General features: G+C 43.9%; 7 protein-coding genes, 1 long non-coding RNA gene and 1 other non-coding gene across 14 annotated transcripts in view; 1 reads left to right on the top strand and 8 right to left on the bottom strand.

Annotated features, from left to right (window-relative positions):
* The window catches only part of fkbp1a.S (FKBP prolyl isomerase 1A S homeolog), a 3354-nt gene extending 2004 nt beyond the window's left edge, over nt 1-1350 (bottom strand). Inside the window, exons 1-2 of one of the 2 annotated variants that reach the window (XM_018237529.2) lie at nt 1192-1350; nt 995-1042 (exon numbers count right to left, since the gene is read on the bottom strand). In XM_018237529.2, coding sequence (XP_018093018.1) covers nt 995-1042; nt 1192-1228 — 85 coding nt within the window. In that variant the 5' untranslated portion in view covers nt 1229-1350. 2 annotated transcript variants of the gene reach the window in all.
* A 3040-nt stretch (nt 1351-4390) lies between these two features.
* On the bottom strand, nt 4391-19546 carry nsfl1c.S (NSFL1 (p97) cofactor (p47) S homeolog). Its single transcript, XM_018238280.1, has 9 exons — nt 19363-19546; nt 14544-14641; nt 14392-14466; nt 12730-12895; nt 12097-12189; nt 11391-11500; nt 11130-11267; nt 10889-11053; nt 4391-4752 (listed from the first exon to the last, which is right to left on the bottom strand). Exons 1-9 carry the CDS (start codon nt 19465-19467, stop codon nt 4590-4592), a joined length of 1113 nt encoding a protein of 370 aa, XP_018093769.1. The 5' UTR covers nt 19468-19546; the 3' UTR covers nt 4391-4589.
* A 7024-nt stretch (nt 19547-26570) lies between these two features.
* On the bottom strand, nt 26571-31142 carry pdyn.S (prodynorphin S homeolog). 3 transcript variants are annotated; one of them, XM_041577723.1, is made up of 4 exons: nt 30955-31142; nt 30266-30444; nt 28419-28565; nt 26571-27849 (listed from the first exon to the last, which is right to left on the bottom strand). In XM_041577723.1, the coding sequence occupies exons 3-4, from the start codon at nt 28545-28547 to the stop codon at nt 27139-27141; spliced, it is 840 nt and encodes a 279-aa protein (XP_041433657.1). In that variant the 5' UTR covers nt 28548-28565; nt 30266-30444; nt 30955-31142; the 3' UTR covers nt 26571-27138.
* Nucleotides 31143-42458: 11316 nt separating this feature from the next.
* trnac-gca lies at nt 42459-42530 on the bottom strand. The gene has a single exon. It is a non-coding gene; the product is annotated as a tRNA-Cys (tRNA).
* A 15440-nt stretch (nt 42531-57970) lies between these two features.
* On the bottom strand, nt 57971-65933 carry LOC108702674 (targeting protein for Xklp2-B-like). The gene is made up of 4 exons (XM_041578625.1): nt 65900-65933; nt 60133-60201; nt 58861-58977; nt 57971-58310 (listed from the first exon to the last, which is right to left on the bottom strand). The coding sequence occupies exons 3-4, from the start codon at nt 58962-58964 to the stop codon at nt 58154-58156; spliced, it is 261 nt and encodes an 86-aa protein (XP_041434559.1). The 5' UTR covers nt 58965-58977; nt 60133-60201; nt 65900-65933; the 3' UTR covers nt 57971-58153.
* A 6686-nt stretch (nt 65934-72619) lies between these two features.
* LOC121398927 (serine/threonine-protein kinase 3/4-like) lies at nt 72620-75369 on the top strand. The gene is made up of 5 exons (XM_041578521.1): nt 72620-72700; nt 72887-72959; nt 73842-74017; nt 74280-74470; nt 74951-75369. Exons 1-4 carry the CDS (start codon nt 72682-72684, stop codon nt 74393-74395), a joined length of 384 nt encoding a protein of 127 aa, XP_041434455.1. The 5' UTR covers nt 72620-72681; the 3' UTR covers nt 74396-74470; nt 74951-75369.
* An 8981-nt stretch (nt 75370-84350) lies between these two features.
* LOC108705679 lies at nt 84351-105533 on the bottom strand. The gene is made up of 3 exons (XR_005964736.1): nt 104178-105533; nt 85858-86037; nt 84351-85219 (listed from the first exon to the last, which is right to left on the bottom strand). It is a non-coding gene; the product is annotated as an uncharacterized LOC108705679 (long non-coding RNA).
* A 4102-nt stretch (nt 105534-109635) lies between these two features.
* Nucleotides 109636-120256, bottom strand: gmeb2.S (glucocorticoid modulatory element binding protein 2 S homeolog). Of its 3 annotated transcripts, none has more exon segments than NM_001114833.1 (10): nt 109636-111515; nt 114070-114192; nt 114378-114515; nt 114831-114911; nt 115398-115555; nt 115979-116082; nt 116513-116643; nt 117024-117118; nt 117808-117959; nt 120086-120208. In NM_001114833.1, coding segments are annotated over 9 exon segments (1584 nt in total). In that variant the 5' UTR covers nt 117927-117959; nt 120086-120208; the 3' UTR covers nt 109636-110880.
* Nucleotides 120257-122981: 2725 nt separating this feature from the next.
* On the bottom strand, nt 122982-130574 carry stmn3.S (stathmin 3 S homeolog). Its single transcript, NM_001086743.1, is given in 5 exon segments — nt 122982-123543; nt 125566-125757; nt 126412-126587; nt 126759-126854; nt 130468-130574. Coding segments are annotated over 5 exon segments (543 nt in total). The 5' UTR covers nt 130487-130574; the 3' UTR covers nt 122982-123483.
* Nucleotides 130575-144179: the final 13605 nt, after the last annotated feature.

The following is a 144179-nucleotide window of genomic DNA, read 5'->3' as shown; positions in this document are numbered from 1 at the left end:
TCGGCCGAATCCGAACCCTGCTGAAAAAGGCTGAATCCTGGATTCAGTGGATCCCTAGTGTTAAGTGTTTGTGGAGGAAAGAGGAGGGTAAATAGGTTCAAACTGTCACATCTTGCACCATGCTAGGTTAAAGGGGTTGTTCACCTTTAAACTAACTGTTAGTATGACGTAGAGAGGGATATTCTGAGACCATTTGCAATTGGTTTCCATTCTTTATTATTTGTGGATCTCTGGTCATTTAATTTTTTTTTATTCAGCAGTAAACCAGTTTCTGCACTCTGGTAACTAGGGTCCAAATTCCCCTAGCAACCATGCATTGAGTTGAATAAGAGACTGAAATATGAATAGGAGAGGCCTGAATAGAAAGAGTAGTAATACAAAGTAACAATACATTTGTAGCCTTACAGGGCATTTGTTTTTTAGACAGGGGTCAGTGACCCCTCTCATTTGAAACCTGTAGTGTCAGAAGTTGAAAGGCAAATAATTAAAAAAAAACAAAAAAACTATACACAATAAATAATGAAGACCAATTGAAAGGTTGCTTAGAATTGGCCATTTTATTACTTTCTAAAAGTTAACAAAGTTGAACCTCCGCTTTAAGAGATACGAACTGCAACTCTCTTTCACTTTATGCATTTCAAAGAAGGGTCAACGCCCACAGCTCCACCCCCAGTGTGAGAGAAAGGCTCGGGTCTCTGCAACGGGGTAAAGCGATTTCCTACTCGGATTCTTCCCGAGCCGCTTAACAATGATATCATTAGGGCTTATCAGTATCTACAGAAGCAGAGGAGCCACCAGAGAATGACAGGGCAGCTCGTGAATGTAGATTATCGAGAGTTTAACAATAAAGGGGCGGGGTTTGGCTCAGACAGTAAGAGAAAGGGAAGTGGACGGTTCCACCAACAGCCTGGAAAATAGGGGGGAGGGGCAGATACACATTGTTAGCGCTGTACCCACACAGCGGAGCAGTAAATGCGAAGCTACCAACACTTACCCACGTAATGCACGACCGCAGTCTGGCCCTTCTTGGGAAACGTGCGCCCTGTCGATCAGAGAAAACAATTATATACAGGGATCTTATTCACATCCCAAACCTGTGTCCCCCTTAAACGCACCTTTCTCCTACCCTCCCTTAAGGCTTACGCCCTAAGACCCCAAACCCGCCATGTTCCCTTTATTCCCAGCCCATACCGTCCCCCTCGGTGATAGTTTCCAATGTCACTCCCATCCCGTCTCGTCCCGTTAGTGTAACGCAAACAGCAGCCGCCGTAACACAATCTGCGCACGCAAAGCGCCCTGACGTCACCAACTTTGTAGGCTACTTTGATTGGCTGTAGAATACGTTACGTCATACGCGCCCACCTTTGTATTTGCTATAAAAACGGACGCTTGCCCAGCGCCCATGTTACGTAAGGACACGCCCTGCTGCGTAGAGGGTGGGGTTACTGGGTGCAATAGGCGTAGTGCTGCCCTAGGAGTGGTCTATGAAAGGGTAACAATGGGCGAGTTCTGCATTTCTCCACATACTAAAATGCTCAGTATCAATGTCCTTTAAATAATAGGGACGTCTGGCTGTATGTGTCCCTTTTATTGGCAGTATAACCGCCAAGCATACATTTCTATGGTATCCTCAGGCAGGTCTGGGAGTTAAAATAGGCCCTGGCGTTCCAAGTACACAGAGGCCTTAACAGCCTCCAACCAGCCCATTAAACAGTAACTTTCTATGGCATCATACAGCAGCCCCTCTGGCATTTGCCAGAACCCACATATTGCCAGTCCAGCCAGAAACGTAACTAGAGGGGGGCGGGCCCTGGTGCGTGATGCGCAGCCGGGCCCCCGCCCCCTCTGTACGAGATTTTCTGCCCGAATTTTAGTGGCGCACGGGCTGCTGGGGGTGCAGGCCCTGGCCCGCTCGCACCCCCTGCTCCCCCAGTAGTTCCGCCACTGAGTCCAGCCCTGTCCTCAGGATGCAGGGAAGTCACTCTGTGCGAGTGTTTTAGGGAGAGTTGCACCCAGGGTTTTTAGGGGTCTCTGCATACCTCCCAACTGTCCCGTTTTCATAGGGACAGTCTCGCTTTTGACAGCTCAACCCGCAGTCCCACGTTTCTACTGAAAAGTCCTGGCTTTCTCTGAACAGCCATAAAGAGAAACAAAGTTTCTAACTTAATTGTCTTTTGGCAGAGAGCCCAAGAACAGTCACCAAGTGCAACTAACATACTTTGTAACAATTTTGAGATAAGCAAATAAGTAATTGTAACAATTTAGGTAAGGAGGTCCCTTGGGAAAAGTTAGGCTCACAGCTTAAAAGGCAATTCACCTTCATTAGCAAAACTAATAACTGAAAAAAAAAACCCACAGAAATATGTTCAAGCTTTCATAACCTGCCAAATTTTGTAAAATGAAGATGGTAATTAGGGGGTGTGGCCACAAAAATGAGCGTGGCAAATTATTTTGTCCCTCTTTTTGTTTCCAAAATGTTGGGAGATATGGTCTCTGTAACCATGGTTTTGGGGATCTATGTGCCCAGTGCCATGAAAATGGATAAGAAGCAAGCCGAGCACTGGAGTAACTACTTGGCATTTTATCATTTGTAGTTGGGGGTTGCTGTGCCCAGGGTTTCTAGAAATTTTTGAAGGATAATAAGTGTGCTAACATATGTACAGGGGCACAATAAAAGCCCTAGTATCAAGTCTCCATAATGCAGGTATAGAAATATTTTATGCATTCCAAAAACACTCATGTTTTAGAACATGATTTAAAACGTATATAAACGGCCTAACGTGTTTTTTGTGCCACTTGCTTCAGGAGAGTCTGTGTCCAGGTTTTCTGGGGTCTGTGTGTCCAATTTTATGGGTGGCTATGCCCAGAGTTTTTGGGGAGCCTGTGCCCAGGGTTTCAGGGGAGAATGTGCCCGGGTTTTCAAGGGTTTCTGTGTTCCCAAAGTTTTGAGGGAATCCAGGTTTTGGGTGTTTCTGTGCCCAGGGGTCTCTATGCCCAGGTTTTCAGTGGTCTCTGTGGCCAGGATGTTAAAGGAAAACTATACCCCCCCCCCAAACAATGTAGGTCTCTTTAAAAAGATATTGCATAAAACAGCTCATATGTAAAAAGTTTGGGCCCACAGTTACCCAGAGTCCAATGAGAAAAGCCTCTCCAGTTTATACCACTGGAATGGAGCTGGAGCTCTACCCCCCCCCCACCTGTTATATTGTGTAAGGTTTCCCACCTGATGCCCCACTCCCTCCTTAACCCTCACAATAAGACAAATGTTATATTGAGTAAAGCCCCACCAGATGGCCTGGGGTACAACTGGAGGGGCAGCTACTGGGCTAAACCCAGATGCAGGAGAATGCACGAGAGACTGGCGCAATCATGCTGACATATAAATTATACCCCAATGATTAATGTGCACTGAGTGGCCTGAAAACCTGACGGGCCATTGTCACTGGACTTTTACACACTCATGTGGGCACCGAATCTTCATTACCTTTGCCTTGTTTTAAACGGGTGTATTCTGCTATTATGCCACTAAGTGATGCTCTGGGACTGCAATGAATGTACATCACAGGGCTGCCCAGCTCTTAGTGTTCTTATGGCAATTAGCTGAGCTCTGACCTATTAGAGCAGTGATCCGCAACCCGTGGCTTGTGAGAAACATATTGCTCACAGTGGCCTCAAAGCAGGTGCTTATTTTTCAATTCCTTTGCATTAGAAAGTGTACTGTCAAACAGAGACTCTTGAGTCCTGCGAGGCCACATAGAAACTACGAAACAGCCACAGTTGCCCCTGCAACTATTTTCATGCTGGTGTTGCTCCCCAACTATTTCAATTTGAATGTGGCTCACGCGTAAAAGAAGGTTGGGGACTCCTGTATTAGGGCTTTTTGTGTATTAGGATGGGCAGCAGCCAAACACTTACCATTTAAAAGGGGGAGCAGGCACGTCAAGATACCACCAATGATCTTGGATGAAAGAAGATTTCACCATCAGCATATGTAGGTGAGTCAGGTTGCAGGTGCTAATGCACACACCCATGGGCTACACCTACAACACTGATCATAATGGCAGCCAAATAGCTACTGAGTGAGGCACTAACCAGATGTGCTGATGCTTTCCCATATCCTTTCTACTCCTTGTGGGTAACTGGCACTCCAGGACTTTAAACTGATATGGGAGGGTGAGATCTATTATGGTTGGGGAACTGTTACAGCTCATTGGAAGTGACAATTCCTTCTTCATTTCGGGGCTTGCCAACCACACGGCTGTTAATATGGCAATGAACTGCAACTGGCACAGCCGCACAATAACCCACTACACACCCCACAAGTACTGGCACAACCAACATCATAACCCACTTCCCACACCCAAAGCAATGGCACAACTGGCACTCAACACACGTTTCCTTTTTTTATTTCATAGTTAAGTCTAACTTATTACAAATTCTGCAGAACAGGTCTGGAGAGGGGAGCAGTCCACCCAAAGCATTGAGAGCCCAGGGCTACAATACAGAATGACTCCAAGTCACCAGTGGGAGGGGGAGGGTAGAGGTGTGCAACCTGCAGGAGGAGGGGAAAGTAGGAGGCAGAGGGAAGATCATATTAATCGCTGCACAATGACGGCATTCAAGAGATTTGCATCCTTCAGGGTCAGATCCTCATCATTAAGATCTTTGTTGGGGAAAGTAGTCATAAGCACAAAGTTGCTAAGTGCCATGGCGGGGCGGGTATTCACTATGAACAGACGGATGTCCCGGATCCTGCGTAGAAGAAAGAGTATGGTGGGTGCTCCATTCACACTGCTAGTGATTCACACACACAATAAATCTGTCTCCTTGTCTTGTAGAACTATGTAGAATTATAAACTCCCCACTGAACTACCCACAGAACAATGTACCCCCCCAATGTACCACACACAATAATGTACCCCCTATTATAAATAATAATGAGAAGTACCAGAGGGGTTCTGTGATCATATAAAGGCACAAGTTATACAGGGAACGCTATGATTTACTCATGTATTTTAGGAGATTAAATAACCCCTGCTGTAAATTATAAGGCCATTTAAAGGCAAAAGACTGATTACTAGGAATAATGTCATTTACAATAAGGGACATATTAGTCCCTATATGAAGACTGCTTGGAATAAGGATTCAATGCTATAGAGATGGGATTACGCAATGACTAACAGACAGATTTTTTCTAGTCGGCCCTCCTGTCAGTGCATACGTTTGGGTTTTTTTCTTCATTCACCTCTGGAGGCAGGACAGAAAAACTGAACACTCCTGGTCCCTCCCTCTGGTTACATCAGCTGGTTCCTCTCAGTTCTTTGTCCTGCCTCGGAGAAGGACATTCTTAGTTTTCTTCCTTTATCTCTTTTAGTTTTTCCTTACTATATTATCACTACAAATCTTCAAGGAATTGGCAGAGCAACAGGACACGAAGAGCTGTCTCTCCTACCAACCGTAATGCTGCTATAGTGACTCACAGTAATGGAACATGCTGGACACACAGGGCACGCAGAGCTGGCCGCTTGTGATCCATATTAGTGATATGCGGGCTGACCCGATACCCGCGGGTCGGCTGGATTCGGGCCGACCTCGCACTCTCCTTTCTGGGTTTTCCTTACCTGGAAAGGAGCGTGCGAGGTCGGCCCGAACCCGCCTGTCCCACAGGTAAATGTCGATTTCCGGGTTGAGTTTTTATAGACGCGCGCCTCTCACCCTGCCCCTTTTGTGATGTCATCGGCGGGGTGGGTCTATAAAAGAGACCCGGAAGTTGGGCTCGGGCGGGAGGTTGTGGGTCGGGAAAAGCCTGACCCGCACATCACTAATCTACACGCAGCAATGGCTAGAGTAAAGCTGTTACAGGGCAGGCACACAGACACAAAGAGCTGTCATAACTGTGCCAGAGTGCGAAGGGGGATACACTCTAATGGCTTACTAGACACATAGAGCTGTCCACAGAATAACAGGTATAACCACTAAGGCACGGTGTCAGTATCAACCGACCAGGCACAGAGCGCATTTTGATTGGTAGGAGCACCAAGGCAGGATCGCCTATCATGCTCCTTTCCTATTACTTACATGTAGGCGCAGGTAACGGGACCTACATTGTGCGCCAAGACTTTCACGTCGCATATAGGTTGTGCCAACGTCATATCATAGCGAAGCAAGCACAATGCAGTTCTCCCGTGTCAACAGGGGTTCGTTCCTATCCTATCTCTTCACAGCAGAGCAGACACAGAAGTGATAGACACAGACATTTATCCCTTATAAGGCAGAGCAAATGAGGTAAACAAACACTGACGACGCTGACTGCGAGACCTCCGAGAGGCCTTTGCCTTCAGCAAAGAAGGCAAAAAGAAAAAAAACAGATAAATTGCCATAATGTAAAAAATGCAAAGACTCTCTACGGAAGTCTGAGAGATATTACTGTTCAGACTGTAAGACTACCTCAGACACACAGGCTGCGCAGGAAGCACCAGTACAATCCCCACAAATAAATCCAGGACAATGTCCTGAGGATCCCACACCAATATCTTACACCCCATCCATTATAGATTTACCACTATGGCTTCCTAAACCAACTGTGGCAGGGGGATCACCATCCATGCCTTGGGACCAAAACCCTCCAGTCCAAACAGCTGCCCAAGATAAAGAAAATTTTGGGGATTTTTTACAGTGGATTATGAACACTGTTCAACCACCTCAGACAAAAGTGGCGCGTAATATTTAGAAACATTGACACTAGCTTCTTCCTCTAAATCCGAGGAGGGTCTGGCTTCAGACACCGAAGATGAGGATATCCTCAACCCTAATTCTGATCTCTCTGATAACAAATAACAGACTCAGAGTCTGAGGATGAGAAATCAACATTCTCGAGCCCTGAGGTGTCTAAGAGATTACTCAGGGAAATGATGCAAACTCTTGATATAAAAGATGAGACTACACCTCTCTCAAAAGCTGATAAACTACTAGGGGTACAAAAGAAATCCAAGTTAGCGTTCCCAATATTTAACTATTACACAAGCAATTGAGGCTGAGTGGAATCAACCAGAGAGACGCATTGCCTTACCTCAAGAGATTTTTCAAAATATATCCAGTCCCTGATGAACACCAAAAAAAGTGGTAAAAAAGGCTCTCGAGGTGGATTCGGTGGTTGACCGCCTATCTCGCCAAACAGCTCTACCGGCTGAGGAGGCTTCCTTCAAGGACCCTCTGGACCGGTGTATGGAGTCAATCCTAAAAAGGTCCTACACTCAAGCAGCAATACATAGACCTGCAGTAGCTTCAGCAGGTCTCGCCCGTACAGCCTGATATTGGGCACAAGGACTAGCCAAGCAAAACCAATTAAACTGCACTTACTTTCTCGGCCCAATTTCTTTAAGGGTGCAAGTTCACAAGCCAGTTCACAATGGCTCCTTTCACAGTAGTACTGTATATATCCAATAACAGCACTCCAAATTTTTCAATAAAACCACCTTTAATATTTGCAAATATTTGCATGGCAGTACAGCAACATTGTGCAACGTTTCGAGTGACACTCCACTCTTTATATCCCGACAAAAACTACAAGCAGAGGCAGATAGGTTATCTACCACACTGTCATCCCTAGCAGAGGCAGCTATAGAAATTGTCAGGATGGCAGCCTTATGGTTAAGACACTGGACAGGCGATACTGCATCAAAGTTAAGATTACTGTTTTAAGATTAACAGGCGGGTCCCATTTTGGACCAGATCTGAAACAAATCATATCGGAGGTCACTGGGGAAAAAGCACATTTCTACCCACGTGCAAGAGGTCTAGGCTTGACACCACAAATAGATACCCAACGAGGAGGGGATGGTCCTCAAACAATAGATCCTTTCGCTCCAGCTTTAAAGATTCCCCAACCGACCAAAATACCAGGCGGGGCAGACCCACCTGGCAACAACAGGCAATAGCAAAAAAACTGCGAAGACGAGCTCAGTCTGACTCTACTCCACAGTCCAGACTACCAAGGGTAGAAGGCAGACTTCAGAAATTTCTGGGAACCTGGCAAACACACGTGACAGACACTTGGGTACTGACGATCTTGGGTCAGGGCTACAGAATTCCCTTTTCATCCTTTCCAAGGTTTCTTCCATCCTCCACGACTCCTCACAAGGAGATCTTATTACAGCGAGCAGTAGACACTCTGCTCGCAACAGGAGTGGTGGAGCAGGTTCCAGTATCCCAACAATACAGAGGTTTCTATTCAAATCTCTTTCTGGTGAAGAAAAAGACTGGTTCAGACCATTTCTCAGCTGGAAACCTTTAAGCCCAAAAGTGCTAAACCAAAAATTCAAGATGGAGTCCATCAGATCAGTGATTGCGGCCATGGAACCAGAAATTTACATGACCTCAATGGATCTTCAGGACACCTAACTACACATACCCATCCGCCCATGTTCTTGAGTATTTCTCAGGTTTGCCATCAACAACTGTCACTATAAATTTACAACACTACCCTTTGGACTTTGTACTGCGCCATGCGTCTTCACCAAAGTGCTGACCCCACTACAAGCATCCCAAGACACCAATACGTGCCTACAGGTGTTAACACAACACGGTTGGTTGATCAACCATCAAGAGCTCACTTACACCAAGCCAGACCATACAATTCCTGGGTCTCCAATTCAATTCACACACCCAGAGAGTCTACCTTCCAGAAGACAAAATCAACAAGATAGTATCCACAACCCAGTCCTTTCTCTCAGCAATGAAGCTCTCTGCGGGGGACTGTCTGCATCTTTTAGGTCTAATGGTTGCTGCCCTGGAGGCCATACCAGTAACCAGAATTCCCACTTGGGCAGAGCACACATCCCCAGCATCTCCGCAGTCTTCATCCCGGGGGTACAAAACTGGGAAGCGGATTATCTAAGCAGAACAATAGTGGATCAGGGAGAGTGGTCGTTCAATACCAAGGTATTTCAACAATGGGTGCACAGATGGGGGACACCAGAAATCGACATGCTAGCTTTCACGCACAACAAAAAACTCCCACTCTACTGCGCCAGAACAAAGGACCCAGGTGGTGCAACATTTGTAGATGCCCTAATCACCCTGTGGTGGTGTACACCTTCCCTCCACTAGCCATTCTACCCAGGATTATCAGAAAGATAAAATTTACCAACACAACAACAATCCTCATAGCACCAGATTAGCCAAACCGGGTGTGATATACAGACTTTATTCAGCTGTCCATTGCCAGACCCTGGCGCTTACCACCCAGATCCAACCTAGACACGCAAGGGCCCATCAGACATCCAAATCTGAGCATGCTCCTTTTGACGGCATGGCTATTGAAACCACATGGTGGTCAAAATTGGGGTTCTCTAAGAGCACCATAGATATCCTGCTTCAATCTCGCAAACAGTCCACCACTAGGGCATACCACAGGGTTAGCAAAACCTCTTAGCTGGTGTGAAAATCGGCATATCCATTGGGATGATAGTTCCACAAACTCTGTGGTAGAATTCCTCACAGACGGCTTTCAAGAGGGATTAGCCCTCAGTACTCCAAAGACTCAAATTTCTGTTTTAACCGCACTGACACACAAAAGGTGGGCCGATGACACCACGGTCTAGAATCCTGCAGCGGGTTACCCGCAAAAACCTGAAGTTTCGGGAGCGGGTATAGTTGTGGATCGTCGGTTCTCCGGGTTTGCTGGTGTTCTCAATAGCGAGTTTTACTCCTTTTTTTCCGATCACGCCTGAAAAAGCTACACTCTCATACAGAGCACCACGGCTCACGTTCCACCAGGACAAGGTGGTACTTAGAACCGGACCGGGATTTCTCCCTAAAGTGGTGTCAGAATCTCATATGAACCAAGACATTGTTTTACCCTACTTCTGCCCAAAACCGGCAAACGAGGGAGAAAAATTACTCCATAAACTGGATGTGGTACGTGCTCTCCATATATTATACGGTCTGCAGCATATCAGCACTCAGACAGCCTGTTTATCTCATATGCCACAGCTTTCAAGGGAAGGGCGTTGTCTTAACGAACCATAACAAGATGGGTTGTTGAAACGATCAATACTGCTTATGATTACAAAAAGACACCCAGACCATTTACAGTAGGGCTCACTCAACCAGGGCACAGAGCACATCCAAGGTCATACTGCAACAGCAGAACAGATCTGCCAAGCAGATAACTAGATATCACCAAACACCTTTGTTAAGTTGAGTTGTTGAGTTGTTAAGTTGAACGCTTTTGCATTTCAACCGGCCTCGTTTGGCAGAAAAGTTTTACAAGCAGATAACAAAATAACCAAATAACAAGCTAAATCAGACTCTGTTACCCACCAAGCAACAGCTTTTGGACGTCCCCAAATGTCTGCACTGACAGGAGGGCCGACTTGAGAAAAAGGAATTTTGACTTACCGGAAAATCATTTTCTAGTAGGCCCAAACTGTTAGTGCAGTAAGTCCCACCCAGGCTGATGGGAAATGGGACATCTTTGTCGCTATCTACTCTACCTATTGTCTCTTGGCCTTCCTTCTTTCTGCAGTTTCCACAGACTGAGATTTCCAATAGAACGAAGAGAAGGTGGAGCCAGCTGGGAGGGAGGGAGGGACCAAGAATGTTCAGTTTTTCTGTCCTGCCTCCAGAGGTGAATTTAAAAAAAACCCAAATGTCTGCACTTCCGGTAAGTCCAAAACCCTTTATTCTACAATAAATGATCACTGGAATCCTTAGTTTTGCCCTAGTGGAGGAACAAGGGGAGGAGGGAATAACAAGTTCATTATAAATTGTTCCTATAACATTAAGGCTTTGCTCCTCTTATAATTTTGGGGATACAGAAGCCAAGGACCCCACAGCCCAATAGACAGAAGTAATCAGTGGTCGATACACTGATTTCAGGCAATACCTGTGGCCGTGATTAAACTTCTGAACTAGTCGCCCACCGTCTGCCAGTCGAATCTGGATGCTGGTGACCGGCTCATAATCATTGAGGACAACACAAGAGCTGGCACTGGCCTCATTCTGTGTCTGCTGCCTTGAGGAAGCTGTGCTTGGAACATGTGGTGCCGTGCTGGGAAGAAACCAACCAGTGGGTCAGTGACAAAACATGGCAACCTACAAGACCATATGCCATTAGGCTTCCTCACCTGCCTAACTTTTGTCCCTCTCCTGTGAATGCTTTGAAGCTGACTTTGGGTTTTACATAGTCTTCATCCCGATGATCTTCCATATCCAGATTCACTTGTCCACCTTGAGCCAATCGCCGCAGCTCTGCCGGGATTTCCCTGTTCACAGAGGGAAAGATAAACTGTGCACACAGTACTTACCAGCCTTATGTGGTGGGCCAACAATGACAGGGAACAGACCCAGGCAAGTATCCCTACCCCATATATTAGTATGGCTCTTACCCTCGGCGTATTGCCTCCAGGAACTGCGCATTTCCTGGATCCTGATAACTGCGGATCTCTCCATCATCTAGACTAAAGCCATTCTTCCAAAGCTTCAGCACCACGTGCACCTGCAAAATGAATCAGCCACACTATAACCCCCTCACAACCTCAGAAAGGGATTAGCCCTCACTATAGGTCTCAAGAAGATCCTGCCCAGCAGTCTCAGACATGAAAGATACAAGGATATCTCCTGCTATAATGTGTCTTGATCTCTACTCAATCATTAACTGGGTCTGGCTCTAGTCAACTCTCCACCCAGCCAACTGGTCACTCAACCATTCACTCCTCTGCCTTAGCACAGTAAAATCCCGCACAACTGGTCTGGCTCTAGTCAACTCTCCTCCCAGCTGACTGTTCACCCAGCAATTCATTTCAATGTGTTCCCAGCTGTCTGCCCACTTATTCATTCCACTGCCTGCCCAGCCACCAAACACCTGACTGTCCAGCAATGGATTTATTCAGGTAGCTCACCAATGTTATACTGGTGTTTTGAGGTTGCATGTGGCCCTCTTTGTTCTACTTTAAACCCCTGTGACTTCCCTGTCCATTTGGAGCCACAAAATGACAGCATTTAGCAGATGTGTAATGAACTGTAATTTACACATGGAGATACTGAGAAATAATCAGTTAGGCCACGGAAGCTCCACCCACAAGCAATACTTACATCCTGAGCAGAATTTTGCCTGCGACTTCCAGCTACATAAGCCGACTCCTCCTCTGGTGCTGCTCCCAAACGGTACCCACCCCCACCAAAGACCTGCATGGAAGAGAAGCTGAATTAGGCTGGATCAAGAGCCACAATCTACACCAGCTGTAAATTCTCTCATCCCATCCCAGATAGTGAGTCAGGGGGCAAACTTGATGGGACCGGATATGGCACCTACAGATAAAATGGATATAGGACTAAAACCCTGCTGGCTCCATCCCATCCCCATAAAAACTAAATGGCCAGTAGGTTACATCTGGCAAACATCCCACCAGCTCTCACTTAACCAGTGATGTAGGGACCCCAAAATCTGGGGGCTTATTCCAAAAGCCATGGTCACAAAAGCTGAACTATTAGCTCGATGTGAATTTGGATTTTCAAAATGCACTTTACGGTGTTAAGTGGAAAGCAAATCAAAAGCAGCCACATCCCATAACAATCGGTTCTGTTTAAATGGAGTCTATAAATTTTATCATGAACCAATCGCAAAGGCTCTCTGTGTGGAGGATAATTCCCCCTTTTAATTTAATCACTAAATCTCCCCTCCCTCTCAGTTCTGAACAACAAACAAGTACCAGACTCTCTGCTCACCATAGGTTTGCTGCTCTCTCCAGGACTTAAGGCAGTTCGGTCCACAGCTACTGCCCCATGCTCCTTGGCTCCTTTAAATAAATCTTCCACTAATTCATTAGGGTTCTTCTTTCTTGGGGGTCCAACAATCTGTTGGCCACTCCTCTCCGAGCCCCCTGCATAAAACCTGCAAAGTGAGAAATTAAAATGTTAGAGAGAAGCAGAACTCTATGCCTCATAATGCAGTCTTATGGTTCCACTACCACCTTTTCCTGCTTGTGCCTTCCCCCTCCTTACATTTTGCCAGTGCTGAACCCATCTTCAGGCTAAACAGCAACCAGAACCCCTCTGTGATTATTCCCCTACAGTCCTACACTATCACAAGGTCATATTCCACTGGTGATTGTTCCCGTTAACACACACACACACAAGGCCACGAATCACTAGTGATTTACCCTGTACATCACAAGGCTGTGTTCCACAGGTATTTGCTTACATTATCACAAGACCACATTCCACTAGAGATTATTGACCTACACAACAAGGAAACCATGATCCACTGGTAATTATTCCCCCTGCACCAGTGATCCCCAATCAGTGGCTCATTAGTAACCAAGCCCTTTGATGTTGCTCCCATTAGCAGGTGCTCATTTTAAAATTTCTGACCTGAAGGCAAGTTTTGGAGACATAAAGACACAAGTATTGCCAAACAGACCCATCTGTAGTCTGCCAGTCCACATAGGGGCTGACAAATAACCAGTTACAGCCCTTACTGTAGAGTCCTGCAGCGGGTCGGGTACCCACAAAAACCTGCGCTACCCTGCAGGTAGGAGTTCTGGGTGCGGCAGTTCTGCAGGTCGGGCCGCGGGTCTTCTCATTAGAGATTTTTTACTCCTTTTCTCTGATCATGCCTATTTCCGATGATGTCACTTCCGGTTTACAACAGCACTTCCTGATTCTTGATGGTCAATGTGTCCTGGTTGCGGATAAGGTACTTGCGGGTCGGGTAGCGGGTAAGAATGCCGGTTGCGGATATCAGTTTGCTGCTACGGGTTCCAAAAAATGGACCCGCGCAGGACTCTACCTTACTGGCCATCCCTAGGAACGATTTCTTGTTTGTGTTGCTCCCCAACTATTTTTTTATATTTAAATGTGACTCACTTTTAATAAAGGTTGAAGACCCTTGCCCTACACAAACTATCACAAAACCATGTTCCAGTGGTGACTATTCTTCTACACAACACAAGGCCATGTTGCACTTGTAATTATTCCCCTACACCAGGGGTCCCCAACTTTTTTTTTTACCTGTGAACCACATTCAAATGTAAAAAGAGTTGGGGAGCTACACAAGCATAAAAAAAGTCCCTGGGGCTGCCAAAAAAGGGCTGTGATTGGCTATGTGGTATCACTACGTGGATTGAAAACCTACAGGAGACTCTGTTTGGCCATAAATCAGAGTTTTATGCAACCAAAACTTGCCTCCAAACCAAGTATTGAAAAATGAGCATCTGCTTTGATGCCACTCAGAGCAACATAAAAGGAGTTGATGAGCAACATGTTGCTGGCGAGCCACTGGTTGGGAACCACTGTCCTACACTATTACAAGGCCATGTTCCATTGGTGATTATTCCCCATACACTATCACAAGGCAATGTTCCGCTGGTATACCCAAATTGAACTGACCTTTGGCCTTCCTCTTCCTCCTCCTCTTCCTCCTGTGCATGAACCAGATCCCTGAAGGAGGTCACCCTGTGATCACTAAGAAAAAGTAGGTTAGTGCTGTGAGAGTGGCCCCATTGACAGGGCCTCATAGACTTGCTCAGAAAAGTACTTACCTAGGCCCAGAGCCATGAGACACAGAGCCAGGGGGTGGCTGTGGTAGTGTTACAATATCGTCATCCCCTCCATCCTCATAGAAACTTGCTAGAGCCAACTGTATGGAGAAAGTGACAAATAAACTGTGAGTACTCCAATGATGAGGATACTGGGAATATCCAAGTCTCATTATAATCACTGACTGGCGGAATGGGGTCATCTGCTAGGGTGCCTGAACAGAACTGTACATACGGAGTTGTGGCAGCAGCACTCGCATGTGTGGATAGGCCTTTCACTGAACATATGAACATATACAGGAGTAAATGGGTGCTGGGTCAAAAAGAAGCACTCCCAGAGAATTAGAAGTTGGGTCCCACAGAGGAACTCCCTGAGAATGGGCAGCTGAGTCTCACAGAGGAACTCCCTGAGAATGGGCAGCTGGGTCCCACAGAGGAACTCCCTGAGAATGGGCAGCTGAGTCTCACAGAGGAACTCCCTGAGAATAAGCAGCTGGGTCCCACATAGGAACTCCCTGAGAATGGGCAGCTGGGTCCCACAGAGGAACTCCCTGAATGGGCAGCTGAGTCCCACAGAGGAACTCCCTGAGAATGGGCAGCTGGGTCCCACAGAGGAACTCCCTGAGAATGGGCAGCTGGGTCCCACAGATGAACTCAATCAGAATGGGCAGCTGGGTCCCACAGAGGAACTCCCTGAGAATGGGCAGCTGGGTCCCACAGAGGAACTCCCTGAGAATGGGCAGCTGGGTCCCACAGAGGAACTCCCTGAGAATGGGCAGCTGGGTCCCACAGAGGAACTCCCTGAGAATGGGCAGCTGGGTCCCACAGAGGAACTCACTCAGAATAGGCAGCTGGGTCCCACAGAGGAACTCCCTAAGAATGGGTAGCTGGGTCTCACAGAGGAACTCCCTGAGAATGGGCAGCTGAGTCCCACAGAGGAACTCCTGAGAATGGGCAGCTGAGTCCCACAGAGGAACTCGCTGAGAATGGGCAGCTGGGTCCCACAGAGGAACTCACTCAGAATAGGCAGCTGGGTCCCACAGAGGAACTCCCTAGGAATGGGCAGCTGAGCCAGACAGAGGAACTCCCTGAGAATGGGCAGCTGGGTCCCACAGATGAACTCCCTGAGAATGGGCAGCTGGCTCCCACAGAGGAACTCCCTGAGAATGGGCAGCTGAGTCCGACAGAGGAACTCACTCAGAATGGGCAGCTGGGTCCCACAGAGGAACTCCCTGAGAATGGGCAGCTGGGTCCCACAGAGGAACTCACTCAGAATGGGCAGCTGGGTCCCACAGAGGAACTCACTCAGAATAGGCAGCTGGGTCCCACAGAGGAACTCCCTAAGAATGGGTAGCTGGGTCTCACAGAGGAACTCCCTGAGAATGGGCAGCTGAGTCCCACAGAGGAACTCCCTGAGAATGGGCAGCTGGGTCCCACAGAGGAACTCCCTGAGAATGGGCAGCTGGGTCCCACAGAGGAACTCCCTAGGAATGGGCAGCTGGGTCCCACAGAGGAACTCAATCAGAATGGGCAGCTGGGTCCCACAGAGGAACTCACTCAGAATAGGCAGCTGGGTCCCACAGAGGAACTCCCTGAGAATGGGCAGCTGAGTCCGACAGAGGAACTCCCTGAGAATGGGCAGCTGGCTCCCACAGAGGAACTCCCTGAGAATGGGCAGCTGGCTCCCACAGAGGAACTCCTGAGAATGGGCAGCTGAGTCCCACAGAGGAACTCCCTGAGAATGGGCAGCTGGCTCCCACAGAGGAACTCCTGAGAATGGGCAGCTGGCTCCCACAGAGGAACTCCCTGAATGGGCAGCTGGGTCCCACAGAGGAACTCCCTAAGAATGGGTAGCTGGGTCTCACAGAGGAACTCCCTAAGAATAGGCAGCTGAGCCCCACAGAGGAACTCCCTAAGAATAGGCAGCTGAGCCCCACAGAGGAACTCCCTGAGAATGGGCAGCTGGCTCCCACAGAGGAACTCCTGAGAATGGGCAGCTGGCTCCCACAGAGGAACTCCCTGAATGGGCAGCTGGGTCCCACAGAGGAACTCCCTAAGAATGGGTAGCTGGGTCTCACAGAGGAACTCCCTAAGAATAGGCAGCTGAGCCCCACAGAGGAACTCCCTGAGAATCGGCAGCTGAGCCCCACAGAGGAACTCCCTGAGAATGGGCAGCTGGGTCCCACAGAGGAACTCCCTGAGAATGGGCAGCTGGGTCCCACAGAGGAACTCAATCAGAATGGGCAGCTGGGTCCCACAGAGGAACTCACTCAGAATAGGCAGCTGAGTCCGACAGAGGAACTCCCTGAGAATGGGCAGCTGGCTCCCACAGAGGAACTCCCTGAGAATGGGCAGCTGAGTCCGACAGAGGAACTCCCTGAGAATGGGCAGCTGGCTCCCACAGAGGAACTCCCTGAGAATGGGCAGCTGGCTCCCACAGAGGAACTCCTGAGAATGGGCAGCTGAGTCCCACAGAGGAACTCCCTGAGAATGGGCAGCTGGCTCCCACAGAGGAACTCCTGAGAATGGGCAGCTGGCTCCCACAGAGGAACTCCCTGAATGGACAGCTGGGTCCCACAGAGGAACTCCCTAAGAATGGGTAGCTGGGTCTCACAGAGGAACTCCCTAAGAATAGGCAGCTGAGCCCCACAGAGGAACTCCCTAAGAATAGGCAGCTGAGCCCCACAGAGGAACTCCCTGAGAATGGGCAGCTGGCTCCCACAGAGGAACTCCTGAGAATGGGCAGCTGGCTCCCACAGAGGAACTCCCTGAATGGGCAGCTGGGTCTCACAGAGGAACTCCCTAAGAATAGGCAGCTGAGCCCCACAGAGGAACTCCCTGAGAATCGGCAGCTGAGCCCCACAGAGGAACTCCCTGAGAATGGGCAGCTGGGTCCCACAGAGGAACTCCCTGAGAATGGGCAGCTGGGTCCCACAGAGGAACTCAATCAGAATGGGCAGCTGGGTCCCACAGAGGAACTCACTCAGAATAGGCAGCTGAGTCCGACAGAGGAACTCCCTGAGAATGGGCAGCTGGCTCCCACAGAGGAACTCCCTGAGAATGGGCAGCTGAGTCCCACAGAGGAACTCCTGAGAATGGGCAGCTGAGTCCCACAGAGGAACTCCCTGAGAATGGGCAGCTGGCTCCCACAGAGGAACTCCTGAGAATGGGCAACTGGCTCCCACAGAGGAACTCCCTGAATGGGCAGCTGGGTCCCACAGAGGAACTCCCTAAGAATGGGTAGCTGGGTCTCACTGAGGAACTCCCTAAGAATAGGCAGCTGAGCCCCACAGAGGAACTCCCTGAGAATCGACGGCTGGGTCCCACAGAGGAACTCCCTGAGAATGGGCAGCTGGGTCCCACAGAGGAACTCCCTGAGAATGGGCAGCTGGGTCCCACAGAGGAACTCACTCAGAATGGGCAGCTGGGTCCCACAGAGGAACTCACTCAGAATAGGCAGCTGGGTCCCACAGAGGAACTCCCTGAGAATGGGCAGCTGGGTCCCACAGAGGAACTCACTCAGAATAGGCAGCTGGGTCCCACAGAGGAACTCCCTAAGAATGGGTAGCTGGGTCTCACAGAGGAACTCCCTGAGAATGGGCAGCTGAGTCCCACAGAGGAACTCCTGAGAATGGGCAGCTGAGTCCCACAGAGGAACTCACTGAGAATGGGCAGCTGGGTCCCACAGAGGAACTCCCTGAGAATGGGCAGCTGGGTCCCACAGAGGAACTCACTCAGAATAGGCAGCTGGGTCCCACAGAGGAACTCCCTAGGAATGGGTAGCTGGGTCTCACAAAGGAACTCCCTGAGAATGGGCAGCTGAGTCCCACTGAGGAACTCCCAGAGAATGGGCAGCTGGGTCCCACTGAGGAACTCCCTGAGAATGGGCAGCTGGGTCCCACAGAGGAACTCTCTGAGAATGGGCAGCTGGGTCCCACAGAGGAACTCACTCAGAATAGGCAGCTGGGTCCCACAGAGGAACTCCCTAAGAATGGGTAGCTGGGTCTCACAGAGGAACTCCCTGAGAATGGGCTGCTGAGTCCCACTGAGGAACTCCCTGAGAATGGGCAGCTGAGTCCCACAGAGGAACTCCCTGAGAATGGGCAGCTGGGTCCCACAGAGGAACTCCCTGAGAATGGGCAGCTGGGTCCCACAGAGGAACTTTCTCAGGGCAGGGGAGTCCACAAAGCAATTTAAAAGACTAAAGCACTACTCATGAGGTGCTAGGTCCCACACACATTTTTTTTTTTTTTTTATAAACGAAGTGCCACATATTCATTTCTTGAAAATGGGGAGACATTATAAAGCAAACAGACCGTGTAACTGCTGGGGGCCTATAGCTATTTGGGCCCATATTTGCACTGACTAATTTGCATTGTTGGTATATTTTTATCAGTAACTTCCTTAAGTCAAAGGGGGGGGGGCATTAACCCTTAGTTAAGCCAGTGGATCTGCCCTATTATGAGCAATAATACTGGGAAGCCTCAGACAAGTGTAGAATTCATTTATGCTAACGTTTTGGGCTACAGACGTCATGGTTGAATTCCCATATTGAAGAGGAACCATATACACCAATTGGACCGGCACTAGGCCCAAGCTTTGAGTTTAGGTGAGTCACTGGGGGTTCCATGCTTATAATGGATTTGAGGAAACGCAAGAACGGGGAACCGATCTGTGGGGAACAAAATAGGCTTTGGAATACAAGGGATGTGGCTGACACATTTTGGGGAACAATAGATAAGGGGCCCTGGATTTGGGGGTACATGATAAATAAGGTACAGAAGTATTGGTGGATAGGGAATGATGGGGCCACCGGCACTACCTGTAGGTCCCATCCCGCAGACTCTAAGAAGAACCGAGCCCGTTCTTCCTCCGCCCCGGTCACCAGCACGAATTCCCGAACAGATTCCTCCGCCTGCGCTGCCATGTTGTGCGCACCCGCTCTGCCTCTCCCGGAAACTCCAACCTGGCACAAAGGTTCCGCCCCCTGCGTGCCCCGAATCCGATTCCTCTCAGAAAGAAAATTGTTGCACCCTGGTCAGAACAAGCTTAAAGTACCAATAAAATTAAGAAATGAGCAAACATCCCCAGTTGTTCGAGCGCACGGCACACCTACAGTAAATTCAACTGTAGATAATACACTGTCATTTTTTGTGTAACTTTGTAACAGTCTGTGACTTAGGGCAGGTTGAGCATGGTGGGCATGACATGGAATACACCCATAGGTTTAGATAGTTTAGTTTTAGCCAGGTCTCTCTTACTGATTTTCTCAGACTCCCTTTGATCTGGTATGGTACCTTTTGATTAGAAGGAAAGCTGACATAATTGCAATATTTAAAAATGGATTAGAATCTCAGCCTGGCACTTATTGACCAGTAAGGCTTGTGACACACGGGCAGATTCGCGGAGATTTAGTCTCCTGGCGACTAATCGCCTCTTGTTCTGGGCGACAATCTCCCCGAACTGCCTTCGCCTGTCTCCCAGTCCGCTATAATGAAAAGTTGCCTGCACACTAGCTCACCCGATGCAAGACTTGACCTGGGTGCGTGTACCCCAGGTCCGTGTTTTACGGGCTTATAATTCTCGGCAAACTGAATCAAGCAATACATAATTCGCACTCACCGTTGGTGGGCTAGGGTTGCCACCTGGCCGGTATTTGCCTGATGCTAATGTTATTAATAGGAAAAAACTGCAAAAATATACGAAGGCTGATATTTTTTTTCTAGAAAAGGTGGCACCCCGAACTCATAGCTTAGGGTGAAAATGCAGGAAAATCAGAGAATGAGCACACACTCCTGTGACACACAGGCTTGGATAAAAACTCAATCTTTTTCCATGAGTTAAAGCAACTGTCCTAACGCTTTTTGGGGCAAATTCACTAAGATGCGAAGTTGCGCCAGGCGCAACTTCGCTGCACTTCGCTGCAGTTCGCCGCACTTCGCCAGGCGTAGTTTCGCCAGCGCTCCGCAAATTCACTAAAATCCGAAGTTGCGCTCAGGGGTAGCGTAAGGTTGCGAAGTTGCGCTAGCGTTGATTCACTATGTAAAGCGAAGTTACGCTAGCGAAGGCTAATTTGCATACGGCGCCAAATTCAAATTTCAATGGAGGAATACGTATCAGCACTACAAATGCCAAGAAAACCTTCAAATCATCAAATAAAAATTTTATTTTGCCCTACACATGTGCCCACTGTCTAGGTAAGTTGCCATTAGTCAGGAAATGTAGGGGGGAAGGAGGGGAGCCCCAAAAATTTTTTCGATCTTTTTCACCCATGCCAGCGTTTATTGGGATTTAGAAAAAATTTTGACTTTTTTTGAAACAATCCCTATCTACTCTATTGCGCTTCGCCAGGTCTGAGGTGGCGAAGGAAGTCTAGCGTAAAAGGTAGCGTTCAGTACACTGCGCGCGTTAGTGAATTTGCGTAGTTACGTCGCAAGCGAAATTTCGCCTGGCGTAAGGTTGCAAAGTAACACTAGCGAAACTACGCCAGCATTCGTTAGTGAATTTGCGCAGTAACGAAAATGCCAAACGCTAGCGAATTAACGCTAGCCTTCGGTGCTTAGTGAATTTGCCCCTTTGTATCTAGAGATGCGTAATCATAGGCTCATTCACAAACGAACCGTTACACGTATTTAAACCTCAAAAGAGGGTATGACGTGAGGACAAACCTCAACCCTATGGATACTGTTTAACACATAAAACATATAGATATATCACCAAATTAATATTTAAATTTAAATTATAAACAGTATTAGAGTAAATTTTATCCAAAAAGAGGAAATATATATATATATATATAGCTACAGTTAATATACAATATAAAATGTAAAACTTTACAGAGTGTCAAAATATCAATTTTAACAGTTTAAATTCACAATTTTTAACATCTGACTCAAAAATTGCACAATAGGTTAATCCAGTTCAAAAAAATGGCATAAAATTTATTCAGTAGGTCCACTTTTTTGGATTCGGCTGAACCCCCGAATCCTTCGCGAAAGATTCGGCCGAATACCGAACCGAATCCGAAACCTAATTAGGGGTGGGAAGTGGAAAAATTTTTTTACTTCCTTGTTTTCTGACAAAAAGACACGCAATTTCCCTCCTCACCCCTAATTTGCATATGCAAATTCAGATTCGGTTCGGCCAGGCAGAAGGATTCGGCCGAATCCTGCTGAAAAAGGCCAAATCCTGGCTGAATCCCAAACCGAATGCTGGATTCGGTGCATCCCTGTTATTCAGACTTGAAAAGCACAATGGACCGAATAATATACTTAATTTAATTTATACTTTGATAAATAGGTTAAAAAAATCGAATTAAGTGATTAAATAAATGAATGAATAAACAAAGTACATCTGCATGAAGAGTTGTTAATACTGAATAAAATACGTCTGTGTGAAAGGTGCTAATACTAAAAAATTGGTCAAACCAATCACAACCAATTCTTAAAGTACATAAATATAGTGCATTGCTTAACGTGAAATTTAAACAGATTAAATATATTAATCTGAAATGCAAGATGTCGCATTACTAAATGTGTAAATTAATTTATGTATATAAAGTATATGAATTGTATATATGAATTAACTGATAATATAAATAGGAAACTGTCAATACTATCAATACTATGATTATCTCAAGGGCTATTCCTAATCAGACCATAATTTAGTAAATTAGTCACAAAGATTTCTAAACGCAGCAAGTAACATAAAATCGCAAATTTAATCCTTTCGGCTGGCGTGTGTCTAGTGTGAAAATCCAAAAAGTTTCTCTGTGTAACAATTTTGACGTTAAATCTCCCCCCTCTTGAAGTGGAGAGTATTCTCTCAACCCCTTGGATTTTCAGGTACGTACTATTACCATCACTACAATCCACAAAGTGCCTAGATACAACAGAACTCGAACTCCAAGATACAATTTGATTAATATGTTCACGGAATTAATGGAACTCCGAGGTAACTTCTAATATCCTCATATTTTGCAACTGGGGGTACTTTATTTATTATTATACACAAGTTTCAGTTAGTCATGTGTTGGAAATGACATCAGAACTCACTGTTCATAACTGATGACATCAGAACTCACCATTTATAAGGATATAATTTACAGGATATTCATGGCTTTTGTGTATTATAAAACTATACACCTGAGGTGTACGACTATACAGCCACATATACAAATTGCAAAAACTGCATTAGGCAAATAAATAATGGACCTTGGAATTCTTTTAGATAATAGACTTGGCTGTGGCAAGCAATGCCAATCAGCAGCTGCATGGGCAAACGAGGAATTGTCCTATATTAAAAGGGGAAATAGATTTTCATAGAAATAGATTTACAGGAGAAGGTGGTCATTCTTCCACTTTACAGATCACTGGTAATACACTATTTTGAATATGATGTGTCATTTTGGGCTGCAATGCTCAAATGGGTTGTTATAGAATTATAGAGAGAGTTTAAAGAAGGGCAGCTAAGCTTAGAGGATGGAAAGGCTCAGTTATGTGGAAAGGCTGGCCAGTTTGGGATCGGTTACACTGGCAGTTATTGGGGGATATGATCAAAATATATAAATATATTAGGGTTAGTAATGAAATTATGAAACTACACTGATATAGAGAATGGAAGGGCTCAATTATGGGGAAATGCTGGCCAAGTTGGGATTGGTTAATTTGGAGAAGAGGTAGTTAAGGAGGATATGATCACTGTTTATAAATATATAAGGCTCCTCCTAGCAGACATAAGGAATCCAATCAGTTTAAAGGATAGGGAGTTCATTGTTAAAGAGGGAAAAGAGTTGTTATATGGAGAGCTGGGAAGTTGTGGGATTCTCTCCCTAAATCTGTTGTACATTAGATCGATTTGATGGATGTGTGTAAGTGTCTATCCCAACTGCCCATGTAATTAGGTGATATTGACCCACTCCTGGCACAGAGATACCATCTCATCCCAGTCAGCTGACACAGAGGTTCCAACTCACCCTGTCTTTAGGGGACAATGACCCACTCCTGGCACAGAGATACCAACTCACCCCTGTGTCAGTAGGGGACAATGACCCACTCCAACACAGAGATACCATCTCATCTCTTGTCATTAGGGGATAATGATCTGCTCCTGGCACAGAGATACCAACTCCCCTCCATGTCATTAGGGAGCAATGGCCCACTCCTAGCACAGAGATACCAATTTACCCCCTTTACTGTGTAATTAGGGGATAATTATCTGCTCCTCGCACAGAGATACCAACTCACCCCCGTGCCATTAGGGAGCAATGGCCTACTCCTGGCACAGATATACCAACTCACCCCTGTGTCATTAGGGGGCAATGACCCACTCCTAGCACAGACATACCAACTCACCGCCATGTCATTAGGGAGCAATGGCCCACTCCCGGCACAGATATACCAACTCACACCCTGTGTCAGGGGGCAATAACCGACTCCTGGCATAGAGATACCAACTCACCATAGTGTCATTAGGTACATTGACCCACTCCTAGCACAGAGATACCTACTAACCCTGCCTCATTCGGGAACAATGACCCACTCCTGGCACAGGCGATACCAACTCACCGTGTGTCATTAGCGTAATATGATCTGCTCCTGACACAAAGATATTTACTAAACCCATATCAAGGGTTAATGGTCCAGTCCTTAAAGGAAAACTATACTCCCAAAATTAATACTTACAGTAAACAACAGATAGTTTATATCATATTAGTGGCATATTAAAGACTCTTACCAAACTGAAATATATATATTTAAGTACATATTGCCCTTTTACATCTTTTCCCTTGAGCCCTCATTTTATGATTTTCTCTGTGCTTAAAATAACAATTTTCTATTTAGGATTACCCAATGGCACATAATACTAAAAAAAAGTATATTATGATGAAAATGGTTTATTATTATTATAATGGTTTTGCATATTAGTTGTTTTATGCAATATAATTTTTATAGAGACCTAAATTGTTTGGGGGTATAGTTTTCCTTTAATGACTATTAATAACTTCATAAAACTAAGGCTCTAATGTGAGAGAAAATTTCTGAATTGATCCCAGGATGGTGATACTTTAACCAGTAGGGGCAGGTAGGGATATTACAATTGCTTTTTATTTTTTAGGAATTTCCTGTAGCCTAAACTGTGAATCTCTCTCCCCAATTTCCCAAGCCCCGCAGAATGGGGATTAAAAGATTTTCTGGAATCTGCCTACACAATGAGTTTGTTGCTGAGGGAAGCACTTTCATGTTGCACAGTCAGGTAAAACAGGGATGTGGAAATGCAGGAGGTAGGAAGAGCTTTATGCAGCCCCACAGCTCTGTTCCTAACCCTAATCTCCAGGTGGGTTATGGTGGACCCCATGAGGGGCTGGACCCAGAGCCATAGATGTGCTTGCACTACCATCTTCCTCACAGACCAGATTCCTGCTCATAGCTAATTTTATCGGGGGGCAGAAAAAGCAGTTCTCCAGGGACACAGGATCAAATGAGCCCCTTCCTATGCAATAATAAGACTAACTTGTACCTGATGGGAATGTGACTGCATGAACCAATATTGGGGGCAAAACATTCCTGTTATTTCATGTTTAAATTGTCTATATTAGCATTAAGGTATGGTGATCCAAATTACATAAATGACCTGTATCCAGAAACCCCCTGGTGCCGAGCATTGCAGATAATAGCTCCTAGTAGATCCAAGTTGAGGCCCTCCAGCTCTTGTGGTTGTAAACGTATCTGCCAGGCACAACAACTGATCTTTCCCTGGGAAAGAAGCAGAAGGAAGCCAATCCCATGCGGTGGAAATGCCAATGGAGAAGGAGCAGGAAAAGGGTCCTAGGTAGGGCCGTATACTGTGTTGTACTCTGGGGAAACTCCAGAACAATGACCTTCCATAGGAAGCCGCACTAAGTCACAAGCACAAGAATACTGTGGTAACCCTAATCCCACCCAAAGTGCCAGACAGCACTGCATCAGGGAATGCTACAACAGCAAAGATGCTGTGAGAAGAGTCAAGGTATAGGGACATGATGAGTAGGCATGGGGCAGGACATGGTCGGAGATGAGTACAATATTTGGTTGGGGCTGTACAATGGATACAGAAAGGTACATGTCTAGCTGAGAGAGCTTGCAATCAGAACATATTCATAGAGTAGGCAGGATAGAACATGTCTATGCATATATTTATATCTAGTCTCCCATAATCATTTTCTTCTCATTTTCTATAGATTTCCTGTTTCCAGGGAGACCAAGGTCGAGGTATCAGTCACAGGTAACAAACAATCAGTTGGAGGGGGAGTAGTGGCATAATGGGGGTGGGGTGATTAGAGGACTGTCATATAATATTTGGTAGGGACCTTGGTGGGAGGGGGGGAGTGGCAGATACACAGACAAGCCATCCAGTGTAGCTTGGGATGGGTCAAAATAAGCTGAGCTAGGGTTGTTTTTGATGGATTTATGTCTTTCCCAACCTCATCTCCTATATTCCTATTATACAGATGTTTCTTTGTGATCCAGCTGGTTCCCAGGGGCCCCTGTGCTCTGTTCCCCAGAAGGAGAAATGGGGGGAACATTATAGAAACAACATTGGCAATCCATGTGTGGGAACCTTGCTGTGCGATGGGAGATGCCCCTATCCATAGCCCGCTGATAGTAAGAGTCGCCGCATTAGGCAGGCTGATGCTCAGGACCCCCTTAATCAGTGCACATGTGACTTGTCCTTATTCACCTGGGTGCATATGCCTGGGGCTACTTGGACTTGACAGAAATCTATACCACTGCCTGGTCACTTCTTACTTACCTTTTCCCTGTCTCAGGGGCACATATCCTAGGACCCTTAGGACTTCTCATCTCTGACCTCCCCTTGCTGCTTATTTGTTCCACAGAGATCTATACGATTGAGTACCTGTAATATTCCATAGTAACTAATACCCAAAAAGTATATACATATAGCAAGGTATTATACTGCTGCCATTAAAAATCCACCATTAGGTGGAATGTCACTTACCCCACATGATTCAGCACAGAGATCACAAAAAGCCACTTCCATTTGCTTTTAGGACATAAAGTGAGTTTATTTATACAATCATATTTTACAACAGGCATTGAAGTCTGTAAGATACTCTGTGGATTTTCTCTGGGAGGTGGGACCATGTTCCACAAAAAGCTGTAAGAGACGTCAGATTGACTGAAATTAGCAATTAGTAAACAGTATGGTAGATTATATATTCTGCCCAGCATATGGGCAATAAGGGGTAGAGGAGGAACCAATATTACTGTTTCAGTAGGGGGGCATGGGTAACTTGCACATATCACATGGGCCTGAGATTATTGGGCCTCTGAAAAAACATGACTGGACCATGAGAAGTATAACATAGTTAACACCATAGGTCTAATAACGCTGGGGTCTCAGTACCAAGACATCAGGATGTGTGGGCAGGGTAATTGGCTGAAGGGTGATTAGTGTTCATGGGGAACTGGCTGAAGGTGGGTGACTGGTGTTCATAGGGGTTATGGCTGGGGAGGTGGATTGTAGTTGCACATGATTAAGACAACTTGAATGGGTTCTGTCATCCCCTCTCGCCCACATCAGACACTTCTGTTCTGTTCTATAGGTATGATAGTTCATCTGAGAACATGGTGGGATCCTCTTCTGACCTTGCATTGACCTTGAACTGGCGCCTTAGGAATCCCCCATATCTCTTTTGATTGTCCCACCTTAGTTTGGGACGGATTCTGCGCAAGAACCCTCCATATCGCTTCTCTAGCTCTGCTGTTCCATGCTCTAGGTCCACCTCTCGCCCTGTCTCTATCTCCTGCCCTGTGAGTATGGCTGGTCCTGACTCCAGTCCTTCTTGTAGCCTCCTTTTTCTCCCCAGACCCTCCTCTGAATCTCCTTCTTGGGCTGGACTTCTCTTGGGATATTTCCGCAGAAACCCTCCATATCTTTTCCTTTCATCCAGCATGTCCCAGGAAGGAATAGACCAGCCAGTCTCTTCAGCATCTGGAGACTCTAGCATTATTTCTGGATTGGAAGATAAATCCTGGAGGTCTCGTAGTGTATATTTGCGCAGGAACCCACCGTATCTTTTGCTAAAACCTGTATTCTCTCGCTTGGCATTAAGGAATTTGTACTTATCTGGCTTCCGTATGAAACCTCCGTAGCGTTTCACCAGCATGACTTGAGAGTCTGACAGTGGAGACACTAGTTCCTGCTCCCTCTTCACTTCTAGGATCTCTTCTTGAGAAGATAAGAGTTGTCCACACCTCTCCCATTCATCATCCTGAAGCAGAGATCCCTCACACTGTAAGGAACATACCTGTATGGGGGCAAAAAAGGAAATCAGAAAGTTCTGTACCTAAAATGGTTAGTACTCACCTACAAACATAAATGCTTCTTCACTGGTGCTTCATTACACATTCCAACCAAATGACATAATGAGAGCGTGAGGAAGAGATGTATTTGATGAGACAGAGAGAGGGGGAAGCTGATGCTTTTGGTAGTGGAGAGATGTAGAGGTTAATGTGTTTGTGGATTGACAGAGGTAAATGCTTATGTAGTTGATAGGACAAAGGCAAAGCTGATATATTTGGTGGGACTGAAGATGTAGAGGCTGGTAATTTGGTGAGGTTGATGATGTAGAGGCTGATAAATTTAGTGGGGAGAAGATGTAGAGGCTGGTGTATCTGATTTTCGCCATGTTTGAGATAAAACAACACATTGGTAATATGGGACTGTCCTGGTGGAGGCCATACACATTTGATATAGCAGTTATGTCTACAGACACCTGTATACCCTAAGTGTAATACTGCAGGAGGGGAGGCCTTATTATAAAAAGGTTGAAACCCAATGTTCATTGCAGTCTCCCCATTGGTTCACCATACTCACCAGAGGGTTGAACTTGGCACTGAGGGCTTTCATTTGCAAGGAGCAGGAGAAGCACTTGGACACACAGTCTCCATGTATCCCCTGCAATGCTGAGAGGCTCAGGAACATCACAAGGGTGAACCACCTCATCCTGTCCAATTGCCACCTCTGTGGAAAAACAGGAAGAGACAAGGAGAGTAGAAGAGTCATACACATTGGAGAGGAGGCATCCATTTTGCCCCTACATTGGTCTTTTGCTCGCACAGGTTTATATGGGAGAACAGCATCCCAAGGGCTGAGCCTCAGTAACTCATTCCTTTGCACCTTTTGTAGGTCTATTACCTGTCCCGGTCCCTGAGGCCTGGAGCCAAGGAGCCCTGTGAACCCTGTAACGTCTGCCCCACCTTATCATTATATTAAGCTGGGATCTTCTTTATTCATATCCTAAATAGAACTTTGACACTGCCTCCTTTCTGCCCCATGTTCTATAGGTACAATAGATCCTTAGGCAGCTAGGCTTCATTTCAAGTCATTCTCTTCCAATGCTCTCAGCCTCCATTTATTTCTCCCCTGCTCTCTGTAATCAGGCCCAGATTAGTAGGCAGGCCACAAAGGCACAAGTCCAGGGCAGGTAATTGTAGGGGTGTCATGCCAGTTATGAAGCACAGCAGTACCAGAGCGAGCTACATGGGACTTGGCAGGAGTTTCACATTGCTGTTTAATCAACTGCTTACCCAGCAACCAGTGTGTCTCCCTTTGGCATGAACGTTGCCAGGGGGTAGAGATGTGGTGTGAGTGACTGGCTTAGGGGCACAAATGATAGAAATTTGACCCTGTTTGTAATAAGGCTAATGTTGGATTTTTGGGTTATTTGAAGGAAAGGGCAAGTAGATGGGGTGCTGGATTATAAACTCCTTAGCCACATAAAAGAACTGGCAGGTGAAAGCAGAATGTTACAGTTTTGGTCTGTAATATTGGTGCCCCCTGTATATTACACTGTTATGTCAACACACACCAATGCTTTATGGTACATCACATACATAACTGTTACACACATGCACACATACACACACAACAATGCTTTATGGTACATCATATACATAACTGTTACACACATGCACATATACAAACACAACAATGCTTTATGCTACATCACATACATAACTGTTACACACATGCACATATACACACACAACAATGCTTTATAGTACATCACATTCATAACTGTTATACACCCCTCCCATGCTCTATGGTGCATCACATACTTAACTGTTAAACACACACACAAATACACACACACCATTGCTTTATGGTAAATCCCCTACTTAAGTGTTACACATACATGCCACTTATTACAGTAAATCACATACATAATTGTTACACACACACACCAATGTTTTATAGTAAATCTTATAAATAAGTGTTAAGCACACACACACCAATGTTTTGTCATACATCCCATGCATATGTGTCACACATACTGCAGTGCTTTATATTATATATAGACACACACACACCAATGCTTTAGAGTAAATGTCATACAAAAGTATTACATAAACATCAACAAGTAATATACCCACACATACTACATTTCTATACCCCTCTTCCTATACCTCTATATACTGACATCTCTGTTCTCCAGTATACCAACATCCCTAATCTATACTCCCCACATACCTACATGTCTATCATCTCTAAACCAGTAATATAAATGTGTTACTCAGTGTACCCACATTTCTATACCCACAACATAATGTGTGAAAAAGAATTCTGCCTACGTCTTTGTTTATAGGTGTGATGCTTGACCCTGGCCCCATGGACAAGTTCATATTCTAAATAGTAGTAGTAGAACTTAAATGGTAACTTACCTCTGAGGGTAGATGTGCAAGTCCTGGTGTCCCCTTGAAAGTCTCTAGGAGCTCTGATGCAAATGAAAGGTTCCCAATGCTTTCACTCGTGCTAGTCTTGAAAGCAGTGAGCAGCACTCTGTTGGGTAGTTTGTGTGTCTTTGCCTTTGTAGTATAGGAAGAAAGAGGCAATGCTGTAACTATAAGAGTGAGGGAGTTTTTTTAAGATTTCAAAACTGGGTTGTAGGGTAATTTTGATTGTTACAAAAATAAAGCATTATAAATTTGTGAACTTTTGGTGTCTCTGTGAGGTTACAAAGATGTGTTGTTGGGGATCTCAGCACTATCAGTCTGCTAAGTTGTGTTTGAGGGTGTCTGTGCTGGAAGGTTGGTATTTGGGTCTGTGTTGCAGGATTACAGAATTCCGCAGTATGGTTGGGACGAGGTAGGGGTTATTGTGGAAGAGATTGCATGTGTACTTGTTTTTATATAGCTGTGGAGATATTGGGGTTTTGTGGTGCAGGTATGCATGTGGGTATAGTTTGGGGTAGTTCATGTGGGTTTGTGTATTTGGAGGTTCTGTGCTGTAGGGCTGGGGTGTGTAGATTTCTGAGCTGGGGGTGACTGTGTAGTTGGGTTTTAGAGTTGGGTGTATAGATATAAGGGGTGAGAATGACTGTGATGTAAGGTCAGAATGTTGGGGTTCTCACTCTCTGAGAGGCTCCTCTTCCGTGGAACCTTCCTCTTGTCACTGGTGCAGAGTGACTGCGTCTGTGTTTTGGGGTCCCTGCTGATTGAAGAGGTCCCTGCTGATTGAAGGGGTCCCTGCTGATTGAAGGGGTCCCCTGACCCTGTAGGCTGAGACAGGAGTGGGATGAAGGGAGGAAGGAGCTCTACTCCCAGTGCTTTTGCCTCTGATGTGAGCATATAAGAGTAGTGACAATTACTTATGTGAGGGGTGGGCTGAAGGGAGGGGCTCCAGCACAGCCCCTTTCTTAGGAGACGTTGGTGCCCAGCAGCCTCTCAGTCAGTGTTTCAGGTTCCCACATTTCTGACAAAGGAATTTAGAAATAAATGCCATTTATGCCTTAAAGATCCATATAACTCTAACCAGGGACCAGAGTGTGTCTTATCTGCCAAACTGACAAAATGACCATTCCCTTCATCAACTCATTGGCTGTATCAGAAAGTGGGACCATCAGAGCCTGAGGTCCCAGAACTCTTACAACCTTTGAGGATACACTTTCGTGTATCACTCGTTATCCTACTCTCATTCCCTGTGCCAATTTTACCCTCACTAACATTCCAAATCTCACTCTCACCCCCATAGTATCAATTTTACCCTCACCATTGGTCTTAACCTCACTTTTACCCTCCTCCCAGTGGCAATTTTACTCAATTTTAATCCTAATCTCATTCTTACCCCCTACTGTCAATTTTACCCTAACCATCAGTCCTAGTCTCACTCTCACCCCCCCTTCGCAATTTTACCTTAAACATCAATTCTAATATTATTCTTACCCCCTAGTTCAAAATTTTCCACTTTCCATTAATCAAAATCTCACACTAACCCCAACAGTGATGTTTTTTCCTCACCATTATTCCTAAAATCACTCTCTCCCTAGTGTCAGTTTTACCCTCACTATCAGTTCTTATTTCACTCTCGCCCCAGTTCTAATCTCATCCTCACCATCAATCCTAATCCCACACTCACCCCCCTCCAGAGCCAATTTTATACTCACCATCAGTCGTTATTTCACTCTCACCCCCCTAGTACCAACATTCCCTCACCATCAATCCTAATCTCAGTCTCACCCCTAGTGCCAAACTTCACCTCACTATAAATATTAATCTCTCTAGCCCTCCTAGTGCCAATTTTACCTATCAGTCCTAATCTCACTCTTATTCCCACTTTAGGACCAATTTTAACATCACAACTAAATCTAATATTATTTTCACCATCAATCCTAATTTCACTCTCATCCCCCTTGTTCCAGTTTTACCCTCACCATCAGTCCTATTCTCACTCTCATCCCCTTTTGTGCCAGGTAAACTTTACCATCAGTTGTAATCTCACTTTTGCCAATTTATTGCCTTTATCTTACTCTCTCCATTTGTTCTGATCCCACTTTCAGACATTTTAATGGCAACCATACTCTCCTCATTGGTTCTAACCTCACTGTCTCCCCACCCATTAGTGCCAATCTTACTTGAGTGATTGGTCCTTATCTTTAGTGTCAATTGTATTCTCCACATTGGTTCTACTATTATTCTCAGCCACTTTAATGACAATCATACTCATAGTTACATAGTTAGATTGGGTTGAAAACAGACCAAAGTCCATCAAGTTCAACCCCTCCAAATGAAACCCAGCATCCTTACAAACACACACTGACCCCTCCATACACTCACATAAACTATATATACTCATACACTATAGACTATAGACAACCATAGATTTTAGTATCACAATAGCCTTGAATAGTATGCTTGTCCAAGAAATCATCCACTCTTAAAAGCATAACCAGAATCAGCCATCACAACATCACCCGACAGTGCATTCCACAACTTCACTGTCCTCACTGTAAAGAACCACCTACTCTGCTTCAAATGAAAGTTCTTTTCCTCTATTCTGAAGGGGTGGTCTCTGGTGCGGTGATCCTCTTAATGGGAAAAAGGTCCCCTGTTATTTGTCTATAATGTCCTCTAATATATTTGTAAAGTGTAATCATGTCTCCTTTCAAGTGTCTTTTTTCCAGAGAAAACAACCCCAACCTTGACAGTCTACCCTCATACTCTCCCTACTGGTTCTATTCCCAATCTGTCTTTAGTACTGATCTTACTTTCTACCCATTTTTTTAATCTCACATTCAGCCACTTTATTGGCATACTGTCCCCATTGGTTCTAATCTCACTCTCCCCCCTCTCTAGCACCAATTTTACTCTATATACTTACCCCTGGCATTAATACCTATCTTAGTCTACCCAATCGTTTTAATCTCACTGTCAGCCACTCTATAATGCCACTATTACCCTTCCCATTGGTTCTAATCTCACTCACTTTTACACTTCCCTTAATTGACCATTTCCCTCTCTGGCTGCTTGGGATCAGTTTCTTTTTCCCACACAGCCTGGTACTCAGTAACATTTGCCTTAATAATTGGCCCCCTCTTTGTGCCTTCTTTACTGTCTTGTTCTCTTGCATTTTCTGGCTTGCACTCTCTGCTTCAGTGACTGACACTGTCACACACACAGACTTTCTCTGGCTTTGTTGGCAGGACAATACCTATGATGGGAGTGGGCTACTCATACTGCCAGGAAGAGAGAGGAAGGCCCGAGTCGCTACTTTCAATATCACAGATGACTTATAAAGACTCACATTCACAAGGCGACAGCTGGGAAAGAAGAAGGAGGGGGAGACAGGTCACAGGGAGTGGGTGAAGGAGAAAACAGAAAGGAAGAGAATGGAAGAAGTTTAAGGTTGAAGGGAAGAAAAAAGTGTATCAATGGGCAAAAAAGGAAAGTTGTAGGGTATGAGCAAGGCAGGTCTGGACTGAGAATCAAAATAGGCCCTGGCATTTCAGGTACACAGAGGTCCACTCAGCCCACACCAGCCCACTAAATAATGACTTTCTATGGCACCTTATAGCATCCCCTTTGGCATTTTGCCAGAACCCACAGATTGCCAGTCCGGGCCTGGATCAAGTTCACATATATGGGTGTGGTCAACTGATGTAGCTGAATCTGCAGGTATTGAGAATTAGGGATATTCTTTTCCCTATTTAATGGTTACCTAAATATTCTTCTCCTTCTATTCCATGTACCTAATGTTTTCAATATAACAATATAACTCCTGTTCCATATAACTCTCCCTATAATTTCCCCTTTTGTTCCATGTACAGAAACCCTCCCTACAACTCCTCCTTTTGTTCCATATACCCCTCCCTATAACTCCACCTGTTGCTCCATATAACCCTCCCTACAGCTCCCCCTTTTATTCCATATAACCCTCCCTATAACTCCACCTATTGCTCCATATAACCTTCCCTATAACTCTTCCAATTGCTCCATATTCTCCTCCATATAGCTCCTTTTACTTCTCCATACAACCCACTCTGTAACTTATCCTACTTCTCCAAATAGCCCTTCCTATAATAACTCCTTCCATTGCTTATATAACCCCACCTATAACTCCTGCAATCGCTCCATATAACGTCTCCTCAGGGGCGTAACTACAGAGGAAACAGATCCTGCAACTGCAGGAGGGCCCAGGAGGTATAGGGGGCCATATGAAACTCTAATTAATGAGCAACTACAACATATATTGATTAAATAGTACAACTTCTGTATATTTTGGGACCCTAAAATTAATTTACTGTGGGGCCCAGTAACAGCTAGTTATGTCACTGGTTCTCTTATTGCTCCATATAAAGATCTCTAGAACTCCTCAAATGCTCAATATAACCGTTACTATAACCCTCCCATTGCTCCATATAACCCTTACTATAAGCCTCCCATTGCTCCATTTAGCCCTGACTAAACCATCAGGGGCAGATATCCTGCTGTAACCCTTTGTTCTCCATGCTCTGTGCCCCTGGATTTATGGGACTGAAGTGCTCACTTGGAGTCATAAATCAACACTGGGCAAATCAAATAGCTGTATTCATTATTCTACTTGCAGCTGGCTTGAAAAAGCTAATCACTGATTGGTTGCTATGGATAACTGCTCATGGGCAAATTTTCCAGTGTTGATAAATGAGCCCTACTATATTTAAAGAGGATGATGTGTGCGTGTGTGTGTGTGGGGGGATGTCTGTGACTCACACAGTCTCAGAATATAATAATGATGAAAAGGTGTATGGGGGTTGGGGCAGATTTGAGGAGCAAAGCCCAAGTAGGACGGGCTCTAGTTAACTCTGCGGTCACTCTGCCAGCGCTTTGGTCTCCAGGCGACGTTAATGAACTAGTTTGTGTTGTGTGGGAGTAGTTCAGGAGCTGAAAGGGGACAGCTTAATTCAGGTATTGCTGCAATAGTTTACAACACAAATTGCCTCCTAATGAATTTAACCTTCTCATTGCCAGCCTGGTTTAGTTCAGTGGTTAGTCTATCTGAATCAGTTCCAGATTAAACCAATTTCAGACATAACCTAGAAAGGACTTGGCAAGCGTGCCCATCAGTGGGTGCAGCAATATTGGGCCGGTGGTAGCTAGCAGTATGCTGTACAAAGGGTCACCAGCTCTTGTATAGGACATAAATTGAAAAAAGTAGGATCCCTTGAGGGATGTACAAAACTCCCGGGTTATTGCTAGCCTCCTTCTGCAAGTCAGAAATGATTTGTTCCCACCCCCACCCAAAAGGAACTATCTTTGCCTTTGTCTGTCACTCATGCCCTAATGGCATGTGCTTTGTGGGATGATTAGTCTATTCAGGTGTTTAGTGACAAAGATTCTCAGAGCTGTGTGATAACGACCTTGTTCTAAGAAAACCCATTTATTAGCAAATTTCAGTCCTCTGGGGAATCATACATGAATGGATTCCAGTGCTTCTGCTTAACTGCTTGAGTGCCAGAACAGGGGGAGAGCAGTGTTCTACTAGTTTCTTAGTAAAAACTCACTACTCATATTCATAAGGATTATAGAACAAATGGACTGGGATATGCAGTAGAACAAACAATCATTCAAATCAGGGATGTAGCTGGACAATAGCAAGGTACAGGGGGATGGGGATTGGGTGATGTAGTAGGGTTCATGGAGGATAGTGATGTAGCCAGGCAATAGTAGGATTCAGGATGGATAGGTGTTGAGTGCTGTAGTTAAAAGGGGAATAGGAATTGAGTGATGTAGTCGAGGAATAATAGGGTTCAGGGAGGATAGTGATTGAGTGATGTAGCTGGGCAATATTGGGGTTCAGGATGGGTAGGGAATGGGTGATGTAGCTGGTCAATAGTAAGCATAAGGGGGGGGGGGATTGAGTGAAGCTGTCGGGCCATACTAGGGTTCATGGAGGATAGGGATTGAGTGGTGTAGCTGAGCAATAGTAGGGTTCATAATGGCTTGGAACTCAGTAACTGGGCAATAGTGGGTTTCAGAGGGTATAAGAACTGAGTGATGTGACTGGGCAATAGTAGGGTTCAGGGAGGATAGAGATTGAGTGATGTAGTCATGCAATATTAGGGTTTAGGGTGGATAGGGATTGAGTGATGTAGCTGAGCAAAAGTAAGCAAAAGGGGGGATAGGGATTGAGTGGTGTAGCTGAGCAAAAGGGGGATAGGGATTGAGTGATGAAGCAGGACAATAATAGGGTCTGGGTGGATAGGGGAAGAGTGATGTAGCTGAGCAATAGTAAGCATAATGGGGGATAAAGATTGAGTGATGCTGTCAGGCCATACTAGGGTTTATGGAAGATAGGGATTGAGTGATGTAGCTGAGCAATAGTAGTGTCCCTAGTGGCTATGAACTGAGTTACTGGGCAATAGTGTGATTCAGCGGGGTATAGAAACTTGTAAGTAGCTGGGTAATATTAGAGACTAGGGAAATAAAGCATTGATTAATGTACCTGAGCAATAGTAGGGTTCATGGTGGATAAGGATTGAGTGATGCAGCTGAGCAATAATAGGGTTCATAGTGGTTAGGAATTGAGTAACTGGGCAATAGTGGGATTCAGTGGGGTATAGAAACGTGTATGTAGCTGGGTAATATTAGAGACTAGATAAGAAAAGGATTGAGTGATGTACCTGAGCAACAGTAGAGTTGTTCGGGGTTGATAGGGATTGAGTGATGCAGCAATAGTAGGGTTCATAGTGGCTAGGAACTGAATAACTGGGCAATAGTAGGATTCAGGGGGTATACAAACTTGTATGTAGCTGTACAATATTAGAGACTAGGGAAGAAAAGGATAGAGTGATTTACCTGAGCAATAGTAGGTTCAGGGTGGATAGGGATTGAGTGATGCAGCTGAGAAATAGTACTGGGCTGTATAGAGGAAGAAAGAAGAAAGGGTACAGGCTTGTGCTGATGGTGCATTTGAGAGCCAACATTCTTGCTCAAAGTAGCCAAGCATGGCTTTTTGGTACAGTGACACCTGAAAAAAGTTTCCCAACTTGGCTCATGGCTGAAATGGCACAGGAAAGGCAAGCTGTAAAAACAGACCAGAACATCGTGGGTCGGTTCAGCACCATGGAGAATAACCAAGGCTCTGGGCATAACACCAACTTTTCTGCTCAACATTTGCAGCTTTTGCAGAACCTCTTTGTGGTTTAATAGCATCCTGGAAATAGTGAAGTCCTCTCCTTCCATAGAGCTCTTTGATTACAGTATCTATGTATAATTCTCTAGGTGACAGCAGCACCCTGCTATCTCATTTACTCCCCCCTACTCCTCAGACACATCACAGATTAATGTTTCCTTGCTGCTCCTGAATATGCTGCGGCTGCACATCTCTGGCTTATTAATTCCCCTGGCAGATGGGTGATAAACTGCCAATTACAGCAGCAATATCTGTTCGCCCCCCCTCGACAGTAAATACATCATTCTGATATACGCACAGGGGAGAAGATGGGTCCTTTCACAGGTTATCTAGATTTTGGCCCTGAATTGGTTAAAAACAAATTGTTGCAGCAGGTATTCAGATTGCTTTTCCTTTCTGACATTTATGATAGCAGAAATATGCATGATGTTATGCAGTGGCTTAACCACTGTGTGTGCAGGGGATGCAATTGCAAAGGGGGACCTGTCCATGCTGGGAGTCTAGAAGATGCTTATGAAGATCCCCTAGCAGAGCAGAGATGGCAAATGCATATGTAAATATAACTGAACATTACAATTGAAAATAGGGTGTGTGTGGGGCCTGGTGGAAGCATTGCTGATCCCTGTCTGGGCCAGAGCTGCTAGAAGTGTAGCGGTGCAAGGGCCACCATGCAAGCAAATGCATGGAGGCCCTTGGTAGGATTTGTTTGCTTAAAGGGGAACTATCACGTATGAGCTTCCTCATACTGAAGTAAGAAACTTTCTAAATACAATCAATTTAAAATTCTGCATTGTTTCTGAAATAATCAAGTTTGTATTCACTATTCCTCTCAGCATCTGTTTCTCTTCATTCTGATTTCCTGCAGCAGTTGGGAGTCAGATGAATGATCCAATATATCTTATAGGGGGGGGCTCCCTTTCCTAGCAGAAGTACAGTATTAGAGCTCACTCAAATAACTGATTCCAGTACAAACAAAATCTAACAAAATAACTGGCCTTTGCACAAATTCTGCTTGTAGAGTGACAGGATTTCTGGTGATTTTAATAGAGTGAGCTCTAACACATCTTCTAGGCAAAAGGAGCTCCCCTATAAGATGTATTGGATCATTCATCTGACACCCTACTCCTGAATGAGGAGAAACAGATGCTGAGAGAAGATAAACGAGATTATTTCAAAAACAATGCAGAATATTGAATTGATTGTATTTAGAAAGTTTCTTATTACAATGTGCTGAAGATAATACTACATTTTAAGTTACACCCTCTGGGCTTATTGTTTCAGTACCAGAGATTGTTTAAGCTGTTTGTGTGCAAAAAAATCTAGTGCTTAATGGCAGAAAACCGAAGAAAGAACCATTATCTATAGTAAAACATATTAAACAATACCCCCAACGCACACACACACACATACACACACGCAGCTTCTGCTTTCAGGCAGGGAGACCTGGGGTTAATTGACTTTTTACATGGAATGCGTCAGCACATGACAACCCACATCACCCACTTCAACGTCAGCCCAGGTACATGGAGACGCCTACGAATCTCCCTTGTCAGAAAGGCAGTGGCCTTGGCACCTGGACCCTTATAGAACCTGTTAGTTGAATGCAGCTTAGTGTTAAAGACTAATGGCTCCCCCTAGTGTCTGCCTGATCTACTGTTGTGAATGATTCAGAGAGAGACAAAGAAAAATAAGTCCTGGGAAACAGACATAAAGCAATATTTCGAGAGTGCTGAAAATTAAATAGAGATTTAGATGCTTGCAAGGGAACATACTCTTTATAAGTAAGATATAGGACCAGTTATCCAGAATGCTGGGGACCTGGGGTTTTCCAGATAAGGGATCTTTCCGTAATTTGGATCTTTATACCTTAAGTCTAATAGAATATCATGTAAACATTAAATAAACCCAATAGGCTGGTTTTGCTTCCAATAAGGATTAATTATATCTTCGTTTGGATCAAGTACAAGGTACTGTTTTATTATTACAGAGAAAAAGGAAATCATTTTCGATTTTAAAGAAATTAGATTATTTGGATAACATGGAGTCTATGCAAGATGGCCTTTCCGTAATTCAGAGCTTTCTGGAGAAAGGGTTTCCGCATAATGGATCCCATACCTGTACATTAGAGGGCATTACAGACAGATAGAAGGAGATCTTTTTTTTCCATAAACAAAAATTCCAGAGGCCATCTGTTTGACTAGAGAAAAAGAAACATAGCTGGTTCTTCACAGTGAGGTTGCAGAATACCGTGCCTGATACTATAGTGTCAATAAAATCTAAAATGAATATAGATGTTGGTATATATAGTTGTGAGTGTATGGAGGGGTCAGTGTGTGTGTATGTATGTGCTCTGGATTTCATTTGGACAGGCTGACCTTGTTGGACTATTTAACAATGCAAGGACTGAGAAAGACAGATAAGATTGCTGGGAGTTAATGGAATATTTAGGGCTCATACACACTAGTATTTCTCAGTCCAGTGTAGAGAGGAGTGCACAGATTTATACATTGGGGAGACAAAACAACTGCTCACCAAGCGAATGGCTCAGCATAGGAGGGCGAACTCTACAGGGCAAAACTCAGCTGTCTTTCTACACCTAAAAGACAAGGGACACTCCTTTGAAGATAGCAAGGTCCAAATCTTGGATAAAGAAGACCGCTGGTTTGAACGAGGCGTGAAAGAGGCGATTCATGTAAAGGTGGAGAAACCATCCCTGAACATAGGCGGGGGCCTTCGACACACCTGTCTGCTACATACAATGCTGTTCTAACATCTGTACCCCGGCGGTTTCAGAACACTTCACACATCCATTCATGCGACTCCCACAAGTAACACCTCTTTCTAGGAGTTGCATGACACATTAGATAATCCTATCACAGTAACTACACAGAATCAACACCTCTTTGAATTTCTTCAGATGTCACCACCAGCGCCGATCCGCGCCTTTATGCCGCCTGAGGCGGCCTTCCGTTGCCGCCCCGACCCCTCCTCACGGCGCTCACATTTTCTGCGCAGGAGGGGGTCGGGGTGCTGCACGACGCTAGTGCAGAGAGCGCAATTGCGCTCTCTGCACTAGAAGAGCCGAATTTCCGGGTTGAAAACCGGAAATTCGGCTCTTAGTTACCAGGAGCGGCATTTTTGCCGCCCCTGGTAACCAGGGGGGCGCTGCCGCCTGAGGCGAGTGTCTCAACTCGCCTCATTGGTGGAGCGCCCCTGGTCACCACTTTGAAGAGTTACAATGTGCCATTGTGATTGGATTAGTGAAAGAGTTTATATGCCGAGAACTTCCCACACCAGTCAGTTGACCTGAAGAAGCTGCTCGGATGAATAGTGAAACGTCTTCATTGATTACTCAGCAAGTCCAGTTGTTTTAGATTTACCTATACTAGATATACCATGACCTGGATGAATGAAAATCTTCATAGTCACTAGTATTTCTCAATACGCCCCCCTGTGGTCAGTTTTAAAGAGTTCAATTCCTCTGAAGGGGCCTGTACTGATATGGGCACAAGTAAGCCCCGAATGCAGGTGAAATGCAACATTCCACCTGCTTTCTGCACTTCCACTTGGGCTTCGATTCTTCCTGTGCTCCCCTGCAGTCAATTTTAAAGGGTTCAGCCATACTGAGAAACGCTAGCACAGGGATCCCGAACCTTTAGAACCTGTGAGCAACATTCAGAGGTAAAAAGAGTTGGGGAGCGACACTAGCATGAAACATGTTCCTGGGTAGGGATGTAGCGAACTGACGATTTGGTGTTCGCGAACGCCGTTCGCGAACACCGGCAAAAAATGCGAACGTTCGCGAACAGTTCGCGAACTTCGAACACCCGCTAAAATCGTTCGATTCGAACGATCGAAGGATTTTAATCGTTCGATCGAAGGATTTTCATTCGAATCGAACGATCGAAGCCATTCGATCGAATGATTTTCATTCGATCGAATGCTTACAATCGTTCGAACGAATGGAAATCGTTCGATTTTTAGCGGTCGAAGGAATTCGAATGGTCGAATGGTCGAACGATCGAACGCGAACTCAAAATGCGAACGTTCCCAAACGTTCGCGAACATTCGGCGGACGCGAACGGTCGAAGTTCGCGCGAACTAGTTCGCGGGCGAACAGTTCGCTACATCCCTACTGACAAGATCATCCCTTTAATGGGGCGTATGTTTCACAAATAAATGTTGACATGTGGCATTATATATAAATATAAATATTACTTCTAGTGTCAGTGGATCAGCCATTGGTCTGACGTTCCATGAATATGTAGGGCAGTTAATATGCTAAATCTCACCTTTCAGGTGTAGAGGAGCAGAAGGTGGTTCTCTCTAATTGTAACCCTTCCAGGTGTTTCATGGATTTGGGAATTTGAGTCCCTCTGCTTTCCATAGTGGGAGGTGCACAGATCCTCAGGACTTTAAGTCCCAGAATTCATCACTGGAACAAGGTGAGGGCGGGGTTTTTAGTACACACTGAGCCTACTGGTGAGCCTGGGAATAAACAGAGCCAATCTTATTCTTCTCTTTTAATTAGTGATGGGCGAATTTGCGCCGTTTCGCTTCGCCGAAAAATTCGCGAATTTCGCGCGAAATTCGCGAAACGGCGAAAAATTCGCGAAACGGCACCGGCGTCTCGTTTTTGACGCCAGCGCCCGTTTTTGACGCTGGCGCCCGTTTTTCCGACGCCGGCGCCCGTTTTTGACGCCGGCGCCCGTTTTTCGAAAAAAAATTTTGACGCTGGCGAATTTTTTCCGCGAATTTTCGCGGGAGTTTCGCGAATTTATTCGCTGGCGGCGAATCGCGCAAATTCGCCGCGAATTCGCGCCTGGCGAATAAATTCGCCCATCACTACTTTTAATCTGTTTTCCATTAATATAATGACGAAGCACCAAAAGATCAGAAGAGTCTGGGGCATATCCCTCCAAAAAAATCCAAACTGGGGGTTATGGTTTCTTTACTATAAGTTTGGGAAGGGGGCACCCAGATTTGAACCAGGGACCTCTTGATCTGCAGTTAAATGCTCTACCCCTGAGCTATACCCCCAGACCTATGAGCTTGCACTTCACTTAACACCTCGCCTGCGAGACCTCACGTGCATATTCTTACAGTATTTACTGTTTGGCTGCACGTGAGGTGGAAACATTTGTGTTGTTTGAAATGCCCCAATACTGAGCTGTAAGAACTGCTGGAGGGCCCAGTGATCACTTGGTGGGGACATTCTGCTCCAGTTGGGGCAGAGTCATTAGATCACTGGATGAAGAACCTTCACAGATGGGAGGCAGATCAGGACTACGGGGGCATCTCCTGAGGAATCCAACACCCCAGGAGATGTGATCAGGCAGCAGGTAGGAGCAGGCAGCAGGCAGGAGCAGGAGGCAGAGGGGAGGAGCAGGAGGCAGAGGGGAGGAGCAGGCAGGAGCAGGCAGCAGGAGGAGCAGGCAGAGGGGAGGAGCAGGCAGGAAGCAGCGGATAGGAGCAGTCAATGGGTAGGAGGCAGGTAGCGGGTAGGAGCAGGCAGTAGGGACGGGCACCTTGTGGGTTAGAGGTCTGCCCAAGTGGCCCCATGTAGGATTCTGTTGAGTGTTTATAACACAGAAGTTATACGCAGTTAAAGTGCACACCATTAAATTGTGTGTTTTTATACCTGGAATGTTTATCTTGTTTAACTCTTTACATGCTGGGCACATTAGCAGCAGACATTAGTGGTCAACACGTACAGCAGCGACATGGGGGTCCTCCTGTGCCAGCGCTATAGAATCAAACACTAGTGACACTACTAGGGATGTAGCGAACTGCCGATTTGGTGTTCGCGAACGCCGTTCGCGAACACCGGCAAAAAATGCAAACGTTCGCGAACAGTTTGCGAACTTCGAACACCCGCTAAAATCGTTCGATTCGAATGATCGAAGGATTTTAATCGTTCGTTCGATCGAAGGATTTTCATTCGAATCGAACGATCGAAGCCATTCGATCGAATGATTTTCATTCGATCGAATGCTTACAATCGTTCGAACGAATGGAAATCGTTCGATTTTTAGCGGTCGAAGGAATTCGAATGGTCGAATGGTCGAACGATCGAACGCAAACTCAAAATGCGAACGTTCCCAAACGTTCGCGAACATTCGGCGGACGCGAACGGTCGAAGTTCGCGCGAACTAGTTCGTGGGCGAACAGTTCGCTACATCCCTATTCCTGGGGTGCAAAATAAGTGCTGTGATTGGTCATTTAATAGCCCCTATGTGGATTGTCAACCTACATTGAGGCTCAGTTTGGCAGTGCACCTGGTATTATACAACCAAAACTTGCCTTCAAGCCCGGAATTAAAAAACAAGCTCCTGCTTTGAGGCCACTGGGAGCAACATCCAAGGGGTTGGAGAGCAACATGTTGCTCACGAGCTACTGGTTGGGGAACACTGCGCTAGTGTGTATGAGCCCTTAGAGAAGTGCTGGGAGAAAGTGTTGAGAATACAGAGAGGGAAAGGGAATAGAATAAAGGGAGAGTGGGGCAGATAAAACAGGGTGCTGGAGTGGAAGGAGACAGAAATAAGACAGGACTGGCAGAGAGACTGTTGGGGCTGATGGAGAGATAACTGGAAATATTGGGGGCAAGGGGGACTGTAACTGGCCCAGCCCACAATGGGGCCTGGTTCTTTCAGTGGACGAGATGGACTGGGCTCAATGGCAAATGTGCTCTACATAGCTCTAGTGACACCACTGTTGCTCACAGGGAGAAGGAACCAAGAGGGAGTAGGATAAGACAGCTGGGAGGGGGAGTAGAAGAGAGCTATGTGAGACCAATATATCCTATGGTATAATAGCCAGAATCCTCTCCATGGAGAGACCCCAGAATGGGCTGGTGAGTGGTGCACCTTTAAATGTATCTGTTATAGAGCACTACAAAGACTTAATAATGGTGAAATATTTCCTACCAAGCTGGTATCTGAGCCAAGTCATTACTGAGATGGCACTACAATGGGCTTCCACTACCTCAGCAGCAGTGTCCTCCCCTGAGTCCCATCCTACCTAGAATTGCTACGTCTGTGTGATGCGTGCAGGCTCCTGCAAGGAGGGAGGTAACAAGAGGAATAAAATAGAGAAATAAAATCATTCTGGTGTTTACTGCTTAATGGATAATGAGGGATTTGAGGCAGCACATTTACCTGGGAGAATGGCTCCTAATTGTAATGAGGGCTTACGCCTGCCAAACTGCACAGCACATCCCACTCGTTCCCCTGTAAGCACAATTCACACATTTGTGAGGATTAAATTCAGCACCAACTTGCCAATTATATGGAAAATACTGCAAAAAGAACACGTTTCCTAAAATATAACATATTTATTAATTTATATTAGTCGTCTGCACCTCATTCAGAAAACATGGTAACTAATGTTGAAAAATACACACATCCATCAAATAAAGCCTTCCTAAACACTACCTGGCCCATGGGAGGCCATCTGAAACCACTCCAATTTGCCTCAGAGGGGGACAATACCCTAAAATGCATTTTTGCACTTTTACTCCCATACCCTGAGAGAGGTGCCACAATGCAAGGGCATTATCAGGGTGGTATCAGTTAGGGTTGTCACATTTTCTGGGGCTGGAAACCTGGTTGGCGGGCAAGGCGGCTGAATTCGGGTGACATCGGGCGGAGCTGATGACGCGGTGATCAGTGATTGGCTGACCTCCATGTCATTATTTTCAATGTCTGAATCCTGTTTCCTAATTTGGATATTCAGACAGGAAGGTGTAATCTAGACAGACCTTCCAAGCACCAGGCTGTCTGGGTGAAATCCAGACAGGTGGTAACCCTAATATCAGTACCTTTTGGTGGAACCTCCATTCTTCTGATCCCAGTGGATGTCCATGTGCCCGTTGCAAGAATCTAGTGGTTAACAAAGCACTAGGGAGTTTATTTTATGGTCCCTTATATGTAGTCATCATACCTAACTCAGCCAATTTTTCCCCATAATAGAGCCCTTCTATTCCCTTTATCAGACTATCTTAAGTTGGCCATAGACGCACCGATAATATCGATAATAACGAAATGATGCGTGTATGGCGGGAGAAAAGCCAATAGACATTGGCAGAAGACTTACCTATAGGTTGGATAGTTGGAAAGTTTGATCGGGTGTCTTTGAAGGCACCCGAACATCGGGTCATAGACACACAGATAATATTCAACAAAGCAAAGTTTCATATGGTATTCAATGTATTTATGGCAGGAGACGAGACGACCGATATCAGCAGAAGACAAGGATCTCAGTTGGCTCGACCATCATGTAGGTCATAGAATTTTAAGGCACCAGAACATCGACCTTCTGAACTGCTGAATCGTCACATACAGGTTGAATTCTATTGTTTCTACCTGTATATCTGTTAATTTAGCTCTACACATCTGTATTGAAAACAAACAGTCTTTCCTGCAACCAAAGTTCATAATTGTTACATCTATGGTCAACTTTAGACAAACTCCCCTCACACTGCCAAGAGCCCTGTGCCCTGAAGCAGCCGATACACCCCCATGGGACAGCCCCACAAAATACAAACAGGCACAGAGGATCAGCAAAGGCACAATCCTTATCTATAAATCACTTTTACAGACAATTACAGAAATTGCCTTATTGGGCCGACTTCCAAATTCCCATCTTAAAGAACAGGTTTGGGACCTGTTATCCATAATTCTTGGGGTTTTCCGGATAACAGATGTTTCCGTATCTTGTATCTTCATACCTAAAGTCTACTAGATAATGATTTAAACATTAAATAAACCCAATAGGCTGGTTTTACTTCCAATAAGGATTAATTATATCTTAGTTGGGATCAAGTACAAGGTACTGTTTTATCACTACAGAAAAAAGGAAATTGTTTTTAAAAATTTAGATTATTTGGATAAAATAGAGTCTATGGGATGGCCTTCCTGTCATTCAGAGCTTTCTGGATAACGGGTTTCCAGATAACACATCCCATACCTGTACCACAAATGAAGCAAGTGCTCCTAGAACTACCACAAAATATACAGCATGAAAAAACCTTCTGTAGAATTTGAGACCAACCACATCACACTAAAAACCTAAAAAAATTGACTCTATGAACTCTTATGGCCCCTTAGATTTCTCCACACTGAGCAGATCATGGCTGGGGGTGATTATCAAACCCTAATTATTGTATGGGGAGTTTATAATCTGGTTATTTCCGATCTTGAGACTTCTCTTTTCTCTCCTCTAACAATGACGTCTTATCGGTCACATCATTTTTTTACATACAAAGATAAAACACCCCAAATATGAATTTCAGGTGTTTGATGTCCAATATTCATAGATTTAGAAAAGTATGTGACCTGTACAGACAAAAATGAAAATAGTGCGTATGGAATTTCTGGGCTGCAACTCTGCAAACAAAGTCCCCTGTCCGCATATTATGTGTGTTTATATAATATATATCTGGAACGGTCTAAATCCTAAGACGGACGAATGGCTAGTGTCAGAGGGTTGATATTTGTCACCCCCGCCCTCTATGACGCCATAACGCTATAGGGCCCAAGGCAGGATGGACTATAAGGGCTAATGGTCTACTGTGGACAATGGTCACTCATATAGCTTATACTAGGCCATACAAACAAAAGATCATCACTCTGTTACTTAAATTCCAGAGTGTCAGCATAACGCCAGCCTGTCTGGTGGGGCCCCTTTTTGCAGAAGTGCTGCTCAAATTACTGGAAATACCACAATGGCCTTGGTTAGCCAATAGCTGATTGCGAGGTTGTGGACCGTTGGAGCTAGGCACAGTATGTTACAACATTCTTTTGATAACATGTAAGACTAAGTAAATCATTTAGACATTAATTGTACAAGGAGGAGTCAGACTATGTATGGTATTTCGGTGAACCCTTTTGTCACAATTACTGTAAATGCCTTCTGAAAGCTATATAACGCCTGGACCAAGAGGTGGGTCTTTGGTAAGTCCTTGGGTGACATTCTGTGTGTTACTCCAACAGCTTACCCAGACAAAACTGTTATGTTGTATTATGTATGAATAAATTGCCTGACTATTACTAAAGGTTTTCCTTTACTGAGTTTTGTCTTACACGAGGTCAAAATGGTATTACTAAAAATACCATCATGTGCTGTAAAACCCCTAAAATTCTGACAAATCAACATGGGTAAAACAACTCCAAAGTACAAAACTGCTTTAGGATGCTACAAAATTCATACATAAAAACCCCATGGCAAATAGCTGAATAAATACACTGCTCAACAACCTAATACCCCCTCCCAGGGCACACGTTGTTATGGATAAATACACTGCCCAACTCATACCTAATACCCTCAGGGTAAGGAAATGTGGCCTGCTATTTTCCAACTTAAAAGGGTTCAAAGTCTGATCTCCATGGGCAACACTTTTAACACTTTTAACTGGTAAGTGAAAGCACACAGGAGCCTTCAGATTCAGAGACTCTGCACAGACTGAACAGTTAGAGTGGCATCCAGAGGATCTGGAAAATAGAAGCAAAATCTGTGTGAGAGGCAAACCAGAAACCAATTTGACAGCTACCACTGGGTTAACAAATTTAAATCAGACCCCCCCTGCCCCGAGGCTCCTAACAGATGTTTTGTGCTTTATAAAGCTAAACATGTTAACAACATAAACTATGAAAAGAGCAAAATTACACTATTCCAAGATATATCCTGGAAAACCAATCATCTGCGTTCTAAATAGGGCTCTCCTTTTTCCTCATCGTAGAGGCAAGGGCACATGTAGCATATTAAACGCTTTTCTTCACAGTTTCCCTTTCTAACTAACTACTACGCAACAAAAACACAAAATACACTTGCTCTTGGTTCTAGTTCATCTTTAGAGCTTATCTGGTACAGTTGGAACACAGATAAAGACAAGGTAAACAGCCCTACTACATTTATTACTGAGAGTCTGAACACACAAGCTTTTTAGGGAAGAACCACATCTAGGGTTGCCACCTTTTTTGGAAAAAAATACCGGCCTTCCTATATTATTATGTTTTTTTCCTATAAAAAACATTGACATCAATCAACATTTTTACCGGCCAGGTGGCAACACTAACCACATCAACGGTTAACTCTGTAGCTTTTACCCAAAGACTGTGCGACACAACCTCTTTTTGTCTGGTGGATATAGCAAACCCCATGGAATACTGTGCCAAGTGAATAGAGTATGCAAGAGTTGTAGCTAGTTTGCTGATAAACTGAGTCTATTCATTAGAGGGAAATCAATTCCAGCACAGCCGCTGCCGAGGGACTGCATTATGCCATATGCCCCCCGCAGAAACTATTGGCAAACCTACGGAGCCCTCCAGCCATCAAAGCATCTCCACTATCCTGAGCAAGTGAGATTTATATATATATATATATATATATATATATATATATATATATATATATATATATATATATATATATATATATATATATATATATATAGAGCAGGAAATGAAGATTGCACTCGCAGGTCTTAATAAGTATCTATTTATTCAGTGGACAATCGCTGACGTTTCGGCTGACACGACAGCCTTTCTCTCTTTTTGAGAAAGGCTGTCGTGTCAGCCGAAACGTCAGCGATTGTCCACTGAAAAAATAGATACTTATTACTTCTAAGACCTGCGAGTGCGATCTTCATTTACTGCTCTACATTTAATCCTCAACAAGGACAGCACCCAGGCATAATTAATGTCATTATCGTGAGTGCCGGTTTTCTCCCTTCACTATATATATATATATATATATATATATATATATATATATATATATATATATATATATATACATATATATATATATATATATATATATATATATATATATATATATATATATATATATACTATAAACAGCAACACATTGCGGCACAGAGGGTAATGGAGGGTTTTAGGGTATAACATAGTTGACATGTGGGGTGACAAATATGACTTTTAATAAAGGCAACAGTACCTCAAGAGATATGTTACAAGTGTCAAAAAGAACCCAACCCTGCAACTACTATCTCCACAATAACAAAACCACCCTCAACTCACACACACAGACAATCTGCTTATAAACTTAAATATAGGAGCTGTTATCCACATCGATTAAGGAGTTGTGGTACGACAACACCTAATATGGGACATAGTAACATAGGAAGTTAGATTGAAAAGAGACACACATCCATCAAGTTCAACCTTTTAACTCTATTTTAACCTGCCTAACTGCTAGTTGATCCAGAGGAAGGCAAAAAGCCCCATCTGAAGCCTCTCCAATTTGCCTCAGAGGGGGAAAAAATTACTTCCTGACTCCAAAATGGTAATCAGATCAGTCCCTGGATCAACTTGTACTATGAGCTATCTCCCATAACCCTGTATTCCCTCACTTGCTAAACACCATCCAACCCCTTCTTAAAGCTATCTAATGTATCAGCCTGTACCACTGATTCAGGGAAAGCATTACACATCTTCACAGCTCTTACTGTAACAAACCCCTTCCGAATATTTAGATGGAACCTCTTTTCTTTTAATCGGAATGGGTGACCTCACATCAGCTAGAAAGACCTACTGGTAAATAAAGCATTAGAGAGATTATTATATGATCCCCTTATATATTTATACATAGTTATCATATCATCCCTTAAGAGCCTCTTCTCCAGCGTGAGCATTTCCAATTGGCCAGTCTTTCCTCATAGCTAAGATTTTCCATACTTTTTTCCAGCTTAGTTGCCCTTGTCTGTACCCTCTCTAATTCAGTAATGTCCTGTTTGAGCACTGGAAACCAAAACTGTACGGCATATTCTAGATGGGGCCTTACCAGTGCTCTATACAGTTGAAGAATGTCCCCTTCCTGCCTTGAATTAATATCACTTTTAATACAGCTCAAGACCTTATTTGCCCTTGATGCTGCTGTCTGGAATTGCTTGTTACAGCCAAGTTTATCATCTACAAGGACTCCAAAGTTCTTTTCCATAATGGATTTGCCTAGTGCAGTCCCATTAAGGGTATAAGTGGCTTGGATAATTTTACATCCCAGGTGCATGACTTTACATTTATCAACATTGAATCTCATTTGCCACTTAGCTGCCCAGATTGCCAGTTTGTCAAGATCGTGTTGCAAGGATGCCACGTCCTGGATGGAATTAATTAGGCTAAATAGTTTGTTGTCATCTGCATCTGTCAACACCCTCCCCTAAGTCATTAATGAACAAGTTAAATAAAAGTGGACCCAATACCAAGCCCTGGGGGACCCAACTAAGAACCTTACTCCAAGTAGAGACTGTACCATTAACAACCACCCTCTGTACCCAATCCTGTTCCCAGTTTCCTATCCTTGTGAAAATGACTTTATTAAGCCCAACAGACCTTAGTTTAGAAAGCAGTCATTTGTGGGGCACAGTATCAAACGCTTTGGCAAAATCCAAATAGATCGAAACCTACTTCTTCCCCACTGTCCATCATCTTACTTACCTCATCATAAAAAGCAATCAAATTTGTCTGACATGACCTATCCTTCATAAAGCCATGCTGACCTGCTGCTCATAATGCCATTCACTAGGACACAATTTTGGATGTGAACCCTTACTTACTGGCCTATAACTGCCAGGCTGAGATTGCAATCAATTTTAATTATTGTAATGACATCAGCTTTTTTCCAATCCATAGGTACCATACCAGATGAAAGTGAATCAGAGAAAATCAGAAATAGAGGCTGGTCTAAAACTGAACAAAGCTCTCTTAGGATCCATCTGGCCCTGGCACCTTGTTTACATATTTTTTTATTAAAGCTTTATGAATCATATCCTGAGTCAGCCACTGACTAGATTGAGCTGAGCCATCAGTGCAGCTATGAAGTAATCCTGGGAACTCAGACTCCTCTATTGTATACACTGAAGAAAATAACTGATTTAGCACATTTGCCTTTTTTGTATCTGTTAGAATCATACTGGTACCATTATTTAAAGGAGCAACGCTCTCAACCCACATCTTTTTACTATTAATATACTTATAAAACTTTTTGGGGTTTGCTGTTTTACAACATTTATTATAGTGTTTATGTTCATTAAATGCAGCTTCTGACCCTACAGACTTGTAGTTTTTAAAAGCCTTTCTCTGCTTTCCTAATAATGTCTTTACTTCTATATTAAGCCACATAGGGTGATTCTTAGTACTTCTACATTTACTCCTTAAGGGAATAAATTGAGAACAGTAACGATTTGTATTTTTAGCTGAAAACATAATGCCCCAATCAATACTCTGTATGGCAGCCCTCAAGGCACTAAAATTAGCTTTTCTGAAATTCATGGTTTTTGTTGGCCCAGTGTATATTTGTTTTTTGCACCAGACATTAAATTACATCACGTTATGGTCACTATTACCCAGGGGTTCAATGACTTGCACATTTGCTATAAGTTCTGGGTCATTAGAGATCACTAGATCCAGAATTGCATTTTTTTCTGGTTGGCTCCTCAACAACTTGTGCCATAAAATTGCCATGCAATAAGTTTATAAACTTGTTCCCATTAACTGACCTGACAGTACTGTTGCTCCAGTCAATATCAGGATAATTAAAATCTCCCATTATCATTACTTTTCCCAAACTAGCAGCCTTTTCTATTTGCACCAGGAGCTTATCCTCCTCCTCGTCACTTACATTACCGGGTATATAGCAAACTCCTACAATTAATTTGCTGGACTCTTTACAATCGGTGAAGAACACTACCCATAAGACTTCTGCCCCCTCATTTTCTAACATCACCTCCTCCTTTATATTAGCTTTTAAATCCTGCCTAACAGACATACCCCTCCTCCTTTTTTTATTGCCTCTGTCAATCCGAAACAAAGTTTAGCCATTGATATTAACTGCCAGTCATGCGACTCATTCAGCCTTTTTTCAACCACACCAATTACATCATATTTTCCCTCCAGCACCTCCAGCTCTCCCATTTTACCAGTCAAAAATCTTGCATTTGCAAACATACACTTAATACTGGTACCATATTGAACATATGACATGTGGACTATGGTAAGATTAGGTCTAAAAGTAAAATACATAAAATATAGGAGTTCTTGTAAGTACATCTAATATAGGAGCTATTGTAAGAGAACTAAACTTAATAATGTAAAAACCTATTCAGCACCACTGACGGCAGAGAGGGAAGGCATCTAATATAGGAGTTATGGTAAAAGAGCACCTAATATGGGAGCTATGGTAAAGGGGGTGCCCCATACATAAAACACATTTTCCATAGTAAGCTCATACTAATGCATGACTTATGGTGCATATAATACTGCAATAACTAATGCAGCCATTGAGGAAAACAAACTACCTTGTCCTTTCAGTACCATGGACAGCACTCTGTAGCTGCAGCTCCTATTAACTGACACACTGATTGGTGGCACCAAACTGTCATAGCAAAGAGCCAGTTTGACATACCTAAAGATAACATTTTACAAAATTATCCTGTTAGATATCCTTGTACCAATGATATAGTCTGGCTCTGTGGTCGGGTATGGAAATTTGGAAATTTCCTCTGCCGAAGCACCAGTTTGATCAGTGTATAGTGCACTGGCAGATCTGATCACTTGGGCTGTGAGCCCAAAGAAAGCTTACAAAGGCAGTCATGCCAGTAATCCCACAACAAAAATATGTGATAGGGACCTATTAGAGAGATTATTATATGATCCCCTTATATATATATATATACATAGTTATCATATCTTCCCTTAAGTACCTCTTCTCCAGTGAAACAACTCCAACTTGGCCAGTCTTTCATTATAATGAAGACTGCCCAGACCGTAAGCAGTTTGGCTGCCCCTCTTTGGACTCTTCCTCTTTCCTAATTTAATAATATCTTGATTCAGCACTGGAGCCCAAAACTGGACTGCATATTATAGATGGGGTCTTACAAGTACTCTGTAAAGGGGAGAAATGACCCTCTCGACCCATGAATTTATACCCATTTGAATAAAGCTCAAAACCTTGCTGAGCCTTCTTGCTGCTGACTGACATTGCTACAACCACATATTTACACTTCTCCACTGTGGATTTGCCTAATGCAGGTCCATGTTCCATGAATCTTATTTGCCACTTAACCATACAGATTGCCAGTTTATCAAGTGCCTGCTGCAAGGATGCCACATTCTGGATGGAATGGATACATTTCTTACAATACCCTCCCCTAAGTCATGAATGAAATAGAAATGGAAATACAAGCTGCATGATTGAAGTCAAAGGTATTGGAAGGTACCAGTAGGCAAAATCAGTCTCAGAATTAGGGTAAGCAATACAGGCATCAGTTTAGGATGTTACCAATTTAGGAAGGGGACAAGTGGTGTTTATGTATATTAGCATATGAACAGCAGCACACTGTCTGAGAGGCTCAGCATGAGTCCAGCTCCTTTTCTCTACTCACTATTCCGTTGTAAGTTGGTCTGTGTCCATCATCAACTCTTAAAGTGGCAATACACAGGGAGATCCACTCGTTGGCGATGTCTCTCCCCGATATGGCAACATTGAGCTGGGCGATATTGGGCTGATCCAATCGTGGGTCCTAGGGGTTGGATCGCGGGACCACACCAACGAACAGATGCAGCCGCGATCTGACAGGATTTTTTACCCTGTCCGATCAGCATCTGCCCAACTTTCTGCCAGATATCGATCAGGGACGCCTGTCTGATGGCCCCACACACGGGTCAATAAGCTGCCGACTCGGTCTGTCGGCAGCTTTTATCGGCCCGTGTATGGGGGCCTTAAATAACAGGGGGTAAACTTGTGGTTAGACCATAGTAATAATCGGTCCTTGTGCTAAAACTATGTAATACTGCTCTGGGCCAGATCCACAGTGGTACCTTGCCTTATGCAAAAGCAGAATAAAGAACTTCAAGAATAAAGAACAACTGCCGGTTGTGCCAGGGAAGTCACTTTGAGATCTCCCACAATGTTTCAGGCGTTCCTCCCCCTTTCTCAAGTGCTCAAATCTCCCATGTCCCATTCCCACAGCAACAAACTTGGAAAAATGTTGCTTCTCTCATTGAAAAGAAGGTAAAAGATTAACATTAAATATACACCCTTTTTCACCTTCTCTTCTATCAGTCAAATTGATCAGCAAGAGAAAGAAGTTGGGTCTGAAAGGACAATTTATAGCCAAGGGTCAGAAAATCAGTAATGAACTAACGGACAACCATTCCAGGACATGCCAATGGGCCCCGGATCCTCCAGTTCTGACACTGCCGGCCAAATAAATGGATATCTAGCTGCTGTCTATCTGCTGTATAGCATTATAAAATTAACGTACTGCATCAGACATAAAGATAATCAGGATAACAAGTGGTATAGAATTTCCCTGCTCCAGCCGTATACTGAGATTGCCTGGGCCTTGAGAAAAATCATTATTGTTTATTCTTCTTCCAGACCCACTCTTGCTCCACCCCAATCTGTGCTCCCAGCTGAACTATTTCCCCATTATGACCCTGCCCCTCTTAACCAAATTTCTGCCTGATCCACCCCTTTTACATCCTTATCCTCCCCTTTCCACCATGGTCTGCACCTTCCCTTTCTGTATGGCCGGATTCTGTTTCCAAAAAGATGGAAACCCTAATTACATGGTTGGTAATAAGCCAATATGTGGGGAGCAGAACTGACTATGTGGCTTCATTTGGGTTCCCTGAAAAAACCTTATGAATCACCCCCAAATCTGACTGCAAAACTATGCATCCCAATTTATTCTGATATCTTGACAACTGACAGTCTGGTCGGCTAAGTGATTTTATAAGGGTATAAAAATAATGACAGAACCCCTTTAAACATATTTTACATAGTTAAAGGCAGTGGGCACAGACACCCCAAGCAGATTATACTGTAAAAGGCAATGACTGCTAACACCCCAAGTGAAATACACCGTATGATTAGGGTTGCCACCTTTTCTGGAAAAAAATACCGGCCTTCCTATATATTTATCTTTTTTTCCCTATTAATAACATTGGGATCAGCCGTCATTTTTATCGGCCAGGCCACTAAAAGCTAGATTAAGGTACAGCTCTACCAGTGCACCAATAACAGCAACAAACAATTGCTTTAGGGCACAGGGCCATAACTGTACATATTTGATTGGCAACACAATAGTGACCATTTTGTTGCTTCATGTGTCATTTTTCATCTGTTTGTTTCCTTCGCCCAGAACCTTCTGCCCATCTTAGCTACTTTTCCTTCATATGCCACATTTACTTTTGCTGTCCCATTTATAATTTCCTTTTTTCCATGTTTCACCCTCGTCTCCCTTCTGTCCTCTACATGGATTTTCTCTCCCTTTTTGTATAATCTATTTTCTTCGTCCATCAATATTTGCAGGGGAATTATTGTCTTGGTGACATTTAACTAGGGGCTTGAGGCAACTTTAAGAGCTGGATGTCCATTGTTTTAACTGGAAAGTTGGCATAACTGTGCAACCCAGCAGCCCCACAAATGCTCCTATTTTCAACCATTTTTTAATACTTCTCTTTATCCCAGACACAAAAATCTGTATAATAGAAGTCCTTTTCAAATTAAACATGAAATCCAATTTCTATTTTTTTATTAAAGCATTCATAGCTGTTGTAAGCTCATTTAAAAATCTCAGCTGTCAATCAAATATTACTTTTCCCTCCTCTATGCCTTAGGCACCATTTAACAGGCAAATTGGTTCCAGTGGTGCTGGTGTACTGATCATCCAGAACCAACCAGCTTCTTTGAGGCTCTAAGGGAAACATACAGCAGCAGTAAGTTACAGAGAGACAAGTACAAAAAAGTTGAATTCCAGAAGCCACGAAAAGACCCGATGCCACAAAAGTAGCTGAAGTTGAAGTCCCGAAGCTGTGAAAAGACCCGAAGCCACGAAACCCAAAGCACAGAAGAGAGCCAAAGTTAAAGTCCCAAAGCCGCAAAAAGACCCGAAGCCACGAAACTCTGCATGTGTGTGCCTTGCTCTGCCTGTAGAACATAAGTCAGGTAGAGATATCTCTGCAGTGATCACCAACCATTTGGTTTTTTGGTGTGCTACCACCATTAATGTGGACATGGTCTTGTGGTAACATGGGTGTGGTTTAAATTGGGTGTGGTTAAAAAACAGGGAGTGGTCAACACTGGCTTCCATTATAGGCCCTCCACCATGTAGGCCAAAAAAATTCCGGCCCTCAGTACCACAGAAGTTGGACAGCACTGACTGCAAGGACAATTCTGCTCACCTGGTGCTGCCAGCCAGGCCTGAACTGGCAATCTGTGGGTTCTGGCAAATACCAGAGGGGCTACTGTATGGTTCCATAGAAAATTACCATATAGTGGGCGGGTAGGGGGCTGTTTGGGCTGGTGGGGGGCTGATTGGTCCTCTGTATACTTGGAATGACAGGGCCTATTTTGACTCCCAGTCCAGGCCTGCTGCCAGCACTGTAATTTGGTGGCTCCGTGTTTGCCAATCTCAAGCTGAAATGGCTCCTGCTTCTCAGGAAGACTGATGTGATTGAACTGTGGCAGCTGCTGAGCTTTGAATTTAGGGACCTCAAGGAAAAGATCCAGAGATGAGCTTTGCAAGACTGTACCCATACTGCTCAGCTAACTGTACTGTACCCATACTGCCCAGTGGTGTGCTCAGCAGATCCCACCTTTATTCTTCCACACTCACCTCATGGCTACACAGCAGCTTGTTTATATAAACTATAGTTGTGTTTCTGAAGCAAACACCAGTTTTACTAGTGCAACTCAACAGTATATTATATTTATTACTTTAGGACACTATTTTTTGGCGTTACTGTTCCTTTAAGTCTGTTAATTTTTCCTTCAGCCTTGGCCCCTTCATGAGTAGTTGAAGGTTATCACGTTTCCTCTGGGCCAGACTCTTCAGTTAGTAGTTTATGCAGCTGATTTGATGGAGGTGGTACTAAATGCAGAAGAGTTGCTGGTTAACCATTGCATCTAAAGTTACTCAGGCATTGATGAACCATGAAAAATCTGAGGGCCTTTGGGCCATGCAAAGCAAAGTCATGGTTTTGAAACTTTGAAATTTGCCAGTAGTCCCAGTTGAAGTTAATTGTATGGTAAAATTTGGTAAGAGATAATGCTAAGGATAACAGATATGGTATCTAACGTCTCTTTACAAAGGTCCAGTATTGGAAGGGTAAGAGACAGACTTATTTACAAAGAATTAAGCCAAATGTTCATATTGTATTGGCAACTTTCATGGAATGCTCATTTTTCTTGAGATTCTATAGCATTTCCTTCTGAAGCGCATGCATTTTCTCAAGCTCTTGTTCTTCTGAATTTTTAGACTTCACCAGAATGTTCCTCCTCATGAAAAAAAAAACCTGTATGTCTTATGGAAATAGGTCACGGACAATTGTCCACTCTAAGGTTGAACAACTCTATGGTAAGTTTACAGTGTAAATCATGAAGGCAGGGCAGTGCTGAGCTACAGTATCCCTACAACTTGCTTCATGAGAGTTTGAAAATAGGTTTATCTCCTCAGGTTACATACACTTTATTAGCTATAAAAAACAAAATTGGCACACAGATGCAATTAGCTCCACGTTATATCTATTCCACTAGCCAACCAGGGGCACATATTGTTGTGTCAAGAGTCCCAACCTATCATAAAAGGTCCCTGTTGCTGTGTCACACTATTACTATCAGGTTATCTACTGCTGAGATTAGCACTCAGTGGCTGGCACAGCGCAGACATACTTCAGTACAGTTGGAGATGAGGGCATGGTCAATTGGGCTTTCAGTTTTGGAGAGGTGGTGCCGTGATGGCTGCTTGTGGGTTGGCCCCTGATTACTGGAGTGTGTCTGTCTTTAGTACTGGATCTGCAAAAGAAAGTTAGTAGCAAATCAGTGCAAGGCAAAATCAGGTCACCAGAGATTTACTTCTCCCTCTGCCAAGACACTTGCATGAGAGCATTTTACTTAAGTATACACTCTGACACCCCTTACACCAACAGTCAAATCTTTTTTAGTGCCGTCTCTCAAGAAGAATCAGAAGTCAAACTTGCACTGGCAGAAACACACAACACAGTACATTCTAAGCCAGTGCTGGATGGATGTAAGCAGGGGGACCAGAGACCACGATGAGAGTATAATTTGTCTGCGTATGTTCTATGAGCGAAGTACATTGATGACTATGTGAGGCTCAGCCTTGTCTGTCCAAAAGGTAATTAATTACAAATTACCAGCAAAGTACCATGATGGACATGGATTTAATTTAAAACTCCGCTGCACAAGGAATTTCCCAGTTTCCTGCAAGTAAGCAGCCAGGGTTACTGGGCCCCAGCAAAGGATGGCATCAAATTATTCCTAAAGAATTGAAAATGTGGTCACTGGGGCTGATGCAGTTTCATTAGCCTATAGGCATACGTACCCTTTTAGTTTTTTGCATGGTGAGTATTCAGATTGTGCGGTTTCTGTTTCCAGATGGGTCTCCTTCATTTTTATGAGGATCTTCTTCCGATGTTTCTTAGACATCTGCCTGGCTGACCTGTTGTAGGGAGAGAGAGAGTGATAGAAGAGATAAATGAGCCAGATAAGTTATGACATAGCAGAAATATTCCAGTCAAAATTCACTGTCTTAAAGGGAAACTACACCCCTAAACATTATAGGTCTCGAGAGAGCTTCATCTAAAAATACAGTAGCATTCTATCCATTGATTGGACACATTACACACATTACAGACCAATTGAAGCATCACAATTCCACATAGAGTTTGGCACTCAGAGAATTGAGCGTGCATGCAAATGGTATCAAACTATTTCTCCATAAGGGCAGCACAACTACCTGAATAAATTAAACAAGCTGAAAATAGCTGTGGCATTGCTTCTTTTAGCACAACCAACAGAAATGCATTCAACTCAATCCACTAATGGCTCAGAATTATCTAAACCTCCCAAATGGTCAAACATGCCAAAATGGGAGAGTAATTCTTATTGGCCATCAATTTGTAATTCTTTGCTTCACTGCATATCTAACAATACTGTCAGCATCACTGGGCTCCTGTACCAATATAGAGCCAGTGGTCCCCTTCCAGCAAACATGAGAATCTTAAATGAGATAAAGCATAAATAAAAATACCCCTCAAACGTGCTGGCAATGACAGATATGGTTTCACTCTGGGTTAAAAAGAATTCATATCCTACAGATGTGACAGTTCCTGCCTGTGTTTCAAATGAGCAGTGAGGTGCCTGCCAGAAGTACAGTAGGAGGAGGAGGAGGATGATAGCCCATTACATCCCTGTTTCACACAAGCAAATACAGGCTTCAGTTCCTGATCAGGTCACACTCAGGTGTTTTTAATGCATTCAGGGAAATACAACCTGGAATTATAAAGAGGGCACAGGTAAAGTGTGGTGAGGGGAGAATTCGGATGAGGTTCAATAGCAGCTATGTTAGTGCAAAAACATTTCTGAAGGCATGTTAGGTGGCAACTTAAAGGGATTGGCCCTGGCCTAATTCTTTGCAGAGTCAAGCTCAGCACACCATCCCATCTCTTTGTACAGTTGACACCCCAAAAGCAAGTCTAACCAAAGCACGTCAAACGCCCCATACTTCTTTAGAACATGCAAATATATTAGCACTGCACTCGGCACGGAGGTCCCTTACACTCCCAGCAGAAAAGCCTGAGTATTTGTCACTTACCAGCACTTACACAAGTCTCGGAAAGCGGTTTCTGGTCCGGGGGAATATTTTCTGCATTGGTCACTTGGTCTAAAGAACAGGAAAGGGAGACAGATGACATGTGGCAGACAACTCAAATATATAAATCTGTAACATGAAAAAGACTGCCATTATGTTGAGCTTCTGTTTTTGTCAGTGTGGTTTTATTGAGGTGTGCAAGAGAGCAGGACTGCTTCTCCCAGCCTAACATTGTCCATTAGAATTAATATTCCTTATCAAAGATTCATGAACTGAACCCCCACATCTCCTTACTGGGGTCCCACTTATCTAAACAGCATGTAAACATGTGCTGAACTTGCAGCCAATCAGGATATAAACATAAAACGTGATTGGCTGTAAACTCACTTTTATTTCTGGGATCAGAGGTGAGTGGAGCATTGATACATGGGGGCATTAAGGGAAATAATGGCAGAAATGAAGGAAATCGCTATTGGAGTGTGACATTGGCTAGTGCCTGGGATATTAGCCTTGGTTTTGTGTATATTCTAATAGAAAATATCATTATGGGAGGAATGGGGAAACAGGCAGACTACAGACAACTCAGGATAAATACACAGAAGTACATCCTGGCATTTGGCCGCACACACAACTGGCAGTTAAATAACGGATTTCTCACTTTCATTTCTGGGATCAGAGGTAAGTGGATGCACAGCACATACTGGGAGACAATTTATGGAAAATAATGATATAAATGAAGAAAATCACTACTAAATTGAGTCACTAGGTGGCGTCAGGGATATTAGCCTTGGTTTTGTCATTTTAATAGATTATAGGAGAGTTGGGGTTGGGGGAAGGAACAGGGATGCAGGGAGACTCCACACCTGTCAGGCTAAATACAGAAAGTATCAAATAATATTTGGGATTCCAATTGCTTTATATTTAAAACAAGTATAAAATAAAATTTGGGATTCCAATTGCTTTATATTTAAAATAAGTGCAAGTTAAGAAATAATAAAAGTCTGAAATCTCCTATGTTAACATATTACAGGGGTCACTATAGCAACATCTGGAGTGACATTTGCTGTTCAGGTTTCTCCTCTAATGCTATTAATATTTATATTTCTCTCTGTATCTCACTTTGTATATAACATTTACGTCTTAATAAATCTGTTAAGGGAAAGTTAAGAAATTATTAAGGGGAGAAGTCTGAAATCTCCCATGTTCCCATATAACAGGGGTCACTGACAGTGTTTGGAGTGACAGTTGACAGTTGGCCACTTGCTGTTCAGGTTTCTCCTCTAATGCTCTTAATATTCATATTTCTCTCTGTATCTCACTTTATATATTACATTTACTTATTAAAAAGCTTTTCAGTAAAAATTAAGCAATTATTAAGGGCAAATGTCTGAAATCCCCCATGTTCCCATATAACAGGGGTCACCCAGTGTTTGGAGCGACAGTTGGCCACTTGGTGTTTCTCCTCCAATACTATTAATATCCATATTTCTCTTTGCATCTCACTTTGTATATAAAACTGACTTCTTAAAAGGCTTTAAAGGAAAAAGTTTTGGAGCTGCAACTTCCCAGTCACTGTTACTCATGTCCTGAATGTCCCAGCATCCCTTGTCAGACCTGTAGCCTGTGGTCTTCTTAACTGTTACTGACCGAAAAATCCCAAAATCCCTTGTCTGACCTGCAGCCTATAGTACAAATCCCAGCTTCCCTTATCAGACCTGTAGCCTATAGTACAAATCCCAGAATCCCTTGTCAGACCTGTAGCCTATAGTACAAATCCCAGCTTCCCTTATCAGACCTGCAACCTGTAGTACAAATCCCAGCACCCCTTGTCAGACCAGCAGTCTGTAGTTTTCTAGCTGTTACTGACCTAAAACTCCCAGCATCCCTTGTCAGACCTGCAGCTTGTGGTCTTCTAACTGTTACTGAACTACAAATCCCAGAATCCCTTGTCAGACCTGTAGCCTATAGTACAAATCCCAGCATCCCTTGTCAGACCCGCTGTCTATAATCTTCTAACTGTTACTGACCTACAAATCCCAGAATCCCTTGTCAGACCTGCAGCCTGTAGTACACATCCCAGCATCCCCTGTCAGACCAGCAATCTGTAGTTTTCTAGCTGTTACTGAACTACAAATCCCAGTATCCCTTGTCAGACCTGCTGCCTATAATCTTCTAACTGTTACTGAACTACAAATCCCAGAATCCCTTGTCAGACCTGCAGCCTGTAGTACAAATCCCAGAATCCCTTGTCAGACCTGTTGCCTATAATCTTCTAACTGTTACTGAGCTACAAATCCCAGCATCCCTTGTTAGACCAGCAGTCTGTAGTTTTCTAGCTTTTACTGAACTACAAATCCCAGAATCCCTTGTCAGACCTGCAGCATGTAGTACAAATCCCAGCATCCCTTGTCAGACCAGCAGTCTGTAGTTTTCTAGCTGTTGCTGACCTAAAAATCCCAGCATCCCTTGTCAGACCTGCATCTTGTGGTCTTCTAACTGTTACTGAACTACAAATCCCAGCATCCCTTGTCAGGCCTGTAGTCTATAGTACAAATCCCAGCATCTCTTGTCAGACCTGTAGTCTATAGTACAAATCCCAGCATCTCTTGTCAGACCTGTAGTCTATAGTACAAATCCCAGCATCTCTTGTCAGACCTGTAGCCTAAAAGTACAAATCCCAGAATCCCTTGTCAGACCTGTAGCCTATAGTACAAATCCCAGCATCCCTTGTCAGACCTGCAACCTGTAGTACAAATCCCAGCACCCCTTGTCAGACCAGCAGTCTGTAGTTTTCTAGCTGTTACTGACCTAAAACTCCCAGCATCCCTTGTCAGACCTGCAGCTTGTGGTCTTCTAACTGTTACTGAACTACAAATCCCAGAATCCCTTGTCAGACCTGCAGGCTGTAGTACAAATACCAGCATCCCTTGTCAGACCTGTAGACTGTAGTACAAATCCCAGCATCCCTTGTCAGACCTGTAGCCTATAGTACAAATCCCAGGATCCCTTGTCAGACCTGTAGCCTATAGTACAAATCCCAGCATCCCTTGTCAGACCTGCTGCCTATAATCTTCTAACTGTTACTGACCTACAAATCCCAGAATCCCTTGTCAGACCTGCAGCCTGTAGTACACATCCCAGCATCCCCTGTCAGACCAGCAGTCTGTAGTTTTCTAGCTGTTACTGAACTACAAATCCCAGTATCCCTTGTCAGACCTGTTGCCTATAATCGTCTAACTGTTACTGAGCTACAAATCCCAGCATCCCTTGTCAGACCAGCAGTCTGTAGTTCTCTAGCTTTTACTGAACTACAAATCCCAGAATCCCTTGTCAGACCTGCAGCCTGTGGTACAAATCCCAGCATCCCTTGTCAGACCAGCAGTCTGTAGTTTTCTAGCTGTTACTGACCTAAATATCCCAGCATCCCTTGTCAGACCTGCAGCTTGTGGTCTTCTAACTGTTACTGAACTACAAATCCCAGCATCCCTTGTCCGACCTGCAGCCTGTAGTACAAATCCCAGCATCCCTTGTCAGACCAGCAGTCTGTAGTTTTCTAGCTGTTACTGACCTACAAATCCCAGCATCCCTTGTCAGACCTGCAGCCTGTAGTACAAATCCCAGCATCCCTTCTCAGACCAGCAGTCTGTAGTTTTCTAGCTGTTGCTGACCTAAAAATCCCAGCATCCCTTGTCAGATCTGCATCTTGTGGTCTTCTAACTGTTACTGAACTACAAATCCCAGCATCCCTTGTCAGACCTGTAGTCTATAGTACAAATCCCAGCATCTCTTGTCAGACCTGTAGTCTATAGTACAAATCCCAGCATCCCTTGTCAGACCTGTAGCCTAAAAGTACAAATCCCAGAATCCCTTGTCAGACCTGTAGCCTATAGTACAAATCCCAGCATTCCTTGTCAGACCTGTAGCCTGTAGTACAAATCCCAGCATCCCTTGTCAGACCTGTAGCCTATAGTACAAATCCCAGCATCCCTTGTCAGACCTGCAACCTGTAGTACAAATCCCAGCACCCCTTGTCAGACCAGCAGTCTGTAGTTTTCTAGCTGTTACTGACCTAAAACACCCAGCATCCCTTGTCAGACCTGCAGCTTGTGGTCTTCTAACTGTTACTGAACTACAAATCCCAGAATCCCTTGTCAGACCTGCAGGCTGTAGTACAAATACCAGCATCCCTTGTCAGACCTGTAGCCTGTAGTACAAATCCCAGCATCCCTTGTCAGACCTGTAGCCTATAGTACAAATCCCAGCATCCCTTGTCAGACCTGTAGTCTATAGTACAAATCTCAGCATCCCTTGCCAGACCTGCTGCCTATAATCTTCTAACTGTTACTGACCTACAAATCCCAGAATCCCTTGTCAGACCTGCAGCCTGTAGTACACATCCCAGCATCCCTTGTCAGACCAGCAGTCTGTAGTTTTCTAGCTGTTACTGAACTACAAATCCCAGAATTCCATTGTCAGACCTGCAGCCTGTAGTACACATCCCAGCATCCCTTGTCAGACCTGCAGCTTGTGGTCTTCTAACTGTTACTGAACTACAAATCCCAGCATTCCTTGTCAGACCTGTAGCCTATAGTACAAATCCCAGCATCCCTTGTCAGACCTGCAGCCTGTAGTACAAATCCCGGCATCCTTTGTCAGACCAGCAGTCTGTAGTTTTCTAGCTGTTACCGAACTACAAATCCCGGCATCCCTTGTCAGACCTGCAACCTGTAGTACAAATCCCAGCATCCCTTGTCAGACCTACAACCTGTAGTACAAATCCCAGTATCCCTTGTCAGACCTGCAACCTGTAGTACAAATCCCAGCATCCCTTGTGAGACCTGCATCCTGTAGTATAAATCCCAGCATCCCTTGTCAGACCAGCAGTCTGTATTTTTCTAGCTGTTACTGACCTAAAAATCCCAGCATCCCTTGTCAGACCTGCAGCTTGTTGTCTTCTAACTGTTACTGAACTACAAATCCCAGCATCCCTTGTCGGATCTGCAGCCTATAGTACAAATCCCAGCATCCCTTGTCAGACCTGTAGCCTATAGTACAAATCCCAGCATCCCTTGTCAGACCTGCAGCCTGTAGTACAAATCCCAGCATCACTTGTCAGACCTGCTGCCTATAATCTTCTAACTGTTATTGAGCTACAAATCCCAGCATCCCTTGTCAGACCTGCAGCCTGTAGTACAAATCCCAGCATCCCTTGTCAGACCAGCAGTCTGTAGTTTTCTAGCTGTTACTGACCTAAAAATCCCAGCATCCCTTGTCAGAGCTGCAGCTTGTGGTCTTCTAACTGTTACTGAACTACAAATCCCAGCATCCCTTGTCAGACCTGCAGCCTGTAGTACAAATACCAGCATCTCTTGTCAGACCTGTAGTCTATAGTACAAATCCCAGCATCCCTTGTAAGACCTGTAGCCTATAGTACAAATCCCAGCATTCCTTGTCAGACCTGTAGCCTGTAGTACAAATCCCAGCATCCCTTGTCAGACCTGCAGCCTGTAGTTTTCTAGCTGTTGCTGACCTAAAAATCCCAGCATCCCCTGTCAGACCTACAGCCTGTGGTCTTCTAACTGTTACTGAACTACAGATCACAGCATCCCTTGTCAGACCTGCAGCCTGCAGTACAAATCCCAGAATCCCTTGTCAGACCTGTAGTCTATTGTACAAATCCCAGCATCCCTTGTCAGACCTGCAGCCTATAGTACAAATCCCAGCATCCCTTGTCAGACCAGCAGTCTGTAGTTTTCTAGTTGTTACTGACCTAAAAATCCTAGCATCCCTTGTCAGACCTACAGCTTGTGGTCTTCTAACTGTTACTGACCTAAAACTCCCAACATCCCTTGTCAGACCTGCAGCTTGTGGTCTTCTAACTGTTACTGATCTACAAATCCCAGCATTCCTTGTCAGACCTGTAGCCTATAGTACAAATCCCAGCATCCTTTGTCAGACCAGCAGTCTGTAGTTTTCTAGCTGTTACTGAACTACAAATCCCAGAATTCCATTGTCAGACCTGCAGCCTGTAGTACACATCCCAGCATCCCTTGTCAGACCTGCAGCTTGTGGTCTTCTAACTGTTACTGAACTACAAATCCCAGCATTCCTTGTCAGACCTGTAGCCTATAGTACAAATCCCAGCATCCCTTGTCAGACCTGCAGCCTGTAGTACAAATCCCAGCATCCTTTGTCAGACCAGCAGTCTGTAGTTTTCTAGCTGTTACCGAACTACAAATCCCAGAATCCCTTGTCAGACCTGCAGCCTGTAGTATATATCCCAGCATCCCTTGTCAGACCTGCAACCTGTAGTACAAATCCCAGCATCCCTTGTCAGACCTACAACCTGTAGTACAAATCCCAGTATCCCTTGTCAGACCTGCAACCTGTAGTACAAATCCCAGCATCCCTTGTGAGACCTGCATCCTGTAGTATAAATCCCAGCATCCCTTGTCAGACCAGCAGTCTGTAGTTTTCTAGCTGTTACTGACCTAAAAATCCCAGCATCCCTTGTCAGACCTGCAGCTTGTGGTCTTCTAACTGTTACTAACTACAAATCCCAGCATCCCTTGTCGGATCTGCAGTCTATAGTAAAAATCCCAGCATCCCTTGTCAGACCTGTAGCCTATAGTACAAATCCCAGCATTCCTTGTCTGACCTGCAGCCTGTAGTTTTCTAGCTGTTACTGACCTAAAAATCATAGCATCCCTTGTCAGACCTACAGCTTGTGGTCTTCTAACTGTTACTGACCTAAAACTCCCAACATCCCTTGTCAGACCTGCAGCTTGTGGTCTTCTAACTGTTACTGAACTACAAATCCCAGCATCCCTTGTTGGATCTGCAGCCTATAGTACAAATCCCAGCATCCCTTGTCAGACCTGTAGCCTATAGTACAAATCCCAGCATTCCTTGTCTGACCTGCAGCCTGTAGTTTTCTAGCTGTTACTGACCTAAAAATCCCAGCATCCCTTGTCAGACCTGCTGCCTATAATCTTCTAACTGTTACTGACTACTAATCCTAGCATCCCTTGTCAGACCTGCAGCTTGTGGTCTTCTAACTGTTACTGAACTACAAACCCCAGCATCCCTTGTCAGACCTGCAACCTGTAGTACAAATCCCAGCATCCCTTGTCAGACCTGCACCCTGTAGCACAAATCCCAGCATCCCTTGTCAGACCAGCAGTCTGTAGTTTTCTAGCTGTTACTGACCTAAAAATCCCAGCATCCCTTGTCAGACCTGCAGCTTGTGGTCTTCTAACTGTTACTGAACTACAAATCCCAGCATCCCTTGTCAGACATGCAGCCTGTAGTACAAATCCCAGCATCCCTTGTCAGACCTGCAGCCTGTAGTACAAATCCCAGCATCCTTTGTCAGACCAGCAGTCTGTAGTTTTCTAGCTGTTACTGAACTACAAATCCCAGAATTCCATTGTCAGACCTGCAGCCTGTAGTACAAATCCCAGCATCCATTGTCAGACCTGCAACCTGTAGTACAAATCCCAGCATCCCTTGTCAGACCTACAACCTGTGGTAGAAATCCCAGCATCCCTTGTCAGACCAGCAGTCTGTTGTTTTCTAGCTGTTACTGACCTAAAAATCCCAGCATCCCTTGTCAGACCTGCAGCCTATAATCTTCTAACTGTTACTGAACTACAAATCCCAGCATCCCTTGTCAGACCTGCAGCTTGTGGTCTTCTAAATGTTACAGAACTACAAATCCCAGCATCCCTTGTCAGACCTGCAGCCTATAGTACAAATCCCAGCATCCCTTGTCAGACCTGCAGCCTATAGTACAAATCCCAGCATCCCTTGTCAGACCTGTAGCCTATAGTACATATCCCAGAATCCCTTGTCAGACATGCAGCCTGTAGTACAAATCCCAGAATCCCTTGTCAGACCTGTAGCCTATAGTACAAATCCCAGAATCCCTTGTCAGACATGTAGCCTGTACTACAAATCCCAGAATCTCTTGTCTGACCTGCACCCTATAACCTTCTAACTGTTACTGAACTACAAATCCCAGCATGCCTTGTCAGACCTGTAGCCTGTAGTACAAATCCCAGAATCCCTTGTCTGACCTGCTGCCTATAACCTTCTAACTGTTACTGACCTACAAATCCCAGCATCCCTTGTCAGACCAGTAGCCTAAAATACAAATCCCAGCATCCCTTGTCAGACCTATAGCCTATAATACAAATCCCATAATCCCTTGTCAGACCAGCAGCCTATAGTACAAATCCCAGCATCCCTTGTCAGACCTGCAGTCTGTAGTACAAATCCCAGCATCCCTTGTCAGACCTGTAGCCTATATTAGAAATCCCAGCATCCCTTGTCAGACCTGCAGCCTATAGTACAAATCCCAGCATCCCTTGTCAGACCTGTAGCCTATAGTACAAATCCCAGCATCCCTTGTCAGACCTGCTGCCTATAACCTTCTAACTGTTACTGACCTACAAATCCCAGCATCCCTTGTCAGACCAGTAGCCTAAAATACAAATCCCAGCATCCCTTGTCAGACCTGTAGCCTATAATACAAATCCCATAATCCCTTGTCAGACCAGCAGCCTATAGTACAAATCCCAGCATCCCTTGTCAGACCTGCAGTCTGTAGTACAAATCCCAGCATCCCTTGTCAGACCTGTAGCCTATAGTACAAATCCCAGCATCCCTTGTCAGACCTGTAGCCTATAATACAAATCCCATAATCCCTTGTCAGACCAGCAGCCTATAGTACAAATCCCAGCATCCCTTGTCAGACCTGCAGTCTGTAGTACAAATCCCAGCATCCCTTGTCGGACCTGTAGCCTATATTAGAAATCCCAGCATCCCTTGTCAGACCTGCAGCCTATATTATAGCAGATTAGTAGTCAGCACAACTGCAACTCACTTCTTTGGCTGGGTGCACGTCCTCCAGTGGCCACCTTCCACTGGCAATATTAGCGAAGAAAGTTAGTCCAGCACCCACTGTTTCATGAATAAAACGGCCTTTATTGGACCAAGGGCATTACAGCAACGTTTCAGACCAACTGGTCTTTTATCATAGCTTGATAAAAGACCAGTTGGTCTGAAACGTTGCTGTAATGCCCTTGGTCCAATAAAGGCCGTTTTATTCATGAAACAGTGGGTGCTGGACTAACTTTCTTCGCTGCAGCCTATATTAGAAATCCCAGCATCCCTTGTCTGACCTGTAGCCTGTGGTACAAATCCCAGCATCCCTTGTCAGACCTGTAGCCTGTACTAGTCCTATTACCGTGATATCATGAAGTTGAGAGGCTGCATGTCAGCAGGGACTGGGCCTCATATTATAATAGAGGGAAGAATGGATGGTGCCAATACAGGGAAATGCTGCAACCTGTTTAATTTCATTTCATTTAAAGGGGAACTTTGCTTTAATGCTGTTGATGCAAAAGGAAAAACTGATGCTAAATTTTGTTTTTTGCCAGTGGAAATCAGATTTTAGAATTTATGGTCAGAATAAAAATTACAGATAAAACAGATAAACAATATATATAATTTTAGGGTTTGTTTTTGGTACAATGGGAGAATTGGTTGAGGGTGTGAATACTTATATAAGGCAGTGAATCCTGATATGTATAACAGAGAGGGCTGGTGCATGTGAGCTTACAATCTCTTATTTCTTTCTGTTTCCCCATACAGTGAGATTTCCGAGCGACGAGGCGTTTTCATAGCGTTTTCAAAGCGATTTTCAGAGTGATTTTCCAAGTGATTTCACAGCGATTGTTTTATAGAGATATTCAGTGATATTCCATCTGATTTTTGGCGTTTGGAAAAAACACCTTTGACGTCAGCTGATATCTCTTTATAATCCAACAGCTCTTTTAAGAGCTAAAAAACGTAGGCGCAATGCTATTCTGCGCCCCCTGGAGGAAGGTAAGTCAACTGCTAATGTTTTATCTGAATTTAGGGTTTTGCTGAATAGAGAACAGGTACAGATAAAGTATAGAATGTAATAGAATCTTTCTCTTCTCCTTTGCCACAGGCGGAATCCAGACCCCTCTCCGAGACTTATGAGGTGAGTAGAAAGGAGGGTAAAACACTCGCCGCTACTGCCGAAAGTGAGACATGTTTTGTACCCTGGGGAATATTATGTTATCAATAAAATCCTTCTTTTTTCTATTTTATTTTCCAGCCTCCTGATGGTCGGCTGACCAAGGATGTGCTTGCTGGAGTGGGCGGCACTGGAGACGTCTACAAGGTAAGTTACCAACCAATTCCTAGAGAGTAGGGGAACTGAACAAGATTGTGATCACTAGACACAATTACACACACAATGATTTAGGCAGACATATCAAGCTTCTGGTTTGGGGGCTGCATTAGACCCTCTCTTTCCTACTTGTATATAAGTCAACCTTTCTGTCTGTATTACAGGGACGACACCATCGTAGAGGAGTGGTAGCGGTGAAGATCGCCAACATCAGCCGAGTACTGTATCTTTATAATTCCAATCACTATATATCAATACTATTTGTGTAGATGTCTATGTGAGCTAAAGGGATCTCTATTATTCCACACCAGGATGAAGAGTCAGTCTGCAGGGAGCTGAAGTTTCTCCAGCAGTTCGGCGGCCACAAGAACATCGCCTCTTACTACGGAGCCTACTACAGGGCTCCACTCTCGGAGTGCTCATCGGAGCTCTTGGAAGTAAGAAATGATTTACTGTATCGTGTTCATTCCTCTTATACCAAAGCAATCTCCACTGGAAGTGATAGAATACATGACCTTAAATAATTTCTATATATTGCAGATTGTTCTTGAATACTGTGGTGGAGGCTCTCTGTACAACCTCATCAGCAAGACCAATGGCCAATCCCTGAAGGAGACCTGGATTGGCTATGTCTGCAAGGAGGTTTTAAAGGTAAGATCAGATTTACCCCTTAAGGCAGTGATCCCCAACCAGTAGCTCGTGAGCAACATGTTGCTCTCCAACCCCTTGGATGTTGCTCTTAGTGTACTCAAAGCAGGTACTTATTTTTGAATTCCAGGCTTGGAATCGAGTTTTAATTGCATAAAAGTACAAAGTGTACTAAGTATAGTGCCAAGTATAAAGTGGATCACCGTACCAGAGGCCACCCCTTTAGACTAGAAGAAAAGAACTTTCATTTGAAGCAACGTAGAGGGTTCTTCACAGTCAGGACAGTGAGGTTGTGGAATGCACTGCCGGGTGATGTTGTGATGGCTGATTCAGTTAATGCCTTTAAGAATGGCTTGGATGATTTTTTGGACAGATAATATCAAAGGCTATTGTGATACTAAACTCTATAGTTAGTATAGGTATGGGTATATAGAATTTTAATTAAAAGTAGGGAGGGGTGTGTGTATGGATGCTGGGTTTTCATTTGGAGGGGTTGAACTTGATGGACTTTGTCTTTTTTCAACCCAATTTAACTATGTAACTATGTAAGTAGAGCCTCTTGTAGGCTGCCAGTCCACATACGAGCCAATCACAGCCCTTATTTGGCACCCCAGGGGACTATTTCATGCTTGTGTTGCTCCCCAACTCTTTTTACATTTGAATGTAGCTCACGGGTAAAAAAAGGTTGGGGACCCCTGCCTTAAGGACTCTTCTTACAATCTCTTTGTTGGGAAATGTTAGTCTTATGTCTGTTATAGTCTTATAACCTACATCTCAATCTCCCCAGGGGCTGCACCACATCCACAAGAACGGGGCCGTTCATAAAGACATCAAGAGCCCGAACATCATGCTCACAGAGACGGCCAAAGTGAAGATCAGTGAGTAAAACTTACAGTTATAAGAGTAATGGATGGTGGGGAGCTTCTGCGAATATGGAGTCAGGGGGTTTCATAATTCAGGTTTCTATCTTGTGGTTATTTTCCATGAATGGATTCTATCTGTCATTTCAGTCGACTTCGGACACAGCTGGGACCTGGACCCGCAAACTGGATTGTGCCACGAAGCGGAAGGGACTCCACACTGGATGGCACCCGAGGCCATAAGGCAGAAGGGCCAGCGCCTGGCGTACGACACCAAAGTATGTTGTACTTATAATACTTGTAACAACACGGAGCATTTACTTATCAGTGTTAATGGGACATAGAAGCAGTCATTTTCTCATTGACAGAAAAGAGTTGTACCGAAACGTTGGGTTTCTTAGCTTTTTGCACAATGTGTTTGTTTTAATATATTTGCTCATTTGCATTGTGACGCTGGTGTTATGTACAGTAACTGCTATTGTTTGTAATGGAGATGTATTGCTGTATACACTTTTATATATAATAAAGCATTTATTTACTTTTACATATACCATGGTGTGTTCATTTACTAGGGGGTGCATTGGGCTATTTTAAAAGTTGTATTCTGTTCTGTTTTGGCCATAATTGAGCTAAGGAGAATGACGTGTACTTTTGCACCCATGATAATATATGTAGATGTTTCTAAAAGAGAATTCTATAAGTTTAGCCTTTTTACTTAGATTTTATTAAACACCCACTAACCCAATTCTCTCCTTCTAATGCTCTTTGGTGTGTCTTTTGCAGTGTGACATCTGGTCGCTGGGGATAACCGCCATCGAAATGGCTGAAGGAAAACCACGTAAGTGAATCACAACAATTGTGGCGCTACTTTATTTTATACATTGAGCAGCAGAGGTTCTATATCAGAATGGGAGGAATTTGGGGTGATTTGCTATTTCCAGCAAAAGATAACTTTTTCTATAGATTAAATAAATAACTTCTAGACATGTTTCATGGACCTGATATATATGTTTTTCACTTTCAGCATACACAGGGCAATACCCAGTGGAGGACCTGATAATTGAAGCCCAACCACCAAAGCTTCAATCAAACACCTGGTGAGTCTGTCCCAGCTCGTGTCACTGTACATTGTACCTGTGCTTGCAGACATGGAATTCCCCACATTTTCTTATTAACACTTGGGACATTTGGCAACTCCTATATCCACTTAGCTGCTTCCACAGTCTGCCCTCACCATGCCCCTTGTATGTACAAATACAGACTTCTCCCTAAAGAGATCAAATCAAAATAGATAGATAGATAAATAGATGGATAGATGATAGATTGAGGGATAGATAGATAGATAGATGATAGATAGATGATAAATAGACGATAGATAGATAGATAGATAGATAGATAGATAGATAGATAGATAGATAGATAGATAAATAGATAGAGGGATATATATATATATATATAAAGACCAAGATCTGGTGCACACATAACAATTGTTACTGCCTAGGTGCTGGTTATAATAGATCATAGATAAAGCAACAAAAACCGCACTCACAGGACTTTTGAAGGTGCAAAATCAAAAAATATTTATTTCAACGTTTCGGCTATTCACTTAAGCCGTCATCGGCTGACGGCTTAAGTGAATAGCCGAAACGTTGAAATAAATATTTTTTGATTTTGCACCTTCAAAAGTCCTGTGAGTGCTGTTTTTGTTGCTTTATATATATATATATATATATATATATATATATATATATATATATATATATATGTATATATATATACTGTAGATAAATAGATGATAGATAGATGATATATAGATAGATGATAGATAGACAGATAGATAGATAGACAGATATACTGCAAAATATATGTATATTCTGGGGTATAGCTAATGGTTACTGGGTAAAAGCTTCTGGAATCTGGAAATAATGATCTGGGGATTTTTTTGCTAGCTAAAGTTTTAAAATCTCTGTTTTTTCCAGGTCACAGCATTTTGTGTCCTTCTTGGAGTCCTGTCTGAAAAAGGACCCTTTGGAGAGAGGGAGTGCTGAAGAACTCCTGCAGCACCCATTTGTCACCCAACTGCCACCTAAGAAGATCGTCAGGGCTGAGATTGAAGAACATCTCCGGACTCTGCAGAACCTGCCGGCCAAGAAAGGTTTGGGAATCCATTATATTTGATACGACTGCACCATCACACAGTGTAACTCAACAGCTGCAAGAGTTGCTTTAATTATATTGTTACTGGGAATAATAAACATGTTTTAAGGGGTACGTAATATTATATTTTAGTATAATGGAGACAATGGCGTTCTAAGACAATTTTCATTTGGGCTTCAGTCTTTATTTTTTTGTTTATGAATCATATACAAGCTCTAATTAGTATTCATGAATCACAAATATGATTTTTCCCTATACAGGACTGAAGGGAGTTGCTCTCTCAAAGCTGCGGCGTGCTTGTGACTTCTGCACACAGACATCGGCAGAACAAGAAGCAGCTCTGCAAATGGCCCTGGAGGGCTTCTCCTGTTATTGATCTTGTGGCCAATAACATCAACAGCCCAGAATGAGTTTCCTGAATCACAGCCGAGGAAAAAGAAACATCCACAGGGTAAGGTCCCATCTCCATTCAGTACAATGGTTCTCAGCTGATAGACAAATAGCAATTTGATCCCCTGCTGCCTGGTGGGTGTCTACATTGGTAGGACCCGAATCCTCACTGTGCACAAGAGGTGGGTTTCGGCTAGAAGATGCTCAAGTTTACATTTCTTGGTCACTATCCTCCCCATGTGTGAAGCAAATAAACACACCGTGCAGTAGGGGCTGAATAAAGGTATACTGTGCTGATGGACATTAGCCTCACTGCAGCAGCCACACAATAACACAACAGGGTAGAATGCGATTGAGAAGGCTCCGGCATTATTTCTTATTCCCATAGCCAGGCATTCATTTATAAAAGGAGCATCAGCCTGGGAGAAAAACTCCCTAACATGTTGGAACCCCTAATGAATAAGACTTGTGCATAAATGCCATGCCTCTGAATGAGAATTAATGATGATCTATTACTGACTGATATTTTTGTCTCATACAGATCCAGTGGCGTCTGCAGCTCCACCAGCAACATCTCCTTTCAAGCTGATGCAGTTCAGCAAGTGGTAACTTCAAGATTCCTGCAACTACACCAGCAGGGACTTTATCTCCTTCTGTAGCTCCATGATCATATTCTTTTCAGACTACCACATCTCCACCAGTGGTGTATTTGCTTCATTTTACCTCACTCCACCCACACATATCTCCACCTCATTTTGAGGTGCCATAGTTCCATCCATCTTCCTTTTTTTGCAGACTACTACAACTCCAACATCATGCCTTAGGCATCTACATTTCACAGAACTATAGCTCCAACATTCATATCCACCTCTACAGCTCCACTAGCAGCATTCACATTTTCAAACACCATAGCTCCACTATTAGGACCTTAAGGTGGCCATACACGGGCCGATAAAAGCTGCCGACAGACCGTGTCGGCAGCTTATTGGCCCGTGTATGGGGGCCCCCGACGGGCTTCCCCGATCGAGATCTGGCCGAAAGTCGGCCAGATCTCGATCGGATGGGATTAAAATCCCGTCGGATCGCGGCCGCATCTGTTCGTTGATGCGGTCCCGCGATCCGACCGCCCGTTTGGCGAACGCTAGGATCCGATCGTTGGGCCCTAGGGCCCACGATCGGATCAGCCCGATATTGCCCACCTCAAGGTGGGCATATCGGAGGGAGATCCGCTCGTTTGGCGACATCGCCAAACGAGCGGATCTATCCGTGTATGGCCACCTTTAGTTTTCATTAGTATCCAATTACCACATCTCTACCGAAGGACTTTTCATTTAACCTTAACTCCACCACCAGCCCTTATCCCATATTCTACCCGCAAGCTCTGTCCTTGTGCTAACACACCTCCACCAATATCTTCTTTTATTTACATATCATCAAGAGTTTTTCCTTTTTATAATATCTTTTAATCCTTGCCCTTCTTCCTGCACCTCCATTGGTTCTTCCATTCCACCAATACCAAAACATTTAGTCACCACCACACAGCACACACTAAAATGATGCCCCCTACACAGAGGCTTCTCTTCTCCACTTTTTTTATTTTGCCTCCCCCCCTGCAATCTCCTAACACCAATTCCTCCATGGTTTCTCCTGTTCAAATTCTTTCCTTTCTAAATTCTATCCTTTCAAGCCTTCCACTCAACAACCAGTCACATCTCCTACTCTAAACCCTGACATAAACTCTTAGTACTGATACTCACATAAACTCATAGTACAAGTTGATCCAGGGACTTGTCCGATTGCCCGTTGGGAGTCAGGAAGGAATTTTTCCCCCTCTGAGGCAAATTGGCTCTGGCTTTAGATGGGGTTTTTGCCTTCCTCTAGATCAACTACTAAATAGGAAGATCCCTTTTACACTAAATCTTGAACCTAGTGGATGTGAGTCCTTCCCAACTTAAATTAGTATGAATTAATCTAAAATGCATAAATATAACATCCAATTTATAAATAAATATGTTAATACATAAATATGTTAATACATATTTCATTGGTGTTCTTGCATTTTTTATAGTTCTATAGTATTGCCAGGGAACATTACAGAGGAGGGAGACCTCTAGTGGAAGGGAAAAGGGTCATTGAAAAGTGAAGGTGGAATCAAGAGGCAAGGGTGGGAGAAATTGGTGAAATGAGATGCTAAGGATGAATAAATATTAGAAGGGGATAAGCCATGTCTGGACCCAGTCCTACTGATTTGCACTGATGTCAGAGGTTTGGTATATAAACATATCACCGGGATTCGTACATTATAAGACTGGGTTCAGAAGGTGCAGACTTATTAATATGTTATTTTGAGCCTAGCAGGGACTTGGATATACATATCACTGCCATTAGTATCCTTTGGGCTAAGGAAAACTGACTCATTGGGTCTAGAAAGAGCTGACCCATAAATATGCCACTGTCATTAGAAGATATTTGTCCCATGATAAAGTTGCCTTTGGTATTATTTGGGCATAGGAAGGGCAGGTCTATGTGATATTTCATTGGGCATCAGTCCATCCCGTGATTGGTCTACTGAAAACAGGTGGGATATTAATGGCCACTGGAAATTCAAGGAGCCCTGGGCCAAAGTAAGACGTACATAATTGAGTCTATGTTTTGATTCGTAGTGAATATTTTACCATAGTACCCTGCTCCCCAGAGGTTCACTGCACATATAACTCCCTTTGGGAAAATGGGGAGAGGAGGGTCCGTCCAGAGTAACCGGGAAGGTTTGTTCTGCTGAAGTGGGGGATGTAACTTTACCAATGATACAGCAGACCTCCTGCCCTGATATTAATCCATGCAGTTTATGTTTAGTCCTGGATTTACTTGCCCTTTAAGAGACAGGGTGAGGGGGGGGGGTAGACAGGAATATATTTATATTCCAGTCTCTTATTCAATTCAATGCATGGTTGCTAGCGTAATGGACCAGATAGCTGAAATTGCAAACTGGAGAGCTGCTGAATAAAAAGCTAAATAACTGAAAATCCACAAATAATAAAAAATGAAAACCAATTGCAAATTGTCTCAGAATATCACTCTTAACATGATACTAAAAGTTCATTTAAAGGTGAACATGAGACAGGGAGGAAAGCAGAGAACTCAACAGCCTGATTGTGCCGGTTACTTTCATTCTCGCCCAGAGTCTACCAGAGATGGTCAATAGCTGAATAAGGGAACCAGACCAACTGAGAGGTTGCAGAGACAGGAGCCTGGGGGAAAGAAACATCATTGCTATCCTTTATACAGCGCATGGCTTCTCCAGTAGAACTGATTTTCCTATCACAGTGGCACAAGCACATTTGGTTCTGTTCAGAAGGCAATAAAGTCATCAGTAGGTATGCAGAGGGAGATAGTGGATAGTGCCTTAAAGGAGAAGGAAAGGCTAAAACTAAGTAAGCTTTATCAGAAAGGTCTATATAAATACACCAAGTAATGCTGCTCTGAGTCCTCTGTCAAAAGAGAAACATCATTTCTTTCTGTATCAGACTTCCTGTTTTTATCTTAAATCTCCAGGGCTTGGGCTTGAGCATGCTCAGTTTGCTCCTCTCCCTTTCCCCCTCTCCCTCCTCCCCTCCCTGCTGTAATCTGAGCTCAGAGCTATGAGCGAGCTCTGAGAGACTCAGGCAGGAAGTGATGTCACACCAAGCTAATATGGCAGCTGCAATCCTTAACAAACAGAGGGAACTTCTACAGCTGGTAACTCGGGTATGGTAAAGCATTCTGCAGAATAAAAATAGTGTTCTAGTTTGCACTATTGTGGCTAATCTATTGGCAATAAACTGCTTTGGTAGCTTTACTTCTCCTTTAAATGAAATGAGTATACGTGTTTGGGGTTCATCTAAGAAGCCATATTTGGGGGTGCAGAACACAAATATACTATGTGAAGTTTCAGTAGTAGCTTCCTCATCAGGGTCTTTATGCTCCAGGAGACACTTAAAGGGGAACTATCACAAACATAAAAATGTAATATACATCATACTGAAATAAGAAACTTTGTAAATACAATCAATTAAAATGTTTGTAACATTTCTGAAATAATCACATTTATATTTACTATCCCTCTCTCAGCATCTGTTTCTCTTCATTCTGTATTCATGAGTTGGGTGTCAGATAATGATCCAATATATCTTATAGGGGGCTCCTTTGCCTAGAGGATGTATTAGAGCTAACTCAAATAACTGATTCCAGTACAAAAATCAAAAATGTAACAAAATAACTGCCATTTGCACAAATCCTGCAAATAGAGATGTCATGACATGATGTCTGGTGATTTTAATAGAGTCATCTCTAATAAATCTTCTAAGCAAAAGGAGCCCCCCCCCCACAAGATATATTTATTGGATTATTCATCGGACACCCAACTCCTTAATGAAGACAGAATGAGGAGAAACAGATGCTTGAGAGGGGAATAGTGAAAATAAACTTGATTATTTCAGAAATGTTACAAAAATTTTAATTGATTGTATTTAGAAAGTTTCTTATTTCAGTATGATGAAGCGTATATTAAATTTTTATGTTTGTGATAGTTCCCCCTAAAATATGCTCTGCAATAAAGCATCAACACCAGCCAGTGGGAATTCTATCTGTCATGGGTATAAACCAAAGAGCTACAGGATCATGCCTATAGTTCCTTACCTTACATGGCTGGTTATATTAAATAAATGGAAAGCAGGAGGTATCTATACACAATGTCTCCAATACAATGGGTGTCCAATAGAAAGGAAAGTCTTGGGCATTACTACTTGCTCACTGATGTCGGTGCCTTCAGACTCATGACAAGTCCTTAGGCAGCCGCGCAGAAGGTGCCCGATGACTTGGGTAGAATTGTTTACCAGGTTTGAGTAGAAAACTGAAATACCTGGACTCCTTTGTATTGATAACAATAGCCAGTTGATTGGCCACCAGCCATTCCCAATCTTCTGCCTGCGCTGCCTCCCTGCCCTGCTGCAATCGGATGCATCTGTGGGACAAGATGAAACGTTCATGTTCAGGCAAAATAAGGAAAACACAACCAAAAGCATGTCACAAACAGAATGGTTTATGGGGAGTCTGATCAGCTCGTGGCCCTCCAGCTGTACAAGGCTCAGTATCTCCTGATAGCGTTTGGGAGCTGCCGGTTGCTGAGACTTTCATCAACAGTTGATGGAAGGGATACACCAAATCCACCATTTTGGATTCAGCTGAATCCCCGAATCCTTTGTGAAAGATTCGGCCATATACCGAACTCGAATTTGCATATGCAGATTAGGGTCTGGAAACGGAAAAAGAGCACCATTTTTTTTTATTTCCTTGTTTAGTGACGAAAAGTCATGTGATTTCCAGCCCTGACCTTTTTTGCATATGGAAATAATAAACATTTGTTTATTATTTGGAATAAACTATTATTATTTGGAACACAGCTATTATTTGGAATAAACTATTATTTGGAACACTGCTATTATTTGGAATAAACTATTATTATTTGGAACACTGCTATTATTTGGAATAAACTATTATTATTTGGAACACTGCTATTATTTAGAATAAACTATTATTTGGAACACTGCTATTATTTGGAATTAACTATTATTTGGAACACTGCTATTATTTGGAAACAACTATTATTATTTGGAAAACTGATATTATTTGGAATTAACTGTTATTTGGAATTAACTATTATTTGGAATTAACTATTATTATTTGGAACACTGCTATTATTTGGAATAAACTATTATTTGGAACACTGCTATTATTTGGAATTAACTATTATTTGGAACATTGTTATTATTTGGAATGAACTATTATTTGGAACACTGCTATTATTTGGAATAAACTATTATTTGGAACACTGCTATTATTTGGAACTAGCTATTATTTGGAATTAGCTATTATTTGGAATTAACTATTATTTGGAACACTGCTATTATTTGGAATAAACTATTATTTGGAACACTGCTATTATTTGGAATTAACTATTATTATGTGGAACACTGTTAATATTTGGAAAAAGCTTTTATTATTTTGAACACTGCTATTGGAACAATCCTCAATTAATGATTCAATGACACAGAAGCATACATGTCATGACTGTAATGTTGGGTTTCTATTAGACCTACTAGTAAATGATTTGCCATGTAGAAAACGAATTTCGAGCAAAAACAGTGATTGATTAGTTATTAGGTTAGTGATAAACAAACAAGGAAAAGTTGTGCTCACCACTATTTTTTAAAACCATTAGGCGGGGGTGCAATGAGGCTGTGACCACAAAATACATATAGTCAAATACAAGAGTCCTCTGCACTCAACCCATTATCAATATATTTAAGACAGAGACATTTTGTGCATACTGCTACTGAAAAATGCCTTACCCTTTAAACAACACAGGGATTGTTTGTCCATATATTGCAATATATTTAAGCTGGCCAACTACGTCAAAGTCATCCCATATCTGGCCAGTCCTATGCTTAATTTTCATCTGATTCATTAAGAATTCTATTGCTTAATTATACATTTTACAAAGGGACTAGGTTTTACCTGCAACTTATTTGCTGCTTTCAAAGTAAAACTCCCAAACTTGGCTGCCCTTTTATTAGACACCAGTGGGATCACCTGACTATATTTTGTGGTCACAGCCTCATTGCACCCCCGCCTAATGGTTTTAAAAAATAGTGGTGAGCACAACTTTCCCTTGTTTGTTATAGTTATACAGGAGCAGTGACCAGCTCCATGTTGTAGCTCCCACCCTTCCCAACTATAGTCAGGTGATCCCACTGGTGTCTAATAAAAGGGCAGCCAAGTTTGGGAGTTTTACTTTGAAAGCAGCAAGTAAGTTGCAGGTAAAACCTAGTCCCTTTGTAAAATGTATAATGAAGCAATAGAATTCTTAATGAATCAGATAAAATTGAGCATAGGACTGGCCAGATATGGGATGACAGTGACGTAGTTGGCCAGCTTAAATATATTGCAATATATGGACAAACAATCCCTGTTTTGTTTAAAGGGTAAGGCATTTTTCAGTAGCAGTATGCACAAAATGTCTCTGTCTTAAATATATTGATAATGGGTTGAGTGCAGAGGACTCTTGTATTTGACTATATGATAAGGTTAGTGATGTCGGGCTGCTATTATTCTGAACGAGTGCTGATGAGCACTTACTTGCAAGCAAGTCCCTCAAACACTGATGTCAGAGCAAGTTTGAATGTCTGACACAGGGATATTGTGTATCAAACAGGCCGGCCTGTACCAGAAGAGCCACCATTTCTTGAGCAGCCGAACTCCCTGTGAAAGAGAAAGCACATAATTCAGTTCAGCACTTGATATAAAAACACCATGTCTATACAGAGCCTGCTTTTTCTCTGGTATTAAATAAGCGCCCCCCATACGTATGTACTGAATCTAATGAAAGAGTTCTGTTACCTGCAATAGCTGCCGTACTGGGATTATGCTTTGCAAGAGTCAGCCACGTCTGTGCAAGAACGTATTCCTTTTCTAAATCCCGCAGCTCCAAAATTTCAATTTGACTACTGGTATAAAGAGAGAACACAAGAATAAGAGTAACTATACTGTAAATAAACAAAGTGCATTAAATGAAGAATTTTTTGAGGAAAAAAAACCCTCACATTAATACTTTTTTCAATAGCAAAATGTTCTATAAAGTTCTCTACTACAACTTTCAGCATCCACTGGTTCTGTCAGGGATGGGGGAGTTAGTGGCTCAGCTAGAGATTATATGTTGCTTGTGTTATGGAATCAAGAAACAGATGGACTCTGACTATATCCTTCAAGCTCAGCCTAAAGGCGACCATACACGGGCAGATTTTTTACTTCCAAACGACCGATTCCAGAACGTTCCGATAATATCGATAACCAAATGGATGGTTGATGTTGTACGAACGATCGTCTTGGCAGTATCGTTCGCAAAATTGATCGGATGAGTTTAAAACTTTTAGTCGTTCAGGGATACAATCCCTCTTTGCGTTCTTTGCTGAAAGCTTCATTTGTAACCATATTGTCACGTTCGGCACCCTAAATTCAGAACCAATGGTAAGCTCCCTGTTCTCGGCTCTTGCTTCCGCTTTTAACAGCCGCCTTTCACCTCGGGAGGAGCCCTCGGCTAATCGGATGCCCCCGGTCTTATTAAGAGAGGTGCCAAGCGAAGGGTTCTGAACAAGCAAAGGGGCACGACCGTAAAGCAGAAGTCTTTTGGGCAGAAGGTCACAGTACAAGGTGTAGACAGAAAGCGAAGTCGAAACAGGCCGGGTCGGGGCAGGCAGAGTACAAGCTGAGTCAGGCAGGCAAGGGTCAAACCATGAGATCAATCAGGAGGGATACGGAATAGAGGAGTCAGGCAGGGGTCACAACAGGTGGTCAGATCACAGAAAATCAGAAGCTTTAATAGCACAGAAGCACCAGGAACTCACTAGGAGATAACCTATAACGGGCAAGGAACTATAGACCAAGTGCGCCTTTTAAACATTCAAACTTCGCACAATTCGTCAGTGCGAATGCTCCTGTAAAGATAGCAGAGGTGTGCCGCGCGCACCCTTAGTGCTCATAACGGGGAAGAAGAGGACACACCTCGTGGCGGGCGTCCCCACCGAGGGCCCCTCCCACTTGACCACCACGGTTACACATATGAACTATGTAAAGAAATAAATTGGTGCTGACTGCAGGAATATCACCCTATCACCTCATATGTAAAAGAAGTTTATTATGCCTTAGCAAGACATAAATCCATATGTCTGCATGGAGCAGGAAAGGAGAAACTGACTATATACTACAGACAGTGACACAATGCTAGCACCACTACTCGTTTGTTGAACAACGTTCATCCGTACACAAAGCAAACGATAGAGTTATATCTGTTCATATAATCATTCTCCGTGGATGGCATATCGTATGGTAAAATAATCGTCAGATGATCGTTTATCGATACGATCGTTCATCGCAGAACGATAAAAGTATGCCCGTGTATGGCCACCTTAAGTTATTAACAACTACTCAGTTGAGGCTGCTCAGAGTTTCTCCTCAGGAATAGAATGCCATGGTATCAACGGGAGCAAATACACACTGGGATTCATCCTGCTCTCTATATTGATGCTGCTACAGTCCACTGTACAATGGAAGACAGGCTCTTCTTGTATTAAGTCCAACAGTAAATATAGGAGAATTGCATGTACAGTGCAGTGAGGGCAGTTCCAGTGGGTAGGTGGTGCTTGCTCAGTTGAGTGACTGACTTGCTGTTGCGGCTCTCCTGAAACAGGGGCATATTTTGGCTGGATACAATGATGTGGGTGGGCACTGTATCCCTTACACATGAAACTACTGAGCTGCACCTGTTACAATGAGATCCTGGGTGTTAGAACTTGCCATTCTTCCTGCTGAATTCACTGCCCATGTGACCAATCCATCTTCCTTGAAGCACCAGTCTCCCACCCAGATTGCTGCCCATGCAGATCCATTTCACTGTTGCTCTGCCCCAGTCTCCACGAGAATATATATCTCAATAATCACCCTGATCAGTGTGCAGAGTGTGACTGACAGTTTTGTTTACCCTGGAAGGGACCTGGGCACTGGTATATACAGAAGTAGCTGTTGAACATCATTAGTGTCCACCAGTCAGTTACTTGCCCAACCTGGGAGGGGCAGTGGCATCTTGAGGAGCTGAGGGAATGGACAACAGTCCAGGCCTCTGTTCTTACATCAAGCTAGTTCAGCTCTCTGTATTACCAACCTGTGAAAAGTGCTGCAGCTCCCCTATCATTTAGTTCCCCTATAGTGGCTAGTGGCACATATAAAAGGGAGAGGAATAAGTGCAGGAAAATTTACATCTTGTACTTTCAAGCAGAAACTACAGAACTACTCTCGTTCTTGAATCTGCATACAAGGTTTGCCCCAAGCTGGTAGCAACCTCACTTCTTGGGCTAATTGTGCCCCAGAGCTTCACGTTCTATTTCACAGGTAGTGACCTTTCCAAGCAGAAAGTTCGCACCAACCCATCAAGTTCCCAGGGATGACACCTCCTCTGCTTTATATGCCCCAGATGAATTGTGTGTGTGTGCCAGATAAAAGCCTTCTGGTACCTTCTGTTCAGATATAAGAGCAGGACAATGCAATTCTCTCAAAGTGGGGTACATCATAGAAAGGCATGTGGGCTGAATTCTAGGTCATTCATTAGGTTATCTGCATCTTAGGGAGGTATGGAAGATATGTCATATATAAGGCATCCCCCTACAAGAGGCAGACCATGTGCAGCACTACTGAAAGCCACACTGCGCTGGCTCTTACTGGATGCAACTGCCCATCACACTACCTGAGCTGCATCGGGAAAAACAAGCTCCCTTAGATACGTGACTAACATGGCTACATGTGCAGTTGACTGATGGAAGGAACCAGACAAACCCAAGACAAAAGTTAATCAGGCAATTGACAAACTTTACATTTCTACAGTTTATTACAGGGCATAATAAAAGCATAAGTATTCGCATACAGGGAGACCTAAAAACAGTCCCCTCCAGGCCATATAATATAGTATTTACATAAACCCCCCAATGAGCAGAGCTGTGCACGGATTCATGCCACTATTTAAAGGACACTTGTTTGTACAATAGACTGTATGGTCCAGGGCATGAATAGGTAACCACCACCCGAAATCTGGATTTGCCTTAGTACAGGGAGCACATCAGCACTTAAACCTGTCTGAGAAGTTAGGGGATGTGGGGACAGTAAGTGGGACGTCACTGGTTTTAACTTCCACAGCTTTGAACTTCCTGATAGGCTGTGCCTTGTGCACCTGAAACACAGGAGAGAAAAAAAAAGGATAATATTTGTGTGCAGTTCATACCATGTGCCCCCCTCAGCAGTCAGTGCAGTTCATTCTTTATGGTTGTGTTGGGTACCAATGAGCGCAAGGTTAGTGGTTCATGGACAAATCAGAATTCACATGAGGTGGTCTAAACAAGGCCATTGGATGGCAAACCATCCCCACACCTAAAGCTGGCCATAGACGCAAAGATCCGATCGTACGAATCGTGGATTCGTACGATTTTCGGACCGTGTGTGGAGAGTCCCGACATTTTTCGTCCGTCGGAGATCGGTCGTTTGGTCGATCGGACAGGTTAGAAAATTTCTGTCGCCTGCCGATAATATCTCTGCGTGTATTGCCGATCGTACGATTTTCAGAGGGAGACTGTCACTAGTGTTGTCAGACATAAGTATCGTACGATTGCTGTCAGGGGCAGAACATTGGGTGATCTGTTCTTATTTGATCGGAATGGTAAAGACTTTGATCTGAATGGTTAGTGGAGGGTCGGGAGATGGGAAAGTCCGATCGTACGTTGATTCGTACGATCGGATCTTTGCGTCTATGGCCAGCTTTACTCACAGTCTTGGCTTACCCTGCCTCTGCAGCATACACAGTTCTGCACTTACCAGCTCTTGCCTCAGCTGATTGATCTTCTTCCTCTTCCCGTTGCTTTCGGGTCTCTTCTTCCAAAAGGCTCTTTTAAACTTCCATCTCTGCCAAGCACTTCTCAAACTCCTGGCACTCCTTGGCCCTTTTTGCTGTAGCCAGCTCAAAGCCTTCTTGAATCATGGAACCAGAAAGGCTATCTACGTTTAGAAAAGAGAAAGATGCAGCTGGAATATGGGCAAGCAGTCAATGGCCATGATAGGAAACGCTCATAACAAGACAGATCAATGCCATGCTGCGGTCAACTCCAAAGTTACAGGTGTGATGGAATTTTTAGCCACATGGTTAAACACTGCTCCTCCAACGTATGAACTATACAGAAAGGAGCATGACCAGCTCCATCATACCAAACACTGAGCCTGCCCACCTTCAATGGGTACTGGCCCAGAATACATAGTATTGCAAGATGCAACCATGGAGGATGTTCAGATTCACCATTTAGCTTAGGAAAGCCACATTTTTCCTGATAGTCTGTTAAAGGAGAAACATTTATAAATAATAATATATAAATAAATAATATCCCCCTTCATCGCAAAGTGCTGTGATGTAAAAACAACCTTAAAAGAAAATCCCCTCTGAAAAACCATTATGTAAGAGCAGATGAGATACTCTAGGTTGAAATGAAGAATGGGAGTGTCTATTCTCCCACAGAAAAGTGTTCATTGACAGCCAGTACTTTTTCAGGCCTCTATTTTTACTCAGTTCTCTTATCTTTATCAGAGCTTTCTTTTATTTTTGTTGTTTTAATATCCCCTCACCTTTTCTTTATTTTGTTTCACTGTTCTCTCTTTGTTATCTACCTCTCACTCTGATCCAGTTCACTTTTCCCTTTCTGTGCCGTTGGATTTTTTTCTCATGCACCCCTGCCCTCCCTTATTGAAAACAAAGATAGAAGCGGCCTATAATGATCCTTGGTGGTCAGAGGGGCTACGGGCCAAATGACACCATGACATAAATAAACCTGCCATAAGAATTTTCAGTGCAGTTCCATTCATGTGTTTCTCAATGGTGTGTCTCCCGGTCTGCTAAAGCTGTGGTAATATAAAACATTTGAATTCCGGTCAGATTGCACCCATATTCTTATGCAAATCCTCATGACTCTGCATTTAGAAAAGCGTGGGATCCGACCTGAAGTCAAATGCTTTTATGTTATATCAAGCATGTAACACACCCACAATCTGACCAATGGCAACTTGACTTTGCCTCTATTGCTTAGTATCATCCTTTCCTAAAATATTGACTAGAGGTCCTTTTAGCCATGTGTCCTCTGCAGTGGTCTCTGTGCCACTGGGCAAACCCCTCATAGCTCCTGGAAATCACAGACCCAGGGAATGAATAGAGGGACCTAGTAACAACATTGCTCCTTTATTCTGAATTCTTTATTTCCTCATTTGCCTGCTTAATGATTATCCACTTGCACTCCATGGAAGGTTTATGTGCTGGGGGGATATTTATTGCTGTAAAAGGACAGTGTGGTTTATTCAGCAATAAACTGATTTCATTCCCATTGCAGAGTGATAGATTGAGCAGCTGTATAATTACTTCTGTCTATTGATTGCTTTACTTGCTCCTTGGTGTTGAGTGCTTCCTTCTGCTTCAAGCAGTTCTTACTGGCTGCTTATACCAAAACAAAGGGGTCTGAGGACACCAAGAACCCCATAGCACAGCAAAAAAAAAAAATAGATGTTCCTTATAATCTCACCAACCTGCCCCTAATCACCCATCCCATCTATTCTGATCTTCTCCAAGTCCTTCATGTCCCCTCCCTGCCTTAATCCCTTTCATTCCCTCTTCTCTTCTTCTCCCACTTATTTTCTCTCCCTGCCCCTAAGGGTGAAGACACACAGAACTACTAGTAGCAGCTACTTGTGGCTGTTAAATGCTAAATATACCCTGCCTGAGAATTGCCTCTGCTAAAAACACACATATAATTGTTCACAACATAAACACATTTTACGTTTGTGAACTCTTTGCACCTCATGCAGCAGTAGGATATCGATTACAAATTCTATAGTTTGCGATAGTGTGCAGTGTATGTACTTAAAGGGGAAGTAAAGTCTAAAATAGAATAAGGCTAGAAATGCTGAATTTTGTATACTAAACATAAACATGAACTTACTGCACCAGAAACCGAATAAAACAAATGATTTATGCTTTCAAAGTTGGCCACAGGGGATCACCATCTTGTAACTTTGTTAAACATCGTTGCAAGACCAAGACTGTGCACATGCTCAGTGTGGTCTGGGCTGTTTAGGGATCGTCATAAATTATCAAAACAGCACAAGTCAAATAATATCTGACAGAAGCCAATACAGCAAGACTGATTAATAATCAGAATTTACAGACTGCACTGGGTCCTGTGTTGTCATGAGTGAGTGGGATTATGCATATGAGTGAGTGGGATTATGCATATGAGTGAGTGGGATTATGCATATGAGTGAGTGGGATTATGCATATGAGTGAGTGGGATTATGCATATGATTATGCATACTTATGAGTATGAGACTATGAGTGGGGTTATGCATATTTGTGATCGGGATTGAGTGGGATTATGCATATGAGTGAGTAGGATTACATGTAGGAGTGAGTAGGATTACACATACTTGCTAATAAAGTTACATTACCAAAAAAAAAACTTCTGAACAAGATCATCAGGCGTGGCTGGATATGCAAAAATAAATGATGATGTAGCCGATAGAAAATGGCCGCCTGGTTGAAGCACAACTTGCATTCAGGAAAACACTACAGTGCGGGCTAACGGAGGGGATACAGATACTACCTGACCCAATACAATGATGCATTTTGTGTGGGGAATATGTGCCCAACCTAAAGACATGGTAAGGGTTTATAGGGTTTACATGTCCTTTAATACAAACTTTCTCCAACTCTGCAGAACCAGTAGGGATGTAGCGAACGTCGGAAAAAAAGTTCGCGAACATATTCGCGAACTTGCGCAAAAATGCGAGCGGTTCGCGAACGGTTCGCGAACCCCATAGACTTCAATGGGAAGGCGAACTTTAACATCTAGAAAAGACATTTCTGGCCAGAAAAATGATTTTAAAGTTGTTTAAAGGGTGCAACGACCTGGACAGTGGCATGCCAGAGGGGGATCAAGGGCAAAAATGTATCTGGAAAATCTGCCTGTGTGTGCTTGGAAGAGATAGTGTAGGGGGAGAGCTGTTAGTGATTTCAGGGACAGATGATAGTAAGTTTGCTGGCTAGTAATCTGCTTGATACTGCTCTGTATTGGAGGGACAGAAGTCTGCAGGGATTTGAGGGACATTTTAGCTTAGGTAGCTTTGCTGGCTAGTAATCTACTGTTCTCTTTAAACAACTGCCATACGTTGACCTTGTAGGCATTGTTTGCCCAGTTTTTTTGGACGCAGCCACTGAAGCACAGTTGCCATAAAAAATATGCCATATAAATGCTGAAAATAGTAATTTTTCGCCATACGTTGACCTTGTAGACATTGTTTGCCCAGTTTTTTTGGTTGCAGCCACTGAAGCACAGTTGCCAGAAAAAATATGCCATATAAATGCTGAAAATAGTCATTTTTTGCCATACGTTGACCTTGTAGGCATTGTTTGCCCAGTTTTTTTGGTCGCAGCCACTGAAGCACAGTTGCCAGAAAAAATATGCCATATAAATGCTGAAAATAGTAATTTTTGCCATATACGTTGAGTCAACGTATGGCAAAAAATGACTATTTTCAGCATTTATATGGCATATTTTTTCTGGCCTCTGTGCTTCAGTGGCTGCGGCCAAAAAAACTGGGCAAACAATGCCTACAAGGTCAACGTCGTTGACCTTGTAGGCATTGTTTGCCCAGTTTTTTTGGCCGCAGCCACTGAAGCACAGAGGCCAGAAAAAATATGCCATATAAATGCTGAAAATAGTCATTTTTTTGGTCGCAGCCACTGAAGCACAGTTGCCAGAAAAATTATGCCATATAAATGCTGAAAATATGCATTTTTTTGGTTGCAGCCACTGAAGCACAGAGGCCAGAAAAATTATGCCATATAAATGCTGAAAATATAAATTTTTTTGGTTGCAGCCACTGAAGCACAGAGGCCAGAAAATTATGCCATATAAATGCTGAAAATATGCATTTTTTTGGTCGCAGCCACTGAAGCACAGTTGCCAGAAAAATTATGCCATATAAATGCTGAAAATATGCATTTTTTTGGTTGCAGCCACTGAAGCACAGAGGCCAGAAAAATTATGCCATATAAATGCTGAAAATATAAATTTTTTGGTTGCAGCCACTGAAGCACAGAGGCCAGAAAAATTATGCCATATAAATGCAGAAAATATGCATTTTTTTGGTCGCAGCCACTGAAGCACAGTTGCCAGAAAAATTATGCCATATAAATGCTGAAAATATAAATTTTTTTGGTTGCAGCCACTGAAGCACAGAGGCCAGAAAAATTATGCCATATAAATGCTGAAAATATGCATTTTTTTGGACGCAGCCACTGAAGCACAGTTGCCAGAAAAAATATGCCATATAAATGCTGAAAATAGTCATTTTTTTGCCATACGTTGACCTTGTAGACATTGTTTGCCCAGTTTTTTTGGTTGCAGCCACTGAAGCACAGAGGCCAGAAAAAATTAAACCAGTAGGGTTTGCACCCTAGTTTGTAACGGTGGCGGAGGGAGGAGGAGGACGCTAAAGGACAGCTGTGTGTGGAGTCATGAGGCTTGAAGAGAAGGACAGCTGCATAGAAGTCAGAACAAGTCTTCCGGCGTGCAGTAACCCTCCGAGATCCACCCCTCATTCATTTTAATAAAGGTCAGGTAATCGACACTTTTGTGACCTAGGCGAGTTCTCTTCTCAGTTACAATCCCTCCTGCTGCACTGAAGGTCCTTTCTGAGAGCACACTTGAGGCTGGGCAAGACAAGAGGTTCATGGCAAATTGTGACAGCTCTGGCCACAGATCAAGCCTGCGCACCCAGTAGTCCAGGGGTTCATCGCTCCTCAGAGTGTCGATATCTGCAGTTAATGCCAGGTAGTCCGCTACCTGCCGGTCGAGGCGTTCTTTGAGGGTGGATCCAGAAGGGTTGTGGCGCTGCCTTGGACAGAAAAACATTTGCATGTCTGACGTTACAGACTGGCCAAAGGGCTTTGTCCTTGCAGGTGTGCTCGTGGCAGGATTACTGGCACCTCTGCCCCTGGAATGTTGATGAGTTCCTGAAGTGACATCACCCTTAAAGGGGACCTGTCACCCTAAAAAATAATTTCAAATTCTTTTCTATCATGTTAGTTGAGCAAAATAAACTTTACTTACACTGTATTTATTATTTACATTTTGTTTCCTTCTGTCTTGGAATTATACAATCACATCAAGCAGGCAGCAGCCATTTTGTGGACACAGTTATTAAGGGAAATTGTGTATCACCCCAAAATCTTGTGTATGCACGAGAATGGGGGACCTAATGTCCATGTGCAGTGCCCTAAACAATTATAGAGCCTGAGGAGGGAAGGGGGGATGTGAGGAGAGCAGTGAAATGTAGGAAGTGCTGAATGGAAAGTGAAAGTAATTGACTGCCCCTCCTCTATGCCACGGGCATAGAGGCGGGGCAGGTAATATTTGATTGACAGTTTAGATATTTAAACAACTTTATAACAGGTATGGATGTTTTAATGAAATTTTTTTTGGGGGTTTCATATTTAATTTGCAAAGGACTTTCATTATGCAGCTTTTTATGTGTAGGTGACAGGTCCACTTTAAAAGCATTGTACAACATGTTTTGCAGGCTGGTTTGTAAATGCCGCATCTTTTCGGACTTGTGGTATGTTGGTAACATTTCTGACACTTTATGCTTGTACCGAGGGTCTAGTAGCGTTGCGACCCAGTACAGGTCCTTCTCCTTAAGCCTCTTGATACGGGGGTCCTTCAACAGGCATGACAGCATGAAAGACCCCATTCTCACAAGGTTGGATGCAGAGCTATCCATCTCCGCTTCCTCATTATCAAGGACTGCATCATCCACGGTCTCCTCCCCCCAGCCACGTACAAGACCAGGGGTCCCCAAAAGGTCACCACTAGCCCCCTGGGAAGCCTGCTCCTGTTGGTCCTCCTCCTCCTCCTCCTCCTCCACAAAGCCACCTTCCTCCTCTGACTCCACTTCTGGCACCTCTCCCTGCGTTGCAGCAGGTGCCTGGGTTCGTTCTGGTGATTCCGACCAGAAATCGTGCGCTTCCAGCTCCTCGTCACGCTGGTCTACAGCCTCATCTGTCACTCGTCGCACGGCACGCTCCAGGAAGAAAGCGAAGGGTATTAGGTCGCTGATGGTGCCTTCGGTGCGACTGACCATATTTGTCACCTCTTCAAAAGGTCGCATGAGCCTGCAGGCATCGCGCATAAGCACCCAGTAACGGGGGAAAAAAATCCCCAGCTGTGCAGATCCAGTCCTACCACCCAGTTCAAAAAGGTACTCGTTGACGGCCCTTTGTTGTTGCAGCAGACGTTCCAACATCAGGAGCGTTGAATTCCAGCGAGTCCGGCTGTCAGAAATCAAACGCCTGACTGGCATGTTGTAGCGCTGCTGAATGTCAGCAAGGCGTGCCATGGCTGTGTAGGAACGTCTGAAATGGGCCGACACCTTTCTGGACTGGGTGAGAACGTCCTGGAATCCTGGGTACTTGGAGACAAAACGTTGGACTATTAAATTTAACACATGTGCCATGCAGGGCACATGTGTTAAATTGCCTAGTCTCAACGCTGCCAACAGATTGCTTCCATTGTCACACACCACTTTTCCGATCTGCAGTTGGTGTGGGGTCAGCCACCGATCGGCCTGTGACTGCAGAGATGACAGGAGTACAGATCCGGTATGGTTTTTGCTTTCCAGGCACGTCATCCCCAAGACAGCGTGACAACGGCGTACCTGGCACGTCGAATAGCCTAGGGGGAGCTGGGGGTGCACAGGTGTGGAGGAGGAGAAGGAGGACCCAGCAGCAGAGTAAGAAGAAGAAGAAGACGAGGTAGAGAGCGATGGAGGAGTAGAGGTGGTGGCAGAACCGCGTGCAATCCGTGGCGGTGACACCAACTCCACTGTTGTTGTTGAGCTACCCATTCCCTGCTTCCCAGCCATTACCAAGTTCACCCAGTGGGCAGTGTAGGTGACATACCTGCCCTGACCATGCTTGGAGGACCATGCGTCAGTAGTCATATGGACCTTTGGCCCAACACTAAGTGACAGAGATGCGGTAACTTGGCTCTGCACATGTTGGTACAGGTGTGGTATTCCCTTTTTAGAAAAAAAATTGCGGCTGGGTACCTTCCACTGCGGTGTCCCAATTGCTACAAATTTGCGGAAGGCCTCAGAGTCCACCAGCTGGTATGGTAAAAGCTGGCGGGCTAAGAGTGCAGACAAGCCAGCTGTCAGACGCCGGGCAAGGGGGTGACAGTCAGACATTGGCTTCTTACGCTCAAACATGGCCTTCACAGAAACTTGGCTGGTGGCAGATGACTGGGAATGGGAACAGGTGGTCAAGGTGGAAGGCGGAGTGGAGGGTGGTTCAGACGGGTCAAGGAGAGCAGAGGTAGAGCAGTAAGATGCTGGACCAGAAGGAGTGTGGCTTTTAGTTTGCCTGTTGCCTTTGAGGTGTTGCTCCCAAAGTGCTTTGTGCTTGCCGCTCATGTGCCTTCGCATAGAAGTTGTACCTATGTGGCTGTTGGGCTTACCAAGGCTCAGTTTCTGACTGCACTCATTGCAAATTACAATGCTTTTGTCAGAGGCACACACATTAAAAAAATCCCACACTGCTGACTTTTTGGAAGTGTGCGATCTGGCGGTAACAGTAGAAGTTGGCGGCATTGGCGGCAATGGCGGGTGCGTTGGCCGGCTGAACACAGGTGCCGATACATGTTGTTGCCCTACTGATCCCTGCGGGCTGTCCTCCCTGCTTCTTCTAAGTCTTATTCTCCTACTGCCTCTCTGACTCTCCGTCTCTCCATCTGAACTACCCTCCTCTTGCTCTCTTCTACTAGGCACCCACAAAACATCAATCTCCTCATCATCATTCTCCTCAGATGCATCAATTTCTTCTGACACATCACAGAAGGAAGCAGCAGCGGGGACCTCCTCCTCATCACTCATTATGTCCATCTCTATCGTGTTCTCTGCCAGAATTAAATCTGGTGTAAGGTCCTCATCTCCTTCATCTTCTTCTGGCAATAATGGTTGCGCATTACTCAGTTCAAGAAACTCATGGGAAAATAACTCCTCTGACCCCAGTGAAGAAGGGGCACCGGTGGTGGAGGAAGTGTTACGTGGGGTGGCCATAGCAGTGGAGGATGAGGAGGATGTTGTGGTAAAGTTAGAAACGGTAGAGGATGGGGTGTGCTGTGTAAGCCAGTCAACTACCTCTTCAGCATTTTGGGAGTTCAGGGTCATTGGCTTTTTAAAACTGGGCAATTTGCTAGGGCCACAGGATTGCATAGCAGCACGGCCCCTAGCACGGCCTCTGCGTGGCGGCCTGCCTTTGCCTGGCATTATTTTTAAAAAAACAACAACAACAACAAAAACTCAGTTGGTTTTTCTGGAAACGATAATACACACAGCTAGATGGCGGGTTGAAGAAAACAGTGTGCAAATAATGCCTACAAGGTCAACGTATACACTACTACAGCGGTGGATACGGATTACGTAAAATATATGAATGCTGCTTGAAAAAAAGTAACTCAAGTGGTTTTTCTAGAGACGATAATATTATCAATATTTAGACAAAATGTGAACAAGCTCACACAGCTAGATGGCGGGTTGAAGAAAACAGTGTGCAAATAATGCCTACAAGGTCAACGTATACACTACTACAGCGGTGGATACGGATTACGTAAAATATATGAATGCTGCTTGAAAAAAAGTAACTCAAGTGGTTTTTCTAGAGACGATAATATTATCAATATTTAGACAAAATGTGAACAAGCTCACACAGCTAGATGGCGGGTTGAAGAAAACAGTGTGCAAATAATGCCTACAAGGTCAACGTATACACTACTACAGCGGTGGATACGGATTACGTAAAATATATGAATGCTGCTTGAAAAAAAGTAACTCAAGTGGTTTTTCTAGAGACGATAATATTATCAATATTTAGACAAAATGTGAACAAGCTCACACAGCTAGATGGCGGGTTGAAGAAAACAGTGTGCAAATAATGCCTACAAGGTCAACGTATACACTACTACAGCGGTGGATACGGATTACGTAAAATATATGAATGCTGCTTGAAAAAAAGTAACTCAAGTGGTTTTTCTAGAGACGATAATATTATCAATATTTAGACAAAATGTGAACAAGCTCACACAGCTAGATGGCGGGTTGAAGAAAACAGTGTGCAAATAATGCCTACAAGGTCAACGTATACACTACTACAGCGGTGGATACGGATTACGTAAAATATATGAATGCTGCTTGAAAAAAAGTAACTCAAGTGGTTTTTCTAGAGACGATAATATTATCAATATTTAGACAAAATGTGAACAAGCTCACACAGCTAGATGGCGGGTTGAAGAAAACAGTGTGCAAATAATGCCTACAAGGTCAACGTATACACTACTACAGCGGTGGATACGGATTACGTAAAATATATGAATGCTGCTTGAAAAAAGTCACTCCGGTGTTTTTTCTGGAGACGGTAATATTATGGATATTTAGACAGAATGTGAACAAGGTCACACAGCTAGATGGCGGGTTGAAGAAAACAGTGTGCAAATAATGCCTACAAGGTCAACGTATACACTACTACAGCGGTGGATACGGATTACGTAAAATATATGAATGCTGCTTGAAAAAGTCACTCCGGTGTTTTTTCTGGAGACGGTAATATTATGGATATTTAGACAGAATGTGAACAAGGTCACACAGCTAGATGGCGGGTTGAAGAAAACAGTGTGCAAATAATGCCTACAAGGTCAACGTATACACTACTACAGCGGTGGATACGGATTACGTAAAATATATTATGGCTGCTTGAAAAAAGTCACTCCGGTGTTTTTTCTGGAGACGGTAATATTATGGATATTTAGACAGAATGTGAACAAGGTCACACAGCTAGATGGCGGGTTGAAGAAAACAGTGTGCAAATAATGCCTACAGGGCAAATAATGCCTAAAAGGTCAACTTATACACTACTACAGCGGTAGTAAAATAAAAAAAAGTAAAATAAAAAAAAAATGAATATTAAAAAAAAAAATTAAAGTTGGTGCTGCTGAACTACTAGGAGCAGCAGATTAGCACACCAGTCCCACTCCCCAACACTGCTAGACTAATAGCACTGGGCTCTTATAGTAGTAGTAGTAGTAGTAAAACAACAAAAAAATAAATAAAAGCAGTCCTTACAAGGACTACTGTTATTGCAGCAGTCAGCAGATGAGATCAGAAGCAGGACAGCTGCCCACTGCAGCTACATACAGAGCACTGCAGTAGAAGGTAGATTACTAGCCAGCAAAGCTACCTAAGCTTAAATGTCCCTCAAACCCCTGCAGACTTCTGTCCCTCCAATAACAGAGCAGTATCAAAACGATTACTAGCCAGCAAACTTTCAACTGTCCCTGAAATCACTAACAGGCAGCAGCTCTCTCCCTACACTATCTCTTCAGCACACACAGGCAGAGTGAAAAAACGCTGCAGGGCTTCGGTTTTATAGGGAAGGGGAGTGGTCCAGGGGAGAGCTTCCTGATTGGCTGCCATGTACCTGCTGGTCTGGGGTGAGAGGGCAAAAAAAAGCGCCAACAATGGCGAACCCAAAATGGCGAACGTCGCGCGACGTTCGCGAACTTCCGGCGAGCGCGAACACCCGATGTTCGCGCGAACAAGTTCGCCGGCGAACAGTTCGCGACATCTCTAAGAACCAGTGGCTGCAGCAAAGTATCCTCCAAATTGAATCCCAGTTTATCTGTTTAAATCTGGCTCCATGATCTTTGTCCCTGCAGCTGGAGTTGGAAACAGTAAAGGGGATGTAAAGGCAAAAATAAAATCCAATACAAATCTCTACACAGTCGCCGACAAAGCTGCTTGAGTTCTGCATGGCTGGGAAGTAAGACAGGGGCTCCCCCTGCTGTTCATAAGTATGATTGTTTTTCTGCAAAGCAGTTAGGGACCGTCTGACAATTCCTACCCACAGCAGTAAATGAAGGGGGAATTTCACTGCATACAGTTAGGTTTCTTATAAAAACTGTACACTTTTTTTAATTAAAGTGTACTGGAAATAGATTTCTTTTGCATTAATGAAAGTAAAAATGGGATTTTATTTTTTGCCTTTCCTTGTCATTTAAACTTGTAAATGAAAAAATAGTTAATTTTGATGCAAACATTTATGCCACCTTCAAGCAGGCGTTAAAAGTTTCCAATGCACAAAGATTTGTAATGCAATAAAGCCTAATGAAGACTATTACATTGCAACATACACATTGTTATTTACAAATTCGTTTTCTTTGGGAATAGGGATGTAGCGAACGTCGGAAAAAAAGTTCGCGAACATATTCGCGAACTTGCGCAAAAACGCGAGCGGTTCGCGAACGGTTCGCGAACCCCATAGACTTCAATGGGAAGGCGAACTTTAACATCTAGAAAAGACATTTCTGGCCAGAAAAATGATTTTAAAGTTGTTTAAAGGGTGCAACGACCTGGACAGTGGCATGCCAGAGGGGGATCAAGGGCAAAAATGTATCTGAAAAATCTGCCTGTGTGTGCTTGGAAGAGATAGTGTAGGGGGAGAGCTGTTAGTGATTTCAGGGACAGATGATAGTAAGTTTGCTGGCTAGTAATCTGCTTGATACTGCTCTGTATTGGAGGGACAGAAGTCTGCAGGGATTTGAGGGACATTTTAGCTTAGGTAGCTTTGCTGGCTAGTAATCTACTGTTCTCTTTAAACAACTGCCATACGTTGACCTTGTAGGCATTGTTTGCCCAGTTTTTTTGGACGCAGCCACTGAAGCACAGTTGCCAGAAAAAATATGCCATATAAATGCTGAAAATAGTCATTTTTCGCCATACGTTGACCTTGTAGACATTGTTTGCCCAGTTTTTTTGGACGCAGCCACTGAAGCACAGTTGCCAGAAAAAATATGCCATATAAATGCTGAAAATAGTCATTTTTTGCCATACGTTGACCTTGTAGGCATTGTTTGCCCAGTTTTTTTGGTCGCAGCCACTGAAGCACAGTTGCCAGAAAAAATATGCCATATAAATGCTGAAAATAGTAATTTTTTGCCATATACGTTGAGTCAACGTATGGCAAAAAATGACTATTTTCAGCATTTATATGGCATATTTTTTCTGGCCTCTGTGCTTCAGTGGCTGCGGCCAAAAAAAACTGGGCAAACAATGCCTACAAGGTCAACGTATACACTACTACAGCGGTGGATACGGATTACGTAAAATATATTATGGCTGCTTGAAAAAAGTCACTCCGGTGTTTTTCCTGGAGACGGTAATATTATGGATATTTAGACAGAATGTGAACAAGGTCACACAGCTAGATGGCGGGTTGAAGAAAACAGTGTGCAAATAATGCCTACAAGGTCAACGTATACACTAGTACAGCGGTGGATACGGATTACGTAAAATATATGAATGCTGCTTGAAAAAAGTCACTCCGGTGTTTTTTCTGGAGACGGTAATATTATGGATATTTAGACAGAATGTGAACAAGGTCACACAGCTAGATGGCGGGTTGAAGAAAACAGTGTGCAAATAATGCCTACAGGGCAAATAATGCCTAAAAGGTCAACTTATACACTACTACAGCGGTAGTAAAATAAAAAAAAGTAAAATAAAAAAAAATGAATATTAAAAAAAAAAATTAAAGTTGGTGCTGCTGAACTACTAGGAGCAGCAGATTAGCACACCAGTCCCACTCCCCAACACTGCTAGACTAATAGCACTGGGCTCTTATAGTAGTAGTAGTAGTAGTAGTAAAACAACAAAAAAATAAATAAAAGCAGTCCTTACAAGGACTACTGTTATTGCAGCAGTCAGCAGATGAGATCAGAAGCAGGACAGCTGCCCACTGCAGCTACATACAGAGCACTGCAGTAGAAGGTAGATTACTAGCCAGCAAAGCTACCTAAGCTTAAATGTCCCTCAAACCCCTGCAGACTTCTGTCCCTCCAATAACAGAGCAGTATCAAAACGATTACTAGCCAGCAAACTTTCAACTGTCCCTGAAATCACTAACAGGCAGCAGCTCTCTCCCTACACTATCTCTTCAGCACACACAGGCAGAGTGAAAAAACGCTGCAGGGCTTCGGTTTTTATAGGGAAGGGGAGTGGTCCAGGGGAGAGCTTCCTGATTGGCTGCCATGTACCTGCTGGTCTGGGGTGAGAGGGCAAAAAAAAGCGCCAACAATGGCGAACCCAAAATGGCGAACGTCGCGCGACGTTCGCGAACTTCCGGCGAGCGCGAACACCCGATGTTCGCGCGAACAAGTTCGCCGGCGAACAGTTCGCGACATCTCTATTTGGGAATTTTATTACATTTCTCCTTTAGTATCTTAGCAAAGCTGACTATCACTATTGTCTATTTTGTAGCTGTAACAAGAAGCTGCTACCAGTAGCTCTGTGTCTTCACTCAGGGCACACAGGCAGATTCGGGGAGATTAGTTGCCCGGTGACAAATCTCCTCTTCGGGGGGACTAATCTCCCCGAAGTGCCTCCCCGCCAGCTAAAATGTAACGATTCGTTTTCCGAAGTTGCTTCAAGAGGAAACTTCGGACGACTTCAGAAAATGAATTGTGCCATCCCTCCGGGGATTTACATTTTAGCTGGTGGGAAGCCAGGGGAAGCAGTTTGTGGAGATTAGTTCCCCGAAGAAGAGGAGATTTGTCGCCTGGCGACTAATCAACCCGAATCTGCCTGTGTGTCCTGACCCTAAGGATGATGACAGATTAGGAGATTAGATTCCCTCATCTAGCCAGGGCAACTAATCTCCTCTGAGTGCTTCCCCAGCGGCTAACATGTAAATCGCTGCTGGGGAAACATATGCATCATGGGGCAACTAATAGTTTCGCCATCCCCTCTAATCTTCTCCTCCCCTTCATGTCCCCTGCCTGCCCATAATCTCCCCATCCCCCTTTAGTCTTCTCCTCTCCTCCCCATCCATGACCCTACTCTCTTCCTTCCCCTCTAGTCTTATCTTCTCCTACCCTTCATGTCCCCTCCCTACCCCAAGTAACTCCTTTCTTTCTATTCTTATCTTCTCCTCCTCTTCATGTTTCCTCCCTGTCCATAATATCCCCATCCTCTCTAGTCTTCTCTTCTTCTCCCATTCATGTCCTCTCCCTGCCCCTAATCCCCATTCTGTCTAGTCTTCTCCTGGCCCTTCATGTTCCCTCACTGCCTATAATTTCCCCAACCCTTCTAGTCTTCTCTTCTCCTCCCCTTCGTGTCCACTCCCTGACAATAATCTCCCCATCCCCTCTAGTCTTCTCCTGGCCCTTCATGTTTACTCCCTTCCCATAATTTACTCATCCCCTATAGTCTTCTCCACCCCTTCATGTGCCCTTCTTGCCCATAATCTCCCCATCCCCTCTAGTCTTCTCTTCTACTCCCCTTCATGTCCCCTCCTACACATAACTTCCTCATCCCCTCTAGTCTTCTCTTTTCCTGGCCCTTCATATTTCCTCATAACCCATAAACTCCCCCATCCCCTCTAGTCTTCTCTTCTCCTTCCTGTCATGTCCCCTCCTTGCCCATAACCTCCCCATCCCCTCTAGTCTTCTCCTCCCATTCATGTTCTCTCCCTGCCCCTAATCTCAATCCCATCTAGTCTTCTCCTCACCCTTCATGTTCCCTCCCTACCTATAATTTCCCCATCCCCTCTAGTCTTCTCTTCTCCTCCTCCTCTTCATTTTGCCTCCCGGCCCACAATCAACATATTCACCCCTGCGCCCTGATTATAGTTACTTGTTCTTGCCACTTGTTTTAGCCAATAGCCGTTTTAGGTTTTTTAATTGCAGCAGTCAAATTTGAGCTACAGCTGATGGCTGAGGAAGGAGAAATTAGGACCCAGGACAGATGGCTGAGGAGGGAGGAGTGAGGACCCAGGTCGAATGGCTGAGGAGGGAGGAATGAGGACCCAGGACGCATGGCTGAGGAGGGAGGAGCGAGGACCCAGGTCGGATGGCTGGTGAGGGAGGAGCAGGACCTGACAGCTGAGAAGGGAGGAGCGAGGTGTGACATCTGCTTTGCGGAGGGGTGAGTGGAAAAGCAGGCAACGTTGCATTCCTCTAGCATAGGAGATTGCATACAGGGCATGGATTTCCTCTGACGATACGAAACTCATTTTTGGACATCCTTTGGCGAAATACCGGTCCTCCTGAGCTGATATGGAACGCATATTAGGACATCGTCATACGGAACAATTTTAGGACATCCTCCGGAAAATTCCTGTCCTCCCTGCGATGTCCTATGGCTTAGGAATGCTGCATCAGGTGCTTTTACCGTCACTCATCCTCCAAATCTGCAGTCATACCTCCGTCATCTACCCTCCCTTCTCAGCCGTCAGTCATATGAACTCCGCCCTTTGTCCTCCGCCTTCCGCCCTCTTCCCTCAGCCTTCCGCTTTACCTCTTCATCCCTCCGCACTTTGCCAGTATTATTATAGTATTATTATAGAGATGTTTTAAACACATTTCCGCTTTCTCAGACTGAAAGCTTAGAGAGAAGACTGTGCTGTCATACTGTTATCATTTGTTTAACATGAAAATCAAATAAAATATTTTCAAACAGAGAGAAGGTAGAGGGCTGAGCAGGGAGGGCAGAAGGCTGAGGGCGGATGGGAGAGGGCGGAGGACTGAGGGAGGAAGATGGAGGGACAAAGGGCGGAGTTCATATGGCTGACGGCTGAGAAGGGAGGGTAGAGGACGGAGGTATGACTGCAGATTTGGAGGTTGAGTGATGGTAAAAGCACCCGATGCAGCATTCCTAAGCCATAGGACATCGCATTGAGGACAGGAATTTTCCGGAGGATGTCCTAAAATTGTTCCGTATGACGATGTCCTAATATGCGTTCCGTATCAGCTCATCTGTTTCCAGCATAGGGCTCTAGTTGTAACAATGTAACGGTATTTCCCTGACTGAGCCTGCCAAGGAGCGGGCTGGGCCAGCACAGAGAAAGCAATGTATAGCTTGACAGGGTAAAAAAAATCCCTGCATTTTCTCTTAGCAAAGGATTTAGCCTTGGTCAAAATGTTTTACAATTTTATGGTACTGGTGATTATTTCTACATTAATTGCTGTGTTTTCTGCGAGTTTTTAAAAGCCACTGTGATATTACAAATGTGCAGATTTTAAGGCCTTTAGGGCCACAGTCCTTATTCAGAGTGGAGCTATATTGTACTTCTATTTACTACACTTTATATGCCACTTTTGAAAGTTTTTCAAGTTTAATAATGTTGTCTACTGGCTATGTGGCCCTGTACGAAGGAAGATGGTAAAGGCATTATAGTTTAAAAAATGCAGTAGACACAGTCACCATTCCTTTCTATTTTAGATCATTCCAAGCTCTTTCAGTTTTTGGTTAACTTTACATTGTGCCCCTTTACTTTATGGTGAACTTTGTCGGCCATTGTGAGAAATAGCACAAATATTCCTGCAATAAGTAATATATACCTTGCACTACATGTTAAATGGAAGCTGAGTTAGTTTTATTGCAAGTGTCTGAGGACTATGGGACAAGAAGCATTTTTAATACTCAGAGTGTTGTCAAGAAACCCTGCAGCAGTGAACACACCATTAATTGCTTGGAAATAACTTCCCAGTGGAAAACTCTGCCTCTGGCAGAAACTAGTGGTGATAGGTTGGTTAAGTATTTTTTTTGCTTGCCATATGATTAAGTGAGCAAGTGTGTAGCACAGCAGATAAGGAGTACTTCACTGTACACCATATACTTTACAGTGCAAAGTCTTTATGTATAGGGTTTATTCCCAGGCAGATGAATGCGTGTGAACTGCATCGCAGTTTTTGCAAGGGCTGCTTTTAACTCCCAGTCCGTCACTGTACCAGATCGTATGAAATATCAAAGACCCACCTGGAATATTTAGTGGGCATGGCTGTCCCAACTGTACTTAATTAGAATGTCAGGCGGTGCCAATAATATGGAACCCATAGGGAAAGGGAAATTACGGCACATGTCAGTCATACTTGAGAGGCGACTGCTGGGCAAAGGAGAGAGAGACCAAGAGACAGGGCCGGATTTACATAGTGGGCGCCCCTAGGCCCACTGCCGTTTGTCCCCCTGTCCTCTCCCCTTTTTTTGTGCAAATTTTCATCATCCGGACCAATGTGGGTGTGGTTGGGCAGCATGCCACCCCCCTAAATTCCTGCCGCCCTAGGCCCGGGCCTAGGTAGCCTTTCCACAAATCCGGGCCTGCCAAGAGAGCGAGTGTTATCCAGGAGGAGCAAGGGGTGGTGGAAGGAGTGAATTTAATTAGGGACAGAAGGATGGGTGTGCAGAGGTATGACTGTAACTAGAAAATATGTCTGCGTAAGAACAGATGCCCTACAAGCCCCCTGGGATTACAAGTCCTCATCAAATATAGCATCTGAATATTTATCAGTGCAACATAAGGCCTTGTCCTATCCCTCTAAACGTGAACTCCACCCATATTCCATTTTTTTTTTGCATAATTAAATAAAATGTGACTTTCTAACATACATTAATCATTTTCAATAGTTTGAAAGTTATTGTATGGCATCTTATATTCTCTACAATGCTGCTAGTTCTGACTCCTGTAAAAAAAAGTGTCATGGATAATACTTTATTTCAAGAGTGATAACCAGAGAACATAAAGAAATAGTCAGACACTGCTTTCAACAGCATTGACATTGACACATAACGAAATCCATTGCATTTATTGCATTGATGTTTGCTGCATGTCTAGTAACCCATAATAACCAGTCAGCTGTTTGCTCAAACTCTAGTAAATCATAGTGGTCAACCAGCTGTTTGCTTCTAGTCTAGTAACTCATAGTAACCAACCAGCTGTTTGCTTCTAGTCTAGTAACTCATAGGAACCAACCAGCTGTTTCCTTATAGTCTAGTAACTCATAGTAACCAACCAGCTGTTTGCTTCTAGTCTAGTAACTCATAGTAACCAACCAGCTGTTTGCTTCTAGTCTAGCAACTGTTTGCCGCAGGTCTGATAACTCATAGTAGCCACTCACTTGTTTGCTGCATGTCTAGTAACCCATAGTAACCAATAAGCTGTTTGCTCCAGGTCTAGCATTTCATAGTAATTAATCAGATGTCTTAGGAGAGGCACTTACCTGTTGCACAGGGTGAAGCTGTCTTTGCCCAGAGGGGGAGCTCGGTAATTCCACATACTTAGTGAATCTGATGCCATCATTCTGCCATGTTCCAGGCTGGAGCAGTGCATCTCAAAGCTCTCCTTGGAGATGGCACTGACTCGGCACAAACAGCAGTAGAAACCCATATTTATTGTACCTTGCCCGAATAGCTCCTCCCGGGTAAGTCCAGCATCCCACTCTGCCCTCCAAACAGCCAGTTCCACCTCACTGTGTGCTTTAGGGCACTGCTGTCCTGCAAATGAGCCCACGGGAGGACTGGCTGCAGAGGCATATGTGCTGGGAGCTTGGCATGTGGTGGATAGGATTGCACTGCTTCTTAGTCTCATAAATCAGAATGTGCATCAGGAGGGGCATAGGCCGGGGGTGAGATTGGCCCAATGATCTCAGGGTGACCATGGGGGTACTCTGATAAAAGCACTGCTCACACACTTACTGGAACTGCACTCCATATTCATTAAAGATGTCCTGCCAGCTGCTGGGGACATGGAGGACAGTGTCAGAGTATTGGGTGGGCTGCAGAAGTGCCCGCAGTTGGCTCCTTTCCAAATATGTTTCCGTTCAAAGGACCAGATCAACGTCTCTTGCTCATTCCAGGAGAAGGTGCAATTCTGATGGTGCCGAATGCACCCAGTTCTCGACGGGTAATGCCAACACACCTCATATCGGGCTGGCATAGGTAATACGGGGAATCGTCTGATCTCATACCACTCCTCCCTGGCACTCTTAGATTTAGCCAAGAGAAGTTGAGCACCACAAGTATGCTGGCACGGAACCAGGGTGTATGTAACAAGATATTTCTTCCAGCAGCAGGTACCACATGCCAGTTGCAGTTCTACCACCTCCTGCAGCCTTGCCAAGCTGTTCTCCTCTGGGTGTGACAATTGCACCATAACTGCCCAAGAAACAAAATAACACTCTGAGATCTGGATTTATTACCTAAGGTGTCATTACATAAGTATTTAACAGCAAAAAACCCTTGAGCACAATCCCTTTCTCCCTTTCTTGGTGACCAATGTCCAGTAAATGGTACAAAACAAATATGTTGCTTCCTGGGTAGTAAGTACAAAGCACATGCCAAGCAAATACACACTGATGGTGGAATAGGGTGTGGGGGAGAATTATGCTCCAGTTGCTATTTCAAACCCTAATTTTAAGTTCAGTATTTGTATGGCACCCTTCCCCATAGCTCATAATAAAGCTGTTGTATTACGGGCAGCAAAAAAGTGTTCTGCCCAAATTCTACCCTATTTGACCTTTAAAGGAATTGTTCAGTGTAAAAATAAAAACTGGGTAAATAGATAGGCTGTGCAAAATAAAAAATGTTTCTAATATAGTTAGCCAAAAATGTAATGTATAAAGGCTGGAGTGATTGATGTATAACCTGTCAGTCAGAACCCAACTTCCTGCTTTTCAGCTCTCTTGGTTTACACTGACTGGTTACCCTGGCTACCAGGCAGTAACCAATCAGAGACTTGAGGGGGGGCCACATGGGTCATATCTGTTGCTTTTGAATCTGAGCTGAATGCTGAGGATCAATTACAAACTCACTGAACAGAAATGTCCCATGTGGCCCCCCTTCAAGTCGCTGACTAACTCAGAGTTATAGAGCTGAAAAGCAGGAAGTTGGATTCTGGCTGTTTTATTAGACATCTGTTCACTCCAGCTGTTATATATTACATTTTTGGCTAACTAACTATATTAGAAACATTTTTTATTTTGCACAGCCTATCTATTTACACAGTTTTTATTTTCACACTGAACTATTCCTTTAAGTTGAACTTCTATGCCCCAGCCCCGATTACAAGGGTTCAATTGGGAAATGACTGAAAAACACATAGAGACAGTATAAAAAGATGGAGACAGCAGGGCAAAATTGAGAAAGTAGGACAAGGTGGAGACAGTAGGACATAATGTGGACAGTAGGTCAAAATGGAGACACTAGCAGAGGCAGAACTACCATGGGAGCAGGGGGTTCAATTGTACCAGGGCCCACACCCCCTGCCTGTAGTTTGCACATGCTTAAAATACCAGACAGTAGTTTGCGCATGCTTAAAAAAATGCTTCCTGAGGGTGTGGGCAGGCCCGTGTGCACAGTCTTCACCCAGGCCCACCACTCAATAGTAACATTACTGGATACTAGGACAAGATGGAGACAGTAATGCAAAACAGAGACAGCAGGACAAGATGGAGACAGCAGGACAAGATGGAGAAAGTAGGCTAAGATGATGAAAGTAAGACAAGCTGGAGACAGTAAGGCAAGATAGAGACAGTAGGGTAAGATGATTAAAGTAGGACAAGATGGAGACAGTAAGACATGATGAAGAGAGTAGGACAAGATGGAGACAGTAGGGCAAGATGGTGAAAGCAGGACAAGATGAAGACAGTAAGGCAAGGTGGAGACAGTAAAGCAAGATAGAGACAGTAGGGTAAGATGATGAAAGTAGGACATGATGGATGGAGCCAGTAAGGCAAGATAAAGACAGTAGGACATGATGGAGGAAGTAGGGCAAGATGGAGACAGTAGAGCAAGGGAAGGGCATACAGTTGCACATAGAAGGTACAGAAGGGAAAGAAGGGCATACAGTTGCACATAGAAGGTACAGAGGAAAGGGAAGGGCATACAGTTGCACATAGAAGGTACAGAGGAAAGGGAAGGGCATACAGTTGCACATAGAAGGGATGGAAGGGCATACAGTTGCACATAGAAAGTACAGAAGGGCATACAGTTGCACATAGAAGGTACAGAAGAGAGGGAAGGGCATACAGTTGCACATAGAAGGTACAGAGGAGAGGGAAGGGCATACAGTTGCACATAGAAGGTACAGAGGAAAGGGAAGGGCATATAGTTGCACATAGAAGGTACAGAAGAAAGGGAAGGGCATATAGTTGCACATAGAAGGTACAGAAGAGAGGGAAGGGCATACAGTTGCACATAGAAGGTACAGAAGAGAGGGAAGGGCATACAGTTGCACATAGAAGGTACAGAGGAAAGGGAAGGGCATATAGTTGCACATAGAAGGTACAGAGAGGGAAGGGCATACAGTTGCACATAGAAGGTACTGAAGGGCATACAGTTGCACATAGAAGGTACAGAGGAGAGGGAAGGGCATACAGTTGCACATAGAAGGTACAGAGGAGAGGATAGGGCATACAGTTGCACATAGAAGGTACTGAAGGGAGGGAAGGGCATACAGTTGCACATAGAAGGTACAGAGGAGAGGGAAGGGCATATATTTGCACATAGAAGGTACAGAGAGGGAAGGGCATACAGTTGCACATAGAAGGTACTGAAGGGAGGGAAGGGCATACAGTTGCACATAGAAGGTACGGAGGAGAGGAAGGGCATACAGTTGCACATAAAAGGTACAGAGAGGGAAGGTATACAGTTGCAAATAGAAGGGAGAGAAGAGCATACAGTTGCACATAGAAAGTACAGAAGGTCATACATAGTAACAGTATGTTACTATGTATGACGTTCTGTACTTTCTAGTATGCCCTTCCCTCCCTTCAGTATGTTACTATGTATGCACATGCAACTGTATGCCCTTTCAGTTGCACATAGAAGGGCATACAGTTGCACATAGAAGGTACAAAGGGAGGGAAGGGCATACAGTTGCACAGAAAGTGTAACAGTGGGACAGAAAAGGTGTAGAGGGAATGGTATAGAACAAAGTGAGACATACATATGACCATCACTGTAACAGACATAGTATCATGAACATGTAGTAATTCAAAAAATAAGTTTTCCCTTAAAGGCAAAAAAAGAAACCAATCTACAGATCTCCAATATACTTTAAAAAATGTCTACCTGACTATATGCAGTGAAATTCCACCTTGGTTTTACTTGCTCTGACTGCTATGGATAGGAAACTTCAGACAGTCCCTAACTGCTCTGCAGGGAAACATACTTTCGAACAGCAGGGGGACAACCCCCCACTTTACTTCCCAGCCATGCAGAACTTACGCAGCTTTGTTTGTTTCCCTGTTGAGCAGTCGGTGACTGATTAGAGATTCATACTGGATTTATTTTTGTCTTTACATCCCCTTTAATGTTTCCAACTACAGTGGCAGGGACAAAGATCATGGAGCCAGATTTATACAGATAAACTGGGTTTCTCATTGAAGGATTATTTTGCTGCAGCCCCTGGTTCTGCAGAGCTGGAGAAAGTTTTTATTAAACAATACAAAAACTATAAAATCCACATCAGATTACAGGACAACACAGGACCCAGTGCAGTCTGCATATTCTGATTATTAATCAGTCTTGCTGTATCGGCTCCTATGGCACAAATTATTTGACTTTGATAATTTATGACGATCCCTAAGCAGACCACACTGAGCATGTGCATGGTCTTTGTCTCTCTTAACTGACCTCTAATCTGCCCCACAGTCTCAAGGTGTTGGAACCACTGTCATAGGGTTGCACTGCTGGACATAGGATTACTGTGCAATAACACAGGCTTTATCTCTGACCCAAGCACAGAAAGTCCAATGAACGGAACCATTCATTCTCCTTACAAGTGATATACTAGATTCTTGCTTGGTACAACAGGTTGAGGCTCATTGTTCTCAGTGACACCAGGACTACTTGTGTTTTATCAGAATAAGCACAGCTCAGTTGCTTTCCCTGTTTACTCATGCAACTTATCTTTCTAAGCACAACAGCAATATTTTGCTTTATGGCTGGGATTCTAGACATGCTCAGTCAGAGCTACAGTGGCAAGCTGGACATTATTCTGTGCATGTAGTCTACCCCCACACTGTATTGTTCTGTTTAGAAAGGGGGTTTGTATCACATTAGGGGGTGTGCAGTTGCAGAAAGTTGCTAAATGCAGCATTGCAACTAGTTGCCATAAAGCTGCACTCTATAATTATGCTCTTCCAACATTTATGTGGATGCGCTGGGGGGTCACAACTTTTATCATATTTCTAGATATAACTGTTTGCTTCAGGTGAATTCAGAAAGTAAATCATTGAAGGGGAAGTTCGACCTTGAATAAATGTTTCCTATGTTATGGATAAGCAACTTTTTTTTTATTTTCTGTGGGTTTTAAATGATTAGGATTCATATTCCGTCTCCGACTCAACCAACACCATTAAATAAAAAACAGCATGGAGCCCAGTCCCGGTAAGACAAGGTGAAAGACCCAAATGGCTATGCACTAAATCACAGGGGGAAACAATTTTCCATGACCCTCCTGTGACCAGAAAAGAGATTGGAGTGCAGGTGAATGTAAAACAGGACAAATGCATTTCTTAGCCCATACAAAGGTACATAAAATGTTTTACTTTTCCTATTACAGGGATTGTAAAGGACATTCGATCCAATGGTCAAAATCTTACAAACCTGAACCTCGTCATATATGGTATCCAGACCTTTAGAATGCTGCTAAGAACTGCCTGTACATTAGCGGAGTAAGAAACAGCCTTTAAATCTTTATTAGGCAGAGAGTGAAAGTAAATAAGAAAATCAGACAACAAGTCCAATAAACACAAGCGGGCACTGTGACTTAGCCTGCATTGAAGAATAAAGGCTTCACCATTTTCCTTTAACCCAGGAATATATCTCCCTAGATGTTGCTCAACTACAGCGTAAATGCAGGAGTTGCAGTTAAACTTCTGAGATTGCCACAGGCCTAGCTTCCTCTTCCTGAGAGCAGAGCAATGAGCTAAGCAGTTTTATTCATCATGTGACCCATCCAGGGGGCTGTTTGCATGGAAGGACAGTTACTAGTGTAATGTCCAAGAGATAATCCTAGTCCATAGCCCAGTATGCCACCTGCCCTGGGGTCCGGCCCACTGTAAATGCTGCCCTGGGAGCTAAAGTCGAGCAGGGAAATCTCTCTCTAGGCAACCCACCCAGTGAGGGCAGCCAGTGTCATTTAATGTACTCATGTGGATAAGGGCTGGTCGGGGCCTCTTTCAGGCAGGCAGCCGTATCAAAAAGAAGCTGTATTTGATCCTCAGCGCCCTCAAGTGGAAAAAGACAACCACTTCATGGGCAAACTACTGCTGTTAATTGAGCTTCTAAATGCTTTCCAACTTGAGCCCCCACCAAATGGCCATCATAAACTTCCAGAAGCAGCAACAGAATCAGAACACAGAGGCCACTGCCCTAGGCAGTTCTTATAGTCCAATTCTGGGCCAGAATATCCTGCATATATCTGCCTTGCTGGAGCAGGAGGTAAAGTGGCTCAATGCTCAGAAAGATACTTTTTCATCACATGGGTGGGATGCTGATTTTGCATGAGTGTGAGGGGAGATGTAGTCCCTTGCAAAAACTCAGGGATCTGGGGAAGGCTATATTGAGCACTTTAACTGCATCCCTGGCTCCCAGCTCTCCCTGCCCCAGCATGTTCCAACGAATGGGTACTCCAACTGTGTTTTCTCTTAGGTGTACAAGCCAAGGCTTAGTACAAGGAGTCCTATAAAACAGTTTGTGTTACCCTGTTCAGACTGACCTGCACCACAGTCCAGCAGGATAAAGCTGCAAGCAAAGAAGCATACATAGCATTGCACTGCAGCTCTGTCCCTCAGCACAGATGGAAATATCCCTCTTTAGTTCAGCATTGTCCTCATTCAGGAGCTGTCCTCCCTGTCCAACTGTCTAGCACCTCTGGGCAGCCCAATGCTGTGAGACACACGGCACCTCCAGCTGCCACTATTTCTGCTCCTGTTCCTCTTCTGTCAGCGAGGTTACCTCAATGGTGGTATGTTCCTCCTCCCCTTCTCCAGTACCACAGGGCATGGTCACAAAAGTGCTTCCTGCTGGAGCAATCTGGGCTAGATTCTGTATGGCCCCCAGGCCCTGCAGTGTGAGAAGCTGGATGGGACTCACCATCTTGAGGACAGTATTGCTGTCCTGCATGGCTGCTGTGCTCAGGACCGTGAGGTTTGAAGAGTCGGGGTGAATCTCCAGTGTGCTGGGGAAGTTACTGCCAGAAGGTGTGACAATGGTGTAACCTCCCAGCATGGGAAAGGAGGGAGTGGAAGAGTTCTTGCTGAGAGCAGAAGAACAGGAAGACACAGGGATGCTGCTGGAAATTACTTTGCTGAATGGGAGGCTGCTCAGCTGAGAGAGGGTTATTCCCTGTGGCAGAGTTATATGGGTGGGCTGTGCAGGATTCTGTGTACTAATGGCTGCTGGGCCCGAGGTGGCACGGGACAGGCGCGGTCTCTTGGCTGGTGGTGGCACACTGACCGGTGTCAGAGTCATAAGAACGTTGTTGAGATGCTGAGACTTGTGTTTGAGTTCCTTGGCCCTCTTCCTGTGCTCATCACATTGCTGCTCTAGTGCTGGAATGAAGAGAATGGGTATTAATACCAGCACACATCCCTTTCTATTTACAGGGATGCTTTAAAGGAGAACTAAAACTTAATTAAAGAAGTAGGTAGAAATGTTGTACATTATGTTTTGGGTTTCTGTAACAGCCCAAGGCAACCACAGCCCTTTAGCAGGGAAGATCTGTGTCTCCAAAGATGTCCCAGTAGCTCCCCATCTTCTTTTCTGCTGATTCACTGCACATGCTCTGTGCTTCTGTCACTTACTGAGCTTAGAGACCCACTCACAATATACAGTACATATAGAATATAAATATCACAATAAGGCTGATAATTAATACAGATAATTACTACATGGGAGCACAGAAACCAGTGCAATTAGCATCAGAATTTAATAATCAGCCCTGTAACATCAGCTTATATTACAGACCAACCTCATTTTCTGCTGGATAATTAGTGACGAGCCCTAAGCTTAGCTTCTCAACAGCTGCTCAGAGCCCATTGAGCATGTGAGTGTCACAGACACTTTCCAAGATGGTGACCCCCCTGTGGCAAGTTTGAAGTCCTGGATCATTGCTGCTATTGAGATGCTGAAACTTAAGACTGGTGCAATAAGTTCAGTATAAAAAATATGTCATTTTTAACCATATTCATTTTTAGGGTTTAGTTGTCCTTTTATGCCACGCTACACCTCTGTTGCAAATCCTATGTTCTTGGTAGTCTATTGTAGATCTTTTTTAAATTCAGGTAGATTTACTGAATACATGACATTATATGCACAGTCAGTAGTTATAGATAACAGTAGTGCTAGGTTACAGTACAAGGAGTAGGATGTCATTGGTTAATATGCCACTTAATATGATATAAACTGTTGCTTAAAGGTGAAGGAAAGGCTTGCAGCACTTGGGGGTACCAAATGTTAGGCACCCCCAAGTGATTGTAGTTACTTACCTGAAACCCCAGGCTGGTGCTCCTATCAGCATAAAACTGGCCCGGGTTCTTCCATTGAGCACCACGGAGCGTTCTTCCTCCTTCTTCACGTTGGCTATTTCGTTCAACTGTGTATGTGTTTGCCCCGGGAAATTTGAAGACTGAAGAACACAGTGGTCCGTGGTGCTCACTGGTATAACCCCGGGCCAGTGCAGTTTTCTGCTGATAGGAGCACCGGTCTGGGGTTTCAGGTAACTACAATCACTTGGGGGTGCCTAACATTTGGCAGCCCCAAGTGCTGCAAGCCTTTCCTTCTCCTTTAAATATTCATATTGGGAGTAAAGTTTTCCTTTAATGTAAATATATATTACACATATATAGTCCACTTTGGTAAGATTCTTCAACATGCCATTTAATATGATATAAATTATCGGATGCTTAAGTATTCATTTTGGGGTGTAGTTTTCCTTTAACTACCTAACAAGGACCAAACAGATAGGAACTTTAATTTCCCTGTTTAGCTCCAAGGATAATATAATTATAGGCAAAAATAATATTCAGCACCACCCCTAATTATTGAAATCATGTTGCACAAGGGGGAATACTGCCCCTTATAGAAACAGTACAATCCCTATTCATTGCTCTAATGCTGTATAAGCAAAGGGGTTCTGTCATGAGTTTTATGATGTCATTTTTATTTCTAAATTACACCGTTTACATTGCAAATAATTCACTCTATACTATAACATTCCATTCCTGAACCAAGTTGTAATATTGGTGTGTAGGTGCGTCTCAGGTCATTTTGCCTGGTCATGTGCTTTCAGAAAGAGCCAGCACTTTAGGATAGAACGGCTTTCTGGCAGGCTGTTGTTTCTCCTACTCAATGTAACTGAACTGTGTCACAGAGGGACCTCATTTTTACTAATGAGTGCTGTTCTTAGTAGGGATGCAACAAATCCAGGATTCGGCCGAATCCTTCTGCCCGGCCGAACCGAAACTGAATTTGCATATGCAAATTAGGGATGGGGAGGGAAATTGCCCCTAATTTGTATATGCAAATTAGGGTTTTGATTCGGTACAGTATTTGGCCGAATCACAAAGGATTCGGGGGTTCGGCCGAATCCAAAATAGTGGATTCGTTCATCCCTAGTTCTTACCAGGCAGCTGTTATCTTGTGTTAGGGAGCTGCTATCTGGTTACCTTCCCATTGTTCTGTTGTACTTGCAGTACAGCAGTAAAGAGTGAGTGAAGTTTATCAGAGCACAAGTCACATGACTGGGGGCAGCTGGGAAACTGACAATATGTCTAGCCCCATGCCAATTTCAAAATTAAATATAAAAAAATCTGTTTGCTCTTTTTGAGAAACAGATTTCAGTGCAGAATTCTGCTGCAGCAGCACTATTAACTGGTTTTTTTCCCATGACAGTATCCCTTTAAGGATCAACACAAACCTTATGCATTCCACTCATGGACAAGCATAATATCCAAGGATATTGTGATACTTTAATCTATAGTTAGTATAGATATGGGTATATAGTGTATGTGAGTGTATGGAGGGGTCAGTGCTAGTGTGTGTATGCATGGATGCTGGGTTTCATTTGGAGGGGTTGAACTTGATGGACTTTCCACAGAATCATACCTGCCAAATCCCTCGTATACTGCTCCCTGGACCGGTCCATCTGGCTCTTGTGACTAGCCAGCACTTTCTTAATCAGGTCCAACATGCCAAAATTCTGGACAATGTTGTTAAGCAAGACGGCATCTAACAAAGTGGAGTTAAAGATAATGAGAGTGATGTGGGCAAGTTTTGGCAATGGACATGACACCCTGAGATGATTAGACATGCAGAGTGATAAAACCAGATGCCAGTGATCCACAGACAGCCAGATCAGACACAGCAGATGAAATTCCCTATCCCAGAAGGGATAGCTCAGGATGGGTGCTCACCTTGCAGTTGGATGGGTGGGCTCTGAAGGCGCTGTTTCAGTCCTTTCAAGGTTTCTAGCACCTCTTGGTGAAACTCTTGGATAACCTCTTCCAGCAGCCCAGCATCCTTCAGGCCCTGCCAGAACACCAGTGACTCGTCTGTAGGAAGGTCAGTAATGAGTAATATGTAAAGGCAGGGAGCATGTAGATACAGGTACACTGAATCCTCTCAGCTTGGAGCATTCAGAGGAATTATAGTTGTATCCCCCCCCCTCCCACAAGAGTCTCCACTTCCTGTATGTTCACTTCCTTGTGAGTGATGTGCCAGCAAACTCCCTTCCACCATCTAATCCAATTATTCTTTATATGTACCCAGATTAGCCCCTGGCATAGAACACCAACTGCTTCTTTATTGTAACATTAATTTCCAGAGCAAGATCCCAGTCCCAAACAACCAACAACAATCACCCTTACCTGCAACTGTGCCAGTCCATTCTCCAGAACTCTCGCTTGTTTCAATAGTAATGGTCGCTTGATTTCCATTCACTGTGAAATCTACAGAGGCAACATGCAGCATTATATACAGTGCTAGTTCCTTCTCTACCCTCCAGCTATCATGGTCCACCCCTGACACACAGTACTGACTTCGGGAGAGCTCCCTACTTCCCAGAATTTTACTCTCCACCCAAAATCCTTCTGTGTTCTCCTGCCAACATAGGCAACCCCGGACACATGCTATACTGATCTGGGAAGATCTTCCAACTTCCCAGAATCCCTTTCTCCATCCAAAATCAGTCTCTGCTCTCCTGCCTTTATAGGCAACCTCCAGACACACATAGTTCTGACCTGGAGAGATCCCTCTACTTCCCAGAATCCCTGTACGAGCATGACTGTTAGCCACCAGACACAAACAGTACCTCAAAATGCTTCTCTTATGAACACTTGCAGCCCCAGTTGGAACAGACCTCCCTTCTTACCAACACCCCCTCCCCTTCTCGTTGGAAGCCTATCAGTGTCCCCATATCTGAGTACAATACATACTTTCTCCTATAGCTTGGCTAATGGGAATATATTCCGTCGATGTCTGACTGCAGAGAGACACACGGTTCCCGGTCAAGTCGATCTTGGTGCTGCGGCAGGTGTTGGAACAGACCTTAGAGTGCTGGTAGAAGTCCAGCTCCCCTGAATCCATTATTTTCCTGGTAGTATAAAACAACTTTCTGTCACTTCCAAAACAAAATATCTCCCCTTACAATGAAGCCCCCAATGAGATATGCATGCTCACATATAACTCATGATTGCAGGGCAAGCATATGGCAGTTTCTGTTCAAATCTCACAGGCCCTGAAATAATAGGGACTCTGGGCTACCATGTCTGATATAATTGTCACTGATTCCTTGTAGGAAGCACTTCCTGACATCACCCGCAAAGCCCATAATGTCCCAGACTGATGTGAGGAAACTCAGGCTCTCTATAAAGCAAGCATCACTCAAGGGCTAAATAAAAACAAGACAATTAACCATAGTTAACCCCCATAGTCCATTTAGCAACCTTTCCCCAATCACCAGAATCCAGCAGACCCCCCCCCCCTTACGCTCTGCCTGATAATACACGGTACCAACCTGATCATTACACCGTTCATTCGGATTGCCCTTTTCCAATCCTTCAGTGTCGATTTCCCTGCCAGATGGACAAACTCTTTGGGGCTCATTAAAATGTCATTGAACTGCAAGAGAGAGGGGGGCACATAGCAATATATATCTATATTCATACAATAGAACAAGTAGAGAGCGATATTCTGAGGCAGTTCACAATTAGTTTTTATTTTTTTAAGTTGTGATTTTTGAGTTATTTTGCAGGTCTAGAGTTTGCAATTTCAACATTCTGGTTGCTAGGGTCCAAATTACCCTAGCAACTCTGCATTGATTTGAATAAGAGACTGGAATAGGAATATAAGAGGGCATGAATAGAAAGATTAATACTAAAAAGTAGCAATACATTTGTAGCCTTATGAGGCATTTGTTTTTTTTAGATGGGGTCAGCACAGCTCTGATTTACAGTATAAATACAGAAACAGGCTTGTGCATTCCCAGTATTAAATGCCTGACTGTAAACTCCTGGGCCCAGATCAGCTACATAAAGAATGATGCTCTCACCTGCACACACTTCACATTGATCCCTGGACACACAAACTTCCTCCAGATCAAATTGGCTTTACTTTCTCCACAAGTAATAGGATACACAATTTCTGTTTCCAGACCCTCCTCTTCCTCCTCCTCCATCTTTACTGCTCACGCAATATTCAAAGGGGGAAAGAAATGTCATGTCAACAGCTGGTGCTTTGCACACTTACAATACCCTGAGTATAAACAGCTTTGTAATAAGTAACCCAGACACTAGTGCTACCCCTCTTCAGATGAACACTGTGCAACAGCTGTCTAACCTGAATTTGTGCTGCACCACAATCACACAACCTATACTGGTACACAAGTACTGTGCTACAGTCTGTGCTACACAATCATTAGTACTGACTTGGGCTCAGGTGCAAGGGCACCCCTTAGCTAAGCCAACATCTGCTACTCCAATAGGAAATAAACCCCACCAAAAAAGAAATTGAATATCTTAAATGACAGTAACCCTGCACATTTGTTAAGGGCCCAATGATACCTAGCACTGCCTCCTTCAGCTCTGTAGAGGCACGGAAAGCAGCAGCTGCTGCAGCAGCAACATTCTCTGATTCAAGGGCATCATCTGGCAGGCTCCTGTAGGAAAACAAGATGAAGAGAGAAAACTAAGATTTTCTTTTATAGATCTATAAAACAGAAGGGAAGGGGGCTTGTGTCATAAGGAAGAGTAAAAGAATTCCAAGCTTCTTCATCAAAGTCCACTAGGGGTTGTGAGAAGTTGTGGAACGACAGCTGCAATGTCACACAAAATACAGAAGAACTAACACTATAGGGAGATATGTTTTTTTGGCTACAACATTAGTACTGATTGTGTCTACGGGGTTGGGGAGACTTACAGGGAAGAATCGCTCTCGCAAGGGATGTGGAAAAGCAAAAATGGAGGATGAGGAGGGATACAGTGTGAGGAACATCACTCTGCTGGGAAAATGTGTGTGCATTTTGGGGTCACAAGCAGGACCCCCTCTCACAGGGCATGATGTATGGGGTCGGCATGGAGGCTGTATGGGGGTGTCTAGGGAAAAGGCTCTAGCAGGATCTTGTTGCTACAGCGAAGTTTGAGATAGGGATCTGGCTGTTTCTATGATCTCGTCTGGTGGGAATCCTGGGAGATGTCCCCTCTCCTGTATGTGAAAGTAGGCACTATATACAATATATAGTAAAACTAATAATTATTATTCCTGTTCTGAATCAGACATGGATCAAGTGTTGGATCAACTGGTGGAAGGGGGTGCACATTTCTGCTTTGTGCCTAGATAGCTTCTTACCGATTTGTGGTAACCAGCACAGCTTTAACTTCCTCAACACCACTGCCATCCATAATGGTATCTGGCGTAGTCACAACTACCACCTCTTCCACATGCACGCTAACATCAGGCGTGGCCATGCTGTCCCGTTGGGCAGAAACTGCACAGATTTCCTGTAACAGAATAGATGGGGGTGACAATGAGGCACTCACAGAGAGAAGTCATCCAATAGTGCTATTATCATATTGTTATTGGATGGTTATAGAACAGTGCCTTTAAGTTAGATTTTGTGATTCCACTCTTTGCCCCAGCACAATATAAGGAGAATTACAAAGCAAAGGCACTGGCAGGCAGGATACTGAACAAAATGTGCTGCATTGGTAAAAAAAGTTCCTGGAAAAGGAACCATACTGATAATATCAATGGCCCAATATGGCTGTAACATAATCTATCTGGCCCTTCTCGGGGCCACTGGTACATTTACTGGTGCAGGTGCACAAAAAAAGAGCACTTGCATAACACTTGACCTGGGAACTGACACTTTTAGTGCAGTGTCACCACTGTAACCTGCAACTCTTAATATCCTCCTATTTGTACCCCACTTAGATTGTAAACTCTGCAGGGCAGGGGCCTCCATCATCTTATATCTTTGATACTCAGCTAAACTTTAATGTAACTGTGTAACAGTGTGTTTACTATTGTAACAACCCTTGTTTGTTCTATTCATGTACTGTTATGTTGTACAGTGCAACAAAGTATCACTGTATGGATAAACTATACAAACAAAACATATATTGTAATTTCTGTCACCTCAATCTCAGTTTGAACCCCTAATACAGGAGTGCCCATACTTTACTAATATGAGGTCTACTTTTAGTGATCTTGTCCCATTATGATTTACATCCATAAAACATTGTTAGCATTCTGTTCCATGGAAAATATTAATTAAATAGGTGTGGGAAAATGTATATCGCTACATTTAACAAACCATATTTCTTAGGTAACCTTAATATAATAAATATCTGAATGAAAAGCATAAAATAGGAGGGTAATTTAGGTCAAGCTGTTGGTTGACAGTGTCTTGAGATCTACTGATCACCACCTAAAGGTCTACTGGTAGATCCCGATCTAACTTTTGGGCACCCCTGCCCTAATATTACACTGTAGTGTCTCACACAGGATCCACCCCCAAAAGCATTGTAGGTGGCACCATGGGAAACCCACGTCAAATGTAGGAGACAGATTCATGTTCAGAGTCTGACGTAGGCATCCTGTCCATGCCAGTGCTCTGGTGCTGGGGTATTTCATTCCCTCTTCATGTAGCTAATTGGCATCTGCCCATAGGCACAAGGACAATCTAGGTACCAATGTACAGCAGTCTTCAAGCTTCACAGTCTTCAAGCTTCACACAAAAGCAGGTGAGTCAGATAAATAGAAATTGGGGGCTGGAAGCATAGACTACCATGAATATTGGGGGTTGTGCAGAAGGGACCCTATGTAGGTAGAAGGGACCCTATGTAGGTTGTATATATTAGAAGAGATGAGGGATAGAGGTGATGGTTTGCATGGAAACAGATAGGCAGTGCAGGGTAACACTGCAGGATGAGTATACATTGGGTATATATGGATCTACGCAATAAATCTGGCCCTATGTTATATGCCATTTGCTCAAATTCCACTGGCCAGGGACAAGTGGGCAACCCTAGTGGGGGCTGGAGGCTCAGATGTAGCCAGTGCCAATGTGGGTGCTTGTATATACAGATAGCAGACAGGTTAGAAACAAGGGTTTAAGGGAAGATATTTTTGGAGGGACAGGAAGGGATTGGTCTGGGCCCCAGAATCACTGGGCTCTTTAGAGGGGAAGGACAATGAGTAGCAAGAGGAGAAGTATAAAGTGCAGTGACTGTTCTTGAACACCAGTGAGTAAAACAGAGATGTCCACCCACTGGGGGATGCTGGGAATTGTAGTACCACAACATAAAAAAGCAGAAGGTTACAAATCTTTCATTTATATTGGCTTCCCCCTAAGACATGGGCCCCAGTTTTAGTGCAGTGCCAGGGACCCCATCTATATAACCCCCAGGACTGCGGAAAAGGCCCAACACGTAAGTAAGTCGCCATGGAGACAAGCATGAGGGAAGTACAGAGCCCGGTCGGTGCAGGCCGGTGGCGGCTGGGGGCTCCAGTTGCTATGGAGACGGACGGGCCGTGCGGAGGTGACGCTACCCGCGTGCTCACGGCCCAGCACGTACTGACGCTCCGCAGGGAGCCGGACGCCGGCGCGTAGGGCGGTACCTACCTGCTCGAGGCCCAGAGTTACAGAGGGGACGGGGCGAGCTCTGCTGGCGGGAAGGTTCCGGGAGTCGTGCGGAGAAAAGGCCGCACGGGGCAAGGGGGCGCGCTCACGTGACGGGGAGCGATCGGGCCTGCCAATGGAGTTGAGGCCCGAGCCAGTGCGCATGCGTAGTAATTCTGACAACGACCATTAGGTGGCGCTATGGGGAAATAAAGTAAATATTTCACGCCTACTCGAGGGATACTCTGGGACTGGGAGTTGTAGTTTTGTCTGTGTGACCAGGTCTGGACAATCCTTGGGTTGTGGCAAATGCCAAATGCAGTGCCGGTCCGTAAAATGCCATAGAAAGTCATTATTTAGTGGGCTGATTGGGCCTCTCTCTACTTGCAATGCCAGGGCGTGTTTGAACTTCCAGACCAGACCTGTCTTTGACAACCTGGACAGTGTATCTTTGGTTTCATCTCGTGCTATTCTCCTTGTTCCCAAATGCTGTGTATCCCTCCTCATACCTTATACATACTCCTGAGTCCAGACATACAAGTCCCCAGGTAAACTCCCCTAGTGTCCCCAATACCCAGTTATTGTGCCTCTACCCCAAATCCTATAACTACTCCTAGCACCTGAATCCCCAGGTATTGTAATTCTTACCTGCGTCCAATAATTACCCCAATCCCCTAATATTGTGCCGCTTCCCTCCCTACTCCAAAAATACCCACAGTACCCCATAAATACCCTTGTCACCCCTAATGAGCAGCAGGGAATACAGTGGCCCATGGCAGCACTAATGTGGCCAGTGGCGTAACTAGATATTACTGGGCCCCACAGCAAATTATTTTTCAGGCCCCCAAAATTTTTAGCAGTTGACTTGTTTTACCAATATTTATTGAAACTGTATATGAATTAGGGCCTCGTGGGGCCCCTATACCTCCTGGGCCCCCCTGCAGGCGCAGGGTCTGCTTCCTCTATAGTTACGCCCCTGAATGTGGCTATTACTTTCTCTGCTACCGTATTCTCAGGTGTATATTTGTGCATTTGCCTAAGATCTGTTTAGTATCACGATCTGTTCTTGAAGGAAGGGAATCCCAAAAAATCTTGATGAGGCAGATTACAAAACTTGATCATCTGACCAAAGGACTGACCGCTTGGAAGCTCAGGGGGAACCACCGGACTATGGACATAGACCCAGTAAACATCATGAGCACAGAGCACTTTATGCTTTTAACTGCCATCAAGGTGGCTTGATAAAAGACCGATGGCGGTCTGAAACATTGACAAGTGTATCGGGGTCTGAGCCCCTGCCTCAATAAAGGCATTTTAAGCAAAGGAATCCATGACTGGTGCTGTCAATATTTGAAAATTGTGAGTTAATGGATACATGGTGGAAACCGTTGCACGTGCACCAGGCCCTAAGAATTGGGAGGCTACAGGTGCTGACCTATAGGAAAACCTATAATATTGGGATCAGCCATCATTTTTACTGGCCAGGCCGGTAAAGTACCGGCCAGGTGGCAACCCTAGGTGCAGTACAGCCCTATTGGACCTGAAGACCTAAAGGTGGACTGTGTGGCCCCCAGGTTTCAGTCATCCCTGAACTTGGTTGCTCAGATGAAATTTCACTGGACCCCTTGGAAAAGGAGACTTTCTCTAGCCATAAGGCAAAAGAGAGTCTGAGACCCTTGCCCATTAGTGCCTGTTGGCCTGGGGGTCAGGGTTTAAAGGTGCTCACTCAAGCCTTTGGGTGAAGGCGAAGCCAAATACTCTCGATTATCTTTACAGCCCCTTGGCCTGTTTTTTTTTTAAAAGATGTTTTAAAGGAGCCAGTCACTTTTAAAGGAGGACTCACTGATTGCATCCTGCACTGTGCACTGTGTTTTTTGCACTTTTTGGGGTTACTTGAAAGTAGGGGTGCACCAAATCCACTATTTTATATTCGGCCAAACTCTGGAATCCTTCGAGAAAGATTCGACCGCATACCAACCGAATCCTAATTTGCATATATGGGGTGGGAAGGGGAAAACATTTTTTACTTCCTTGTTTTGTGACAGTCACATGATTTGATTCATTTATAAGTGTGACTGTAAAGCACTGAACACTGTTCAGAGAGTTATTTGTTCCCTACCCCCAACACACACCTTGAACTAGGCACCAAAAAACGGAAAGCAGAACAAGGAAAATAGAGGAAATAGTATTATCCTATTGGTGAAGAAACATCCCACTCGCCCTAATCTGCTCCCATCAGCCAGCTCTAAGTCTATTTGTCACCCTGTGTGTCAGTGTAGTGATTCTCACATACACATACGTGTTCATGTGCTCCAGTGATGAACTGTTCTCCTAATGTGCTGTGGTGAGGTGCAGTTCTATACACGCTTACAAAATCTTATTTCCCCCGAATGTACAAAATCTCATAGATTCTTGCAGGGAGTTTGTGTTTTCTCATAGAAGTGGTGTGTATAAGTGCATACATGTTGGCAAGGACAGAGGGATTGTTGGTCATGTTATGTTGGCCATCTATGTTTAGCTTCAATTCACCATGGTTTCCTCCTTATACGTGCTGCCTTTATCATTCACCCACTGTCCGTGTTTGCAGGAAAAGGTTGGCTACAGCCACCAAACATTGTGTGGTCCATACGTGATGTTGTCTGGAGTTTGATGCATGCAGATGACTATTATGATTATTTAATTCATTTCCATGAGTTATTTCCATAATGAGACCAACTCGAAGTTAGTTATGCTGCTGAAGTACATGCTTGGACTTCTGAATTCTACTTATCAGGGGCCATCTCCCCAGTTGTTTCTGAATACTCACACTTGACCTAGGCAGCATCTGGGATATAAGACTATTTCTGCAGGTAACATAATAGCATACTATATTGAATATTCACTTGTCACATAGACAGACTCAGTAGTAATGAGTTTATTGAACAGCCAGTGTACAGATACAGTATATTCAGTCTCACGTTTTTTCATCTTGCACAGACATAACCAGCGACAATGAATAGACTAGGAGTCCTACCAGCTATGTGACTGTGTTGGTGTGAGACAGACGGCCACTGAAAATAAGTCTAACAAGCTAAAGGCACAGTCACACAGAGTAACTAGTAGCCAGACACTACTGCTTCTGTTCCTAAACACAAACATCTTCCAAACGTCAGGGAACCCCAGCCTGCAAAGCTTCCTCGTTCATGTGAATTCTAATGGGAATCTGCAAGGGTGTGATGCATATCATGATTTCCTAGAGCTCTCCCCTTGCAGGTTGGGTGTGTCTGGTGGATAAGAGCTAGGCAGAGATGGTGGGTCAGACAAACATTGCCCAAGGCTTGTGATATAGACATATGAGGTTGCATGTAGGTGAAATAGTTTTGTTTTTGTCATGACATGGCAGGAAAGCTTGTGATTAGATCTTATCCAGAAATCTCCACTCGCTGCTCCTTGTTCTTACGAACTTCTTCTGCATGGATCTCCTGCAAATACATCAACCATGTATGAGCTAAAGGAACAATGCTGTTCACTTGAACAATACACTTATAAGGCAAAACTATTTTACATGGATCTTCAGCTGGGATCTCATGGTGTCAGGCTCTTCCAGATACAATCTTATTGTGACTCTGACCAGGGACCTGCAGATCAGCTCTTAAGCAGGCCATACACATGAAGATCCACTCAATTATCTATCGAATTTGCTTACCTTGAGGTGGGCAGTGTCAAGCTGACAAAATTGTTTGGCCCTTGGGCCAGTGATTGGACCATAATTGCAGCTATGCTGGTTTAAAGGAAAGTCAAACCTACCCCATAGATATCTATCTTTTCGGACAGATATCAGTTTTTCAGGCCTGATGGTTGGCACCATATACAGGCCAATGTGTATAGCAGCTTAAATAAATATTAATCACAAGCAGTTAATCTGCGTTTGAGTGCTCTCCTCTCTCTTACTGAAAGTTTAACCATATACAGGCCAATAAGTTGGCAACTCTGCCCATGTATGGCCATCTTCAGGCTATGGTCAGACAGCTGCATTGAACTGTAGCCTTATTGTGTCAATGGCCAGGGATCTTTATATAAGATTTTATTGAGACTCAGGCCAAAAGATCTTATTGTGTCTTTTGCCAAGGATCTATGCAAGAGATCTTATAGTGTCTCTGACCAGACAACTGAACATAATATATCATTGTGTCTCTGGCCAGGCACCTTCAGATACAACATTATTGAGATTCGACCATATATCTTATGGAGATTCAGGCCAGGGATCTCCATCTGAGACCTATGACCAGGGGTCCCTGGGCCACATTCAAATGTAAAAAGAGCTGGGGAGCAACACAAGCATAAAAAAGTCCCTTGGGGTGCCAAATAAGGGCTGTGATTGGCTATTTGGTAGTCGTATGTGGACTGGCAGCCTACAAGAGGCTCTACTTGGCACTATACTTAGTACACTTAGTACTTTTATGCAATTAAACTTGATTCCAAGCCTGGAATTCAAAAGTAAGCACCTGCTTTGAGGACACTAAGAGCAACATCCAATGGTTGAGAGCAACATGTTGCTCACGAGCTACTGGTTGGGGATCACTGCCTAAGACTAATGCCACATAGGGGCTGAAATCGGACTGCTGAAACACGCAGACCAAAAATCAGCCCCTATGTGGGCATTAGCCTCCTCTACTGCCTGCAACTGGAACTACTGTGTTGGCTCGGAAGCAGGCACAAGTTGTTGGTTGCAAAATCTCACATTGCCAAATTCAGCCACATTTGCCCAGCAATGTTCTGGGGGTCCTTGCCGCCTTGAGGCGGCCTTTCTAATGCCGCCCCCCTCACACACCAGACACTTGCTGTTCTGAGCACAGGAGCAGGCTGCATCACTAGTGTGGAGAGCGCAATTGAGCTCTCTGCAATAGCAGAGTTGAAATTCCGATTAGCTCTTAAAGCTACAGGGATCAGCTTTTACTTGCCTCATGGCAACAGCGCCCCTGCATGTGCCTGCACTCGAGCCGACACAGTGTTTCCGGGTTGCAGGCAGGTGAGGAGGTTAATGGCAGTGTTTTTAGAATGATTTAAGCCCTCATATGGCATTACCCTTATTGTGTTCCAGGCACCTCCAGACAGGTATGGGACCTGTTATCCAGAATGCTTGGGACCTGGGGGTTTTCAGTAATTTGGATCTTCATACCTTAAAGGGTTGGTTCACCATCAAATTAACTTTTAGTATGATGTAGAGAGTGATATTCAATAGAGAGACAATATGCAATTGGTTTAAAAAAAATTATTATTTGTGGTTTTTGAGTTATTTAGCTTTTTATTCAGCAGCTCTTCAATTTGAATCTTAAGCAATGTGGTAACTAGGGTCCAAATTACCTTAGCAACCATGCATTGATTTGAATAGGAGACTGGAATATGAGACAATAAAAAGATAGACAATTGAAAGATGGTTCATTAGCATGAACATTGGAAAAAAAAGTTCTTCATAGGAACATTTAACCAGCAGGTATTCCTACCTTCTCCCGAAGACGTTCCCTCAGGGCAGATAAGTTTGCATCTCGGATCTCCTGGCTTAGTTCCATCTTATAGTTCAACTTCTCCTCAGCAATCCTGCTGAAGTTATTGTTGTCTTCTATGGCCCTGTGCAGAACATACCTCTCATGCTCCCTCTTTTCGGCCAGCTGCTTCAGTACCTGAGCTTCTTGGGTCTGGAAGATGAAACATATTTAGAAGAATAAAAGTCAGTATTTGGATGCCTAATTACGATGCAATTGTTTTCTCAAGGCCAAACTTTTCAATTAGCCTGATTTAGGCCACCAACTTGGCAAACTTTCCAAATGAATGGATCTTTCTATGTTTCAACATCTTTATTGTGTTTCTGACCACACATTTTAAAAAGGCAGTTCTATGTCATCTTACAACAGCCTCTCTGGCATTTGCAAATATAACCGAATTACCAATCCAGCCTGTTGGTAACAAGACTTTTGAACCCCTGATATTTGAAACACTGCTGTAGAGATGTAACCTTAGGGTTCTTACTCACGAGCGGTTGTAGCTGCGCTCCCCTGTGTTCCGCTTTTCTGCGTTCAGGCGCAGGGGAGCGCAGGAATAGACGCATTACATTTTTTCCAATGGGGCTGTACTCACACAGTGTAGGCGCAGAACGCAGGAAAAATGCATGTTGGGTCTCTACCTGCGTTCGGCGCCGACACGCGCCTGTGTGAGTACAGCCCCATTGGAAAAAATGTAATGCGTCTATTCCTGCGCTCCCCTACGGCTGAATGCAGAAAAACAGAACGCAGGGGAGCGCAGCTACAACCGCTCATGAGTAAGAGCCATAACACACATCAAGTCATACTGACCTTCCTCCTCTCTTCTGCAGCTTCCAGTCTCTTCTGAAGTTCCATTAGGGAAATGTCCTTCTTTGTTGGTGAGGTGGTGAGAGGAGGACTCTCTGGTGATAAGTCTGTGGGTGGCTTCAGGATAACTTCAAAACTCTGTCCTGATGCCCTTTTATTCAACTGCTTCACCTCCATGTCTGTGTAGGAACAAGTAAAATTAGATTGTAGAAACCACTGCTTGGGACACAGTACATGAGGACATGGGATGAGCAAGTAGGGAATAAAGTAACAAACTCTATCAAGGGAGTGGGCTCTGTCTTATGAGAATGATTAATTTAGTTATGAAAACAGAATGACCACTTACTGACCTTCATATTGATAGATAGTCTTGGGATGAGGTTGGGAGTAGAGGCAAGAGCAGATCATTGATATCATAGAAAGTTCCTTCATCTTCTCCTTGTAGGCTGCAAGAGGAGAACTCAACTTACTGATCAAAGTCTCCCACAGGAACAATATATATGGGGCTATTGGTGAATGGCAAACTAGAATACTTTTGTGCCAGGTTCAGAGTTCTATACAGTATGTCTCATTGGCTGCCTTCCCTTAGTTGACAAGCACAAAGCCAAGTTGCCACTCATTCTAGTTTATTGAAACCTCATTAGTTGCCTCCCACCCCAGCTGACTCAATGAACTAAATACACTGCCACTCTCAGAAATTCATTGGGCACACATTGGGTACATTGGCAGACATAAAATTGAGAGTCTTGCAATATTTACAGATTATTTCAATCCACCTTTGCTGCTATGGGAGAAGAGGAGACGGACCATAGTACAGCCGAACCAAATTGGCTGAGAAGGGGGACATGGAGAAATAAGCATATGGTTGCAGCCAATAATTGTACCTAGCCAACCCTGTAGTATCAAAGTAATACTGGTTGTACTCAGGTCCGCCATCAGGGGGGACAAGTGTCCCGGGCCCGGGCATGAAGGGGGCCCGGCAGTGCTGCAGTTTTGAAAAGAGCCGGGCCCCCCTTGAGAGCGCCGAAGCTGTGTGTGCGGCCATGACGAACAGCCGAAATGTGGAAGTGCCGAAGGACCCGAAGCCACGAAAACAGCCGAACTCCCGAAGCGGCGAAAAGACCCGAAATCACGAAAACAGCCAAAATTGAAGTCCTGAAGCTGCGAAAAGACCCAAAGTCACGAAAGGAGGCGAAGTTGAAGTGCTGAAGCCACCAGTTCAATTCTACTGAACACCAATATGTTTTTGTTTTTTTTTATCCCCTGGCCACCAATATATTATTTTAATATTCTATAGGTCCCTGCCACCAATGTTTTTTTGTTTTTTTTTTAACTTGTAAGGGGGGCCCTTGCACCAATGTTTTTTTAAAAACTATTTTTTGGGGCTCCAATTTTTTTTAACTTGTAAGGGGGGCCCTACCACCAATGGTTTTTTTTTAAAAAAAAAAAAATTCTAGCCCCAATTTTTTTTTAACTTGTAAGGAGGGCCCTGGCACCAATGTTTTTTTCAAAAAAAATTTGGGGGGCCCCAATTTTTTTTTAACTTGTAATGTTTTTTTTTTTTAACTTATAAGGGAGCCCTGACCATCAATAGCTTTTTATAATTTGTGTGTGTTGGGGGGTTACTTTTTTAGCGCTGATGTCTGTGTGGTCTTTGAGCGGGATGGAGTGGGGCTTGGGTGGAGTGGGCAGGATCTGGGCTGCGGCTTGGGCGCTAGTGTGGGCTTGGCCCCCGAAAATTTTGTTGTACGGGCCCGGTGATTTCTAATGGCAGCCCTGGTTGAACTGTTGCCAGTAAGGGAGTATAATTGGTCTTAATAGCAATAATGGCAAGATGCAAAGTGCTACTTGTCCAGTTTATTGGAAATGTAACTTGTGCCAAGTGACAGCACCAACAACTGGGCCCCAGATTCTACAAGGAGATGAGGGCAGTGTTGTAGAATGTGTTGTAAATGGGAAGTGGTGTGGCAGGAGGGTAAGTGAGTAGGGAGATGGAGGTGGGTTTGGCTGCTAAAAGAAGCTGAAAGTATGAAGTGTACTGATGTATGCCGTCTGGCCCTGTCCACACTGAGCACCGACTTGATAACAATTAAATCATTCAAATGTCATTGGATCTGAGCTGCTGGCATGGGGAAGTTTATTGATAGGTGGGGGCTATACATGTTAGGGTGAGTGATGCAGTAGATCAGGGTCCCATATGGACAGATTGCAGAGGGCTGTGCAGTTAGTGGTGGGCACCATCTGGTGAGATCCCAACATGTAACAGATCATCCTCCCCTATGGCCACCCCCCGAAGTTGCCGCTCCTAAGTCCAGCCCCCTGGGTGCTGATATATGGCCCTGTAAATGACACAAGTGGGGAGAGATCTGTGTGATCTCTTTTTGCCTCCCATATTCTGATCCCCAATATTATATTGGAAATAACTGTACCAATCTTGTAATGTACAATAATGTCCTGTGCTCCTACAAATACCACTGAAAGCCTTTACATCTGAGCTTGATATGGCACCCTAGCCCACCTTATCTGGAAACCTCACCTTATGTTACCCTCTGTTTAACCTAACATCTGCCAAAGCCCAGAGTTAAATCCCACCATACCCCCTGTAGCTGAACGCTAGAGCTATTGTTAAAAATAAATGGTTGGATAGGCCAGTTTACAGTATCAACAGAGGTGAACAACGTGGATTCCAGGACTTTTCATCAACACTGTGGTATTGGGGGTAGATTAAAGGGCAATATCATCCAATATCATCCAAGATGATCCAATATCATCCAACGTGATGCTGCATTGAGAATATGAATTTCATTTATTTAATATGAATTTCCCATTTTAAGCATCCTGTGATCTTTGCCTTGGGCACTAGGTTCTGGTGAGAGAACTGGGGGCATGCACTGAGAGGGGAGGGTATATATAATTTATGTACACTGAGAAGGAGGGTATATATTATGTACACAATGAGGAAATATACATATTATGTGCAGTACTGGAGGGAATATACTGGGAGGGATAGGTGTAAATCTTGTACAGCACAGGAGTGAATATACACTAAGATGGGAGGTTATATTAGATAAAGTATTGGATGCAATGTACATTAAGAGGGTGTAAATTCCAGTGTATATAATAAGCAGGTTGAGGTTAGTGTATTAGGATGGCTACTGGTCCAACCAGTTGTATACTTGCAATGGGTGCAGCATTGCCTTAGAGCAGGGGTCCCCAACCTTTTTCACCCGTGAGCAACATTCAGATGTAAAAAGTGTTGGGGAGCAACACAAGCATGAAAAATGTTCCTGGGTGCTGCCAAATAAGGGCTGTGATTGGCTATTGGTAGCCCCTATGTGGACTGGCAGCCTACATGAGGTTCTGGTTGGCTGTACATCTGGTTTTCATGCAACCAAAACTTGCTTCCAAGCCAGGAATTAAAAAATAAGCACCTGCTTTGAGGCCACTGGGAGCAACATCCAAGGGGTTGGGGAGCAACATGTTGCTCGCGAGCTACTGGTTGGGGATCACTGCCTTAGAGAATATACACTGAGATGGTATATATGCAGCACTAGAGGTAATATACACTAGGTAAGGGCAGATATCATATACTGGTGGGAATATGCATTAGAATGAGAGGGTATACACCATCCACATTACTGGAGTAATATACACGGGGAGAGGTATACAGTATATCATGTAATAGGGTGAATATACACGATGATGAGAGGTTAGATGATACCAAATACTGGGGGTATATACTCGAGTATATATGGTAGCCTATTGGGAGCTGTACATTTGGGCAAAAGGGTTATTATCACACACACGAGTGGGTATAGATCATGTATAGAACTAGCGGGGGAATACAGATTTGATGGAATATCTTCGATCGGAATGGGTAGTATAAACAACGGGATATAATTCACTGGGTGTGGGTGGAATATATTCCATGTCTATAATGCAGACTTAACACCCAACCCCCTTGCTGCGTGATCGTGAAATCCCCTCTGGCTGAACAAATCGTTGCGCCCAGCAGCAAATATAAAGAACTGCGCTGGCCCTGGGCTGAGAGAGGAGTACCTGAGAGGGTGCTGGCCATGGTGCTGGAGGGAGCCGGAGCGGTGGGTGTGTAAGGGCTGATGGAGCTGCTGCTGATGCTCTTGTTGGTGCCGTTGCTGCAGTGCCGCAGAGATAGGAGCGGGTGCCTGACTCAGCAGCAAATCGGGGTGGGGAGAGGGAGCTTGTGGGTATATTTATAGGCAATGGCTGCTGGGGGCTGGGCTTGTTTTTACAGTAGGCAGGGCATGTGGCCAGTACCATTCCCAAATCATTTCCCTTTTGTAACTGTGCCATTCTGTGTCCAACCCCAGCCAATTTTGAGTATTTGGGTCGCGAGCTCCCACAATATCGCTGCGTTTCCTCTGGCACCCTGTATCTCCCCTATTGTAATAATGTAACACCTGTATCTCCCCTATTGTAATAATGTAACACCCCGTATCTCCCCTATTGTAATAATGGGACACCCTGTATCTCCCCTATTGTAATAATGTGACACCCTGTATCTCCCCTACTGTAATAATGTGACACCCTGTATCTCCCCTATTGTAATAATGGGACACCCTGTATCTCCCATTCCTATACACCATACACGGTATATCTCCCTTCACTCTGAATACACAGGGCACCCTGCTGTATCTCTCCTGTTGTTATAAGGTGATACCCTGCATTTTCTATTCCCTATCTCCTGTACCCTGTATCTCTTCTACTGTAATAACATGTGGGCTAAGACCTCCCAGTCCTTATATCTCCCCATACCCCATATCATCCTCCTAACTAGGAATATTCAGGGCACCCTGTATCCAATCCCTTCTCTCCCCATAACCTGTACCCCCCCCCTTACTGTGAATACACAGGAAACCCTATTTCTCCCATTCCCTAAATCTCCCTACAATCTGAATTTCCTTTTTCTCTCTTGAATACACAGGGCACCCTGTATCTCCTATACTATATATCTCTCCATACACTGTATATTCCATACTGCAATAACATTGGGTACCCTGTATTTTCTATACCCTATATCTGTCCGTACCCTGCATTTCCCACTTATTGTAAATATACAAGGCATCATTTATCTCACCTATTGCGACTAGGGATGTCGCGGACTGTTCGCCCGCGAACTAATTCGCGCGAACATCGGCTGTTCGCGTCTGCCGAATGTTCGCGAACGTCGCGCGACGTTCGCCAATTTGGGTTCGCCTTAGCTGGCGCTTATTTTTGACCTCTCACCCCAGACCAGCAGATACATGGCAGCCAATCAGGAAGCTCTCCCTCCTGGACCACCCCCACACCCCCTGGACCACTCCCCTTCCATATATAAACTGAAGCCCTGCAGCGTTTTTTCATTCTGCCTGTGTGTGCTTGGAAGAGCTAGTGTAGGGAGAGAGCTGTTTAGTGATTTGAGGGACAGTTGATAGTAACTTTGCTGGCTAGTAATCTACTTGATACTGCTCTGTATTGTAGGGACAGAACTCTGCAGGGATTTGAGGGACATTTTAGGTTAGGTAGCTTTGCTGGCTAGTAATCTACCTTCTACTGCAGTGCTCTGTATGTAGCTGCTGTGGGCAGCTGTCCTGCTGCTGATCTGCTGACTGCTGCCTGTAACCCAATAGTCCTTGTAAGGACTGCTTTTATTTTCTTTTTTGTTTTTTTTACTTTGCTACTGTAAGAGCCCAGTGCTATTAGTCTAGCTATGTTGGGGAGAGGGACTGGTGTGCTGCTCCTAGTAGTTCAGCACCAACCAGAGTAATTTTTTTTTTTAATATATATATATATTTTTTTATTTTACTTATCTTACTGTTCTTTAACGTGTCCAGTGCTGTTTGCTGTTCTTCATAGTAGTGCACCAATAGTAGTGCACTTGCAGGCATTGTTTGCCCAGTGTGTTCTTCAAACAACTGCCACCTAGCTGTGTGAGCTTTTTCACATTCTGTCTAAATATCAATAATAATACCGTCTCCAGAAACACCACCTGAGTGACGTTTTTCAAGCAGCAATAATATATTCCGTATCCACTGCTGTAGTGTATATGTTGTTGACCTTGCAGGCATTGTTTGCCCAGTGTGTTCTTCAAACAACTGCCACCTAGCTGTGTGAGCTTTTTCACATTCTGTCTAAATAACAATAATAATTCCGTGTCCGTAAACATCACCTGAGTGATGTTTTTACAGCAGCAATAATATATTCCGTATCCACTACTGTATACGTTGCCCTTGCAGGCATTGTTTGCCCAGTCTTTAACCAAGTGCCACCTAGCTGTGTGAGCTTTTTCACATTCCGTGTCCAGAAACATCACCTGAGTGACGTAGTGTGATTTCTGCCCTTTACAGCACAAAACGCAGCGCTGTGTCAACAATGTATTTTTCAGATACATTTTTGCCCTTGACCCCCCTCTGGCATGCCACTGTCCAGGTCGTTGCACCCTTTAAACAACTTTAAAATCATTTTTCTGGCCAGAAATGTCTTTTCTAGCTTTTAAAATTCGCCTTCCCATTGAAGTCTATGGGGTTTGCGACGTTCGCGAACCGTTCGCATTTTTGACGCAAGTTCGCGAATATGTTCGCGAACATTTTTTCCGCCGTTCGCTACATCCCTAATTGCGACAACGAGATAGTACTCTGTATCTTCCATACAGGGGCGGATTGATGCTTCCCTAGGCAATAGGGGCCCTTTGTGATCAGGTACCTATCTAGCTTTTTTCAATCATTATTTAGTGGCAGTGCAAGTAGCACATTTTGATACAATCATCTTTAATGAATGTGGGTTTACAGGCAACTGAATGCAGAGAACATTGCTGGACAATGGTAAATGTAATAACAAGGGGCATCTTACATTACCCATACTATGTATCTCATCTGCTGTAAAAAAAAAAAAAAAAACGTGGGGATCTTGTATCTGTCCTACTGTAATGCAGGCAGCACTGTAATAATATGGGGACAAGCTACACTGTGTATCTCCCCTTACCCTGTATCTACCGCACTGTAAGAAAATTGAGATGCCCAGGCTTTTTTTTAAAGGAAGAATTCAGTTTAAAAATAAAAACTGGGTAAATAGATAGGCTGTGCAAAATAAAAAATGTTTACAATATAGTTAGTTAGCCAAAAATGTAATGTATAAAGGCTGGAGTGACTGGATGTCTAACAGAACAGAACAGAACAGGACTTTCTGCTTTTCAGCTCTCTAACTCTGAGTTAGTCAGCGACTTGAAGGGGGGCCACATGGAACATAACTGTTCAGTGAGTTTGCAATTAATCCTTAGCATGCAGCTCAGATTCAAAAGCAACAGTTATGACCCATGTGGCCCCCTCAAGTCACTGATTGGTTACTGCCTGGTAACCAATCAGTGGAAACCAAGAGAACTGAAAAGCAGGAAGTAGTATTCTGGCTATTATGTTAGACATCCAGTCTCCTCTGTAAAAACATTGAGACACCCTGTAGTTCCCCTATTACAAGAGCTTATTACAATAAAAATTGGGTAAATAGGCTGCGCAAAATAAAAAAATGTTTCCAATATAGTTAGTTAGCCAAAAATGTATTGTATAAAGGCTGGAGTGACTGGATGTCAATAGCCAGAACACTACTTCCTGCTTTGCAGCTCTCTTGGTGTGTCTGTGTGTGTGGGGGGGTACCCTGTATCTCCTTTACTGTAATAACATGGGGGCACCATGTATTTCTCTTTCTGTAAGGACATATCTCATTCTCTCTCAATGCACTAAAACATGGAAAACCCTATATGTCCCCTTCTGTAAAAACACTGAGATGCCCTCTTTCCTATATACATACTTGGGGCACTCACTCACTTTAATATTACTCTGTTAGAGTGTTAGCTCTGTGGGACACTCCCTATCTATCACTGTTATATATGTATAACTTGGGCACCCACTCACTGTAACATCCCTTTATGGGTGAGCATACTGAGGCCCTTCGGTGTGGCCACATGGGAGGAGCCCAGTCACACACGGGATTATCTGTTTAAAGCGGAACATTGGAAGTGTTAATAACTAAATATAAAGAATGTTCAGTGTCAACTGCACTTTGTAATAACAGTTGGGGTTAACTTACTGAAACAGATGGGGGGTCCAGGTGCTCAAGCCCCAGACCTTCAGCAATATAGCAAATAGTAAATGATGAAAGGCTGGCACATACCGGACCACACTCTAAAAGTTAGATGTAGTAAAAAACTTGTTTATTATATCAAAAACATCACAACAAGAGGATTTTCGTGTTTCATGCCATAGGGGCACTTAGTCATAGCCTATGAAGTGCCCCTATGGCACGAAACATGTAAGGCCTCTGTCAAGGGTTGACATGTATAGAAGAAGCTGGTGCAGGTGACCGTTCTGACCATGGATTTCTCGTTCCACCCAGGTCCGCTGTAGGGTTGGAGCAAAGAATTGACGTACCACCAGAGACAGGAGAGGTGTAGGGAGTGGAAGTATGATGGCAATAAATGGGGCAATACATTGGTCAGAACCAATATCTACAGCATGCCTGGCCTTGATACTGATCAGGTGCCTACATGATATGCTGATATTTATATATCTGCCATGGGGCCCCCATTGCTAATAGCAATACATAGAGTAAATACTGGTTCTAAAATGAGAGATTAGTGGTATAAAAATACATTTAATTACATATATTACATAAAGCAGTTACACACAAATGTCACATGGTAGACCCCTATTAAAGTCATATAGGCTGTGTGTTGCTTGTACCTAATCACTAAATGTTCACTTCAGCCTAACGTAACATACCATTGCCAGCACTGGGGTCATTTATAAACACTGGCTAAAATTGCACCTGGGCAGTTATCCATGGTGATCAGTCAGACGTTTGCTTTCATTTTGTTTATTTGCCTCCTGCTCTGCTTGGCTCTCTCTTGCTTCACGAGTCTTGCTCACTCTCTCTTGCTTCACAAGCCTTGCTTGCTCTCTCTTGCTTCACTAGCCTTGCTTGCTCTCTCTTGCTTCCCGGGTCTTGTGCTCTCTCTCTTGCTTCCCGGGTCTTGCTCGCTCTCTCTTGCTTCCCGGGTCTTGCTCAATCTCTCTTGCTTCACAGGTCTTGCTCGCTCTCTCTTGCTTCCCGGGTCTTGCCCGCTCTCTCTTGCTTCCTGGGTCTTGCTGGCTATCTCTTGCTTGACGGGTCTTGCTTGCTCTCTCTTGCTTGATGGGTCTTGCTCGCTCTCTCTTGCTTGACGGGTCTTGCTCGCTCTCTCTTGCTTGACGAGTCTTGCTCGCTCTCTCTTGCTTGCCGAGTCTTGCTCGCTCTCTCGTGCTTGAAGAGTCTTGCTTGCTCTCTCTTGCTTCACTAGCCTTGCTTGCTCTCTCTTGCTTCCCGGGTCTTGTGCTCTCTCTCTTGCTTCCTGGGTCTTGCTCGATCTCTCTTGCTTCCCGGGTCTTGCTCAATCTCTCTTGCGTCACGGGTCTTGCTCACTCTCTCTTGCTTCCCGGGTCTTGCCCGCTCTCTCTTGCTTCCTGGATCTTGCTCGCTCTCTCTTGCTTCCAGAGTCTTGCTTGCTCTCTCTTGCTTCCCGGGTCTTGTGCTCTCTCTCTTGCTTCCTGGGTCTTGCTCGATCTCTCTTGCTTCCCGGGTCTTGCTCAATCTCTCTTGCGTCACGGGTCTTGCTCACTCTCTCTTGCTTCCCGGGTCTTGCCCGCTCTCTCTTGCTTCCTGGATCTTGCTCGCTCTCTCTTGCTTCCAGAGTCTTGCTTGCTCTCTCTTGCTTCCCGGGTCTTGCTCGCTCTCTCTTGCTTCCTGGGTCTTGCTTGCTCTCTCTTGCTTCCCGGGTCTTGCTCGCTCTCTCTTGCTTCCCGAGTCTTGCTCGCTCTCTCTTGCTTCCCGAGTCTTGCTCTCTCTTGTTTCCTGAATCTTGCTCTATCTCTCTCTTGCTTCACGAGTCTGGCCAACAGGCACCATTTGAGGGGTAAATCTATACTGTTTCCAGTGCTGTCTCTAAATTAAAGTCCTGCAATTGTACAGGAATCCTTTAAAGGAATCTGGCAGCTCAGCCCTTCTGAGGCACAAGGCCCACAAATACTAAATAGACAGTAAACAAAAGGACAAATGCGGAGTCTGTTTCCAGTGCTATCTCTATATTAAAGTCTTGTCAGTGGTGTTCCTTTTGAGGTGCTTCTGTGGACCTGGAGAAGATGCTTTTAGGATTTGAGATGGAATATTTCTGTTGAGCCCCATTTGCAGTGGACTGGGTAAGTAACAGGCCCCACACTTCACTACCATAGAGGAGGATTGGAGTGATGACACTGTTGAAGATTTTAAGACAGACTCCCACCAGTGGCTTGTGGCAGTAGAGGTGTCTCCTGATGGCATAGAAGGTTTTGCATTTCTTATTTTTTAGGACAGCTATTGCTGGTTTGAAGCTCCCTTATTGACTGGTTTCTAGGCCAAGGTAAGTATAACTGTTGTTTAATATGAAGGAGGGACTTTTTCTTTGTTTGCTTTTCTTCTGGAACACCACAACCTTTGTTTTGTTCAGGTTCATGGATATTGCTCATGTTGTGCTGTATTTCATCACCAACACTGTCAGGCTGGCTTGCAGGCCACTCTCTTTTGGTGACGGGAGCAGTTGGTCATTGGCATACAAGAGAAACTTTAGCTCTGTGTCATGTAGTTTCAGTCCTTGTGCTGAGGAGAAGACCAAAGCTGCTGTCAATTCATGAATGTATATGTTAAAGATAGTTGGTCTCGGGGGCGGAGCCAAGACACCCATGTGAGCAGACGTGCAAATGGTGAGCTCTCCTGCTAGCAGCCCAAAAAGGTGACAATAAGCATATTTTCCTTATCCGGGAGTAATCCTCAATTACAACTGAATGCCCAGACCCGAAGGGTGCAAACATGGGACCCAAAACCACGTGGCTGATTCTCAGCAAATTAGGGAGAAAGAGGTAGCCAGGCTGACCAACAAAACAGCGGATCTTGAAGACCGCTCATGTCGATGCAATATACGCATAAGGGGAATCACAGAGGAGATTAAGCCAAAGGAGCTAGAGGTCTACCTAATTGATCTGATGCAACATATACTCCCAGACGTGCCACAAATCAAGCTCATAGTGGACCGCATTAATGGAGTGCCAAAGCCCAAAACAGCTCCAGAGTCGGTGCCCAAGGATGTCCTCACTAAGCTACACTTCTTCAAAACCAAAGAGAAGGTACTAGCTCTGGCTCGGAAAAAAGATTAATGGCCAGATATCGGAATATCGCATGAAGTAACAGGGGCCCCCAACCCATAAAACTGGGAACACAAGCACAACAACATCTACTACCCCTATAAAAAGGGAAATCTACAACCCAACAAAATGGGCTACAGGAGAACCAACACTCTCCATCCCCCACCCTACCTGTTCAGAGAACAGGACTCCTATTGGTATCAGCAAAGATGCAGCCGCATAAAAACTACAAAGGCAGCTACTCATCACTGAGACTGAAATGTCTTAGTTCAGGTTATTTTTATATTCTACTGTTACATGGTTATGCTCTCACATAATACATCTCTTTCTCTTTCATACCCAAACTGCTACAGAGATATGCTGCTCCCACACCCTTTCCCTCTCCCTCCCATATAATCTAAATTGTGTATGCATTGTACAGGTTTGGTAATAACAACTTGAAACACTTAATGACCCAATCACACAAGAAGAGGTAGCTGAAACTATAAAAAATTTGAAACCAGGGAAATCCCCAGGCCCGGACGGGTACTCCAATAACTATTATAGAATATTTTCCGAAATTGTCATACTGAAATTCACAAAATTATTTAACCACTGGATTACAGCAGGACACCATAAATCCAGAATTCCTTGTAGCACACATAGTCACCATCCCTAAGCCAGGCTAGACTACAGATAATAGTGCCAACTATAGGCCAATAGCATTGTTAAACGCAGACATTAAAATATATGCAAAAATTTTAGCCAACAGATTGGGCCCTCTACTTCCTGGATTGGTCCGAAATGATCAGGTCGGGTTTGTCATGGGCAGGCAAGCCACAGATAACACTAGGAAACTACTAGATATCCTACAAATAACTGAAAGGGATAATTCTCCTATGCTATTCTTATCATTGGATGCAGAAAAGGCATTCGATAGGGTCAACTGGACATACATGCAAGAAGTCTTAAAGCAAATAGAACTGCCAGGAAATATTCTCAGGGCAATTACACTACTCTATACCTCACCAACGGCTAAGGTCAAAATACCAGGGGCCCTATTGAAAGCCTTCAACATCACCAATGGGACTAGACAGGGATGCCCTTTGTCGCCCCTTATCTTTGCACTCATGGTAGAACCTCTGGCAGTAACAATTCGCTCCCAACGTAATTTTAGAGGAATCTCAGTGGCAGAGGAACAACATAAGATAGGCCTGTTTTCGGATGACATAATCCTGACTATGGCAGACCCGACCCCCTCACTACTGGTGTTAATGGAGGAACTAGGAACTTTTCAAAGGATATCCCACTACAAGATAAATCATAATAAAACCCAAGCTTTGCCAATTTGCCTTCCAAATGCCACTGCTAGCCTACTACAACAGAGATATCAATTTGAATGGAGAGAAACATATATAATTTACCTTGGGGTTAAAATCCCTAAATCTTTTAGCAACACATTTAAATTAAACTTTCCCCCATTACTTAACTCAATTAGGGCGGATTGTAATAAATGGCAAAAACTGGAACTCTCATGGCAGGGAAGGATAGCCACCACTAAAATGACCATACTCCCACACATATTATACCTCTTCCGCTCATTACAGGTCCATATCCCCCAAAACTTCCTCAAAGATCTCCAAAAAAAAACTCCAGTCCTTTATATGGAAAGGCCAAAAACCCAGATTAGCCTTAAAAACGATACAATTCCCTTTGCAATTAGGCGGCTTGGGGGTACCAAATATCTCCCTATACCACAAAGTGTCCATCCTTGAAAATGTGATAAGAATGCATAGCATCCCAGGACATAAAAATTAGGTTGATATAGAAACCTTTCACCTATCTGGACACTCTATAGCAAAAATCTTATGGATCCCTCAAAAACTACGACCACAGCTACCCAAAATACTGGACACTACCAAATTGCTTCCCAAATATTGGGACATGAATAGAAAGAGGCATAAATTTGGGGACTTCCCTTCCATCCTTACTCCCATCGCAGCTCTTAAACTATTAATACCTAATATCAGAGTGCCTAGAGTTGTAATCCCTTTTGCAATTAGATCTTCCACTCTGATATTAGGTATTAATAGTTTAAGAGCTGCGATGGGAGTAAGGATGGAAGGGAAGTGTACCTGTTTCCTTTTGTCAGGCCGAATTTCCTTTGTAGGTCATCATATGGTCTCCACTTGCCGGCAAAGTATAGATTGCCTAGAGTTGTAATCCCTTTTGCAATTAGATCTTCCAATCTATACTTTGCCGGCAAGTGGAGACCATATAATGACCTACAAAGGAAATTCGGCCCGACAGAAGGAAACAGGTACACTTGACTACAAATAAGCCACCTATTACAGTCACACCTTCCCAACAATAAGACAATTAAACAATCATCAGCTTTAATGGAATTTCTGTGCAGAGAAAGCAAGTACGGTAGGGGAGTGCTCTCGGACTGCTACAAACTACTCTTACAAAAAGATCCAGATCAAAAGCTCCTATACCAACTCAGATGGGAACAAGATCTACAAACAAACCTCACACCACAACAGTGGGACTCAGTATTTGCAACTCCTAAAGGGCAACTCGTTGTACTTCTCATATTAAGCTCAACAGAAAGATTGTTTTCCATTGGCACCTGAATCCTGACAAAATTCACCATATTAACCCAGTTTACAACAAGGGCTGCTGGAGAGGATGCAACACTACAGGCACCCTGCTACATATGTGGTAGGAATGCCCACAAGTATATAATTTTGGAGCTCTGTCTTTAATTTTCTAAAAACACATTTGGATTGGACAATCCCCTTTAAACCAGAAATCACCCTTTTCAATGTCCCCCCACCAGATGCCAACCCTCAGCAGCGGAAAATGTTATTCCACATTTTCACGGCAGCAGCCAACCTGATATCCAGGAAATGGAAACTCAAAACTGAATATGCACTCAAAGACCTTCATACTCTACTCTCTACCTGTGAACAAATGGAAAGTATGGCGGCAACCATGGAAAACTAAAAAGAAAAACATGATAAAGTATGGTCCCCTTGGCAACAGTATGTATTTAAATTAGGAAACACACAAATGCTACCTAACCCCTCCCCCTCCCTGGGAGCAGCTACCCACATAGAAAGAGAAAATAATGAGTAACGATATCACCAAAATAACGAGACACACAAATGAGAGCAATTATGTTTCATGTTTATTGTTTATTGATAACTATGCTATATTTTATTACAATGCAGGACATTGTATAAGTCCTACCACAACACTGATATGTGATATGTTGAAACATCCTTTTTTTTCTTATGTGGATACATAAATAAAGCATATTTTTGGTTATAAAAATAAAAAGATAGTTGGTCTCAGACTGCAGCCTTGTCTGGCCTTATTGGCCTTCCACAACCACTTGCTTCTCTTCCCATTCACCTTCTCTCTACATTGGTTCTCAGTATATGACCTCTCTATGACATTGTATGTCTTGCCTCCTATCCCACTCTCCAGCAGTCTCAACAACAGACCTGGGTGCCAGTCGAAAGCCTTTTTAAAGTATACAAAGCAGAAGATAAATTTCCATGTTTTGTATGATGGACATGGTCACTGATGAGGCTGTTCAGGGGTGTAGTGGTGATCTGTAGTACAGTGGTTTGGCATGAAGCCTGCTTGGCTCTTGCTGAGGACATTGTGCTTTGTTAGGAAGGTAAATTTTCACCTGTTTCGAATGGTCTTTCACAGTTTCCCCATTTTACAGATCCTTCTGTAATTGGCTGGGCCATACCAGTCCCCACTTTCATACTTAAAAGGGCTGTTCACCTTTAAATTAATCAGTATGATGTAGAGAGTGATATTCTGAGACATTTTGCAATTGGTTTTCAATTTATTATTTGTGTTTTTTTATTCAGCAGCTCTCCAGTTTCCAGTTTTAGCCGTCTGGTTGCTAGGGTGCAAATGACCCTAACAACCATGCATTGATTTGAATACAAGGCAGGAATATGAATAGTAGGGAGCTGAATAGAAAGATGAGTAGTAAAAAGTAGCAGTCACAATACAGTTGTAGCCTTAAAGAGCATTTGTTGCTTAGAGTTAACCATTCTATAACATCTTAAAAGTTAACTTAAAGGTGAACCGCCCCTTTAATGGAAGTAGCCAGCACTAGGACCAGGTTGTAGAGTTTTTCTATTGCCGCATGTGTTTTTGGGAGCCGTATTTAAACATCTACCAAAGGATTCCATCTGTACCAGCGTCTTTTTTTTTACATTGTAAGTCTTCTATTTTCTCTATTTCTTGAGGTGTCATTGGTCTGACTAGAGGGGTTTGGAAATCTTTGAGCATTCCTCTATCTGCTTTTGTTCTGGGTGTTTCCTCAGATGGGGGGATTTATATTTAGATGTCTTTATTTTTCCCCATCCACTTCATGGTTCAAGTTCTCTTTTTCTTCATGAGTTGCTCTTGCTCCACCCTTCAGGTCCACATGCGCCGTTTCGAAAGTCTCTACCTGTACTTGTCACTTCTACAATAACATTGAAGTTGAGTCAGACTTTGAACTGGTGGGTTTGATTTTAACATAGTGATGGGGTTGGAGAGGATGCTGTTGGAAAGTAACAATTGCCTAGAATGTATTTTCCACTGTGAAAGTAAATCATAATATATATTATGTGCTGGTGTGTGCTCTGGTGTGCTCTGGTAACTGATGCACATTGCTGTTTAGTGGCCAGTAGGAACAGTTACACATGGAGGTTCCATTGTTACCCTATTACAGAAGGCAAATGTAATGGCCAGTAGAAATGGATGTTTAATAACAGTGACTTGGCTGAGAGCTGCAGGGACAGAGCAACAGTTCAGAACTACAGCATGGGGGAGTAATGTTACTGATATAGGAAATATCAAAAAAACAACGTAACATCTGTGTTCTCTCCCATAGAAAAGAGCACAGAAAAGGATTTGACTAACCACATCTTGGACATAGAGGATCTGGTGACGAGTGGCACCAGACCCCGGTGAGACTTGGATTTCTTTTTCCAGCTTCGCACTGACAGCTTCAATCATCTGCTGAGCCATCTGTTCTCTCCTCAGGGCCTGCCCTTACTATCTGTCCCGTAATCTCAAGCAGCAAGCCAACATCATATTTATTCACTATAAATACCTGGTGGTCCCTAAGGTAATTTGTGTGTGGGTTAGCTTGCCTCCTTTGCATTTCCATGAAAATAGGGACAGTGCTACAGGTCAGAAATTTAAAGTCAAGGCACATTGATGAATCCCATAGTAATTGTTTTTAGATTAGTTAGTCTTACTCCTGTCCTATATATTTGTGCCTTAATTGCATTCAGGCCCGGACTGGCAATCTGTGGGTTCTGGCAAATGTCAGAGGGGCTGCTATAAGGTGCCATAGAAAGTCAGTATTTAGTGGGCTGGTGGGGGCTGTTTGGGCCTCTTTGTGGGTGATTGGGCCTCTGTGTACCTGAAATGTCAGGGCCTATTTTAATTCTCAGTCCAGACCTGTCTGCATTAGATTTCCCACACCAGTGCTGAAATGGTTCTGGTTGCAACTCAATAGGAATGAATGTGTGAGGATTCGTCTTCTTTTGTCCTGAACCCATACGCTTTGGCTTTAGGGATTGATGCATTGGATCTGGTACTAAAAGAGCAAATGGAGAATGTAGAACAGAAACACTTTCAGGCAGAATTCAACTTGCATTCTCAAAGTTCAGGTGAGTTAGGAGTAACTTTGAGGCATTACGGTGCATGTTGCTTGGCAATGCATTATACAGTTTTTAGCAAACTGTGCAGCCCCCAACACTGCTTTTGCATTGTCCCTCTGTCTGCAGTTATATCTTTCAGCTCTTTGCTGCTTCAGGCCTCACTTTTGAAACCAAGACCAAGCTGCTGGAGTCTGTTGAACAGATCATACAGCACATAGTCGGAAGTAAGGCAGGCGGGAAGGAGTGCTTGTGTGTGTATTTATGCACATTGTAAATTGTAAGCTCCTCTGCACACACACAAACTGTTCTTCGTTTATTGAAGTAATTGTTCCACAAGTGAGGGCTAAATAAAAATCAATTGTGCTTACCCATACTGTGGCTGATTTGCCACATAGAGGGGTAACATTCTTTTCTGACTTCAAAAAAGGCATCTTGTATATTTTTATATACATGGCCCATCTCAACTTGGTCAGCCTTTCTCCATAACTAAGCCCTTCCATCCCCCTGCTTAATTGCACTTCTCTGTACTATATATATGTAATTACTGCCCCATATATATTTATCTATAGTGATTATATCCCACCATAACTTCCTCTGTACTGAGGGTAGGGTAGGAATTTCTGAGAATGTGGACACCCTTGGAACTGGACCTGTCACCCCCAAAAAAAAATTCATAATCCTATTTTATCATGTTAGTCAAGCAAAATTAACTTTAATTACACTGTATAAATTATTTGAATCTTGTTTCCTTCAGTCTGGGAATTCATAATTATAGCAAGCAGGCAGGGTCCATTTTGTGTACACTGTTATTAAGGCAAGTCTCAGAATCTTGTTTGTGCACCAGAATGGGGGACCTGATGTCCATCCCCATGACCTGGTTACA

This window comes from Xenopus laevis, chromosome 9_10S, assembly GCF_017654675.1.
Source record: "Xenopus laevis strain J_2021 chromosome 9_10S, Xenopus_laevis_v10.1, whole genome shotgun sequence".
Lineage (NCBI taxonomy): Eukaryota > Metazoa > Chordata > Amphibia > Anura > Pipidae > Xenopus > Xenopus laevis.
Note: the sequence above shows the minus strand (reverse complement) of the source record. Positions and strands in the feature narration are given on the sequence as shown.

Excerpts from the sequence above, each read along its gene's own strand:
- nsfl1c.S (XM_018238280.1), bottom strand. The coding sequence starts at position 19,467 with ATGGCAGCGCAGGCGGAGGAATCTGTTCGGGAATTCGTGCTGGTGACC. Across the intron at positions 11,501-12,096 it reads GGCAAAATTCTGCTCAGGAT|GTGCACGTGGTGCTGAAGCT; the intron begins GTAAGTATTGCT and ends TTCATTTTGCAG. Across the intron at positions 4,753-10,888 it reads AAGTTTAATCACGGCCACAG|GATCCGGGACATCCGTCTGT; the intron begins GTATTGCCTGAA and ends TCTTCTACGCAG.
- pdyn.S (XM_041577723.1), bottom strand. The coding sequence starts at position 28,547 with ATGAGGTGGTTCACCCTTGTGATGTTCCTGAGCCTCTCAGCATTGCAG. Across the intron at positions 27,850-28,418 it reads GTGCCAAGTTCAACCCTCTG|GTATGTTCCTTACAGTGTGA; the intron begins GTGAGTATGGTG and ends GCCCCCATACAG.
- LOC108702674 (XM_041578625.1), bottom strand. The coding sequence starts at position 58,964 with ATGTCTAAGAAACATCGGAAGAAGATCCTCATAAAAATGAAGGAGACC. Across the intron at positions 58,311-58,860 it reads CCATGCAAAAAACTAAAAGG|ATCCAGTACTAAAGACAGAC; the intron begins GTACGTATGCCT and ends TTTCTTTTGCAG.
- LOC121398927 (XM_041578521.1), top strand. Across the intron at positions 72,960-73,841 it reads AAGCTTCAATCAAACACCTG|GTCACAGCATTTTGTGTCCT; the intron begins GTGAGTCTGTCC and ends TGTTTTTTCCAG. Across the intron at positions 74,018-74,279 it reads GAACCTGCCGGCCAAGAAAG|GACTGAAGGGAGTTGCTCTC; the intron begins GTTTGGGAATCC and ends TTCCCTATACAG.
- gmeb2.S (XM_018237104.2), bottom strand. The coding sequence starts at position 119,094 with ATGAAATACCCCAGCACCAGAGCACTGGCATGGACAGGATGCCTACGT. Across the intron at positions 117,119-117,807 it reads GTGCTGGTTACCACAAATCG|GAGCCTGCCAGATGATGCCC; the intron begins GTAAGAAGCTAT and ends GTTTTCCTACAG. Across the intron at positions 116,644-117,023 it reads GCTGAAGGAGGCAGTGCTAG|TAAAGATGGAGGAGGAGGAA; the intron begins GTATCATTGGGC and ends TTGCGTGAGCAG.